Raw genomic sequence first — 144,179 nt, 5'->3', positions numbered from 1 at the left:
GCTCGGCATTATTGGGAACAGTCTGGTGATGGTTGTGCTGGGACGGACCAAATCGAGGAGATCGCGCAGCACAACCAATACCTTCATCCTAAACCTTAGCATCGCCGATCTCTCCTTCCTTCTGTTCTGCGTCCCCTTCCAAGCCACTATTTACTCTCTCCCCGAGTGGATCTTTGGCGCTTTCCTTTGCAAGTCGGTGCACTATCTTGTCATGGTCACCATGCTGGTGAGCATCTTCACCCTGGTGACCATGTCGGTGGACAGGTACATCGCTGTGGTCCACGCCAAGCGCCCTCCGTGCATCCGGAACAAGAAAAACGCCTCGGTGGGAGTGGGTGTGATCTGGGTGCTGTCGTTTTTGACCGCAGTGCCGGTCGCCCAACATCAGAAGCTGCTGACAGGCCACCGCCAAGCTCCAAATAGTTCGTTCTGCTGGGAAGAATGGGAGGACGAAACCCAGAAGCAGGTCTACAAAGTGACCATTCTGGTCGTTGGGTACTTACTGCCCCTGCTGCTGATCTGTTGCTGTTATGCCAAGGTAATTGGAGCTGCTCACTCAATTCAAAATACATTCAAAGAAAACCACTGCATGTCGTGAGTGCGGTTAAAAGTCCAGTTGGATCCATTCCCGCGTTGCCAAAGAGAAGTGAAGTGTAGAAAGTAAATTCGTGAAACACGAAACTAAGCTGAGAAGGGGAGCAGGAAAGGGAATGGGAGGAACTGAGAAACAAGGCAGAAGGTTTAATTTAAGTTCAGTCAAATACAGAGTATATTAATTGTGTCTCTTTATAAAAAATATTTTAGCAATGCAAAGGGTGAATTATTAAATGTTTTGAAAGTCTAGGAACTCTTAACAAGAATCCCAGGCGTGAGATTGTAACACCTGGGCACGACCTCTGTAATGGAGTTTCATGTAAGGTGATAGGGGATCTGACAGTACCGGGAGTGTACATACAGTCTAGTTGCTGGAATCGCCTCTATACTGGGCTGAAGATGTTGAGGATCTCATGACAGATATTCCTGGAAATGCATAATTAATCCTCTTAAAATTTAGCGAAGCGGGGCGTTTACCTCAATCTTAAAGTCTGCCTAAATGTACACACACTTGCCTGCTTCACTCGTTTGTCCCTCTTTCAGGTTTTGTTTCATCTCCACAAGAAGGTGAAGAACATGTCGAAGAAATCAAAGCGATCCAAAAAAAAGGTAGGAATGTAGCACAGACTCCGGACTGCTAAAACCTTTTCATTTCTAGCAGTCACATCACGTCCTTTCATTCGTTTGTTTCTGAAAATTCCGCTGACACTTGCCTCTGGTAGTTTTCCACTTATTCCGTTGTAACCCTGAACAATTTCTATGGTCAACTAGCTTGTCTTCAAACACAGACCAAAATACTGTGTAATAGTCCCGGAAACACAGTTGGCTTCCCCATGTGTCCGTAGATTTTTCATGGTAATGGTCCTATCAGAAGCAGTAAAATATTAAACATATATTTTAATTAAATTGCAAAATTCGTTAGTGAAGTGATCAGATAGCGAGTTCAGGACTGGCCAGAAGATCTTAATTTTAGGATTTCATTTAAATAATTAAACACAAAAAAAGGAGAGCGAAAACGCAGAGAGGAGTTGGATGAAATTGATCAGTTTAGAGTGAAATTCCAATTCTAAATTAACCGAGAATGATACAAATCATCAACTCCCTTGTGCTCGCTGAATTACATTGGCTCCTGGTCCCGCAACGCCTGGATTTTAAATTTCTCATCCTTGTTTCCAAATCCCTCCATGGCCTCGCCCCTTCCTATCTCTGTGTCCTCCTCCAACCCTACAACCCTTGGAGGTCCCTGCACTCCCTTAATTCTGGCCTCTGGCCTATCCGGATTTTAATCACTCCACCATTGGTGGCCATACCTTCAGCTGCCTAGGCCCTAAGCTCAGGAATTAACTCCTTAAACCTCTCCTCTCTTTGACCAAGCTTTTGGTCACCTGCCCTAATATCTTCTTATGTAGCTTGGTGTCAAATTTTGTTTGATAACACTCCTGTGAAGCACCTTGGGACGTTTTACCACGTTAAAGGTGCTATATAAATGCAAGTAGTTGTTGTTGTACATACAAACAATTATAGCATTGAAAATCTCAAATCCATTTTTTTTACAACAATCATCCAAGTGCTGCTTACAAATTAACTTTATTTTTGATGCCCCGTCAAATGCAAAATGATCACAGCTGAAATTGCTTTCACAAGGAAAGAATTTCTATACGGTATTGTTACTGAAATTCTCTTTCCATCTAATGTGGAGTTTCTGTTTATTGTTTGTCAATGTATCATGGCACAGTTTCCTTTCAAGCCATTCCAGCAAAATCTGATTTAATATGAAAAAATGAAATGGATATTTTATATAATGTTTGTGAACTCAATACAATTGGATTTGATAGCTAACTAGATTTGGTCAGCGGCTAGTAATGAGTTGATGCCACATTTAGAGCAGAATTTCAGAATGTTGTTTGTAGAATCATTATAGTGGTGCAGACTGTTATAGCATAATTGTGATACTGAAAAATCCCCTAATGAAATAATCATACAACTGAGATATTTTTGGATAATTAAAATCTCCTACAACTATAACTATTGTTTATTTATACCCCTCTATATTTTCTACACATTTCGTTCTCAATTTCCTATAAACTGGCCTGGGACAGCCTGATTGCGGTGTATGTTGATGTATGTGCTCGGCTGTAGCCAACTGGTAGGCAACAAGTTTTGGTACCTGAATTCCCCTCTCCCTCACTGAATGGATTTCCACTCCTAGTAAGGAGGTAAGGAGCCAAAAGGATGGTGCCTTTCCCAGAAGAGGGAAGGAGAGAAAGTCATAGCTTCATAGAATCTTACAGCACAGAAGGAGGTCATTCGGACCATCGTGCCTGTACTGGCTCTGTGAAAGAGCTATCTAATTTGTCCCACACCCATGCTCTTTCCCCATAGCCCTGCGAAGGTTTAATTCAAACAATGCCATTCTTAGGCACCTTCCAGTTGTAGATTACAGAGTTGCATTGGTCGAGGAAGGAGAGAAAATATATTTTAAAAATAAATTATAGAACTACAAGCAAGAATAACAACGTATAGTACTTAAAATGGTTAGCCAGCAAATGGAAATAATTCTATCAGTTTTGACTATGAAATCCTTCATCAGAACTGGAAGACGTGTTCTGAACACTGTGCTGGCAGGTGGTCTGCACCTTTGGTGTCGATCTGCTTTTTTCTTCTCCTAGGCTCCACTGAAGCATGCTCTGCCTAGCCAGTTTTTCATGCTTGCATTTCTACCTGCCTTACCAAACCCACAACCCACCCCCCACCCCCCACCCCCCCCTCACCCCCCCACCCCCACCCCCCCTCACCCCCCCCACCCCCCCCTCACCCCCCCCTCACCCCAGCTATTCACACTTTCTCAGTGTCTCATAAACATCTTTAAATTCTTTGATTCCTCATCTTATGCCTCCAATAGTCTCTTGCTACTATCTACTATTTAACGAGCTCCTATCTTCCACTTAAACACTTTACAGGCCAGTCAATTTCTTCTCTGTCATGTGTGTGTTTTCCTTCCCCTTTCTTTGTACTGTTCCTTTTTAAATGCATTTCATCTAACATCTTCCAGTTCAGCATCCACACCCAAAACTTCAACTGGTTTGTTCTCTCCACAGAAGCTGCCTGACCTGCTGAGTGTTTCCAACATTTTCTGATTTATCTTTCAGATTTCCAGCATCACTAGTTTTTTAAACTAGGTAAAAGATTCATTTTTTGATGTCAGGCTTTTGGTTTTCTCAAAGCCTGCTGAGCATAAAAAGTGACAAAAAGATACTGCTGTTATCCTTACAATAAAATATTTACTAATGCATTACTGCCAAGTTCTTATGGACAGAATATTCAAAAAGAACTCTTAATAAAGGTGACCATTTGGTCTGCTACAACAAGAATAGCTTTGTAACCAGTAGAATACCTGTTATAACTATGATTCAAATCACAATGAACTGAGAACTGCTAGAGCTAACACATGGAACTTCAGTTGCCTTTATTCCAATCTTTAGAACTCATGCTGTACTGCCATCAATCCACAATAGTTATGTTTGACATTTGGTGGTATAAAGGTATTCCAAGTGGCGTAGACAGTATCCTTTCACTTTTGAGACTTAGATTTAAACTACTATGGTAGGGAGAGGGGAAAAACAAAAGAGTAAATGACTTGGAAGGGAAAGTAATGCTTTAGGTATATGGGCAATGAGGCATAGAAAGGTTGAAAGAGGTTAAACAGAACAAGATAGTAAAAAACAAATCAGATTGTGAAAAGGTGCAAAAAGAAAAAGTAACAAAACCAAGGGTATGTAAACTAAAATGTATAAAATATAAAAAACAAAATTGGGTAACTAGAAACATCAATAGGCTGTACAGCCCCTCAAGCCTGTTTTGCCATTCAATTAGATCATGGGTGATCTGTACCTCAATTCAATTTAAACTCCTGCATGTGTTTAAATCCTGAAGCAGCATGTGACTTCTTGCCTCAAATGGGCAAGTTCCCAATGAGAAGCTTTTGCAAGGTGTGGAGCTCACCCCCAATATTATAATTAAGTTAACCCTGATTCTAAAACTAGAGAAATCTCACTTAGTGCTATTGCAAATTTCATTTATAACACTAATTTTATGAATTGGTCTATGTTTCTGATGCTTTTCCGTTTAAGATAGTGCCCACTATAGAAAAGCAACATTGAGTTTCAGCACAGGGTCCACACAATCTTTCCAGATTCTCCAGAAAAATGAAATGTGTACTAAAATCTGTGCAGGGCAAAATCTGTATTTTTCAAAGAGTAGCAAAATATGCAATATGTACGTATAAGAGTTATATTTATATTATCTAAATTCGACTTCGATCAAATGATGAACCAAAAAGACAATCAAGTTAAATTGATGAAAATATTGGAGATAAGTGATTCAGAAGTCAAGAAATTAGTACATTAGTATACTAGTGGAATTCTGTGCAGTTTAATGCTGCTCCAAGAGATTTATGCAGTCAAGTGTTTATAGTGAAAATGCTGTCAATGTCATTGTTTTAGGTAGTGTTTACTAGAACATTTATCTCCCTCATTTTTATCTCCCTCAGTCAATAACTGAAGGACTTAAAAAATTTAATTGAACCTAAACCATATATACAGCTGTAGGTTCCAACAGCACTCAATTCCCACAGCAGAACTTGGAATGACAAGAGGTCTGATAATGCAAGATTGCGCCCACTGGGAGGTTTGTATTCCATAAAATCTTTCCTCCTGTTCTATTTTTTAAAGTCTCAATACAAGGTATTGTGTAGTTTAGATGCAATAATAACCATCAAACTAACCTGCCAAAACAGCAGAAACCTTACCAATTAGTACTGAATGCAAAGCACTGTAATCACTGTAAAATCAGTGTAATACAAGGTGCCATGCACATAGATTACAAAATGCTCTGTGCACTGCACATATTATTGCTCATAAATGATTTCTGGGGACATAACTCAGCCCATTAGAAGTATAGCAAGGTGAATTGTTGCGCTGAAGCAGATAACAGCTAGCTTATATAATGATGCTAAGGGCTAGAAATTGGGTAACGCCCGAATCAGGGCGCGACTCGGGTGTAGCGCAAATGCCTAATGAGGCCGGCGGCAGATCCACGGCAAATTGATGCACTGGCCTCATTAATATATTACTGATGCGCTGCAGGCGACAGTTGGGGCCCCAGAGGCATCTCGTTGGTTGAGGGAGAGCGCTTAGATTGGCCGGCTGGGATGCCGGCTGAGAACCTATGGTGAGTCTGGGAGGGAGGCAATTGGGAGGGGGGACAAGTGATGGCCGGCACTCCTGCTCCTCCCAGCTCCACATTCAGGTAAGTATTTTTTTTTAAATTTACCTCTTTGTTGGCGGACTCCAGCTGTAGACCTAGTTAAGTCGCATGTAGACCTGGTAATCCTGAATGCAGCAGGCCCAACATTATTAGCATATTCAAGGGGCCTAACTCCTGTTTTAGGTGGCTACCAGGGACATCTATACAGTGCCAGAACCAATATGGGGTTGGGTGTGTTTTCAACGCTATTCAGACCCGGGAAGTTGGCCCCCTTAATTGGACCTCTTTGCACCCATTTTCTGCCCAGTAAATGGGTGCAACAAGGTCTAATTTCGCTCTCTAAGTATTCAGTCATTTACTAATATATGCTGAGGCTGGATCTGTGTAACCCATTGTGGGGGAGTTAGGGAAGGAGTGAGTAAGCACAGAAGAATGTTGTATATAAAGTGTTCTCATGTCTGAAATGCAGTCTGATTTCTCCACCTGAATGATTTAAAGAACTATAGAGGTAAAACAAGAAGTAAGTTAAAATGCCTCTCCATTGACTACTTTCGAGATTCATAAAGGATATATCCTCTAGGTGATATGATGGAACATAATGTTGCTACAGGTTGCAGGGCTCACACCAACAACTCCTACACACCTTCCTAACTCAACCAGACCATTGAGGAGCAAGGTCTAGGGGAAAGGCTAGGCTAGGCTCCTTCTCAGAATTGAAGAAAATAAATCAAAGGCTAGATCCCCACATGGACATTATCACTTCCTGTAATTATATATCAGTTTGAGTATGAGCCTTTAGTGATGGTCCCTTAAGTGTCAGTGTTTTAATTAAGTGACCGTTTAGATCCAGCAGTCAGTCTACAGGTTAGAGTTTGTAAGCTGGCAGAGAGCCGTTAGATACGGCTGAATGTAGTTGTTTTCAGCCATAATAAAGGAATGTTATTCCAGTGTCATTCAATCTTCCATCATTAGGAACCCTAAAAACAATACAAGAACAACACCCTTCATGCCAGCTGATTACAGAATGACATGGACAGAAGCCAGGGGCTGGTCAACAATGCATGGTGTTGAAGGGTGGAATCCAAAAAGAAAATATGTTAGAAAAAAAGGGAAATCATCAATACAAACGAAGAAGATGAGTTCTGACAGTCTGCATCTGGAGTGGACATGGGTCACAAGAGCTGCTCTGTTTTGTCAGGCTTAGTAAATATTTAGTTGATGTACCTGTGAATGTTGGCATTCTCTGATCTGTGAAATTCTACTGTGAGAGAGTGGAGAAGAGACTAAATTGACCTGCTGCACTGAAATCTCTGAAGTCAGGCATATGCAGGACTTGATAGCTATCATTTCAGTAATATCATCTGAGGCATGTGTAAAAGTTGGGACATTATTTACCCCAAAGAATTTAATTCATCAAATCCAATTTCATAAAAGTCTAATTATTGTGGTTTGTCAGTCGATGTAACCTTCTTATACAAATCCAATAAAACCTTGTCGTCTCCCTGTCAACATTGCCTTTCCTCTGCTCTACAGCTGAAGTGTTTTTTATTTAAAAAGTGAGTGTGGCGGTACCCATTTTCCCAGGACAGCCATGCATAAGACACTTTTGGGCAATTTAACCTGTCACCATGCCTGTCCAACATGTCTAATTTGTCCTGACATCCTAAAGGGATTTCTATTAAAATTCTAGCTATGCCCCACAATCAGTAATAGAATCTTTTACCCTGTTTGTACTTTGCCTTTGATGCCAACATGGAAAATCAGCAAAAGCTGAATGACAGTTTCAAAAAAAGCTAACATAGCTCACAAAACTCAGGATTTCGATGATATGTGAAAACCAATAAAAACAAAAGAAACTGTAGATGCTGGAAATCTGAAATGAAAACAGAAAATGTTGAAAACACTCAGCAGATCAGGCAGCGTCTGTGGAGAGAGCAGACAGGTTGATCTTTCAGGTATACAGATAGAACCGAGGAAGTACACTGTAAGCCATGGCTGAATTCAAAGTAATTAAGGCGCATTCAGTGATCCCATACTTTCAATGGAGAGCCGTGCTCAGAGGGATCATGGGTCGGAGGTAGGGCTACAACATTGGATGCATGGATCAGTGAACTTATCCCATTTCTTCAGTCCCAGTGTCTACCTCTGCTGATTTCATCCAAGGACCAAGCCCCTTATGAGACAATTCATTGAAACACCAGGAGATCAACATGGAATACTGTTGCTATTTCAAAGACCAAATTGGCCTTATTACTGAATTCTGTAAAATATATTCAGGCTGCTCCTCAAACCTAGTGCATAAAATCCCTTTAACCAACCTTTACATTTTTATTCTTTCAAGATCTCACGACACTAAACAAACAAATCAGAACCGGTTAGGTTTTAAAATCATACCCCCAAGTAAAGTAGGTCTGTTTAAAATGTCAGTTATAGCACAGAAATTGAGAATTAAAAAAAATATGAATAAAGTGTTGGAAGAGCAAACCACGGTGCTAGCATGGGTAGGGATGCAGGCTGATTCCCCTATTGCACTGAATACCCTTTTTCAGCTGCCTTGCTGCAGGGAGGCAAAAAGTGAAGTCCAGGCACTTTCTCCCTGGGGAGATGGCAAAAAAGTCTGAAAAAGATTCATCCTCAAGCTGCTCTTACACATCTCCAAGAGAACAGTTGAGAGGCATTGGCAGAGGCCCAAGAGCAGGTCACCTGCCTGTCCTCTCAAGGAGCAGTGTTTGCGTTGTGGGAGCCCCGTACAAAAGTTTGGTTTGGGGCCCGTAAATTTTTTTAAAAATTCATTCTCAGGATGTGGATGTCGCTGGCAAGGCCAGCATTTATTACCCATCCCTAATTGACCTTGAGAAGGTGGTGGCGAGGTGCAGTCTGTGTGGTGAAGATACTCCCACAGTGCGGTTCGGTAGGGAGTTCTAGGATTTTGACCCAGCAACAATGAAGGAACGGCCGATATATGTCCAAGTCGGGATGGCGCGTGACTTGGAGGGGTACCTGGAAGTGGTGTTGTTCCCGTGCACCTCCTGCCCTTGTCCTTCTAGGTGTTGGACGTTGCTGGTTTGGGAGGTGCTGTCGAAAAAAGCCTTGGTGAGTTGCTACAGTGCATTCCGTGGATAGTACACACTGCAGCCATAGTGTGCCGGTGGTGAAGGGAGTGGATGTTTAAGTTGGTGGATCGGCTGTTGATCAAGCTTTATACTGGATGGTGTTGAACTTCTTGAGTGTTGTTGCAGCTGCATCCATCCTGGCAAGTGGAGAGTATTCCATCACACTCCTGACTTGTGCCTTGTAGGTGGTGGAGAGTCTTTAGGGAGTCAGGAGGTGAGCCACTCTCCGCAGGATTTGCAGCCTCTGACATGCTCTAATAGCCACGGCATTTATATGGCTGGTCCAGTTGAGTTTCTGGTCAGTGGCGACCCCAGGATGTTGATGGTGGGGGATTCGGCGATGGTAATGCCATTGAATGTCAAGGGTAGGTGGTTAGACTCTCTCTTGTTGGAGATGGTCATTGCCTGGCACTTGTCTGGCGCCAATGTTACTTGCCACTTATCACCCCAAGCCTGGAAGTTGTCCAGATCTTGTTGTTCATTATCTGAGGAGCCGAGAATGGAGCTAGACAATGATACTAAATATTTATCATCGGATCCGTTCGGGACCCCTGACTGGTTCGGGGCCTCTGACTGGCTCGGGGCCCCTGACTGGCTTGGGCCCTGTGCAATTGCACGGTCCTAATGCCGCTACTGGTCCTCTCAGCTGCAGAATGCTCCTGGCCCTATAAAATGAAGGGGGAGTAAATTGGGGGTGGATGTTGTTTAAAAGTAAATAAATGGAGGCAAAATGACACTTGATGGCAACACGAAAATAAGTGTGATCTTAGAAATTCTTTCATCACATCTCCTTGCTTCCTGTCAGTCTGCATGTTGCATTAGTTTTATCATTGTAACATTTGCTACACATGCTGTGCACAGTACATCTCAAACTATCATAGGTAATGTGCATGTGCATTAAAAACTGATAGCAAAAGACAGGCATGGAAGACTCTTGCTGAGAGTGCACAGCCCAAGTAGGCAGCTGCGCTGAATGCAGAGTTCTGAGCATGAGATTAAGCCTTGAGTTGTGCCATAAAGAGCTAGCATAAATGAAGCATAAGCATGGGCGCTGGCAGTAATGTTACCCACTGTGTTGGCCATGATTGATGGGAACTCCCTGCTGTGGAACTGTACAGTGAAGTATTGCTGTACTTCAGGACGTGGACATCACTGGCAAGGACCCCACCCCACCCCCCACCCCACAACAAGAGAAACCTGATTTCTGATGTTCTTTTAGTTTTTTTTGTGTGGTGAAATCTTGGCCCCCATATTAACGTAAAGGCAGGTTCCGAGCCGGGCCGGGCGGGATTGCACGTGCGAAACCCGGAAGAAAATTCAGCGGGTCAGAATGTCCAATTTTAACTTGATTGCCTAATTAAATTTTTCCATCTGGCTTTTGAGTCTCCAAGCTGCGACAGCGGGCACGATGTGCACCTGCATGACGCAATCCCAAATCTACTAGTTAAAGGGCCAATGCAAAAATGGAATTTGGAGGAGCTAGGGGGTTTTGGAAGGAGACGGTGAAAGTTAGTAAACATGGATTCAGGATGAGCAAGGCCAGCACCCAGATTTAATGATGCTTCCCTTGACCTACTGTTGGGTGCTGTCAGGAGCAGCAGGGAGATAATCTTCTCCAGCAATGGGAGGAAAAAACCTGCTGCTCTCATCAAGAAGGCTTGGTCGGAGGTGGCTGAGGAGGTGAGTAGTGTTGTGTCCCAGTCTTGGATGCATTGCAGGAAGCGCTTTAATGACCTAACCAGGTCAGGAAAAGTGAGTACAGTTGCTGATTCACCTACATCCTGTGGTGTACAACACCTCCCTCTCACTTTGTCTCGACAAGTGTACTCTATCACATCACTCCTCACGCCCACTTAAGTTTCAATAGCACCCATCCGTCACTTTCTAAAAGCAAGTGTACAACTAACTTAGCTATTTAAATTGGAGTCCTATGATGTCAAAAGGACCCCAGTGCCATTTTAGAACTCAACTGGTGGAGATTTTCAGGCCGACCCCTGTGGGTTATGACCTACTGCCCCATTCCCGTCAGCAGTGAGGCCAACTCCATCTTCCCAAAGGCCTACCGTTGGGTAGCTGGAGCACTGGCCTGAGTCAGACAGTAGGCCCTTTTAATATGCAAGTTGTGGTCCTATGAACTGTATAGGATCTTGATTGCCATTTTTGGACTCAATTGGGTGGAGTGTGCTCTGTGCACTCTCTGCCCAGTTTCAACTGATGATTCAACTGAAGAGAAGCCCAGAAGGTAAGTATTAATTTATTTTTGTGGGCCAGGTGGAGCAGGAATGCTCCTCCGAGTTCCACAAAATCAACCTGGGCCACTGCCACACCAGGTCCCTTCCTCCTGAGAATGGACTCCACCCCCAGACCTACATTTTCAGGACCTGGAGGCCGGCTGGTCCACCCGATATTACAGTGTGCCAGAGCTGGCTGGCTGTCCTGGGGCACTTGTTTTCTGCCCGCAGCCTGCCAGTCCTATGTTAATAATGTCTGTGTATCACTATCGGGTGGCTGTCCCGCGCCCTCCTCCTGCCGCACATAGGGAAAATCTACCCCAACTTGGTGGAGCGCACACCATGCACACTCCGCCAAGTTTCAGCTGGCGGTCCAGCTAAAGCGGAGCCCAAAAATAAAGACAAAACCTCCTCCAGCTTTACAATCCTCCGAGATCTCTGCGCTCCTCCAATTCTTGCCTCTTGCGCATTCCCAATTTTCTTCGCTCCACCATTGGCTGCCGTGCCTTCAGCTGCCTAGTCCCGAAGCTCTGGTATTCCCTCCCTAAACCTCTCCGCCTCTCTACCTCTCTCTCCTCCTTTAAGACGCACCTTAAAACCTACTTCTTTAACTGGTCATCTTTCCTATTTTCTCCCTACGTGGCTCAATGTCAAATTTTTTTTGATTAAAGCTCCTGTGGTGTTGGGGTGTTTTACTACATTAAAGGCGCTATATGGAGGCTCGTTTGGAGCATAAACACCGGCATAGGCCAGTTGGGCCAAATGGCCAGTTTCTGTGCTGCACATTCAATGTAATATAAATGCAAGTTGTTGTTGTATGCGGCCAGGAGGAGGCAGGGTGTTCTTTCCATCTTCACAAATTCTACCCATTTGTCTCTTTTACCTGAATATGCAGAAAAGGTTTAAAGCAAACTGCAAATATTAATCTACATTTAAGTTTGCATTTGCTCCTAAAATTAGCACACATCGTATTATAAGAGCATTAAGGGATTTTATGCGAACATTTCCAATCAGAATTTCTACTCTTCTGTTTAGCAGGAAAGAGTAGAGGTGTCCAAAGCTGTTGGCATTAGACATCACAGGTGGGTCATACAGATTTTAATTTTTTTTACTCTGGTTAATCCCCTACATCCATGCTGCTCTCTTTACTTAGGATGGTGTGACAGTCAAGCCTGCCTTTGTTTACTAGAAAGAATCTTCCTGCAGTCATATCAGTTGAGACTGGACAGCAAGTACCTCTGTGAAACTAGGATCTTCAGCATGTTCAGAGTCAAGCATTCTGGTTTTGTAGCAAATGGATTCATTAATTTTGTTTTAGATAATTTAATTGTATCCTTCTAGTGCTATTGATAGTAGTTTGGTCGTACATCTTTAAGAAGCAAGACGTTGAAAGAGTTTTATCAGACACCATCATACCTTACTTTTCAATGTTTAAGTACCTTAGTGAGCTATTTACATAGCACTGACTCCATAGGGCTGAGGCTGTGCTCACAGGAAGCTTGGGTTGGAGAATCAGGGCTGCAACCCACGCGACCTGCAAGTGCAGCTCCCTGTTGGGAGCACGGGATTGCGGAATCACCCCCCAGCTCACCAGAAAATCTCTAACTGGAGAGATGAGCTTGAGTACTTTGAGAGTCTGTGTGTAGTGAGCACGCTGGCCATTTTCATGTGAAACGTAGGTTCAGATCCGCTCTGAACAGATGGCTATAAGGATTCTCTGTGAGATAAGTTTGGGCTGTCTCATCTCAATGGGAATACGCCTAAATTGCCCCTAATAAGGTATTTATTGCTATACTCACTCATAGAGGCCATTGAAAAAGTCATACTGGTACTATGAGATTGTTCTTTTGAAGTTGAAAAGGCACATTGTTGGCACTGAGTAGAGAGCTTTACTCTTAACTGCTGTACCTGACCCAGGAGTGCTTGATACTGGTACTAGATGCTTGAAATGGTAAAAATATTTCATTCCCTCCATTAACACTCTCGTTTTGATGAGCACAAAATATTTTTAAAGCACTTTGTTGCCTAAAGTGATAACACTTTGAGAAAGTCAAAACTTCCTGAAAAAGCATTTAAAAATGGGGTCCAAGTAAATATCGGAGATGTCTGACTGTATTATGCACAATTCAAACAATTGAGGTTATATACGTGGAAACGAGATAAAGCCTTATTCATAACTGCAATTGAATAACTTAGTTGTGATTTCAGTATTTTCACTTTATTGATGGTAATTATGAATATAAATTATCCCCCCCCCTTTACTTTTTCCACAGACTGCCCAGACAGTAATGCTGATTGTTGGTGCCTTTCTTCTGTCCTGGCTGCCGCACCATATTATAACCATGTGGGTTGAATTTGGAAATTTTCCCCTAACCGATGCATCATTTGCATTCAGAATCGTCTCTCACTGTATGGCCTATGGAAACTCCTGTATCAATCCCATAATATACGCATTCCTGTCAGAAAATTTTCGGAACGCCTGCCGACAAGTCTTCGCGTGCAAATTTCTTCTCCCGCGTCCCATTGAGGAGAAGGTGGTAAGGATTCGCATGGAGAACTTTTCTACAACCCATTCGACAACAAACGCTTGAAAGCATTGATCTGAGCAGTGTGACTGAGCACATAGGCCGTATGTGTGCATTGCTGAAATTGCATATCCAGTGAGGGTAAACGGTCAAATAAACTGAATCTAGAATGCAGACATTCAAAAGGGATGATGATGATGATGATGCCAGCATACACCAGCGTTATGGTGGCACGGGGGGGTGAGGTCCCAAGCCAGCTTCATAAAATAAAAGTAAATACTAGCATTGACTTTAAACCATCTGATGTGAAAGGCAAATGTTAAAATGGTTCAAGCAGCATCTGAAAATCCATTGGAGGCTACGAAATATTTAATAACAGTACGGACTTGTGTGTTGCTCTACTTTTACATGCTGAGTGGGTGTGAACTGTTAAAGACATCCTGGTTTTGGTACAGAAGTGTGATGAGATTAAGCACCAAAGAAAATTCTAAACTGATGAAGAACCTGATCTTATTGGAATAATTGTGTATTGAAATATCGCCGATGAACTTAGACTTAATGCAACCATTTTTTAAAAAATGACGGTGTTTTATTATATTACCATTTAACATGAAAGGTTTTGTTTGTTGTTTGAAGATATTCAATCAGTAAGAACTCCGCATCACTATTCAATCCACACTGGCTCAATTTGAATCTATTTAGAATTCCAAACTAGTTTCTGAACTCATCCTGCGCAGTTTTATTTAGATTTGGATGAGATATGGTTGAGTTGAGTTAATTTTAGCCTCGAGTCAAACTTGCAAATTGGTAAAGGAAGCTTGAAGTTCTGAGAAATTAAGTTCTTGAATCAGAATTCCTTTAACCAAGTTAATGTTCCGACCATGTCGTAGATTCAACTCAACAAATAATTCTGACGATGATGGCTAAAATATTAATAAAAGAAAGACACTGACCAATAGCTCTAATGTAGGCCATTGGACTGTAGCTGTAGCAAAGGTTTTTCAGTGGTAATAAACTTCTGAATCCAGTGATTTTGTCCACTTCAGAACAATTGAGATATCAGTCGCCACTTTGCCTGTTCCAGATTAGAGCAGTTCCTGGTATTGTAATGTCACTTAATAGGAAAGGCTTTAATCCTGGGTCCCACACACTGACAGACACTCAGACTACAGGAAACTACAGCAAGAGGAATAAGCACAGCTCCCAAAGGTATACCTTTATGATCTTTACTTTTAAATGCAACCAGAAGTGATGTGTCAAAATTACCACCACGTTGTAAAAGCAAGAAGAAAACGACAGGTTGCTTTAAAGAAGCGATTCGCAATTATAAATAATTAATAGTACGGAGAATAGTATGACAGCGGACCTGTTAAAAAAAGATCAATTATTACGAGTGTTTTAATTAATCCCATTGATTTATGATTATCCATGTTGATTTTCCTGACAAAAGACCTTAGAGTTGATTTTCCAACATTTTTTGCCAATGAGAAAATCACGAACGAGGCTAAGAAAATTGGATGAGTGCTCCCTACTGTTTTGCCTGAATCATAATTCCATGATTTTCTGGTCGCACTGCATTCCTGCTGAACAGGTTATCACTGCTTGCTAGAGAGAGACCCATTAAGTCCCCAAATTCTCTTCAAGTGAGGGGAATTACCTGCTGGGCACCATTTCCCAATGCTTTTGTGGGAAATGTACCAAAACTGTTCATGGCCCATATAAAATAGATGAATCTGCTATGTTACCACCTGGCCTCTGACGGCTTGTATCTTAAATAGTTGCTGCATTTTTAGCTTTTATAGATTATCTTTCTTGTATTTTGTTTGGTGCATTTGTTTGCTTATAACTCTAATTTTTTTGTGGCTTGCTACCCTACCATTTCAGGGGGCTCGAAGCTCATTCCTCTGGGGATTCCTCTTGCCCACAAGGACATTTGAGTATGAGGAGGGGTTTCTGTTGACTAATCAGAGGCAGATCTGCTTACATCAGTGGCGGTCTGCTCCCACCCACCCTAACCCGAGTAACAGGTTCTGTCGACCCAGGCAGAGCCAATTGGGCAAGTCAGAAGAGATCAGTCTTCATCATGGCTGGTTCAAGGTATTTGAAGTTGGATTCTGGTTTTGGCAAAGTGGAGCTGTGACCAGGAAAGCTGAGCTGACCTTTCAGCGAATTAATTATTCTGAACTCCTGACCTCGTTTGCTTTTGTAGCCAAGAGCTTCTCAAAGGGAGGGCTGGAAACATCTCCGAGATTTAAATTTAAAAGAATGCAGCCATGTACCAGTAAGTGATTGCAAATGGGGGCGAAAAGTTTTACATAGTTGACCGCCTTTGCACAAGACGGAAGGGGAAGAAGGGAGGGGCACAAATAAAGTGAAGGCAAATCAAGTGTGGAGCACAAAATGGAGTTTGTGGGCAAGTGACGGAATGGGAATGCACCTGACCCCTGTTTAATGGCCGGTGAGATGCTGCTGCTTGAGGCGGATGTGGAGAGTTTATGCTGAGCAGTGATTAGAAATGAGTCGAGTCAAGCAGGTTCTCAGGGGTACATCAGGATTTTTGTCATTGAGCCGTTTAGCAGAAATACTGCATTCCACAGCTAGATTAATTACCTTTTCAACATTTCTACCAGGTAAGTGGCTTATTAGCTAATTTAGAAGCATTAAGAGATCATTGTTATAGTTGCTTCTTGATTGGCTGCTTTTCACATTCATGTTATCAAATTGTACACTCAGGAAGAGCACAGTTCAAACTGTGCATTCCACGATCTCGTTCACGCTCACAAATTAGTGTAAAACATGCATTACTCCCCCTTTTCTTTGAACAGAGGAAAATAATGCTCTGTCTAAATTAAATTGAAAGTCTTTAAAAGCAGTTAATCTCCAGCTATAGTTATACATTACTTCTTAGCAACACTCAACTCACAGTTAAACTAAATGTTAATATTCTCTAATTTACATATAGAATTGAAGTTCACAACACCCTTTATTATTAGAGTACCATATATTACTGATCTACTTAGGAACCTGCACTTAACAGAGATTGAATCCTGACCCACATATTTTGTTAATTTAAATCCTGCCCTCGGCTTTATTCAACTCGGTTTTGCTATTCATGGAACTAGGATCTAGTGCTGCAGAGGTTAGATGGGTTGTGTTGGGAAAATAAAATGCATGAGTCTCCTTCCTTAATTAACCTTAAACAGCTCTGAAATGGATCACTTTTCAAATATGATTTTCAATGGGCGTTTTACTTTAATAATTAACTGTAACACTATTAAATGTTAGTCCAGCACTGCAGCTTTACATTAGTGTGTAAGTCCAATACAAATAATTTTGTTATGCCGATTGTTAAAATTATTATCTTTACAATACCAATTAGTGGAAGAAACTATTATAAGGAAACAGCAGATCTTATAAAAATGAGAGTTTGGATGTTCTACTTTGTGCCAGTTAATGCTGGATATGTGATATTGTACTTTATAAAGGTGCCCTCCAAGCTTTTGACAAGCGCGATCTTCCCATTGACCAACCGGTCATCAATTTACTGGCATTATTGACACGGTGAAGTATTGAGGTCCGGCACTTTATCTTAATGAAATTTAAAATTCAGATCTGAAATCTTGGTCTGAAGACCTAGAAAGCACCGTTCACAAAGATGAAAACGGAGCTGCACGTACCTTGTGAGAATATAAGACCTTGAAACCTTCCTGTCTGAAGTGTCATGGTTATTTAATAGACGCTTGCACGGTGCGAGGGTACTCACGTAAGAAAATTGAGGAGACATCTTTTTACTTGTGTTGGAAAGACGCAGAGAGAAATCTGCAAACTGGGAATGAAAAGGCAAATAGAGAAACAGACCATTGAACACAGGAGTAAAATCTTCTGCTTCTCTCCATTTTTCGATTGAAGTTCACTCTGATAGTTTTGTAAATGCATTATGATTGATAGAAAACATGAGTTCAGGCAGAATCTACTTCCTTCTGCCATTTTCACATAACTCCACATACTATTTTGCCGAATTAGTCTGAACAGGACAGTTTCTGTGAACCGCCTGCCTGTTGAGACATGCAGAATGAAAAAAGAGGTGCATTTATGGACATTGCAACTGTAATTGTAAATAACAAGAGAAAAATGTGAACAGGGATAAGAGACAGAATTTAAAATAGTATTTAAAAACTACCATTTAAATTATGTATACTTTAACTTCCTCTTGAATAATCTCAGTTGTTAATATTGTCTGCTTTTTTGGTTGCTGTGAAGAGATTGTAGCCACTAAAGCTCGGAAACGGAAAATCAACGATCAGTATTGTTAAGCATCTACCAGTATTTCCGTGTTATAAAAACCTGCGAGTCGCGTTACTTGGTAAATGTTATTAATGTTTGTAGAGTGACTTGACCTTCTTTACCTTTTACTGTTTGCATGAAAGACCGAAAAAGTTCCCTTTAAAAGCTTTTTGGGAACGCATATTCAATACAAACCTGTGGTATTTAATGTTTAAGCTTTCATGTATTGATTGTATGATTGTCTGGACTAACTATTCCATGATGATATGTGACTGTCTTTCAATTATGTTGTTCAAGTGCACTACGTCCGACTTGTGAAGTGATAATATCAAGCTGTTTGTGGCTGACCTCATTAAATTGTTACTGGTGGACCCACTGCTGGAAAATGTATTTCATTACGGAAATGATTACATGAAAATACAATATCTGGAATAAAGCAGAACCTCAAAATCGATTAAATGGAGTAAGATTTCTCTCGCAGTCTGAAGACAATTTGCTGACCGTGGTCGGTGAGTTTTTTTTTGTCCCAAGCTTGCTTGTCACTCAGATTCACTTCCCCCAGATGGACTAGTACTGCCGATGTACCAGTGTGTTAGTACAGAATGGTCGTGCTTGTGATATCTTGCGCAGTGAGTTGCCAAGTGGAGGTGAGTTGTTTCCCCATCAGGAGGGAGAAAAACATTAGAGATAAATGAACCCTGGCATTCTTGGGTTCCTCCAAATGGTCACAAAGCAGCATTGCCTGACATTTGGTAGAAGGTTGGTAGCCTGTTGTTCAAAAGATGAAGAAAATTTAAAGGAGGGGAGAAAATAGATAATCCTGAATGGAGTTTGTACTGGTGCTTTCAGGTATTTTAAACCACACATTATCTCAAGCAAACATCCCACAATTATTATAGTTAGAGTCTCCCTTTCTTGAAATTCAGAATCATGTTAACAACTTTGGTCTCAGATATTTTTCCTTGAATTTCTTAATGAGCCATTAAATATTTCTACCAAAGCTAAACTATTTCCTTCCATAATTATTTAAGGGCATTTAAGTCCTATCTTATTTATCCACCACCCTCTCCTATTGTACTTTTTGTCTTGTTTCTATGATTAAGAATGATTCTGTATTTTTGTGAAGACTAATTCTCAATTATCAGCTTTCTCATTTGATAATTATTTTGCCAAAAAACTACCTAGATGCATAAAGTATTGAAAGTTCTTTCAAGTTTCAAAAAAGTGCACATTTTTATTTGTCAAATAAACTCTCATGTTAATTTTCTGTTCAATTTTGATGACTATTACCAAATAGAATTAAACATTTTTAATCAACATAATTTTTGGAATGAAATAAGATTTTTCATTATTACATATTTCCCTTTAGTGCAGAGGGTTAATAAAGCAGGACAATGCAATTAAGTAGAAAAGATAAGGAATCATTAGGAATATAAAAATAGGACATTCAGCCTATTGAGCCTGAACTACTATTTTGTTAGCCATTGAAATTTAGGGAGTCAGAAGAGGGAAAGGGGAAAAAACCCTATTTACAGATGATGCCTGTGACTGACCTTTTTTGATAAAGTTTAGACTTGTAGAACTTGCTGACTCATGCTATTATAACCAGCAGATATTTGTGAAATGTGATAAAACAATAGGCCAGAAATTGCTAGTGTAATACGGTGACAGTGCTCACAGTTATTAATGGGCAAATTGAAGAACAAGTTCCAGCGACCACACACGTGCAGTCAAACGCAGTATAAAGCACTAAAATATATATATTTTTAAAAGGATGAAAATAATTGGGATTATGTAGCAGTTTGCAACTCAAAGGACTGCTAAATCAGTGGAATTTTAAATGCTATCCCTTTTTAATATGGATATAAAATAAGGGCATGCAAATTTTGTTTTGTTTCATTGAAAACTGATATACCTGTTAAAAAGTCTGATGTCGCAGTGTCAGTTACAGGTAAGAGACACCAGCATAGCACTGGGCTTGTGGCATTTCCATGTACATGGAGAAAGGCTGCAGAATGGATTATGTTGGGGCAGCTCTCTCAGTCAGGATGCAAGGGCCAATGACTCCAAATGACAAATATATAGCCACTACTATGCTTTTACAGAATCAGAAATGGGACAGGATGACCACTCCAGTGCCAATGCTGCTGTCCCTTCCCACCTGTGGCTGCTGAGAAATAGAAGAGAGGGGTGAAAACGGAAGAGGAAAAGAAGAGAGAAGTAAGAGGAGCAGTGAAGTCAACAGATAAATTAAAATAGATGTGGAAGGAAAGAGGGCACACATGTGAAGAATGGAGAAATGGGGTACTTCATAAACACAAACTATATTGGGAGTTGGCTGTTGTATTTTAATCCTGATTCTACCCGATTTACTCATATATGGCCCCCTCACTAGTTGTGGCACACTGACCTGAGCGACTACTCCTAAGCGTAGGAGAAAAAAAGACTTGCACTTATACAGCGCCTTTCATGACCTCAGGCTATCCCAAAGCGCTTTACAGCAAACTCCCACAAACAGCGATGTGATAATGGCCAGATAATCTCCTTTTAATGATGTTGCTTGAGGGATAAATGTTGGCCAGGACACCGGGGAGAATTCCCCTGCTCCTCTTCAAAATAGTGCCATGGGATCTTTTACATCCACCTGAGAGGACAGACGGGGCCTCGGTTTAACATCTCATCTGAAGGACTGCACCTCCGACAGTGCCCCATTCCCTCGGTATTGCACTGGAGTGTCAGCCTAGATTTTGTGTTCAACTGTCTGGAGTGAATGCACAACTTTCTGACGCAGAGGCGAGAGTGCTGCCACTGAGCCATGGTTGACACAACAGATAGTAGTATGCATCGGAACATCCCGTTCTAATGCATAGTACTATCCTGTCCCCTCTAGTCCTTGTAAAAATCGTGAAAGTTAATGGGCCAGAATTTGCTGTCAAAGTAACGGTGAGGCTAATGGCACTCACCGTTATTTATGCGTAAGTGGCACAGCAACTTCAGGTGAGGGGCAGATGCACAGTTAAACGCGAATATCCAAAAGTTGCTGTCAGAGTTGTGCTGCTCCACCAGTAGCTTCACAAAAATAACATCTCGATGTCTGCCTCACCACTGACCTGCATTGAATGGCGTGAGGTTGCTGCATTTGCACGGTAGATACAAAATAAACTTGCCACAGAAAGTTAAGTCTTGTTATTTCAAATGTAAGTACCTTTTTAGGTATAGAGTGGATCGTGAACTGAGCGGGAATTTGAGAATTTGGTGAGATTGGGTGAATTGAAATTAAAATTTAGTTTAAAATTTCACTTGGAACTTCAAAATCTTAAAAGAAACTGCAAGTTAATTAATGGTTAACTTAGCTGTAAGTGATTGCCTGACTAGAGGGTAATTACTGTGAGCTGGAAGCTGATTAATTTTAATGCCAACTGCTCAATGAGCTTGAGCACAGAGGTTGGGAAAGACAGAGAGTGAACCTCTAACGGAGTGAGGACGTTCAACTGGGAATTTGGTGAGCGTGGGAATTAGGTATTAAGTGATTTAAACCAAAGAACTATAGACTAAGACTGAGCGAAGCATAAAGAGAGACACACAAGGAATCAAAATAAGGCAGAGGAGTGCTGAGGGTAAGTCAGTATTTAGTTAATTGGTTAATGTTTTTAGTGGTTATTGGGAATAAAAGGAGCAGGAGCAGAGGCCTGAGAGCAGAGTACATCAAGCTGAGGCCAACTCAAACACAGGCAGAAGTTTAAAAGTGACATTGGAGGCCAGCAGGTTGGTGAGTAATACACTTTTTTGCTCTATAAGCTAGGAGTGGCTTAAACTAGGAACCTATAACTTGCTAATACTTCATTAAATTAATAACAAACTAGATAAATTAATATTAAAAAAACTAAACCAAGTGAAATAATTACATAGAAACTTTAAGTAAATAAATAAAACAAGATTAGATTGAGATGGCTGAGCAGGTGGTGTGCCATAACTGCAGCATGTGGGAGTTTGTGGAAAGCAGAGTGATTCCAGGCAATCACATCTGCAGTAAGTGTCTGCAACTCAAAGAACTTCAGCTCAGAGTTGTTGAGCTGGAGCCTGAGGTGCAGACATTGCGATGCATCAGGGAGGGGGAGAGTTAGCTGGATGCTTTGAGCCAAGAGGTGGTTTAGATTTGGTTAGTGGTCAGGGACAGGAGGATGACTGTGAGTCAGGCAGCTAAGGGGACCCCAGATGCAGTGATGGAGGAGCCTCAGCCTTTGCACTTGTCCAACACGTACGAGGTACTTGCTACCTGTATGGATGAGAACAAAGACTGCAGGGAGGATGGGCAATTTGACCACAGCACCGTGGTACAGGAGGCCATTCAAGTGGGAAGAGTAAAAAGGAATGTGGTGGTGTTAGGGGATAGTATAGTCAGGGAAATAGATACTGTACTCTGCAGCCGCGACCGGGAGTCCCAAAACCTGTGTCACCTGCCCGGTGCCAGGGTTAAGGACATCTCCTCATGGCTGGAGAAGAACTTGAAGCAGGAGGGGGAGGATCAGTTGTCGTGGTCGACGTAGGAACCAACGACATAGGTAGAACTAGGAATGAGGTTTTGCTGAGGGAGTTTGAGGAGCTAGGGTCCAAATTAAAAAGGTGGTAATCTCTGGATTACTGCCTGAGCCACATGCAAATTGGCATAGAGACAAACAGATTTTTTTTTCTTTTTTTTCAGACTCTGCCTCAGGCTGATTGGGACATTTTTTTTCTTTTTTGTGAATTTAGGCCCCCCTTTTATAAGAAGGGGGGGGTGTAGGGTGTGCTTAAATACTAAAAAACTAAAAGAACCAAAACGAAGAATCAAATTAAAATATTATTTTCCTCGTTCAGGATGCACTCCAGCCCCTGCGGTGCCCACCGGTCGCGGAAAGCCTCGAGCGTACCGGCAGACACCGCGTGCTCCCTCTCCAGGGCCACCCGGGCGTGGAGCAACCCGCGAAAGAGAGGCAGACAGGCCGAGCGACCGCCCCCACGGGCCGCGAGCAACCTGGACCTGTGGATGGCCGCCTTGGACAGGCCCACGAGGACGTCCACCGACCTGCCCGCCCCCCTCCTCACCGGGCAGCCAAAGATCAGGAGGGTGGGACTGAAGTGCAGCCAGAACTTGAGGAGCAGCCCCTCCAAATAATCAAACAGGGGCTGCAGTCTCCCACACCCCGTGAACAAATGAAACACGGACTCCAACAGATTAGATGGTTAAATGTGTGGCTAAAAGAGTGGTGTGGGAAGCAGGGGTTTCAATTCATGGGGCACTGGCACCAGTACTGGGGAAAGAGGGAGCTGTTCCATTGGGACAGGCTCCACTTAAACCAGTGTCCTGGCGAATCGAATAACTAGGGCAGTAGATAGGGCTTTATCTAATAAGAGGGGAGTAAGGGTTCAGATAAGGGTAAATTTACAAGTCTAAAGAGAAAAGTCAAGGCTGTGGAGCAGAGTAGCAATTTGGGTAAAAACAAGCAGAGTGTGTCAGGAAAGGACAGACTTTAACAAAAGTAATGAGGCATTAGTGAGCAATGTCACATCAGGGAAAAATAGTAAAAAGTTAAAACTAAAAGCATTATATCTGAATGCACAAAGCATTCCTAACAAGATAGATAAATTAATGGCACAAGTAGAGATAAATGGGTTTGATCTAGTAGCCATTACAGAGATGTGGTTCCAAGGTGACCAAAGTTGGGAACTAAATATTCCAGGGTATTTGATTTTTAGAAAAGATGGGGGGGGGGGGGGTAGCCCTGATAATCAAGAATGAGATAAAGGCAGTAGTGAGAAAGGATCTTTGCTTAGAAAATCAGGATGTCGAATCAGTATAGGTGGAGCTAAGAAATAATGAGTAGTTTATAGGCCCCCTAACAGTAGTTAAAGTATTGGACAGAGTAAAAATCAGGAAATTAGAGGAGCATGTAACAAGGGTAATGCAATAATCATAGGGGAACTTTAATCTTTATGTAGATTGAGCAAACCAAATGGGCAAAAATAGTTGAGGACAAGTTCATGGAAAATGCATTTGAGACAGTTTGAGAACAATTTGTCCGGGAACAGGCTATTTTAGATTTAGTATCGTGTAATGAGATAGGTTTAATTAGTAATCTTACAGTTAAGGATCCTCCAGGGCAGAGTAATTTATAATATGATAGAATTTCATATTGCATTTGAGAGTGATTAGTCAAGTCCGAAACTAGGGTCTTAAATTTAATCAAAGCCAAATACCTAGGTATGAGGGGCGAATTGGCTAAGATAGATTGGGAAATTAGATTAAAAGATATAAGGTAGATAAGCAATAGCGAACATTTGAAGAAATAATTAATAATTCTCAATGAATATACATTCCCTTGAGGAATAAAAACTCCACGGGAACAATGATCCAACCGTGGCTAACTAGAGAAGTTAAAGATAGTATTAGATTAAAAGAGGCTTACAATGTTACCAAAAAAAAGTAGTAACCTGAAGATTGGGAGGATTTTTGAAATCAGCAAAGGATGACCATGGAATTGATAGAGATAATTGTATGAGAGTAAACTAGCAAGAAATATAAAAACAAATTGTAAGAGCTTCTACAAGTATATAAAAAGGAAGAGATTAGCAAAAGTAAATGTGGGTCCCTTGGAGGCAGAGACAGGAGAAATTATAATGGGGAATAAAGAAATGGCAGAGACGTTAAACGAATATTTTGTACCTGCCTTCATAGTAGAAGACACAAAAAACATACCACAAACAGTGGGGAACCAAGGGTCTAATAAGAGTGAGGAACTTAATGCAATTAAGATTAGTAAAAAAAAAGTACTGGAGAAATTAATGGGACTAAAAGCTGACAAATCCCCTGGACCTGATGGCCTACATCCTACGGTTTTAAAAGAGGTGGCTGCAGAGATAGTGGATGCATTGGTTTTGATCTTCCAGAATTCCCTAGATTCTAGAATGGTCCCTGTGGATTGGAAGGTAGCGAATGTAACTCCACTATTCAAAAAAGGAGTGAGAAAACAGGGAACTATAGGCCAATTAACCTATTATCAGTAGTAGGGAAAATGCTGAAATCTATTATTAAGGATGTAGTGATAGGGCACTTAAATCCTAATATGATTATGCAGAGTCAACACACAGTTTTATGAAAAGGAAATAGTGTTTGACAAATCTATTAGAATTTTTTGAGGCTGTAACTAGCAGGGTAGATAAGGGGGAAGGCAGTGGTTGTAGTATATTTGGATCTTCAAAAGGCATTCAATAAGGTGCCACATAAGAGATTGTTACACAAGATTGGGGCTCATGGGATTGGGGATAATATATTAGCGTGGATTGAGGATTGGTCAATGGACAGAAAAAAGAATAGGAATAAATGGGTCATTTTCGGGTTGGCAGGTTGTAACTAGTGGGGTGCTGCAAGAATCAGTACTTGGGCTTCAGTTGTTTACAATCTATATCAATGACTTAGATGAGGGGACCAAGTGTAATGTACCCAAGTTCGTTGATACAAAGTTAGGTGGGAAAGTAAGCTACGAGGACGCAAAGAGGCTGCAAAGGGATATAGACAGGTTGAATAAGTGGACGAGAAGGTGGCAGATGGAGTATAATGTGGGGCAATGTGAAATTTGGTAGGAAGAATAGAAAAGCAGAATTTTTTTTAAAAGGTGAGAGACTAAGAAATGTTGGTAGTCAAAGGGATTTGGGTGTCCTTGTACATGAATCAGAAAGTTAACATGCAGGTACAGCAAGCAATTAGGAAGGCAAATGATACGTTAGCCTTTATTGCAAGGGGGTTGGAGTATAAGAGTAAGGAAGTCTTGCTGCAATTATATAGGGCTCTGGTGAGATCACACCTGGAGTACTATGTACAATTTTGGTCTCCTTACCTGAGGAAGGATATACTCGCCTTAGAGGCGGTGCAACAAAAGTTCGCTAGGTTGATTCTTAAGTTCTTATGAACATAAGAAATAGGAGCAGGAATAGGCCCCTTGAGCCTGCTCCGCCATTCAATAAGATCACGGCTGATCTTCGACCATAACTCCATTTTCCTACCCGATCCCCATAGCCCTTGATTCCCCCGGAGACCAAAAATCTATCTCAGCCTTGAACATATTCAAAAACTCAGCATCCACAGCCCTCTGGGGTAGAGAATTCCAGAGATTCACAACCCTGAGTGAAGAAATTCCTCCTCATCTCCGTCTTAAATGGCTGACCGCCTGAGATTATGCCCTCTCATTCTACTCTCCAGCCAGGGGAAACCACCTCAACATCTACCCTGTCCAGTCGCCTCAGAATCTTGTATGTTTCAATGAGATCACCTCTCATTCTCCTAAACTGGAGAGTATAGGCCCATTCTACTCAATCTCTCATCATAGGACAACCCTCTCATCCCAGGAATCAATCTAGTGAACCTTCATTGCACAGCCCCTAAGGCAAGTATATCCTTCATTAGATAAGGAGACCAAAACTGTACACAGTACTCCAGGTGAGATCTCACCAAAGCCCTGTACAATTGTAGCAAGACTTCCTTACTCCTGTACTCCAACCCCCTTGCAATAAAGGCCAAAATTCCATTTGCTTTCCTAATTGCTTGCTGTACCTGCATGGTAACATTTTGTGTTTCTTGTACATGGACATCCAAATCCCTCTAAACACCAACATTCAATAGTTCCTCACCATTTAATTATTTTTTTTTCTATTCTTCCTACCAAAGTGAATAACCTCACATTTCCCCATATTATACTCCATCTGCCATCTTCTTGCCCACTCACCTGTCTATATCCCTTTGCAGACTCTCTGTCCTCCTCACAGCTTACTTACTCACCTAGCTTTGTATATCAACAAACTTGGAGACATTTCACTCGGTCCCTTCATCTAAGTCATTAATATAGATTGTAAATAGCTGAGGCCCAAGCACTGATTCTTGCGGCACTCCATTAGTTACAGACTGCCAGCCTGAAAATGACCCGTTTAGCCCTACTTTGTTTTCTGTCCGTTAACCAATCCTCTATCCATACTAATATTACCCCCAACCTCATGAGCCCTTGTTATGCATAACAACCTTTTATGTGGCACCTTTATCGAATGTCTTTTGAAAATCCAAATATACTACATTCACTGGTTCTCCTTTATCTACCCTGCTAATTACATCCTCAAAAAACTCTCTAATAAATTTGTCCAACATGATTTCCCTTTCATAAAACCATGTTGACTGTCTAATCATAACATTTTCTATGTGCCCTATTACCACTTCCTTCATAATAGATTCCTGGGATGAGAGGGTTGTCCTTTGACGAGAGATTGAGTAGGATGGGCCTATATTCTCTGGAGTTTAGATGAGGTGATCTCATTGAAACATATAAAATTCATGGAGGGCTTGACAGGGTAGGTGCTGAGAGGCTGTTTTCCCCTGGCTGTAGAGTCTAGCACTAGAGGTCATAGTCTCAAGATAAGGGATTGGCCATTTAGGACTGAGAGGAGTAAAAGTTTCTTTACTCAGAGGATTGTGAATCTTTGGACTTGTCTATGCAGAGGGCTGCAGATGCTCAGTGGCTGAATATATTCAAGACTGAGGTCGATAGATTTTTGGACTCAAGGGAATCTTGGGACAAGGTGAGAAAGTTGAGCTGAGGTAGAAGATTAGCCATGATCTGATTGAATGGTGGAGCAGGTTCGAGGGGCTGTATGGTCTTACTCCTGCTCCTATTTATGTTTAGCAACATTATAAGTTTTAATTACTGCAAATCAACCTCTGGCACTGAAAATTAACTATTACAAGTGTGGAATCTTATTCCTTCAGGTATTAATTGTTGTTGGAGATTTAAAAAATGTAACTGTTTACTTTTCCTCTTTATCCAATCTTTCTGTACCTGATTTGAGATTGAATTTCCCACTCTTCCTCCTCAGTCCATGTGCTGTTAATTTCACATTCCTTCAATCTGATTTTGGTTAAGGAGATATACAGTTGCTTGCCCCGTTCCCTCGCTGTAATGTTATCAGCTCGCACTTTCAGCAACTTGCCACGCAAAAAATACTTAAGTGCAAGGACAAGTCTAATTAACAGCAGACACCTTTTAGATGCCCTGCTACAGCAACATCTGGCCAAAAATATAGCCGCAATTTTCAAGCATTTTACTTTAATTCAAAATGACAAGTAATTGGTACAACCACTATTTTCATTCAAGTCACTCTGAAGATAGCTTAATTCTCATCTTTTGATAATTCTGGTAGGTGTTTCTTCACATGTTGGTGGATTTCAGATTCCATGCCAGGGAGTATCATTTTTTGCCGAGCTGCAGTTTCAATTTTCTGCACCAGTTCAACATCCCAGGGGTGTGTAACAAAACTAACAACTGCACCCAAAACCTTGCTCCCAACACGCCCCACCCGTCCAGCACGGTGGATGTAATCGCACAGCGTTGGTGGAAAGTCATAATTAATTACAACTTCCACCCTTTGAGTATCCAACCCACGGGATGCAATGTCTGTGCAAAGAAGTATGTCTATCAAACCCTGCTGAAACGTGCAAAAGATCCCACTTCGCTTTTCAGCGTGCATATTCCCTTGCAGCCGGCAGTGTTTGATCCGATGGTCATCCAGGACATAACCAAGCCAGTTAACTGTTGCTGCACTGTTGCAAAACACAAGGACTCCAACGCCAGCTTTCTCAGCAACCAGCTCCTTTAACATCTGCAGTAAGTCGGTGGCTTTGTCTGCCCGCTTGACTTTCATAAACTTCTGCCTCACGTGTGGCATAAGGCAATGAAGTCTCTTGCTCTTTATGGTCGTGATGCTCCCCAAATCGGTGACTTTGCTAAGAAGTTCTCCCACTCCACCTGGGAATGTTGCGCCTATCACTACCAGCTGGGCTTTCCTTTCCACCCCCTGGGTTTCTGAGACCTTTGAAGCGATGTGGGTGTGGTGTAGAATATCCTCCAGTAAGTCCACAAAGCTCTCATCAAACAGAGTGTCCGCCTCATCCAACACGAGGTAGGTCAGGTTGCGCAGGGCGATGAAGTCTCTTCTCAGCGCCTTCCACAGGACTCCGGGCGTTGCGATCAGCAGGTCAACCGGTCCTCGGGACAAGGTCAGCTTCACGCTGCCCATCCCCCGACCGCCCCCGATCGAGCGCACGTTGAGGTTCCAGTTGGAAGCCAGAGATCGGGCCACTTCTTGCACCTGGTCGGCGAGCTCCCGGGAGGGGACCAGCACCAGGCCGCGGGGCCCGTTACAGTCAACGTCTGTCCCCTCAGCGCTCTCGGATTTCAACGTGTGCAGTAAAGGCAGCAGGTAGCTCAGGGTCTTGCCGCTGCCGGTCTCGGCCGCGCACAGCACGTTCTTCCCTCTCAGCAGGGCCGCGATGGTCTGCGCCTGGACGGTGGTGGGGTGAGGGATGCCCATCAGCTCCAACGAGTCCCGCAACTCGGCGCACAGCCCCAGCGAGCTGAAGCTTCGGGCCTTCGCTCTGGGCTCCTCCTCGTCCTCGGGTAAAACCGGCGGCTGGGTCCGGGTGTTGTTGATGACAAAATAATCCCCGGCCGCTTTCCTGTGCTTCCAGCCCCGGGAGACGAGGGGCACTCGGTCGAACTTGCCGAAAGTGTAGCCGGCGTGCTGGTTCAGCTGAGGCCGCTTCCCCACGATCAGCAGCCGCCCGGGCTTCGCCAGCCCCAGCCCCAGCCCCAGCCCCAGCCTCGCCTTGTTCCCCGCCGCCCGCTTCACACTCTCCTCCGCCCGGAGCCTCGTCCGCTGAGGGACGCGAATCACGGGCAGCTCGCCGCTGTCGGCCGGCCCCCGGGGCTCACCTCCGGCGGAGAAGCGCAGCAGCGCCCGGAGCCGGAGCCGGGGCCGGGCCGCCGTCGACCCGCGCCTCAACATGTTGCCGATATCCGGGGATGGAACGGGGAAGCCCCCCCCCGCGCGCCGGCCCTGGAACACTCGCACTCTCAGCATTCCATCGCCGAACGTGACGGCGCCCTGTAATGACGCGACACCAAGGCGGAAGTGATCTCTCCCAGGCCACATGTGTTTCTGGTGCGCGGCTGCTACACGCTATCCAGGGCCGCAGTTTGGGATCTGCATTCATTGTTATCCAGGTGAGGGCTTCGCTTTTATAAGGTTAAATACTCCGTCTCATGGCTTTGTGTAAAGTCGTCGCAATCAGTGTTTTGTGTCACGATGGTTATGATGCGTGGATCTACACAGTAGCTCCAGCGCCTAATACGCGGTGATCCCAGTCTGAGAGTACTGGGATCTGCGAATGGGATATATTGAAGTTTGTAGAGGCTTCCTATTTTTAAATCAACAAGTCTTTGAGTCATTAATGAAAAACAAAGACTTGCTGATTTAAAAAAAGGAAGCCTCTACAAACTTCTCTTTTTTTAACCGGTGCTTGAAACTGACAGCAGTTCGTCTTGAATGGCTAATGTTAAACTCAAGTGTAACGTGCACTTGAGTTTAACATAAGAATTCAGTTCCTAGATTGAAAAGCTGTCATCATTGAATACGATGTGGAGATGCCGGTGATGGACTGGGGTGGACAAATGTAAGGAGACGCACAACACCCGGTTATAGTCCAACAGCTTTATTTGAAATCACAAGCTTTCGGAGCTTGTGATTTCAAATAAAGCTGTTGGACTATAACCGGGTGTTGTGCGTCTCCTTACATCAATCATTGAACACATATTAGGAGTGTCATTTTCAGTGATCAGAGACAACCATACAGAGTGTCGCAAAGAAGTTGTGATGGTCATCTATCCTCTTCCACTTGGGATGCCTGTTGAGTGTAGTGGGACTTGTGAAAGAGCTATATTAAACTTTGTAAAGGCTTCCTGTTTCCAAATTTGCAGCCTCACTAATGCAATATCGTTCTTCAGTTCAGCAGGCACTCATGCAGGCTTTGCTCATCTCCGTGGTTCTGCTTATCTCTATCCATCATATCTGGCATCACCAAATCAACACTGTGTATTCTAGCTCATTGGTTACACTAACTTGTTCAATACAGGTGCAGCCGGGATGCGGCCTGTGGGGGCGGTCACTCCGACTGCCTGACTCTCTTCTGCGGCATTCTCCGCGCCTGGGGTGGCCCTGGAGACGGAGCACACGGTAACTGCCGGTACGCTTGAGGCTTTCCGCGACCGGTGGGCACCGCAGGGACTGAAGTGCATCCTCAATCCGGACAATAAAATTATCATTTGATTGTGGTTGTTTGATTTCTATTAAAAATAAAAGATGATACCCTAACCCCCCTTCTTATAAAAGGGGTTTAAATAAAAAAAACTTTATAACCCGCTCAAAAAAAAGAAAAAAAAACTAACATGTTCAAACGTAGGAACATGTTTCACTTGTCTTGCATCATAAGTTGCTTGAAACTGGCAGTGCTCCATAATTGGTGCAGAATAAATGTAACTAGTAGGACTAAGAAAGCCTACTTGTAGAAAACACGTCAGATTCCACATGTACTCTGATGACACCCAGCTCTACCTCACCACCGCCTCTCTCGACTCCCCCCGCCACTGCCTCTGATTTGTCATGCTACTTGCCCGACATCCAGTACTGGACGAGCAGCAATTTCCTCCCAACTAAATATTGGGAAGACCAAAGCCATTGTCTTTGGTCCCCGCCACGAACTCCATTCCCTAGCTACTGACTCCATCCCTCTTCCTGGCTACACTCTGAGGCTGAACCAGACTGTTCGCAAGCTTGGCATCCTATTTGATGCTGAGATGAGCTTCCGACCCCATATCCACTCCATCACCAAGATTGCTTACTTCCCCGTAACATCGCCCGTCTCCGCCACTGCCTCAGCTCATCTGTTGCTGAAACCCTCATCCATGCCTTTGTTACCCCTAGAATTGACTATTCTGTTTTTTGGTCGGCCTCCCATCTTCCATCCTCCGTAAATTTGAGCTCATCCAAAACTCTGCTGTCTGTATCCTAACTCACACCAAGTCCCGTTCACTCATCACCCCTGTGCTCGCTGACCTACATTGGGTCCTGGTCCGGCAATGCCTCGATTTTAAAATTCTCATCCTTGTTTTCAAATCCCTCCATGGCCTCGCTCCTCCCTATCTCTGTAACCTCCTCCAGCCCTATAAACCTCCAAGATCTCTGCACTCCTCCAATTCTTGCCTCTTGTGCATCCCTGATTTTAATCATTCCACCATTGGCGGCCGTGCCTTCAGCTGCCTAGACCCTAAGCTCTGGAATTCCCTCCCTAAATCTCTCTACCTCTCTCTCTTTTAACATGCTCCTTAAAACCTACTTCTTTGACCAAGCTTTTGGTCACTTGTCCGAATGTCTCCATATGTGGTTCAGCTCCTGTGAAACGCCTTGGGACAGTTTTACTATGTTAAAGGCACTATATAGCTTTTATCGCTACAGACTGCATCCGCACTTGAATCAAAAGTCATGTTATATGTTAAGACAGTTATGCCAAAGACTTGGGTACTCCACTTATTTGATCATGCTGATCCAAGAATACGCAAAGATTGGTTCAGTCTGATTGAACACATTGTGTATCAGTGTTTCTTTGACATCAGTGGTTAGACTTAGTGAAGTTAACCCCATATTGTTGGGATTGCAGCAGCCTTTCCTACAATATATAACTTGTGAATTATTTATTTATAATGATGACTAACTTTTTTCATTGCCCTGACTCGTGTTGTCCCATTGTGTTTTTTTTATCAGTACTTTATTTTGTAATTATTGTCATTTTGTTTGTTGAATACACCATTGTCCCTCACTTTAGGTGCAGGTCCAGGTACTTTTTAAAAAAAGCTGAGGGTTCTTGCTTCTACCACCAATTCGGGCTGCAAATTCCATACACCCACCACCCTCTGGGTAAAAAAGTTTTTCCTCATGTCCCCTCTAATCCTTCTGCCAATCAGCTTAAATCTTTGTCCTCTAGTTCTTGAACTGTCCACTAGGGGAAACAGGTACTTCCTGTCTACTCTATCTGGGCCCCTCATAATTTTGTACACCTTAATCAAGCCTCCCCTGCTCCTAGGAAAACAATCCCAGCCTATCCAATCTCTCCTCGTAGCTGCAATTTTCAAGCCCTGGCAACATTCTTGTAAATCTTCTCTGCACTCTCTCCAGAGCAATTATGTCCTTCCTGTAATATGATGACCAGAACAGTGCACAATTTTCCAGCTGTGGTCTTACCAGCGTTGTATGCAATTCCATCATTACATCCCTGCTTTTGTATTGTATACCTCGGCTAATAACGGTGAGCATTCTGTATGCCTTCTTCACAACCTGTCTACCTGTACTGTCACCTTCAGGGACCTGTGCACATGCAATCCAAAGTCTCTCACTTCCTCTACCCTTCTCAATATATTCCCGTTTACTGCGTATTCCCTTTTACTGTTTGCCCTCCCTAAGTGCATTATCTCACACTTCTCTGGGTTGAACTCCATTTTCCACTTTCGTGCCCACTCCACCAACCCATTAGTAGCATTGTGTTTGAAAAAATAGGTTTCTCCAGTAATACAGCTCTAGGGGTATTAAGCTATTTCTTTTCACTAAGCACAAAGTCACTATTGTAAGTCTGGTCCATGAGATCTTTATACTTGGGAGATCATTATTTCTTACAGATGTATGCAGTTATTTCTAAATTAGACCCTTTAATATTACAAGCACAACATTTCTGTACGAAATAATGGTCTTGTGTGCAGCTTGTCTCTGCTATTAGCAGCTCCATTAGCTGCAGTGTGTGCATTGAACCAACCTTAATGCTCGTTTCTCTATTGACTATTTCAATTGGCATGCTTGATGATTTGTTGCTTTCCCTATTGGGAATAGCTTTGATAGGGAAGGAGAAAATTGCAGTTCACTGTATCACACAGGTGAGACAGAAAACTCTGGTACTGGGTGCTCAATATGAAGCAACTGGGGATGTTGCGAGAAATCAGGGGCAGTCCAAAGATGGGTGTTAGAGGTAAAAATAATACAAACTGTGAAGTGCTGCAGTTTAAATGTTTTAAAACAGATTGTCCAGCACCATCTTTTGCCTTTGAATGTGTTAGGTATTTACTAGTTAGTTTGATAGGGTGGACATAGAGAAGATGTTTCCACTTGTGGGAAGACCAAAACTAGGGGCCATAAATATAAGATAGTCACCAATAAACCCAATAGGGAATTCAGGAAAAACTTCTTTACCCAAAGAGTGTTAAGAATGTGGAACGTGCAACCACAAGGAGTAATTGAGGCAAATAGCATAGATACAATTAAGGGGAAGCTAGATAAGCACATGAGGGAGAAAGGAATAAAAGGGTATGCTGATAGGGTTAGATGAAGAGGGGAGGGAGGGGGCTTGTGTGGAGCATAAACACTGGCATTGACCTGTTAATTCTATGTAACCTGTTTCAACCCTGATGATTTTATAATGTTCCTTAATGAAAGACTGGTGGAATGTTCTTACACCTCTGACATTTAGGTTTATATCCAGGCTAGGCTAGACTTATCTATACAGGTAAGATATTGGGCTGGATTTTGCTGTAAAAATAACGGTGAGGCAAATAGAGCTCACCATTATTATGTGCAAATAATACGGACAGTAACTTCCGGCAACTGCACATATGCAGTTAAATGCAGAAATCCGGAAGTTGTTGTCCAAGATGCCGTGCTCCACCAAAAGCTGCGTGGAAACGACATCTCGCCAACTGACTCAACATTCAAATGTATTGAACGGCACGAAGTTCCTGTATTTACCTCATAGATATGGACTAAACTCGCCAAAAAAAGTTAGGGCTTGCCTATTCCAGTCTAAGTACCCTTTTAACAGCGTGGTAAGTCTTAATTACTTTTACAAACACTTGTAAAAGTTAATTTTCAGTGCCAGAGAGGTTGTTTGGCATTCCTTCAGCTTTTGATCATTATTGGACGTTTAAAACAAAAATTTAGGTAACATTTTTGTTTTCTTTTTATTTCTGTCTCTTTTATCTCTCTCTAATTCAATCCTTCTTACCGTCTCTCTTTATTTCGCTTTCTGTACCTGATTTGACATTGAATTCACTATTTGAACTTACACTTCCTGGTTCAGACTCTGCACTGCTCATTATCAATTCTTCAATCTGATTGGTTAATCAGACACACAGTTGCTTGCCCTGTAGAGGGCACTGCGCCGTTTGACTGTCCCATTGACAGCAACTTGCCGTGCAAAACCCCATAGAAAGCCTATGGGCAGACTGGCCCATTGAGTTTGGAGATGACTGTTTGTCCATATGCTTTAAGAATCTGTCTATCATATTTAAAGTTTTCTTGGTTGCCCCAGTGTCATTAAACAAAAAACCTAACAAAAGTGCCCCCTTATTAGAGAGGCACAACTAACAGAAAACAAAATCATAAAAAAACAAAGGAAACTTATCAAATTAAATAATATTATCACCCTTGTCGACAATGCACTCCAGTCCTGCAGTGCCCACCGGTCGCGGAAGGCCTCAAGCGTACCGGCGGACATCGCGTGCTCCTTCTCCAGGGCCACCCGGGCATGGACAAAGCCACGGAAGAGAGGCAGGCAGCCAGCACGACCCACCCTCACGGGCCGCGTCTAACCTGGCCAGTTTACTTAAAATATGTGATTGGTTCTTGGGTACAATGTGGCCATTTAAAAATAAGTACTTGATTGTATACAGATACCTTCTTCTGATCATTGAGGTGTTTAGCAGGTACAAATCACTTACAATATTCAGTATTTGTTTGCTGTTACTTTGCCTCATGGTTTGGTGCTCTATTCCATTCTGCCTGCAGGCCTGGCCTAAGAAAACTGCACAGTTCACAAATGAAAACATTACTAAATCGTTAAACAAAGCAGCAAATGTGATGTGAACATCTGCAGCCCAGCTAATTATTGGAATAACTTTTGTATGAATTAGATATATGGCACTTGAAATGATCTCAAAACTAATGTGTCAGAAAAACGTAATCTACCGAACGTGTTGTTTAATGAGATATTACATTGTGAGCATCCACCTAATATTTGATTGCTGTGGCTTTCAAGTAGAATTGGATTTCTAGGGTTGTGTTTAATTAAAATTTAAATAAGCGTCTGAGAATTTATTTTTGAGGACTTCAAATGAAATCAGTCTTGAGTGTCTTTTTAAGTTCTGTGATCCCAGGATGAGACTGCTGTCTTAAAATTGCTTCTTGTGCTTAGTATTTGAGAAATAATCCAAACTGGAGACTTCCATTTAACAATAGCACAAGTTGATGTTTTTGTCTTACAGAGCTGCTGGTGTACATTTTGAGAACTGATCATCTAAGTAGAATAAGTCTCAACACCTGTAATATTAGTTAGAGCCAAATGTCATCCTTGGGGAGGGGGGAGGGAAGAGAGTCTTGAGGTTGGTCGGGGTGGGGGAAAGGATTGCTACTTGCTTTCAGCCAAGCCATCAATAATTCCTTCTTTGAGAGGTAAATTGGACTTTCTCTCAAATTGGGCCTTAAAGTATTGTGATATGTGTTCTACGGCTTCCTTTAGGGATCAAAAATCCCATTGTCCAAGTTTTACAATTCTCCAAACCAACAAAAAACATCTATACAGTGGCTGCCTGATACATGGTGAGTTTATCTATTGAGCAGCCGAGCTATACAGGCCAGGAGGTGCCAGATTCAATATCCATAATCTGCTGATCACAGCAAGGGTAGGGATAGGAGGCCTCACTGCTTGTGGATTAGAGAAAGGGAAATCAGCCCTGGTTCTTGCTTCCGATCTTTATCCAGTGACCCTTGCTGGAATTGTGTGAACTAATTGTGTCAACTAAGGATAGGATTGGGTCCGTGGTCAAAAAGCATGCTAACATTCACTGTGGCGGCTCATGCATGAATGATGGGCATTTGCCTGAAAGACCAGAGGCTAACCAGAGCTACGGACCCCTCCCCCAGCAGCTCAGGAGATTGGTGGGGGGGGGGGGGGAGAACATCAATAAGAAAGAAATAAAATACACCATAGAAGTCTGATGGATTAGTGGATGAACAACAAAGGTTCACACAGGAGTAAACAGCACTGATCTTTGCAAGATGTTTTCATTTAATAACCATCATTTTTATTAATCATTTAGATGTGGCCATAAGTGGAACTGTCTTTAAATCTGCAGCTAATATGAAAACATGCACAGGATTAGACCCAAGCAATAGGTTGCAGGCTGATTTCGATAAGTATGGGGAATGAACTCCAGTGTGGCAGATGTCATTTAATCTGGACTGATGTCTTGCATTCAGGGTTGGGAAATTCCAGGCATGTTTATACCAAACAGGGGTATCCATTAAGGTAACAGATTGTTACAACTTTCAAATCTGCCTTAGATAATCTCTTAGGTACAGTGGCGCTGCTCACTCCCGTAAGCCGTTTGGGTATCTTACTTTTAGGAGATTGCCTGTACTGCTCAATATCTAATTATATAATAGTGTGACCCAGGGATGTACCAATAGGGACCCCCTTGTGGTCTGAACTGAATATTGTCTCTCTCACTTCTCTAATCTTACTGAAGGCAGTCTGAAAACTCATTAGTGAGACAAAGCCAGAAACAAATCATTAAGCTGCTTTATTTACAGATGGCTCATCCAAAACTCTGCTTCTCATTCACCCATCACCACTGTGCTCGCTGACCTATATTGGCTCTTGGTCCCCCTGTGCCTGAGATTTAAAATTAAGAACATAAGAACATAAGAAATAGGAGCAGGAGTAGGCCAATCGGCCCCTCGAGCCTGCTCCGCCATTCAATAAGATCATGGCTGATCTGATCAAATTCTCACCCTTTTGTTTAAATCTCTTCATGGCTTTGCTCCTCCCTATCTCTGTAACCTCCTCCAGTCCGAGATTCTGAGTTTGTCCTGACTCTGGCCTCTTGTGCATTCCCCCTTCACCCCACCATTGGCGTCTATGCTATTAGCTGTCTAAGCTCTGGAATTCCCTCCCTAAAGCTCTGCGCTCACCTCCACCTCCTTCTTTAAGACCCTCCTTAAAACCCACCTCTTTGACCAAGCTTTTAGTCGCCTCCTCCTAATATCACCTTCTTTGGTTCGGCATCCATTTTTGTCTGATTACGCCTCAGTGGCGCATTTTTCCCCATTAAAGGTGTTGCATAAATGCAGTTTTTGTTGCTGCAGATTTGTAGACTCGCAGAGGGACATTCACAAAGCCTTGTTTTATTTCCCCCTCCAGGTTATTAAAGAAGAAATGATCAACCAAACTGTTAGCAGACTTTGTTATGGAAACAAGGTCATATTGGCCCCCATGGTGCGTGTTGGTACTTTACCAATGAGATTGCTGGCATTAGACTATGGAGCGGATATTGTATACTGTGAGGTAAGGAAAGGCTCCAGTATTATTCCTGTAGCATGCTCGGCGGGTGTGGAAATATACTGGGAGATGTAGTTTATCACATAAGCCCTTTAGCATTTGCCTACAGTATAGATGTACAACAAATACCCGTCATGTTTTCTATGTTATAAGCCTGCGATTGTAGTTTTAGTTGTGAGCCACAACCTCAGATGAGATTAAGGCACAGAGCAACTGTTTCCATGTCATGATGTCAAATGATGCCAGACTGATTGAAATGTATGAGAATGTTCTCCATGTGAAGAACCTAATGTCAGTTAGTCATTACTGAAAACATACAGAAAACGCTGGAAATGCAAGAGAAAAGACAGCTTATGACATTCCGGGTGTTTACTCTTCATTAGACAGATATACCCAAAGTGTTTTAACTTGTCTTTTCTCTACAGTTGCATACTAACTTGTTGTACATTTGCATTTGTGTGTGTACTTAGCTGGGCACATTTTGATGCTAAAAAAAATCAATGCTGGACCAGAAAGGATTATTTTAAATTCTACAGCTGATCATTCCAGTTTTGAAGAAAAGTCACACCCGAGTGTGATGACGGGTCACACCCGAGTGTGATGACGGGTCACACCCGAGTGTGATGACGGGTCACACTGGAATCATTGATCTATCTTTTTCTTTCAAATGCCGACTGACCCATTGTACATCTATAGTTTTTATTTTCGCTTTTTAAGTGATGTGCTAAACTTGTTCTTGCTCACTCGCTCTCCTTTTCTCCCTCACACTTTTCCACTTTTTCTCACACTCTTCACTCTTTTGCGCTCTCTCTTGCTCGCAGTCACTCACTTGCTCTCGCTTTCACTGTCCCTCTCATTTCTCTGTCTCTTTTTCCCTCTCTTTTTCTCTCTTTCTCTCTCCCTTGCATACGCTTATTCCCTTTCTTGCTCACCCTCCCTCACTCGATCTCTCTTCCCCCCCTCCCCTTTTTATCCCCCTCTGTCCACTTCTTTTGCCATTCCCTGCTATTTGTGGAAATGGAAACAGGAGGAGTTATAGCTGCTGTTACATGTTTCTCTGGCTTAAACATAAAACATTTGCCATTTCAGTCATCCTGAATCTGATCATCTGTTTCTCCCTTTTCTTAAGTGGCCATTGCCACTTTTGCCAGAATTTACACAATGCTCAGTTGTGGTCTGTAGGAAGGTTTTGCTGCAGTCAATCGTGTAGTTTTTGACACCAGGGCCCAGCAGAAACGTGAGATTTTCTTTATGGAGTTTCAAATTGGAATGAAACTCACAGAACTAAAAATATATCTCCGAGCCACAGTCAAAGCCTGGAATTTAGTCTTGTTGGAGAAATATTTTCTTTCTCGCTAACGGGAGTAGCCGAATTGCAACAACTGATAGGAGAAAAATAACAGAGGATATGTGGTATAAGGGCACTATCTAGGGCGTGAGAAGGGGAGGGCGTATGGCGAAAGGGCAAGAGCCTCCTGGAGGGACTGCTGAATTGTGTGTCCCTCTCCCCACAGAGTTGCCTGAAATACCAGTGATGTGCTAGAATTAGAAAACATAATGGAACTGGCTAAAACTGAAGACTTCAATCCCTGGGTATCAATATCAGTATCACTGCCCAGCTACTTTATATCACTTTATGCACCTACTGGGTTCTTGATTAGTCACTGGTGTAAGGTAGATAATTGCACCAAACGATGGACTTCATTTCAAACAAGAGTTGCAATCCACCATGGTGTGTAGCAGTTTGCAGGTCCTGGTGATAACGGCTCAAACTCCAGGGCTTCGGACTTTTTCCCCGCCATTTGGAAAATTTTTGTCAACCCTTGAGTCAGTATTAGCTGAGTGTTTTACTCCACTCCAAGTAAACCTCTGGGTTAGCATTACCTTGGTAATCCCAGCTAAAGCTGGTCATTGCAAAGACCTGTGAGAAAAATGGGGAATAAAAAGATTAGAAGAAGAATATAAATGCATGCTCTATTTTAAACCTGAAAGTGTCGATATAAATACCGTTAAAGCCTTTTGTTGCGATCTATTTAATAGTAAAAGCAGTCACCATTGTTAGAATGTGACAATAAAAGGGCTTCAATCAACTAAAAAAAATGTAATTTCCTTTAGAAAAATATTTTTAAAAACTTGCACTTGTATTCCTCCTTATCATGTCTCTCAAACATCTTGAAGTACTTCATGTACAGTCAGTTACTTTGAGGTGCAGTGACTGTTCTTATGTAGGCAGATGTGGTGGGCATTTGCTGCCCATCAAGACCACAAACAGCATGGAAATGAATTAGTTTATGGTATTGGCTGAAACAGAAATGTTAGCAGAACACTGAGAGAACTTCCTGCTCTTAAGGGGAAGCTAGATAAGTGCATGAGGGAGAAAGGAATAGAAGGATCTGCCGACAGGGTTAGATGAAATAGGGTGGGAGGAGGCTTGTGTGGAGCATAAACACCAGCATAGACCAGTTGGGCCGAACGGCCTGTTTCTGTTCTGTAAATACTATGTAATTAATTTTTTGATTAGTGCTGTGGGATCTTTAACATCGGAACAGCGTCTGCCCAGATTGTAAACTCAAGTTCTGGAGGGGGAAGGGGGGCTTGAACCTGACCCAGAGGTGTGGGCGCTACCAACTGACACCGGCAGTAACCACGTTTTAGTGAAATCACTGTGAACTTTACTCACTTTGTGCAGTAATCACCTCCGTTTGTGGCTTTGACTGGAAGGAGTTATAAACATTTGTATCAGATTTAAATTGCTAATCCTCAAATTGTTCTGAAGCACATACCGTTGTGCTGCGAAATCCAACTTGTAACAATATTTTCTTTACGCAGTGCATTCTGCTTAATTGTTCAATGTGGTAATGTGACCGGATTTTAGCTCCACAGAGTTTGGCTGCCTTAAAGCATGATTTTAATGGACTTTATATTTTCAGCAGAATTGCTGGTGAATTTTTACTGCTCAAAATTAAACCCATTCAGCAGATTTTATTTTGTTTATGATAAAGAGGGAAACTGTCTGCGATTTGACTGAAGGTGACAAAGTGAGCAGAGCATTAAAGTAGAGTCCAGGATAGAGAGGTCTGGCAGAAAATTCATTTAATTCTCAAGCTGGAGAGATCCTAATAAAACCTCCCTTCCCAAAACATTTTCTATGTCCCTCAACACTGTTGAGCTGCATTAACATTATAAAGGAACATCAGAACAGGAGTAGGCCATTTAGCCCCTTGAGCCGTTCTGCCATTCAATTAGATCATGGCAGATCTGTATCTTAACTCCATAAATTAAGGTTGTGCAATAAAATGGATAAAGCTTATCCATTTGAACTGAAAGTAATTTTGACTTTTGGGAAAACATGACAATAAGCCGATAGTGACAGTAGTGAACTCGAGTGTCTTGTGCATTGATGGGATTTAAAAAGTGAATACGTTGAACATGACTTTTTCTTTTGAAAATGAACCCTTCTTGTGGAAGTCTGGGTGGGCAGAAACATGGCCAATCTGACCTTTGACTCCACAGTTTTCCCAAGATTAAAATCTCTAGCTTTTGCTGCCTCTCATGATTCATGTGTTGCAGGCGTCTGTTACTAAGAAATGTTTCGTCTTGTGTATTTTTATTTATTTGTTCATGGGATGTGGGTGTCGCTGGCAAGGCCAGCATTTTTATTGCCCATCCCTAATTGCCCTTGAGAAGGTGGTGTTGAGCTGCCTTGAACCGCTGCAGTCCGTGTGGTGAAGGTTCTCCCACAGTGCTGTTAGGAAGGGAGTTCCAGGATTTTGACCCAGCGACAATGAAGGAACGGCGATATATTTCCAAGTCTGGATGGTGTGTGACTTGGAGGGGAACGTGCAGGTGGTGTTGTTCCCATGTGTCTGCTGCTCTTGTCCTTCTAGATGGTAGAGGTGGCGGGTTTGGGAGGTGCTGTCGAAGAAGCCTTGGTGAGTTGCTGCAGCGCATCCAGTATATAGTACACACTGCAGCCACAGTGCGCTGGTGGTGAAGGGAGTGAATGTTTAGGGTGGTGAATGGGGTACCAATCAAGCTGGCTGCTTTGTCCTGGATGGCGCGAGATTCTTGAGTGTTGTTGGAGCTGCACTCATCCAGGCAACTGGAGAGTATTCCCTCACACTCCTGACTTGTGCCCTGTAAATGGTGGAAAGGCTTTGGGGAGTCAGGAGGTGAGTCACTCGCCGCAGAATACCCAGCCTTTGACCTGCTCTCACAGCCACATATTTATGTGGCTGGTCCAGTTAAATTTCTGGTCAGTGGTGACCCCAGGATGTTGATGGTGGTGGATTCGGCGATGTCAAGGGGAAGTGGTTAGACTCTCTCTTGTTGGAGATGGTCATTGCCTGGCACGAATGTTACTTGCCACTTATCAGCCCAAGCCTGGATGTTGTCCAGGTCTTGCTGCATGCGGGCTCAGACTGCTTCATTATCTGAGGGGTTGCGAATGGAACTGAACACTGTGCAATCATCACCGAACATCCCCATTTCTGACCTTATGATGGAGGGTAGATCATTGATGAAGCAGCTGAAGATGGTTGGGCCTTGGACACTGCCCTGAGGAACTCCTTCAGCAATGTCCTGGGGCTGAGATGATTGGCCTCCAACAACCACTACCATCTTCCTTTGTGCTAGGTATGACTCCAGCCAATGGAGAGTTTTCCCCCTGATTCCCACTGACTTCAATTTTACTAGGGCTCCTTGGTGCCACACTCGGTCAAATGCTGCCTTGATGTCAAGGGCAGTCACTCTCACCTCACCTCTGGAATTCAGCTCTTTTGTCCATGTTTGGACCAAGGCTGTAATGAGGTCTGGAGCCCAGTGGTCCTGGCGGAAGCCAAACTGAGCATCGATGAGCAGGTTATTGTAGAATAAGTGCCGCTTGATAGCACTGTTGACGACACCTTCCATCACTTTGCTGATGATTGAAAGTAGACTGATGGAGCGGTAATTGGCCGGATTGGATTTGTCCTGCTTTTTGTGGACAGAACATAACTGGGCAATTTTCCACATTGTCGGGTGAATGTCAATGTTGTAGCTGCACTGGAACAGCTTGGCTAGAGGTGCGGCTAGTTCTGGATTACAAGTCTTCAGCACTACAGCCGGGATGTTGTCGGGGCCCATAGCCTCTGTTGTATCCAGTGCACTCAGCTGTTTCTTGATATCACGTGGAGTGAATCGAATTGGCTGAAGACTGGCTTCTGTGATGGTGGGGATATCGGGAGGAGGCCGAGATGGATCATCCGTTCGGCACTTCTGGTTGAAGATGGTTGCAAACACTTCAGCCTTGTCTTTTGCACTCACGTGCTGGACTCTGCCATCATTGAGGATGGGGATACTCACAGAGCCTCCTCCTCCCATTAGTAATTTAATTGCCCACCACCATTCACGACTGCAGAGCTTTGATCTGATCCATTGGCTGTGGAATCGCTTAGCTCTGTCTATAGCATGCTGCTTCCGCTGTTTAGCATGCATGTAGTCCTGTGTTTTAGCTTCACCAGGTTGGCACCTCATTTTTAGGTACGCTTGGTGCTGCTCCTGGCATGCTCTTCTACACTCCTCATTGAACCAGGGTTGATCTCCTGGCTTGTTGGTAATGGTAGAGTGAGGAATATGCCGGGCCATGAGGTTACAGATTGTGGTGGAATACAATTCTGCTGCTGCTGATGGCCCACAGCGCCTCATTGATGCTCAGTTTTGAGCTGCTAGATCTGTTCTGAATCTATCCCATTTAGCACGGTGGTAGTGCCACACAACACATTGGCTGGTGTCCTCAGTGTGAAGACGGGACTTCATCTCCACAAGGATTGTTTGGTGGTCACTCCTACTAATACTGTCATGGACAGATGCATCTGCGACAGGTAGATTGATGAGGACAATTTCTGGTAGGTTTTTCCCTCGTGTTGGTCGCTCACCACCTGCCGCAGGCCCAGTCTGGCAGCTGTGTCCTTCAGGACTCGGCCAGCTTGGTCAGTAGTGGTGCTACCGAGCCACTCTTAGTGATGGACATTGAAGTCCCCCACCCAGAGTACATTCTGTGCCCTTGCTACCCTCAGTGCTTCCTCCAAGTGGTGCTCAACATGGAGGAGCTCTGATTCATCAGATGAGGGAGGGCGGTAGGTGGTTATCAGCAGGAGGTTTCCTTGCCCACGTTTGGCCTGATGCTATGAGATTTCATGGGGTGCGGAGTCAATGTTGAGGACTCCCAGGGCCACTCCCTCCTGACTGTATATCACTGTACTGCCACCTCTGGTGGGGTGTGCTGCCAATGGGACAGGACATACCCAGGGATGGTGATGGAAGAGTCTGGGATGTGGCTGAAAGGAATGATTCTGTGAGTATGGCTATTTCAGGCTGTTGGTTGACTAGTCTGTGGGGCAGCTCTCCCAATTTTGGCACAAGTCCCCAGATGTTAGTGAGGAGGACTTTGCAGGGTCGACTGGGCTTGGTTTGCCTTTGTCATGTCCGGTGCCTAGTGGTCCACCTGGTTTTATTCTTATTATGACTTTCTGTAGCAAGATTGTACAACTGAGTGGCTTGCTAGGCCATTAAGAATCAACCACATTGCTATAGGCCAGACTAGGTAAGGACGGCAGGTTTCCTTCCCTAAAGGACATTAGTGAACCAGATGGGTTTTTACGACAATCCGGTAGTTTCATGGCCACCATTACTGATCCTAATTTTTTTAAAATTCCAGATTTTTATTTAATTAAATTTAAATTCCTCGGTTGTCGTGGCGGGATTTGAACTTGTGACTCTGGATTATTGGTCCAGGCCTCTAGGTTACTAGTTCAGTAACATAACCACTATGCTACTGTACCCAAGTATTTCAGATGGCATGGCTATAAAAAGCAGCTCAGAGAAACCAGAGGCCAAATCCAACTGCATGTTATAAAGTGAGATTTCAGGGAGAGGAAGTGCTAGACTTGCCAAGCTTGTCAGCATTGGGGAACATGCAGGGTAATTTGTAACTGAAGAAATAACCCAGTGATCTGTGGCTCAGAGATATCTTGGAGGAGAATGGAATAGATAAGAAATCTATTATTGGCACTGTGAGAGATACACCAGCCCCTGACAGAGCTGAGCTGATGGGAAAGATGAATGGGTGACTATAGACACAGCTGGTGGGAAAAATGTTTTGTGTTTCTTAAAGCTTGAAGCAAGGTAAGAGGACGAGGAAGCTAGTTTTTCGTTAGTGAGATGCACATAATAGAGTTAAAACTTATTAAACACCATCTGTCATCTAAAGGTTGATGGGGTTCTAATTGTGGCTTTCTAAATTTCAGTTTGTTCCTTTTCTTTCTTTCTCAAGCTGCTGAACACAAGTTTTGCTACTTGCTCCTCAATATCACAAGCAGTGGTGCTGTGACTGAGATACTGGCCTCGATATTATCCCCCCACCCCCCACGATGGGCGGGAGGAGGAAAAACAGCGGCTGGAGGCCGCAGCTGGGGACCCTTGTTGACGGTCCCAGGCAATCGGGAGGGGATCACGGCTACAGCTTAAGAACACGCAACGCTACCGGGCAGTGGGTAGTGAGGCGTCATGGCGAGGCGGGACACTTCATTAACGTATTTAAATCAGCCTCCCACAGTGCAATTGGGAGCCTGATTTAAATTTAACTGCTGCCGGCTGGGTTACCCAGGGCTCGGGAAACCCGGCAGCGAAATGGGAGGCTCCAGAAGGTGAGTGGTTTTTGTAGCATCACTTGTGGGCTAAGCAGGAGTGCTCCCCCTGGGCCCCTCAAGGCAGTCTTCGGCCTCCCTTCTGCCAGTCGTGGCCTCTCTCTAGCCCCTGCTGCAATCGGCGACCTCCACCCCCCCCCCACAACCCCAAAGCCCCTATCTGTAGCTGCAATCCCCTCCTGATTGCGTGGGACCGTCCCCAAGGGTCCCCGGCTACAGCCTCCAGTCGCTGTTTTTGCCAGCCGGCTCAGTCCGTCAATTTGGCCATGTGCCAGGTGGGAAACGGAAGAAATAAATTATAATTAGGTCCTGCCGTTAAATTCGGCTGGACCTCCGTGTCCCCGTCCTTGCCTGGTTTCCCCCGCACCCTCCCCTCCTCCCTGTAAATATCGAGGCCATTGTCTCCACAATGCCAACCCTCTGGATCTTTTTCTGTGCTCTCAGAAACTACAAGGGCCAGTTGCACTCGTTGCAATTGCCTCCTTGTTGTTATTCTACCTAATATGTTGAAAGAAAAGTGGAGCCTTAAAACCATACCTCGTGTACCATACCTCGTGTACCATACCTCGTGTGTATTTTTGTTGGTGGCTCATGTAGAGAAGAATGTTGGCACAGACTTCATGAGCAGAATGGCCTCTTTCTATGCTGTAACATTCTATGATCTTACTGAATAAATCCCAGTACATTTAAGTTGCATTTTGACCAATTGCCCAGTTACGGTAACCAATTCTAAGCAACTTGCAGTGTTTGTATCAATATCAGCTACCTTCTGTAAAACTGGATCTGAGTGATTCCACACAAAATACTGTAATCCATGCTGGCTGGTCCATGAGTACTTGATCTTAATCCATTAATTTGTAATAGTTTTAAACTTGCCACGGGGGCAGTATTGATTACATGTATCTGTTAATCAAATATTAGTGTAACTTTTAGAAATCACTCCACACTCGTATCCCCGTCTGAAACAGCCAACACATATAGTCAGAACTATAGGCCACGTATGTTGATTTGCAGGTTTTCTGTCACCCACAGTTCATTTGTGTATGCATGTTCTTTTTAACCCTGGGTTTATATATACTGTATTCTGCCTGGAAATTTGAGATACTACAAGTGTTTGGTCACAGTAGAAAATAAGCCTCAGTGAATTTGATTTGCAGTTAATAATGTGGCTATTTGTTCAAGAAAAGAATTGCTTCTATTAAGGCCACATGTGATTTAGAGGTCACACCAGCCAATTCAAAATGCAAAATATTCATGCATAATGTAAAAATATGATATCATTGACAATTAATTCTGGAAATCTGTGTTCTGCTGTTTGAACTTTTAAACACAGTTGGAAGTTATACACACTCCTGCAAAGTCCATTAAAGGCTGCATTCAGCAGTAAATGTTTTTCTTGGCTTTCCACCACTGTATTGCTCCCGGTGGAGAAAGGTTTCCTCTGGACACATTCGGGGCAGTGTTCCGACTAAACGCTCCCAGTGCGAGGTCTCCCTGTCAGCAATGCGTATTGGAAATTCGGGCAGGTGCAGTATGTGATTTTACGACTATAGTGATTGGAAAGTCAGACACAGCGTGCCCCTGATTTATTTCTGGCTGTTGCTGGCTCCCCACCCCAACGTTCAAAAACGACCACTTCTGTATTCTTCATTAAGCAGGTTTCTGATTTTGATACTGATAATTCACAGAGAAAATCTTCCCACGTGTAAGGAATTCTACCAAGTTGCAAGAATAGGGAGGAGAGGGGCCCCTAGCACAGTAATCCATGTAAAAAGCAAGAATGCTTTTACTTTTTCTCATTGAAAGGTCAGTGCTGCTGTGCAACCAGCCACTGTGAGCTATTTGAGACTGATTTGGAGTGAGTTGCCCTCTATTCTAGTTTATTGGAGTATACCCTGTCTCTGCAGCCTTCCACTAATGATTCAGCCAGCATCAGAAATCCATCAAAGCGGAATTGTGTGTGTGATCCTATGTGCAGAGTACAGTAGCATAGTGGTTATGCTACTGAACTAGGAATCCAGAGAACCATAGCAATTTGAATTCAGTTTACAAAATCTGGAAATAAAAAAAAGACTGGTATCAATAAAACCCAACTGGGACGAAAACCTGCTGTCTGTACATGGTCTGGCCTATATGTGACTCCAGTCCCACATGGCTGACTCTTCAACTATATTGGTCAGCCTGCCTATCATTTATTTAAAACAAATGATGATCTGTTCCTAAGACTGTGCACAATCACAAGGTAATTACAGATTAGGAAGGTCAATCAACCCATCTTAATTCATCCACCTAGAAAGACCCTACAGTCCCCCCCACCTTTCAGCATCCAATTAGTTCTTAAACGATTCCAGGGTTTATGCCTCCATTATTCTAGCTGAAAGTTTATTCTACATGTTGAACATTTTTTTTGAAGAACTCCCTGATAAAAATCTTAAATTTACCTTTTTACTTGTTTGAACCCTTGTCCTGCTTTTGTAATTTAATTTAAAGTAATATTCTGGATTCACCTTTTCCCTTCCGTTAACTATCTTACATACCTCTATAAGATCACCTTTCAGATGCCTCTTTTCTAGGCTAAAAAGCCCAAGTTTCTTCAGTCTTCCTTCAGCCTTGGCTGTACACTAATGATTTTGTGGTAGTCAGAGGGTTGTGGGTTCAAGACTCACTCCAGAGACTTGAGCTCATAATCCAGGCTGACAGTTTAGTGTCGTACTGAGGGAGTGATGCACTGTTGGAGGTGCCGTCTTTCGGATGAGGTACCGTCTGCCCTCCCAGGTGGACGTAAAAGATCCCATAGCACAAATCAAAGAAGAGCAGGGGTGCCCTGGCCAATATTTATCCCTCAACCAACACTACTAAAGCAGATGATCTGGCCATTTATCTCATTGCTGTTTGTGAGATCTTGCTGTGCACAAATTGGTTGCTGCATTTCTCTACATTACAACAGTGGCTACATTTCAAAAGTACTTCATTGGCTTTGGGGCGTCCTGAGGTCATGAAAGATGCTATAGAAATGCTAGTTCTTTCTTTCTGCTCTCTAAGTAAATTTCAACCAATGTTAGGAAGAAATTATTTACCCAAAGGGAGATTAATGTTTGGAACAGTCTGCTAGGCAGGGTAGTAGAGCCGAAACTCTAGGGTTGCACGAAGTGTAGTTTGACACTAAAATGGCAGAGATGGAGTCCTGGAGTGCTCAACATCAATGGCTCAAAATGAGCTTTTCTGTTCTTTGACTTCATATTTTTTAATGTTCTTTAGGACAAATTGAGTTAAGTGTTCCATGAACTTCGATGATGTTATTTTACAGGTGGATCAATAATTTTGGCAATTGAGTAATATTACAGTCAGGTTGTGAACTTTAACTTTTTTCCCCTTTAAATAGGAATTGATTGACTTGAAGATGCTACAGTGTAAGAGAGTTGTGAATGGTGAGTTGACAAACAAAATTTTTCTTAACATGATTTTCCCTCCCCCCTTTTCTTTTAAGAATGAACATTTAAGTAATTTTTCACATATTTAGCAAAAGAAGTTGAGTGAATTAAATGAAACTGTTGGTATTATAACCATGGAACAGCATTCAAAGCAGAATGTAAATACACTACATGAATTGGGAACCTGACTACTGTTGGGTTTAACATAGTATTTTGTATTCATTGGCAAGTTGCTTGATGAAAATATTTTCAAATGAGATGAGAGGGTTGTCCTATGAGGAGAGGATGAGTAAAATGCGCCTATATTCTCTGGAGTTTAGAAGAATGGGAGGTGATCTCATTGAAATGTATAAAATTCTTATAGGGCTTGATAGGGTAGATGCTGAGAGGCTGTTTCCCCTGGCTGGAGAGTCTAGAAATAGGGATTATAGAGTCATAGAGTCATACAGCACGGATAGAGGCCCTTCGGCCCATCGTGTCCGTGCCGGCCATCAGCCCTGTCTACTCTAATCCCATATTCCAGCATTTGGTCCGTAGCCTTGTATGCTATGGCATTTCAAGTGCTCATCCAAATGCTTCTTGAATGTTGTGAGGGTTCCTGCCTCCACAACCCTTTCAGGCAGTGAGTTCCAGACTCCAACCACCCTCTGGGTGAAAAAGTTCTTTCTCAAATCCCCTCTAAACCTCCCGCCTTTTACCTTGAATCTATGTCCCCTTGTTATAGAACCCTCAACGAAGGGAAAAAGCTCCTTAGTATCCATCCTATCTGTGCCCCTCATAATTTTGTACACCTCAATCATGTCCCCCCTCAGCCTCCTCTGCTCCAAGGAAAACAAACCCAATCTTCCCAGTCTCTCTTCATAGCTGAAGCGCTCCAGCCCTGGTAACATCCTGGTGAATCTCCTCTGCACCCTCTCCAAAGCGATCACATCCTTCCTGTAGTGTGGCGACCAGAACTGCACACAGTACTCCAGCTGTGGCCTAACCAGTGTTTTATACAGCTCCATCATAACCTCCTTGCTCTTATATTCTATGCCTCGGCTAATAAAGGCAAGTATCCCATATGCCTTCTTTACCACCTTATCTACCTGTTCCGCCGCCTTCAGGGATCTGTGAACTTGCACACCAAGATCCCTCTGACCCTTTGTCTTGCCTAGGGTCCTCCCATTCATTGTGTATTCCCTTGCCTTGTTAGTCCCTCCAAAGTGCATCACCTCGCACTTTTCCGGGTTAAATTCCATTTGCCACTGTTCCGTCCATCTGACCAACCCATCTATATCGTCCTGCAGACTGAGGCTATCCTCCTCACTATTTACCACCCTACCAATCTTTGTATCATCAGCGAACTTACTGATCATACCTTTTACATTCATATCCAAGTAATTAATGTAGACCACAAACAGCAAGGGACCCAGCACCGATCCCTGTGGTACCCCACTGGCCACAGGCTTCCAGTCACAAAAACAACCTTCGACCATCACCCTCTGCCTTCTGCCACTAAGCCAGTTTTGTATCCAAAGTGCCAAGGCACCCTGGATTCCATGGGCTCGTACCTTCTTGACCAGTCTCCTGTGGGGGACTTTATCGAAGGCCTTACTGAAATCCATGTATACCACATCCACTGCGTTACCCTCATCCACACGCCTAGTCACCCCCTCAAAAAATTCAATCAAATTAGTCAGACATGATCTTCCCTTGACAAAGCCATGTTGACTATCCCTGATTAATCCTTGCTTCTCCAAGTGGAGACTAATTTTGTCCTTCAGAATTTTTTCCAATAATTTTCCTACCACTGATGTTAGGCTCACTGGCCTGTAGTTCCCCGGTTTTTCCCTACTCCCCTTCTTGAATAATGGTATTACATTAGCGGTTCTCCAGTCCTCTGGCACATCCCCTGTGGCCAGAGAGGTTCTGAATATATGTGTCAGAGCCCCCGCAATCTCCTCCTTTGCCTCACACAGTAGCCTGGGATACATTTCGTCCGGACCTGGGGATTTATCCATTTTTAGGCCTGCTAAAACCGCCAATACCTCCTCCCGCTCGATGTTAATATGTTCGATTATAGTCACAGAATAAGGGGTCGGCCGTTTAGGACCGAGATGAGGAAACATTTCTTCACTCAGAGGGTTGTGAATCTTTGGAATTCTCCACCCCAGAGGGATGCTCAGTCGTTGAGCATATTCAAGATTGAGATTGATAGATTTTTGGACACTAAGGGATTCAAGGAATATGGGGATAGGGCAGGAAAATGATGTTGAGGTTGAAGATCAGCCATGACCTTGAATGGCGGAGCAGACTTGAGGGGCCCTATGGCCTACTCCTACTCCTATTTCTTATGTTCTTAGGTAAAGGGAATATTGGGCAATCTACCTTATATAGCTATAAACTGTCACAGAAATTGATTATCAAAGATACCATTTTATTGTTTTTACCACTTTTCCCCACCACTGATCCCCAATCATTTTTACACATGCACTTATCCATCTGGTGAATCCCATTCTAAGCCTGTCTTTCCATTTGCTTTTCTCAGAGGCGCTGGACACCATAGATTACGTTGCAACTGATGAGCGAGTAATTTTTAGGACCTGTGAAAGAGAAAAGAATCACGTTGTCTTCCAAATGGTAAGAAATAAACATCCGTTACAATGGAAATTTATAAAAACTACTGATGGTTCACAATAGTTGTCTTATTTGGATGGCTGCAAATGCTTGAGCTGAGTTAGCCCTGGATTAGTTGCATAGCTCTGTATGTCACGCAATTATGAGTCCAGAAAATAAACCTTTCGTATATGCATAATGACAAATTTAGGAGGAAGGGGAATGTGAAGATGTACAAAACTCCTAACAGCAATGATTTCAGGACGCTGAAAATTCTTGTATACAACCTGTGTACGGGCCATTGAAATGAAATTTTAAACAGGTTTGTTAGTGTATCATATGTAAAAGATTACAGGTGTCATTTTATATGCAAGACATCAGAATACTTCAGACAAGACTGCTGAAAGCAGTTTCAGTGAAAGGTGTCATGCACACTTGTAACACGAGATGGTAACAAGTTTACATCACTAGCTACAAACCCATTGGCTGAGAAATTTGGCCGTGCAGTGCCCGGAAAACAGGCACTGAACGGTCTCCAGTCTGGTGGGTAGGAAGTGCATGCTCATCACTTACATATTGGTAAAGGCCAAAACATCGGCCTGCAGTGCCCACGCCTCCAGATTGGCTCCAGTCGAAACGTGCTCTCTGTTATCGGGAGTTCTTCTGTAAGAATAGAGTTTCTGGGAGAAATGTTTGCAGAAAAGACGGAGGCTACCCTCCCCTATGGAGCCCACTGTCTATTTATTCAGCCTGACATTTCCCTGTCTTGTGTCTGTTTTTGCAAGTTTTTTTTCCCCCACTTTCATCCTTTAAAACCCTTTCCATTGCTTCTAGGTTATCACCTGTCAGGGATACATTAGTCTACTTTGCAGAATTCTCTCCTTTTTAAAATTCGACCTGATTAGGTCCAAATGTGTTCCCTTCATCTTTGCCACAGATTGATCGATCATTCCCATCAAAGCCTCTTTCAAAGCTGACATCTCCTGAATCTTGTTGGTAGCTGGTTTTCTCACTCCCCAACAACAACCCCAGGGATGGGGATAGGAGTGGGTGGAGAGGCAGATATCTCCGGCGTGATTTTTTCCCCCACTTTTATTATTTTCCCATTTGTGCTTATCCCACCTTAATATGCCTGTTGCTGGATTTACTTTGGTAGTATTATGTTTTCTGAGGATTGAACAACGCAGGATTGGCTTTTGGACTAGTCTACAGGTGCGAGCACTGTTTGAAATGAATGGAGTCACATTGAGCTGCAGGTGAATCCTTCTCTCAGTGACCTCGCTGGATCAGCCTGGAGGGAAGGGAGTTCTGAAATGTCTGGTCTCCATTGGGGTGGGAAATTTAACTTTAGTTTTTTTTTAAAACCCTAAGAGATATCTTTACAATGGGTGTTTTAGAAATGATAGAATAGGTCAGAAGGGAGGTGGTATAGTCTTCCAGGTCAAAGATAACCAATGCTAGAGTTATTAGTCCATCAGCAACAGCTGAATCTGCTTGGATTCAATTAGTTCAATGATCCTTTATGTTTTTACTTGGACATTGCAGAATGTTTTAAAAGAGAAAAAGAAAAGAAAGACCAGTATTTCTATAGTGCCTTTCATGGCCTCAGGACATCCCATGTTGCTTCACAGCCAATGAAGTACTTCTTTGAAGTGTTGTCACTGTTGTGATGTAGAAAACAAGGCAGCCAATTTGCGCACAGCCAGGTCCCACAAACAGCAGTGTGATAATGGCCAGATAATCGGATTTTTAGTTGTTGGTTGAGGGATAAATATTGGGCAGGATACCGGGGAAGAACTCCCCTGCTCTTCTTCGAAATAGTGCCATGGGATCTTTTACATGTTGCAAAAAATGCCTCCTAGAATTTACTGCCCCTTGAAACTAAATCAGGTTTAAGTGTTTAACTAGGAGGTGTCCCAGTGTGAGTCTTAAATAATGACATGTGAGTTGCAACAAAGTTCACTACTTAGAAATAGTGCCGTTAAGAATTTGATGACATTATGCTAATGAGCCATGTCACTTTGATTTCATTGTGTGCTGCTGTCTTTGTATTGTAAAGTAGGGTCGTTTATACTTAAGTGGGAGCTACACATTGCTTCAAAAACTTTTCTTGTATGGTCCTGTCTGGAAATTACTCGTTATTTTTTCAATTTCTTTTTGTTCTTTTATATTGCAGGGTACAGCTGATGCTCAGAGAGCTCTGACAGTTGCACAGCTTGTGTAAGTCTTTCCAAGCCCATTCACAGCTCCAGTAACAGCGCTCAGTGTTAACTTGCTGTAAAGTGCCCTCAAAGAACATTTACACGATAAGTGGATATAAGGGCATTAAACTACGAGGAATGGAGAGTCTAATGTAATAGAGCGAAATGTGATTTATAATTGGTAAAGAGATTGAAGCCATTAATTGGTTATTAAGTACAGCCCTGTTTCCTCATGAACACATTGATGGGAGAACATTGGAGAACTGTCAATTCTGAATCTTTCACAAATCCAGCCATTAAATTAAATGGAGGCTAAGTTACAGAAGGGGAGAGGGAGAAGGAAGCCGCCTAACTACTGCAGAGTCAATGTTGTACTTGGCTGTCAGTAAGTCTTTCATGACAAATTGGGGAAAAACAATATCTTGCAACATGCTTGTGAATATTCCTATTGTTATTTTTCTTTTCTCCTCTGAAAAAATGGAGCCAAAATATAAGTTTTAAACCTCCACTGAAGGGTCTTTATCAGGGCAACCCAATGAACGCTACATTCGGCCTCAGTGCCCCTCGGGTTGAGGAAGAAATGCAGCTCGGGCTCCCCTGCTGATCATTATCTAGCGACATTTGTTGGAAAGTGCATTTCTATGGATTCCAGCTGAGGACAGAATGAGGCTTTATGTAATGCCCCCCCCGCCCCCCTATATATGGTTATATAGCCCATCACCATTCAGTCTAGAATCACACATGAATTGATCCCTTGCACGAGGCCTAGTGGCTTGTAACCCATAACTATACCTCAGGAAAGGGTCAGTGAATTGAAGAGGGGAGAGAAGAAAGCCGATGGAGGAAAAAAAGCACAGTATCACAATTAAAAAGTGTCCTCCAAACCTCTCTTATTTATATATTTCAACACCGTATGTTTACTAATTAATTGACTGTGACTTTTATTTGGAAAAAAAAGACGGCTCCAGAAAAATCCAGCTAAAGACGATAAATAATCAATCAGGAATCCAGCACCCGATCACTATCCAGTGACTCCTGATGGAAAGTGCCCATGTGTGTATGTTGAGAGAGAATGAGATTGGGTGCAGTAACACTTGGTTTCTGTAACACTTTCCCTATCATACTTTCCCCCATACTTTGTTGATAACCACCCCATTGTTATAAAACAGTGTATCCTCCAACTCACCTGAGCAATGTCACAGGAGATTATATCAAAAGTCTTGTGTTTAATGTGATATTTGTCACACTTCCAAATTAAACTTGAAATAAAATAAAAACATCATGAATTACATATTTCACAATATGACGTTGTACCCTATGTGGCACAAACAGTCATATTGTTGTCAAAGAACATATCCTCTCACTCATGGTGAGCAACACATTCATGAACATGCTAGTCATATATTAAGACTCTTGTGTAAAGCGCACACTCCTGTAAGTGTCTCACTAACTCTTGTCACACTTTGCTCTGACTGTGAGCAACATCGCAGAAGATCAACTACTACGCAAAAAAAATTATGAATGTAAGGTTTATAAAGCCATAAAGTTTATTTGCAGAATATTTTGCCAAGCATATATATATATATATGTATATATTTATAAAAATATATTTCTAACTTTCCATACAGGGAAGATGATGTAGCTGGAATTGATGTAAATATGGGCTGCCCTAAAGAATATTCTACCAAGGTAAGCTTGCACTTTGTTTTCACCCGACATGATAGATTTTTTTCTTCAGTATAGAATTGTACTTATGCAGTGTGTGATTTATAAAAATAAAGTGTTTGCACCCATAATGCTGAATCAAAACTTCATTACAAACTGAACAAGTATTGTTCATGGTTAGTTGGAATATTTTACTGCATTAACCATGGTGGGGGTAGGGGGATTATTACAAACTGCACATAGTGCAGGGGCACACTACCTAGATAAATGGCGACTGAATTTTTTTTCTGGGAGCCGCCCTGCCCGTTCTAGATTGGGGCTTGTCAGAATTTAGCTGTTTGTAGTCGGGCTGCGTCATAACTTGCATCCCTCTGCTTGGCAGTCCTGTCAATAAAAGATGTCTGACTAAATTAAGTCGGATTTAAGGCAAAGTAAAAAAAATCCCAAGCTATTTTTACAATAGCAACTAGTGAATAAACAGTCAGCCTGACGAGCTGTTATGCCACATCCACCTTAAAGAGTTGCCTCCAACAGTGCACTTGTTGTCAGAGACACTTTTGGCAGCATAGACAGCACGGGAGCAATGAGTCCTGCACGGAACGGAGAGGGTGGACTTGATCGGTTTCTTCCCCGACCAGACGGTCGATGCCATTTGGCAGAATGTCTCATTGCCGGAACTGACCAACAGGCACCAGGATGTAGCGTGAATGGTGGTGAGAAAGGCCCTCCCAGTGCGGTCCTTCCAACACGCACAGAACCTCAGCACCACCGCGAGCTGCCCTCAAAGCTGTGGCGGGGAGGAGACCATCGTCCACCTCCTGATGGGCCGCCCCTTTGTGCAGAAGGTGTGGAGAGAGATGCGTTGGTATCTGCCCCAGTTCATCCTAAACAGTTCAGTAACACAGGACGCTGTGCTCTACGGGCTGTTCCTCGGGACGCACACCGAGACAGGTATCACCTGCGGCTGTAAGACCATCAGTTTGGTGAAGGAGGCCAGTTGGTCCACCCGAAACCTGCTAGTCTTCCAGCTGAAGGAGCTGTCCACGACCGAGTGTTGCTGACCGGCGGTCAAGGAGAACATGCTGAGGGACGCACTGAGGCGAGGTGCGACCAACGCAAAGGCTCTATGGGGAAGGGCCACCGTATAAAGCCATTCCACCTTGTATTGTATTGCACAGGATGTATTAGAAAATATGTACTGTGTTTTAACATTGTAACGATGAGATCATGGCGTATACGATCTGTACTGCATTGCTTTGTACTGCTGTGCTGCATTTTGTGCCCTTTATTTGAACTGTGTGTAGGCCGTGTGTACCTTTAAATTTTTATGGACTAAATTATATTTTGAAATTTAAAAAAAACAAGACTCTTCTGTGCGTCCGATGGCAGTGGATCCTCCTGCGCGGTTGGAACATATTGCACCTCCTGCAGCACCATCAGTACAACTAGCAGAAGATACCACTTTGCATTGGTCAAAATTTTTAAATGTCTTTTCTTCTGCCGTTGCTATTTCAGTAGTGACTTCTCCTCCACCCAGATCTGTCTCTCAGTGGGGGAAACAGATGTCTAGACTGCAAGCTTCTTGTCACCGACCACTAGCACAGTTTTGTCGTCAGTAGAGAAGACAATAGATGGTGTTTGCGGGGGCAGCAATGGTCCTGCCACTCAATGCTGCATCGCCACTCCCATTTTACAGTGCAATCAGAATTGGAGAAACAGTGCAGCATGAGGAGGGGGTCAAATGATGATTGAAGCTGAGATTCAACTCTTAGCTCTCAAAAGCCCAGTTGTTTCCATCACTGGAACTGCCAGGCGAGCCCAAATAAAAATTCTGTTTTGAAAATTAACTTAAAAATACTGGTTTAAAACAAAAATGAATTTAAAGGGTGAGTTTACAGATATATGATCGTGTACTAATTGCTAGCAACCAGTTAGTCACAAAAATGTTAACTGCATTATATGTTTGTGATAACTATATACTAATAAAATAGAGAAGCAACATACAGTTATTTTAACATACATTTTATGCAGTGTTGATAAAAGCATTTTTCTGGCAATAATCTGATAGGAAAAATTAATTATAAATCACCATTTTTCTCATTACATATTTAGTTCTACTCTATGTAAGTCTGGTTATATGCAACTTCCCGACCTGTTGCATGTAAACAAATGTCACTACAATTGAAAAAGATGGGCTGTGTTCACATATTGTGTCATTATGTTGCTTCTTTGAAATTTACTTCATGGAAAATACAAGACCATTTCACTACAAATCTGTACGGTTGGTCTTTTGTATATACTACAAAAATACACATTACATTAATGTAGCAAAGTCCATTATCCATTAATGCACTTACCCCACAAGCTTCCTGCTTTTTTGCATAAATACCCTAGTCTATGGTCTTGGCACTTATTTGGCAGAGTGTCCTTTTCTTTTATGTGTTCACATTATACTTCAGTTTTGTACTCTCCAGTAGCTTATGAGCAAGATTGGAAATTTGCATGGCTGATTTGTTGTACCACATTGAGTATAATAACTTGCACTGTTGGGTCTGAATGACTGAGTATTGTTCAGATCCTCCCCTCCTGCTGTAATTTAGCCCTTCAAGTTTGTTCTAATCCTGTCTCAGAGGGAAAAAACATTGTTACAAAAGTAGCCATGCTTTTTGAAAATGAACATGTACAGCGCTCTAAGTTGTAGCATTGTATACTCTATGAAGGCCAATGTAAACGGATTATATGCTTATTCAGAAACCTATTTCTGCTTGGATTCATGTCCACTTTATTCATTTTTTATTCGTTCATGGGATTGAGAAGGTGGTGGTGAGCCGCCTTCTCGAACTGCTGCAGTCCGTGTGGTGAAGGTTCTCCCACAGTGCTGTTAGGAAGGGATTTCCAGGATTTTGACCCAGCGACGATGAAGGAATGGCGATATATTTCCAGGTCAGGATGGTGTGTGACTTGGAGGGGAACGTGTAGGTGGTGTTCCCATGTGCCTGCTGCCCTTGTCCTTCTGGGCGGTAGAGGTGGCGGGTTTGGGAGATCCTGTCGAAGAAGCCTTGGCGAGTTGCTACAGTGCATCTTGTAGATGGTACACACTGCAGCCACGGTGCGCCGGTGGTGGAGGGAGTGAATGTTTAAGATGGTGGATGGGGTGCCAATCAAGTGGGCTGCTTTGTCCTGGATGATGTCGAGCTTCTTGTTGGAGCTGCACTCATCCAGGCAAGTTGAGAGTATTCCATCACACTCCTGACTTGTGCCTTGAAGATGGTGGAAAGACTTTGAGTCACTCGCCGCAGAATACCCAGCCTCTGACCTGCTTTTGTAGCCACAGTATTTATGTGGCTGGTCCAGTTAAGTTTCTGGTCAATGGTGACCCCCAGGATGTTGATGGTGGGGGATTCGGCAATGGTAATGCCGTTGAATGTCAAGGGGAGGTGGTTAGACTCTCTCTTGTTGGAGATGGTCATTGCCTGGCACTTGTCTGGCGCGAATGTTACTTGCCACTTATCAGCACAAGCCTGGATGTTGTCCAGATCTTGCTGCATGTGGGCACGGACTGCTTCATTATCTGAGGAGTTGTGAGTGGAACTGTACACTGTGCAATCGTCAGCGAACATCCCCATTTCTGACCTTATGATGGAGGGAAGGTCATTAATGAAGCAGCTGAAGATGGTTGGGCCTAGGACACTGCCCTGAGGAACTTCTGCAGTAATGCTCCGGGGCTGAGATGATTGGCCTCCAACAACGAATACAGTCTTCCTTTGTGCTAGGTATGACTCCAGCCAATGGAGAGTTTTCCCCCTGATTCCCAATGACTTCAATTTTACTAGGGCTCCTTGGTGCCACACTTGGTCAAATGCTGCCTTGATGTCAAGGGCAGTCACTCTCTCCTCACCTCTTTTGTTCATGTTTGGACCAAGGCTGTAATGAGGTCTGGAGCCGAGTGGTCCTGGTGGAACCCAAACTGAGCGTCGATGAGCAGGTTATTGTAGAGTAAGTGCCGCATGATAGCACTGTCGACGACACCTTCCATCACTTTGCTGATAATTGAGAGTAGATTAATGGGTTGGTAGTTGGCCGGATTCGATTTGTCCTGTTTTTGGTGGGCAGGACACACCTGGGCAATTTTCCACTTTGTCGGGTAGATGCCAATGTTGTAGCTGTACTGGAACAGTTTGGCTAGAGGCGTGGCTAGTTCTGGAGCACAAGACTTCAGCACAACTACTACCGGGATGTTGTCGGGGCCCATAAGCTTTGCTGTATTCAGTGCACTCTGCCGTTTCTTGATATGACGTGGAGTGAATCGAATTGGCTGAAGACTGGTGTCAGTGATGGTGGGGATCTCGGGTGGAGGCCGAGATGGATCATCCACTCGGCACTTCAGGCAAGACATGAGGAACCAGACTGTGAGATTTTAATAATCTGACAGAAAATTGCGATAATAGTGAGTTTCAACGCTCAAGATGATGGCAATAATAGCAAATGATGATTGCCAGCTTTTTCACACAACAGTGAAAGATTGAGCAGGCAATGCATTGACTTTAATATAACACTTAGCAGCCCCTGAAATGTGGATTTGGCATCATATGAATACGGCAAAGGTTATGGAGTGGGGAAAATGTGATTTCCTGGAATAGCATTGAGATTTTACCTCATTATCTTAATTAATTCTAATTAACAAGAGGTCTCCTTGATGTCAACGAAGAGCTAAGATGGAAAATTGAATTGTCACTCTTTAATTTTCAAAAGTGGAATGGCAGCTTTGCTTTTGACAGCTGAGAAATGGATTTCTAATCAGTTTAATCTTGTTTTATTAATGAATATCTTAAATTAGACTTTGCAATTGCAGTTGGTAATGATAATTAATTTAGCATTGAACAATGACAGGATTTCCCAAATTATTTTAAATATATTGTTGCATACATATTCTGACAGCTACAAATGCTATAAAGGTGTGTTATGTTTAATGCAGTTTTGAAGTGATTTCTTAAACCATTACCTTATGAATCCAATCAGAATTGGCCAGTCCGTTGCTGTTGACAACAATTGAGATTCCTGAAATTTGTGGGAATAAAAGCATTCACGAAAAGCAATAGCAGTGAATTGGATTTTTACCATTTATTAATGCCCACTCTCAATCAGATTAATTGATTCAATTCCCTGAAAAAATGTGATTCCCTAGAATAGCCTTGGGATTTTTACCTGTTTTTATCTCAAATAATTCTGTATAGAATTGATAGAATTTGAGGAATTGGATCAATTAATCTGATTGAGAGTGGGCATTAATGAATGGTGAAAGTCCACTGAGCAGATCTGTGCATTCTCTGCAATTTTACTGCCTAGAGTTACCGTTGGGTGGAAAATTGCACTCTGGGCAGTTTGCAATACAATAACAGTGTTAAATGCTATGCTGTGTCTTTCAAATATGGGTTTGAAATAGCAGTGAAATGAAAACAATTCACAAGTGAAAAGAAAACACCAATTTTTTTCAATTTATTTAAGTGTGGATCTAAATAATTCTGCATCCTCTGGTATTTGATTGGATTGGGAATTGGAAGTGTTGGGAACAAACTGCGAGTATGAACAGGTCATAAATTGTGACTTTGTAGGCTAAAAGTGATCCTGAGCTATGTGGTCCCATAACCTCTCCAATTAGTACAGTTATGTTCATTTAATTACTAGGAGCATTGTAACTTGATTTCAGGCATAGAATTTTAAATCCCTTAGAATAAGATTTTGCATTTATAGCGTGTACAAATGGGACACAGTCCAACAGCAATGTTTATACAAATTCTGATGCTTGAGATTGTACATGAAGGTACTATCTTTGTTTACTAATTACATTCTAACGTACTATGGTAACCAACTTAGATTTAACTTGCTGCCTTGTTATTGAGACAGAGATGCTGAATTTAACATTACCGAAATATTAGAAATTTTAAAAATCCAGCTCAGGCAGTGCAGGTGAAAATCCAAAATGTTACATTCGACCTTATGGAAAATGCTGGCAGTGGCAGCTATGTACCTTAATAGTGCCACTTTGCCTCCCGTGACAGGCAGTAAAACAACAGCAACAGCTTGCTTTTATAAAACGCCATTGGCCATAGTAAAACATCCCAAGGTGCTTCACGGAAATCTTCTTTAGGAGGGTCTCGGGATCTCCAAGGGCACTCACACTTCTCATTCATATTGCAGTTTGGAATGAGAAGGTTATTAATATGGTTTGTTTATTGCTTACTACATTGAATTTTTTTTAAAGCAGCTTCTACTCCACTCATCTTTTTGTTTTCCTTTGTATATTTGCAGGGTGGCATGGGAGTAGCACTGTTGTCCGACCCTGATAAAATTGAAGCTGTAAGTAGTTGCACGGAATTATCTTTAAATTGTTTGCTGTTGATCTGAAAACAAATAAGGAATTGTTTTTGAAAATGCTAGTGTGGTTTACTGAGGGAATCGAAATTTCTATGTTTCAAAACCCTCGTTGCCCATTTTTCATTGCACATTCTAATAACATACTAATTTTAATAAGACTGGTATGTGACTATTACAGCAAGTGTTTTACGTAAAAATGTTATTTATCATCGCCAGTGTATGGACTTATTCACAGTCCAGTTGGAGTTGCACTGTGCAGTTTGTAATATTGCAAAGCATCAGCTTTCGGCCCACCTCGAGGTAGTGCCATACTGTTTTGACACCACCAGTTTCAGTGTTTGGCTAGTGTCTTTGTATTATTTAATTGCATGGTGACTATTTTCTGCTTAAGTTTGCACGTGCAGATTTCTGCTTTCCCTGATTTGGGTTCTGCCTTGCATTTAAAAAAAAGTCTTTAAAACCCCCAGGCAAATTTTTTTTAAATTCGTTCATGGGATGTGGGCGTCGCTGGCGAGGCCTGCATTTATTGCCCATCCCTAATTGCCCTTGAGAAGGTGGTGGTGAGCCGCCTTCTTGAACCGCTGCAGTCCGTGTGGTGATGGTTCTCCCACAGTGCTGTTAGGAAGGGAGTTCCAGGATTTTGGATATTACTAATTTAATATAGTAAATTGTATTTTAGGTTGTTGATGTCACAGGTTTCCAATTAGATACTAATGCTGAATTGAAAATAAGGTGCAAAGCTTTGGAAGAAAATATATTGTTGACTCTTGAGTTGGACCTAACGCATTATTTAGGCAGCTACTTTCCTATTGTCCAGGGAGATCCAGCTGTGTGTGGCAGACTTTCCTTTTCCAGATATTCATTCCTCTTGTTTATGAGTTTGTACTTAGTTATTGAAACTAATCATATGATGTTCAATCTAAAAGGGTAGCAGCATGAACACATAGGGCAAAGGATGGATCCTTTGGAAAAGTACAATAGATGCAAGTCCATTTCTTCAAACTGATGATTGATTTGCATAAATCAAAAAGATTGAAGTTAAGGGAAGAAAATGAAGAACCATCCAAAAATCATGTTATTCTTACTCTACATACTTTCGGAAAAGTTTATTTTCAAACAGGGAAATCATTGGATCATTGTCCATGTTAAGTGCTTTTTTCTCTGTTGTTTCGTGAGAATCACATAATCTTTTCTCTTGTGCGATACAAGAGCTGTGACTTGAGCCCAATTTCCACTTCTTTTCTCCTATCATTGGCAGCATTGTGTCCCGTGTTCTCCTAGTACAAAGGTTCTCACCACATGGCAAATGAGGGAGTGCTGCACTCTCGGAGGTGCTGTCTTTCGAATGAGACGTTAAACCGAGGCCCCGTCTGCCCGCTCAGGTGGACTTAAAAGATCCCATGGCACTATTTCGAAGAAGAGCAGGGGAGTTCTCCTGGTGTTCTGGCCAATATTTGTCCCTCAACCAACATCACTAAAACAGATTATCCGATCATTTATCTCATTGCTGTTTGTAGGACCCTATTACAACTGTGGTTATACTTCAAAAAAAGCACTCCTTTGGCAGTAAAGTGCTTTGGGACATCCAGAGGTCGTGAAAGGCGCTATATAAATGCAAATCTTTTTTCTTTGCGTAAACTTTGTAAAAGACAGATTGCTGAGAGTGATGAATAGGGCAGAGCTTTCTTGAGTGTTAGCAGCCTGATACCAGCTTCCCCAAGCAACTTTGTCAGTTGTTTTCTTCATCGTATATTGGAAGTGATTATCTAGCCAAAGAACCTTATTACTGCTTAGAACTGAAGAGCTTATGTAACCCTTTTGGAGGGTGGCGATTTATAAGCAACACCACAATCCATCAAGCTCAACAGAGTTATTGACTTGGTCTTCTCAGTGGGAAGTATATCACACTGCTTGCCTATTCATTGTCTAAGTTGATCAATACCAGTCTGCATTGATTGGGTTGCTGTCTGACGGCCGGAGGAGTTAACCACCTCACTGAGGGTGGTGCCGACAGCAGAAAGTATTGCTCTTAATGAAATCCACTTGATTATTGATTGCTATGTGCAATCCTCTCTCAGATCGCCAGTGTTTTTTAAATGGTATGTGGAATATTAAAAACAACACTTTCTTTCTAAGTTAGTGGAGGAGCACAGGCTATGACGTTAGATTTTGTAGGATCCCCGGGTTAGTTGGCTACTGAAATCCGAGAATTGACTACTCCCCATCTAATACTCATGGTAAGTTTTCTCAGATGGGACCGTGTCGGTGGTTCTTCAAAATTATCGTGGCTTTGAATTGTGCAGTATTGATAGTGAACTCTTAAATAAGGGCATTCTCCGGTTTCTCATTAAAAATGGGATTTCACCCATATTGTTTTCTTATCCCAGATTTACAACTCTACTCTCCCTGACTTAGGAATTGATGTTATTCCCTTTAATATGTCTCAACCAAGTCATTACCTATAGCCCCAGGTCGTCAGTACTTAAAGCCCCAGGTAGTCAGTACATAAAGCCCCAGGTCGTCAGTACATAAAGCCCCAGGTCGTCAGTACTTACAGCCCCAGGTCGTCAGTACGTAAAGCCCCAGGTCGTCAGTACATAAAGCCCCAGGTCGTCAGTACATAAAGCCCCAGATCGTCAGTACATAAAGCCCCAGATCGTCAGTACTTACAGCCCCAGGTCGTCAGTATTTACAGCCCCAGGTCGTCAGTATTTACAGCCCCAGGTCGTCAGTACATAAAGCCCCAGGTCGTCAGTACATAAAGCCCCAGGTCGTCAGTACATAAAGCCCCAGGTCGTCAGTACATAAAGCCCCAGGTCGTCAGTACATAAAGCCCCAGGTCGTCAGTATTTACAGCCCCAGGTCGTCAGTACATAAAGCCCCAGGTCGTCAGTACATAAAGCCCCAGGTCGTCAGTACATAAAGCCCCAGGTCGTCAGTATTTACAGCCCCAGGTCGTCAGTACATAAAGCCCCAGGTCGTCGGTACATAAAGCCCCAGGTCGTCAGTACTTACAGCTCCAGGTCGTCAGTACATAAAGCCCCAGGTCGTCAGTACATAAAGCCCCAGGTCGTCAGTACATAAAGCCCCAGGTCGTCAGTACATAAAGCCCCAGGTCGTCAGTACATAAAGCCCCAGGTCGTCAGTACATAAAGCCCCAGGTCGTCAGTACTTAAAGCCCCAGGTCGTCAGTACATAAAGCCCCAGGTAGTTAGTACATAAAACCCCAGGTCGTCAGTACATAAAGCCCCACGTCGTCAGTACATAAAGCCCCAGGTAGTCAGTACATAATGCCCCAGGTAGTCAGTACTTAAAGCCCCAGGTCGTCAGTACATAAAGCCCCAGGTAGTCAGTACTTAAAGCCCCAGGTAGTCAGTACTTAAAGCCCCAGGTAGTTAGTACTTAAAGCCCCAGGTAGTCAGTACATAATGCCCCAGGTAGTCAGTACTTACAGCCCCAGGTAGTCAGTACTTAAAGCCCCAGGTAGTCAGTACTTAAAGCCCCAGGTAGTCAGTACTTAAAGCCCCAGGTAGTTAGTACTTAAAGCCCCAGGTAGTTAGTACTTAAAGCCCCAGGTAGTCAGTACATAATGCCCCAGGTAGTCAGTACTTAAAGCCCCAGGTAGTCAGTACATAAAACCCCAGGTAGTCAGTACTTACAGCCCCAGGTAGTCAGTACATAAAACCCCAGGTAGTCAGTACATAAAGCCCCAGGTCGTCAGTACATAATGCCCCAGGTAGTCAGTACATAATGCCCCAGGTAGTCGGTATTTAAAGCCCCAGGTAGTCAGTACTTAAAGCCCCAGGTAGTCAGTACTTACAGCCCCAGGTAGTTAGTACATAAAACCCCAGGTAGTCAGTACATAAAACCCCAGGTAGTCAGTACATAAAACCCCAGGTAGTCAGTACTTAAAGCCCCAGGTAGTTAGTACTTAAAGCCCCAGGCAGTCAGTACTTAAAGCCCCAGGTAGTTAGTACTTAAAGCCCCAGGTAGTCAGTACTTACAGCCCCAGGTAGTCAGTACATAAAATCCCAGGTAGTCAGTACATAAAACCCCAGGTAGTCAGTACATAAAGCCCCAGGTCGTCAGTACATAAAGCCCCAGGTAGTCAGTACATAAAGCCCCAGGTAGTCAGTACTTACAGCCCCAGGTAGATAGTACTTAAAGCCCCAGGTAGTCAGTACATAATGCCCCAGGTAGTCAGTACATAATGCCCCAGGTAGTCAGTATTTAAAGCCCCAGGTAGTCAGTACTTACAGCCCCAGGTAGTCAGTACATAATGCCCCAGGTAGTCAGTACATAATGCCCCAGGTAGTCAGTACATAATGCCCCGGGTAGTCGGTATTTAAAGCCCCAGGTAGTCAGTACTTAAAGCCCCAGGTAGTCAGTACTTACAGCCCCAGGTAGTTAGTACATAAAACCCCAGGTAGTCAGTACATAAAACCCCAGGTAGTCAGTACATAAAACCCCAGGTAATCAGTACATAAAGCCCCGGGTCGTCAGTACATAAAGCCCCAGGTAAACAGTACTTAAAGCTCCAGGGAGTCAGTACATAAAACCCCAGGTAATCAGTACATAAAGTCCCAGGTAGTCGGTACATAAAGCCCCAGGTAGTCAGTACTTAAAGCCCCAGGTAGTCAGTACATAAAGCTCCAGGTAGTCAGCACATAATGCCCCAGGTAGTCAGTACATAAAGCCCCAGGTAGTCATTACATAATGCCCCAGGTAGTCAGTACTTAAAGCGCCAGGTAGTCAGTACATAAAGCCCCAGGTAGTAAGTACTTAACGCCCCATGTAGTCAGTACATAAAGCCCCAGGTCATCAGTACATAAAACCCCAGGTAATCAGTACTTAAAGCGCCAGGTAGTCAGTACATAAAGCCCCAGGTAGTCAGTACTTAAAGCCCCAGGTAGTCAGTACATAAAGCTCCAGGTAGTCAGCACATAATGCCCCAGGTAGTCGGTACATAAAGCCCCAGGTAGTCAGTACTTAAAGCCCCAGGTAGTCAGTACTTAAAGCCCCAGGTAGTCAGTACTTAAAGCCCCAGGTAGTTAGTACTTAAAGCCCCAGGTAGTCAGTACTTAAAGCCCCAGGTAGTTAGTACTTAAAGCCCCAGGTAGTCAGTACTTAATGCCCCAGGTAGTCAGTACTTAAAGCCCCAGGTAGTCAGTACTTAAAGCCCCAGGTAGTCAGTACTTAAAGCCCCAGGTAGTCAGTACTTAAAGCCCCAGGTAGTTAGTACTTAAAGCCCCAGGTAGTCAGTACTTAAAGCCCCAGGTAGTTAGTACTTAAAGCCCCAGGTAGTCAGTACATAATGCCCCAGGTAGTCAGTACTTAAAGCCCCAGGTAGTCAGTACTTAAAGCCCCAGGTAGTCAGTACTTAAAGCCCCAGGTAGTTAGTACTTAAAGCCCCAGGTAGTCAGTACTTAAAGCCCCAGGTAGTTAGTACATAAAACCCCAGGTAGTCAGTACATAAAACCCCAGGTAGTCAGTACATAAAGCCCCAGGTAGTCAGTACATAAAGCCCCAGGTAGTCAGTACATAAAGCCCCAGGTAGTCAGTACTTACAGCCCCAGGTAGATAGTACTTAAAGCCCCAGGTAGTCAGTACATAATGCCCCAGGTAGTCAGTACATAATGCCCCAGGTAGTCAGTACATAATGCCCCAGGTAGTCAGTACTTACAGCCCCAGGTAGTTAGCACATAAAACCCCAGGTAGTCAGTACATAAAACCCCAGGTAATCAGTACATAATGCCCCAGGTCGTCAGTACTTAAAGCCCCAGGTAAACAGTACTTAAAGCTCCAGGGAGTCAGTACATAATGCCCTAGGTAGTCAGTACTTAAAGCGCCAGGTAGTCAGTACTTAAAGCCCCAGGTCGTCAGTACTTACAGCCCCAGGTAGTCATTACATAATGCCCCAGGTAGTCACTACTTAAAGCGCCAGGTAGTCAGTACATAAAGCCCCAGGTAATCAGTACATAAAACCCCAGGTAATCAGTACATAAAACCCCAGGTAATCAGTACTTAAAGCGCCAGGTAGTCAGTACATAAAGCCCCAGGTAGTAAGTACTTAACGGCCCAGGTAGTCAGTACATAAAGCCCCAGGTAGTCAGTACATAAAGCCCCAGGTAGTCAGTACTTACAGCCCCAGGTAGTCATTACATAATGCCCCAGGTAGTCACTACTTAAAGCGCCAGGTAGTCAGTACATAAAGCCCCAGGTAATCAGTACATAAAACCCCAGGTAATCAGTACATAAAACCCCAGGTAATCAGTACTTAAAGCGCCAGGTAGTCAGTACATAAAGCCCCAGGTAGTAAGTACTTAAAGCCCCAGGTAGTCAGCACATAAAGCCCCAGGTAGTTAGTACTTAAAGCCCCAGTTATCAGTTCCTACATCCCCAGGCACAGAGAGCACAATCTTACATAAAAAGCACAATGCCATTTGTTCACTATGTGGGTTTTGCAGACGCAGGGCTTGTATTCTTTGTGTGTGGAGTCAGAAGTAGCATTGTTCCTCACACAGAATAAGATTTTTCACAGCAAATGTTTGCATTTGATATTTTTTCTCCGTCTTGCCTTTTGAAGTAGATAAGATGAATATAAATGCTTCTTTGATTTGTTGCTGCATTGAGTTTGCAGTATTCCGAAAGCTAGTTTTCTGATAAGTTAACAGTAATTACTATGTTGTGCCTGTCGAAGTAATGGAGGATGGTGCTGCCATATAGAGTAATATTTTTCATGTTGAATATAAATATTAAAATGGACTTGAAACAGACATTTCACAAATGGCTGATCTCTGGCTGATCTGAAGGTTCTGTGATGAATGGCGTTCCCAATTTCTTTTCCTAGCTAACATCACACAGCTATCCGAAGTTCAGCAAGCAGCAGAATTGTAATAAAATTGCTTGGAAAATTAGAATTTCAGCATACAGGGGTGGGGGGAGTGGGTGGTGTAATGAGTGCTAAATATCTCTTGCAACATGTCTTGTAGTGACTCAGAAGATACACTGTTTTATAATGAGGAGTGTTTCACAATGTAATGTTGACCTCTCATGGTACTGCTCACAGACACAATGTGGCATTACTGAGAGACAAAAAAAAATATGTTCTCTCTTCCTTAAGCATAATTTACACTGACGTTCCATTGTGATTCTGTTGAAGGTGTTTTTCTTCTGAGGAAATGTTAAACTGGGACCCCGTCGGTCTTATCACCATGGTTAAGGTGGATGTAACAGATCCCATGACACTATTCTAAGAATTGTAAACAATTTAACAACACCAAGTTATAGTCCAACAAATTTATTTTAAATTTCACAAGCTTTCGGAGGATTCCTCCTTCCTCAGGTGAATGTTGTGGAAATGAAATCTTCGAATCCTACGCATTTATAAATGCCTGGTGATTACTGCCCGTTGCCAAGGCAATCACAGTGAGCAGACAGAGAGGTGTCACCTACAAGGCCAACGAATATACAAACCCCCCCAAAAAAAAGAGAGAGAGAGGCAGAGACATAGAGACATCCGGAAGGAAGACAGCAAATGACCCGTTATATTAAAAAGAGAAACCTTTTTTTCGCTGGTGGGGTTACGTGTAGCGTGACATGAACCCAAGATCCCGGTTGAGGCCGTCCTCATGGGTGCGGAACTTGGCTATCAATTTCTGCTCGACGATTTTGCGTTGTCGTGTGTCTCGAAGGCCGCCTTGGAGTATGCTTACCCGAAGGTCGGTGGCTGAATGTCCTTGACTGCTGAAGTGTTCCCCGACTGGGAGGGAACCCTCCTGTCTGGCGATTGTTGCGCGGTGTCCGTTCATCCGTTGTCGCAGCGTCTGCATGGTCTCGCCAATGTACCATGCTCTGGGGCATCCTTTCCTGCAACGTATGAGGTAGACAACGTTGGCCGAGTCACAGGAGTATGAACCATGCACCTGGTGGGTGGTGTCCTCTCGTGTGATGGTGGTATCTGTGTCGATGATCTGGCATGTCTTGCAGAGGTTACCGTGGCAGGGTTGTGTGGTGTCGTGGACGCTGTTCTCCTGAAGGCTGGGTAATTTGCTGCGAACGATGGTTTGTTTGAGGTTGGGTGGCTGTTTAAAGACGAGTAGTGGAGGTGTGGGGATGGCCATAGCGAGGTGTTTGTCCTCATTGATGACATGTTGAAGGCTGCGGAGAACATGGCGTAGTTTCTCCGCTCCGGGGAAGTACTGGACGACGAAGGGTACTCTGTTGGTTGCGTCCCGTGTTAGTCTTCTGAGGAGGTCTATGCGATTTTTTGCTGTGGCCCGTCGGAACTGTCGATCGATGAGTCGAGCGTCATATCCCGTTCTTACGAGGGCGTCTTTCAGCGTCTGTAGGTGTCCATCGCGTTCCTCCTCGTCTGAGCAGACCCTGTGTATTCGCAGGGCCTGTCCATAGGGGATGGCCTCTTTGACGTGGTTAGGGTGGAAGCTGGAAAAGTGGAGCATCGTGAGGTTGTCCGTGGGCTTGCGGTAGAGTGAGGTGCTGAGGTGCCCGTCTTTGATGGAGATTCGTGTGTCCAAGAAAGAAACTGATTCTGAGGAGTAGTCCATGGTGAGCTTGATGGTGGGATGGAACTTGTTGATGTTATCGTGTAGTCTCTTTAGTGATTCCTCACCGTGGGTCCATAGAAAGAAAATGTCGTCGATGTATCTGGTGTATAGTGTTGGTTGGAGGTCCTGAGAAGTAAAGAAGTCGTGCTCGAACTTGTGCATGAAAATGTTGGCGTATTGGGGTGCGAATTTGGTCCCCATGGCTGTTCCGTGTGTTTGGGTAAAGAACAGGTTGTCGAAGGTGAAGACATTGTGATCCAGGATGAAGCGGATGAGTTGTAGGATGGCGTCTGGAGATTGGCTGTTGTTGGTGTTGAGTATTGATGCTGTTGCAGCGATGCCGTCATCGTGGGGGATACTGGTGTATAGTGCCGAGACGTCCATCGTGGTGAGAAGTGTTCCTGGTTCAACAGGTCCGTGGGTACTGAGTTTTTGTAGAAAGTCTGTCGTGTCGCGACAGAAGCTGGGGGTTCCCTGCACGATTCTAAGAAGAGCAGGGAGTTCTCCCCTTCGTGCTGACCAAGTTTCCTTCCTCTACTGATACCACCAATAAAATCAGGTTAAGCGGCCATTCATGTCACAGTTGTTAGAAGGATGTCGCTGATGAGAATTTAATTGCTCCACCATTGGTGGCCGTGCCTTCAGCTGCTCGGGCCCTAAGTTCTGGAATTCCCTCCCTAAACCTCTCCGCCTGTCCACCTCTCTCTCCTAAGACGCTCCTAAAAACCTACCTCATTGACCAAGCTCACCTATCCTAATATCTCCTTACATGGCTCGGTGTCAAATTTTGTTTGATAATGCTCCTGTGAAGTGCCTTGGGATGTTTTACTACGTTAAAGGCACTATATAAATGCAAGTTGTTGTTGAACGGCTGCTACATTTGCCAACACAACAACACTTACTGAACTTCAAAGTAATTCATTGTATATGAAGCTGAGACATTTCAGTGATAAGGCACTGTGTTGCGTGTGCTTAATCTTTAAAATTCAAGAGCAAGAAACATGAATTATTTGCTGACATGGAGCCAGAGATTTTAAAGATAACAGAGAGTATACTTATATGCTCCATGTATTTTGTGCGCAGCATTCTCTCATCTTTGAGTATTGTAGATTTAGTAGAATATTGCAGTGTGGCAGAAATAGTCGCAGAAGGCACAAGTCAGGTGAGACTGACCTCTCAGAATCCACAATCCCTGACCGTACTCATATACAATTACTTATGGGAGAGGAAACCAAACCAGTTCCCAGCACTCGTAGATAAGAGACTAATGGAAGAAATGTGTAGTTAATCACTCAGACAAGCAAACTCCTATATTGTTGCATTTAGCAAATCTTGATTACATAGAATATACGGCACAGAAACAGGCCATTCGACCCAACTGGTCTATGCCGATGTTTATGCTCCACACAAGCCTCCTCCGACCCCTCTTCATCTAACCCTATCAGCATAACCTTCTATTCCTTTCTCCCTCATGTGTTTATCTAGCTTCCCCTTAAATGCATCAATGCTATTTGTCTCAACTACTCCTGTGGTAGTGAGTTCCACATTCTAACCACTCTCTGGGTAAAGAAGTCGGTATTGCATATTATAGAAATTGTAGGTAACCCTTGGCATAGAACTGATAGCCTCCGAATTGTTACAGGCTGCAAACGTGTAGCATGCTGTAGCCTGGAAATATCGGCAGAAAAGCCCAATAAGATGCGGCAAGTACAACAGAACCCCAGTCCCAGGTCCCAGAGGAAAGGGCAAGCCTGTGTGCAGGAAAGTTGGTCTAAGTATTTGTAAGATAAGATAGATCAGCCAAGTTTAGTGATTTCTTTGAGAATTATTTGTAAAATTAAGTTTAAATTTGAGATGTACATAATGATCAAAGAGCAGAATGATCATCAAAAAAGGGTGAAGTAAAATTGAGTGTTGTGATTGGTTTTTTAGTTCTTGTTGGTTATTGACTGGAAGCTTTCCCTGCCTGTCTACTAAATGGAAGTGGTTTTTCATTGGTTTGGATTTAGTCAATCGGATTCTTGAGCCATTCAGCATGGTAAATTGAAGAAATGGTGATTATTTAACCTACTCATGATTTCTTTGCCCTACAGATGTGTGATGCAATAGCTGCATAAGATTTTTAATTTGCCAGATTCCTTAGGGTTTCCAGCAGGTGATCTGAAAAACCCCTTGGAAAATGGTGGACATTTGGTTGGCAAGTTGTCCTTGAAGCTAAACCTACTAAATTGAAACTTTGACAACAGAAACTTTGTACAATGAACTCTTCAATGGAATCAAGGTTGAAGGAAATCTGTGTGTGTTTGTGTGTGTGTGTGTGTGTATACTTACAGTACTGCAAGATCAAGTAAAAGCATAAATGGCTCCAAGTTCTGACCAAGTTGGTTACAATCTTGATTACAAGCAGTCTGTAGGAGTAGGTGACCAGCTTAACTGATTGGTGGGGGCATGGGTGGAGGAGTCAAAATTCATCAGGGACTTTACAGCCCTGAATATCAGCAATAGAGAAATCCATCTGATGGATGTCAAGCAACAAGGATGAGTATTCAGATTTTCACTTAGATGCCTGTTATCTTTGTTATCTACCATTTTCTAACGAAAGGAGCATGTCGAATTTCAAAGTCACATATAATGAAAATTTTTAAGTATCCCTTTAGCTGTTCAGGAGACACACCACCAGGAACGTAGAGAATGTGGTTGGTGAAGATTGTGCAAGTATGATTGGGTGTGTTTTTCTTCAAAGATGTGCTCCTCAAACAGCAAGCTCACATATTCCAGTGGGCACAGCTCATTGTTGTAAACAGTCTTTACTGGCTACTGCTGACAGTGTACACAAGGCTGCGACATGGACCCATGTTCATATGTTTATTAATCATTACCCTGTCAACTTGACCAAAGCTCCCTCAGCTGTTTACTCCTAGAGGTCGCAGCTTTTAATTTTTCGTTTGGGTCTCTTTGTCTCCTAATCTGAGTACTAATCTAACGGTAATTGGATGACGCTGAATGAAGGTGGGACAACCTACCTCATAGGGTCTTTCACATCCTTCCAATAGTTACATCCTTCACATATCATGATCTCTCCTATCCATCCCCTGAACCCTGTGGTCTGTTTATTTATACAGTCTCTTTACATTTCTTTTTGTATGTATTTTGTTTTTCCACATCAAGCTTTAATTTTTCCTTAACTCAATTAGCTAAGAGCTATCTGCCACTCCACGAGCTACCCAGGTATTTACAGTATGAGTATTGGGAATGAAAGGCCATGACCTGATTTTGCCTGTTATAGTGCCACTGTAACATTATGACTGTCTCTGGATACATGGTCCATCCTGTAGTTTCCCCAGAACATGATCTAGGCCGGCTTAACTCCAGTGGAAAATGAGGAAGATCCCACATTTCATTGTAGGTAATTTCACTTTCTGTCACAATAACCAAGGATATCTGACATCGTCTCTAGGGAATCCAGTTCAAACTGTTGAGAATGATTTTCTGAGAGAAGAGGAAAATTGCCAGAGAGGGGTTTCATTTTTGTTCTTCCCTGTTTTTTGAGACAGAAATGTGACAAAAGTCTGTCTCCCTCCCAGGAAAAGATTGTTCGCCGAATCCTGCAGGTATTATGGTTGCAATGGCAACTATTAAAGGAAAGGACATGTATTTATATAGTGCCTTTCACATCCTCAGGATGCCTCAAAATGCTTCAGTCAATTTATTATTTTTGAAATGTAGTCACTGTTGTAATGTTAGGAAGTGCGTCAGCCAAACTGTACATGACAAGATCCCACAAACAACAATGAGATAAATGACCAGATAACATGTATTTTTTTGGTGGTGTTGGTTGAGAGATTGAGGGATATATCTTGCCCAGAACACTGGGAGCACTCCTCTGCTGGTATTTCAGCTGTGCGAAATATGCAACCAGTTTTCTATTGTTCAAATAGCACCATGGGATTTTTTGCATCCACCTGAGAGGCCAAACGGGGTCACTTTTTTAAAATTCATTCATGGGATGAGGCCATCACTGTCAAGGCCAGCATTTATTGCCCATTCCTAATTGCCCTTGAGAAGGTGGTGGTGAGCCGCTGCCTTCTTGAACTGCTGCAGTCCCTGTGGTGAAGGTTCTCCCACAGTGCTGTTAGGTGGGGAGTTCCAGGATTTTGACCCAGAGACGATGAAGGAACGGCGATATATTTCCAAGTCAGGATGGTGTGTGACCTGGAGGGGAACGTGCAGGTGGTTTTGTTCTCATGCGCCTGCTGCCCTTGTCCTTCTAGATGGTGGCGTTTGTGGGTTTAGGAGGTGCTGTCGAAGAAGCTTTGGCGAGTTGCTGCAGTGCATCCTGTAGATGGTACACACTGCAGCCACGGTGTGCCGGTGGTGGAGGGAGTGAATGTTTAAGGTGGTGGATAGGGTGCCAATCAAGCAGGCTGCTTTGTCCTGGATGGCATCGAGCTTCTTGAGTGTTTTGGGAGCTGCACTCATCCAGGCAAGTGGAGAGTATTCCATCACACTCTTGACTTGTGCCTTGTAGATGGTGGAAAGGCTTTGGGGAGTCAGGAGGTGGGTCACTCGCCGCACAATACCCAACCCCCAGGTTTAATGCCTCATCTGAAAGATGGCACCTCTGACAATGCAGCTGTTCCTCAGTAATGCATTGAAATGCCAGCATTGATTGTGCGCCCAGGCCTGTGAAGTAGGAATCGAGCCCGTGTCCTTCTGACTCAGAGGTGAGAGTGCTATACTGAGTGAATGCTGATACCTAAGATTACTTAAATTTATTTTTTCCAATGCTTAAAGGACTATGAGTTAATTAAATATTATGTAATTGTGCTGTTTTGTATTAGTCTTGTTTTACTATAAACTGGAAAAGATAAAATTACCAATAAGCTTGTTGATTTTGACTTGAAAGTAGCTTGGGTTCTGTGTATAGATAATTTGTACCGTTTCAAAATATCTTGTAAGCTGCTACATTTCTGTAAATTGGATTAAATGAATTTTTTGGATCCAGTGCCCATGTTGGCAGATTCGATTTGAACTGCACTTCCATATCGTTAGGAACAAGAGGTCTGCTAATGGGAAGTGCAGTGAGACTATTGAATATGAGAATGGCTTGCCGATGGTCCCAAACTGTGTATAATTGCCCTATAGCTTTATTTGCTGTACCAAAAATCAATCTCAGTAACTGTAGGCTGGCATGTGAATCCCCTCAGGCCTCAAACACTCCCTTTTCATACTAGATTGACAAAGAAACTGGTTGCATATTTAGCACAGCTGAAATACCAGGGATTAGGCACAGGCTTACCTTTCCTACAGACCCAGAGATTTGTCTTTTAGGATATGGATGCCCCCCCACAGCAGACCACCAAGTGTAAAAATGTTTCCTTTTTAAAAAATAAGTTGGGGGGAGGGAATGCTAAACAAAAACCTTTGTTGCTATGGCTTCAGCCTTAGTTGGCAGCCAATCAACTGCACATGACCATGGGAAACTATTTGTAGGTTATGGAAAAATTACATGAACTGCATACAGCATGTTTTCCTATTTGTTTGCTCACTGTCGACTGGCAGTTAACCAGCTTTCTTACCCAATTAATGATGCTCAATGGAGACAGGATTCAAAACGTGAAATAAAAAGCAGTAACTTGAAATGTTGAACACTAAACCTTGTGTTGCTTTATGACAAATTTTGTAATATGTAAGTTTAAGAATGCAATATTCAGATAAAACCACCTTTGGGGAAAATAAACAAACAGACAGATGTTTCGCATCGACTTGCTGGCAACTGTCCCAATTATGATGCAGGCAGAGCCTTTATACTGTGAGACAGCACAACCTCTCGCCCCATTCTTTCCTGAGCACTGCTGTAATCGCGTATATGTCAAGGCTACAGACAGAACTCCCAGTCAGCCAGGCTGACTATTTCTATTTGAAGCATCCTTCTTAATTAATAACTGGAGAGCGCAGAAGGAGGTCATGCAGATTCAGTTTAACTCTGCTACTTGGAATACAGTCTGAACTGACTTGGGGTGTAACCTTATGACTCCCCCTAGCCTACCAAGCCAAATTCCTCTAAGGTTCCTCCTCTGCCCTAGCCCTGAACTCACATGTTTCTCTAGTTTCTCTCCTATCTCCCCTCATGCCCTCTCCGAGCTCACCTTGGCTACCTCCTGCTCCCTCGACCCTATTCCTACCAAACTGCTGACCACCCAACTTCCCTTCCTGACCCCCATGTTAGCAGATAGTGTTAACAGTGCCCTCTCCTTGAGTACTGTCCCCCTCCCCTTCAAATCTGCCATCATCACTCCCCTCCTCAAAAAACCCACCCTTGACCCCTCTGTCCTTACAAACTACCCATCCCATCTCCAACCTCTCTTTCCTCTCCCAAGTCCTTGAATGTGTGGTTGCCTCCCAAATCCATGCCCATCTTTCCCGTAACTCCATGTTTGAATCCCTCCAATCAGATTTCCGCCTCTGCCACAGTACTGAAATGGCCCTTATCAAAATCACAAATGACACCCTATGTGACTGTGACCGTGGTAAACTATCCCTCCTCATCCTACTCGACCTGTACCTTTGACACGGTTGACCAACCATCCTCCTCCAATGTTTCTCCTCTGTCATCCAGTTGGGTGGGACTGAGCTCGTTTGATTCCATTCTTATCTATCCATTCGTAACCAGAGGATCACCTGCAATGGCATCTCTTCCCACTCCCACACTGTTACCTCTGGAGTCCCCTAAGGATTTATCCTTGGCCCCCTCCTATTTCTCAACTACATGCTGCCCCTTGGCAACATCATCCGAAAACACAATGTCAGATTCCATTTGTACACGGAGGACACCCAGCTTTACCTTACCACCACATCTCTTGACCTTTCCACTGTCTCTCATTTGTCACACTGCTTGTCTGACATCCAGTAATGGATGAGCAAAAATTTCTTCCAACTAAATATTGGGAAGACCGGAGCCATTGTCTTTGGTCCCCACCACAAACTCCGTTCCCTAGCCACCGACTCCATCCCTCTCCCTGTCCACTGCCTGAGGTTGAACGAGATCGATTGCAACCTTGGCGTTCTATTTGACCCTGAGCTGAGCTTCCGACTACATATACGCTCCATCACCAAGACCGCCTCCGTAACGTCACCCATTTCTGCCCCTGCCTCAGCTCATCTGCTGAAACCCTCATCCATGCCTTTGTTACCTCTAGACTCGGCTATTTATGCTCTCTTGGTTGGCCTCCCATCTTCCACCCTCCATAAACTTGAGCTCATCCAAAACTCTACTGCCTGAATCCTAACTCGCACCAGTCCCGATCACCCATCACCCCTGTGCTCGCTGACCTACATTGGCTCCTGGTCCAGGAGCGCCTCAATTTTAAAATTCCCTTCCTTGTTTTCAAATCCCTCCATGGCCTCGCCTCTCCCTATCTCTGTAATCTTCACCAGCCCTACAACCCTCCAAGATTTCTGATCTCCTCCAATTCCTGTCTCTTGCGCATCTCCAATTTTAATCACTGCACCATAGGTGGCCGTGCCTTCAGCTGCCTAGGCCCTACGCTCTGGAATTCCCACCCTAAACCTCTACACCTCTCTACCTCTCTCTCCTCCTTTTAAGACGCTCCTTAAAACCTACCTCTTTGACCAAGATTTTGGACACCTTTCCTAATATCTCCTTATGTGGCTCGGTGTCAAATTTTGTTTGATAGCGCTCCTGTGAAGCGCTTTGGGATATTTTACTACTTTAAAGGTGTAATATAAATGCAAGTTATTGCTGCTGTTTTCTTTGCTTCTGATTATTGTACCTAACCCAATGAAACTACATAACATGATTGCTCTTGTTCTGATCATTGTTGGAGGTATCCAGAAGACTGTGGTACCTTTCTGAACACCACGTGAAGCACCTACATTATTATAGAGCTATAGGAAGCAGTGGCTTGGCCCATGTGATGAATGCACAGCTAACCATGTCTGTGTGTACGAGGAGATGAGTCAAGGCTGACATTACCAAAGGGTCACAAGGAATTTATTTTAACTGCCTTATTGTTATTCTGAATGGGACAGTCAAATTTTTCATGTGCATAAAGTTTCATTTTATTGCATTAACTCAGGTTGGCATTTCGCATTTGAATCTATGATGTACGGCAATCTGTGGAAATATGGTTGTGTCTCCTGGATTGGTTGTACAGTAAGCCCATCTTAATCTTTGCTCAAATACTAGTTGATCTCCTGTGGCATTCTTCACAGACAAAATACACTTCCCATATTGTATGTATTGTACTACATGCATTTATATATTTCCTGTTATTCTATTGCTCATCTGCTCATAATACATTATATTAATTTTATAATAAATCAAAAGAAAATGTTGAATCCCTCTCAATATACATTTATTTATGACTTGTCAATACATTTTATAAGGGAATTTTATCCCAGAAGAAATTAGTTGGAGTTGTTCAGTGATGTCCAGTACTTATTTCAGAATGCTGTAAGTCTACAGCACAGTTTTTATTTTTATTTTGAAGGGTCAGCGCCGAGCCTACCTGTTTAAAACACGCTTCCCACTGGCACATTTAAATAATCAGGCTCTGTGTTAATTTTGAAGTGCACAGTTGTATTGAGACTAGCAGGCCAGATTACTGGAGGTGAGTGCATGCGTGCTTGTTCCCTTCGTCTCCGCCTCTGTAGCTCGAGAACCCACGGTGGGCTTGCGGAAGCGTTTTTGGCGGTCTCTTCTGACTCGATGTGAAAGAAACAGCTGAGCCGGTAGGTCAGCTGTGCAGTGCCTGCTTATGAAGTGGGGGGAACCAGTGCAGGCAAGTGAAGCTGGAGGGAACGGAGTGGACCAGTGGAGAAAAGCAAGAGTATTCAAAGTTCAGAGCAGCAATGAGCAGTGACACTTGAGGGCTGATGATTATCCACTGAGGGGTCCATCTAAAATATGGCAGAATATTTTTAATGATATTTTAGTCATTTAATAAAAAGTATATTACACTGGACTGCTCCACACTGTGCAGACCTTTCACCTCTGAGGGAAAACTCCCTAAAGGTGCTGCTCTTGGTAATCATTGTTGACAGTTGTTTTCACCATCCATAAATTGTTAGGCCACTGTTTACTCCTAATGCAATTAACTTAATGGAGAATCCTTCTAAAATGACAGCCAGAAGCAGTAAATTGTATTTGTCCATGTAAAATCATTGCTCTGTGTTGCACTATGCTATAAATAGTTAACGGGCGTCGATGCCTGTTTTTCATTTAGAATTACAGCAAATAAGGTTGTTCTGTTTTATTAAATAAGGAGTTTATTGTTTGTTTTAAGATAATTTTTTTAAAAACCTCTTTCATCTTAATAAAAAGCATGCTGCTTTTTTTGGCTGCCAGGAACAGTTTGGTAACTCCTGCAGTAATAGTCAGTCTACCATCAGTAACACAGCAGCCCTTGCTTTCTAAATATCATTTTCACAGAGGGCAACTTTTCCCCCCAGTAATTTTTCTCCTTCTTTTGACAGCGTAGATGCTTTGTTTGGGCATGATTTCAAAGGCACTGGGTACTCTCCTCTACCTCACCCAGATATCCATTATTTATGTGTCAACCTCGACGGTATCAGCGGGCTATTGAACTATGGGAGGGTTTACATAACCTCGGACCTGCCTGATCTGTGCAGCTCAACTACTCACTGGATAAACTTATAGAGCCTTCCTATGGCGGGTGCTTTGGATTCAAATCACATTTGCTTTGTTAATCTGATTTTCTGCTTATCTAGCAAGGTAAAGGTTAAAATGGGAGAATATTGTGATAACCAGAGTTATTACCTTTCATTTCTTGAAGGGCTAAATTAAGCGTAAATAAATTATAATAGAGATTTCTGTGTGGAACTACTACATTATCCAAAAATCATAGCCGTATTTTTGTTACAAAAGAGCAAAATTGGGATTTTCTTTTGTTAGTAATTAGTATGTGGATATGCAGGTCACATACTTGTGTATTCAATCATATTTAGTAGCCATCAGCAGTAGTGTAAATGGGAGGAACTGATGTATGGAGGTATTCTCTATTAAGCTGCTATTTCTCTTGTGTTTTGTTTTGCAAGTTATTTTTACAAGCCAGGAGCAGACTTTTTCAGCACATCAGACCTTGCTCCCATGTGGGACTTTTACATAAAATGACGTGCTCTTTGCACATTTTGAACATGCATGAGTAATCTGATGGAAGGGTGGTGGGAGAAACAGGACACGTAGGCATGGTTGCATTTGCAGTGCTGAGAATACATGTCTAGACATTGTGTATGTAGCCAGTCTCGTGGCAAAAAATGGGTTCCCTTGAGCCTCGTCCACAAATTGGGAGTGTAACAGAAAATGATTTTATGTTCATAGTGTGTTTTATACATAAGCACATTACAACAGTGAAGACACTTCAAAAGTACTTCACTGACTATAAAGGGCTTTAGGACATCCTGAGGTCGAGAAAGTGTTATATAAATATAAGTTCATTCTTTATACAAGTTTAATACATATATTCTTTACAGTGCAAAGCTTTGTCAGATTTCGCATTTATATGCACGTGTATGTGTGTGTGGTTTTTTATTCGTTCATGGGATGTGGGCGTCGCAGGCAAGGCCAGTATTTATTGCCCATCCCTAAAGTGTGTGTGTGTGTGTGTGTGTGTGTGTGTGGAGATCAGAAAAGCACAGTAGGCCCACAGTCGCAGTTATGTAAACCTGCAAGTTTCAACAGAGCATTGAAAGAAAAGGAAAAACGAAAGGAATTTTTTTTCTCCAAACCTATTTTTGTAAATCTGCATTTGACACCAGAGGTTGTCGATAAATTAACAGTGCCTTTTCATCCGAGAATGCTCTGCTTGAAAATAGCTTTCTCTGGCAAATCTTATAAAGGGATACTTGGAAATCTCCTGTGTGGCATTGCTCGTGTTCTGAGAAGTAAGAGACCTAGGAGCGTATGAGTCAGTGGATTTGAGAGAGGGCAGAGAGGTGAGCAAGAACCAGGACCTTTAAAAGGCTCTGGGAATCAGTACTGGAGTTTGGGAGGCAGGGACTACAGGTGGACTGGAGACTGCAGAGCACGGGAGAGCAAAGACCAATATGGCTGGCTGTGTTTTTTCTAGAATTGTTTCTCCAGATGTGACTGGTGCCAGCTAACCACCTAGTATTTTCTACATTACAACAGTGATTACATTTCAAATGTACTTCTTTGGCTGTAAAGCATTTTGGGGCGTCCTGAGGTTGTGAAAGGCGCTATATAAATGCACGTCTTTTTTTTATCAGTCATGTGGTCAGCAGGGACTAGTCAGTAACGTGGAAGTGCTCTATGATCATCCTGTTCTATCACCATACCTTCTTACCAATGCAAACCTTTTGTAGCATAGTCTTGATTTAATTAATTTTTAAGTTAGCAATGTACAGGTAAATTCAGTGTTTGGAAAGAAGGGGACAAAAGGATGTTGTGACAGTGGGATTTCTCCCTGTAATGGAGTTTGGGTTGGAAGAATAAACTTCGACATAAACACACTTAAATACACCTGAAGCACGTTTAATACAACTTATAATTCCGGGATAAAGGAAGAGTTTATTGCTTAATGGACAACATAGGAACCAAAATTCTTTTGTTTAGTTGGTTCACCACATTTTTTTGTTTCTATTGACTGTTAGGTTTTTTTTTCTCGCTTTTCGTTGGGAAGTTGTTTTTTCTTTTGTTTGTTTCTGCCACTTTTAACGAAATTATTTCCCTCTTGGTTTCATTGTGGTTGAGGAGCTGAAAGTTTTTCTTTCCCATTTGTCTCTACAGATGTTTTGCAATCTCTAGGTGGTACCTGTCAGGTAGGCAAAAATAGAACAATGGACAGATGATGAATGGTGAGGTTTCCAAAACGATCTTGCTATCTTTGCAGGGTATTTCTGTCCAAAGATACTTCTTTCCAAATCTTGTTTGTCCAAGGTTACTAATCCGTGCTTGAAACATAGTAAAACGACACCTCCATCTGTGCTGTGGGTTCTCTGAAAGAGCTTATAATTAGAGAGGCATACAGTCCTGTTCCCTGTCTGCTCCATTAAGAATGATTTACTGATGATGAGTGTGTCAGGACTGTTGGAGGTTGCCATGCCAACAAGAGATGACTGGAGGGTCTGAAGGCAACACGTGTTTGTGTAAGGTGCTGTAAGGGTACCTACCAAATCAGGCAAGTAAATGTATTAGTGTATTCATAATATTTGCTTGTTTCAAGGGTAGAAAGTGTAGGAAGGCAGGGTTGATGTACTTAGTTTCATACAAATTGATTTTGCAACAGTGGTAAAATCAGTCAGAGATCTTGAGCATTATTAATATATTGATGACACTTTTTTTTAAATGCTGATCCAGAGGATGTGAAGTCACACATATAATGATGTCTCCAAGGTTGACTTCACTTGAGTATCAGTGGTACTAGGCCAGGGTTGGGGGGAGAAATGGATTGGCTGAAGTGTGTCCAAACTTTAAATCACCAGCTATATCACTGGGAACAAGAAAAAGCCACTTGTTCCTTCAACCTTGTTATTCTTGCAGACTATGTACAATTTGTTTTCATTCTCATGCTTAAGTCGGGTGTCTATCCAGCTCTTCTTTTAAATAAGTTCATCAACAGGATTGTCCTTGGGTCTTCTAGTTCTGTAATTCAGTGGAGATGAAATATGCTAATTTACATCTATATCATCCCTGCCGCTCATCGTTTTAAAAACCGAGATCACAGTGCCTCTTGATCTTCTTTTGACAAATGAAAGATCTTCTTCAGTACCTCTTCACAACATTGTGCCCTGTGTCCTTGTCTCTTTGTTCTGAACTCTATGGCAACAACATCCTTAATGTATGGTGCCCAAAGTTAAGGCACCGCAAAGCACATTAAAGGGCAGAGGAAAAACAGTAAACACCACAAAGTAGGATGAAAAAAGGAAAACTGAAAAGTTGGAAATGAGGAGGCAAAGGCCTGGTTGAAGAGAAAGGTTTTGAGGAAGCCTTTGAAAGCAGGAAGGGAGGGTGCAAGATGGAAGAATCTAGGGAGGGAATTCCAGAGGGCAGGAAAGTAATGGCAGAAGCAGCAGGGACGAGCGTGAGGATATTTTGCTGGAGGAGATTGCTACGAGACACAGAATAAGGGGTCGCCCGTTTAAGATGGAAATGAGGAGGAATTTCTTCTCCCAGAGGGTCGTGAATCTTTGGAATTCTTTACCCCAAAAAGCTGTGGAGGCTGAGTCATTGAATACATTCAAGGCTGAGTTCGACAAATTTTTGATCAGCAAGGGAGTCAAAGGATATGGGGAAAAGGCAGGAAAGTGGAGTTGAGATAAAAATCAGATCAGCCATGATCTCATTGAATGGCGAAGCAGGCTTGAGGGGCCGAATGGCCTACTCCTGCTCCTATCTCTTATGGTCTTATGGACACTGAGTGTGTGAGAAGAGGTAATGGGTGATTGGTAAGTGGAATGGGGGAAAACTGACAAAGTGAAGCAGGCTCCAGTGGCCCAGGAGTCTGGTGGAAGAAAAAGGTAGATCGACACCATGGATGCAGATCGCCCTGCCAGCACGGTGTTCCGACCGGGGGTCTGGGTTCCCACCTGAGCACCAACCCAATCGTTTCCTCCATCCCCAGAAATGCTGGTACACACCCATCGCACATTCCCGGCACTCACTGCCAGAGAGAAAACTGGAACTATAATTAAGGTCTGAAGTTGTTAAAATCAAGACTAAGACCAAAGGACTGCAAAGTGCCTAACAGAAAGATGCGGTGTTGTTCCTTGAGCTTCTGTTCCAATGACAGAAGCCTCGATTTTAACCCCCCGCAACTGATGAGAACTGAACGTGCGGTGGGTTAAAACAGGGGCCGAGTACTTACCTCCCTGTTCGCACCGCACTCCCGCCTGCTGGCAATTTAACTCAAAGGTTTCGGGAGATGAAAGGCAGGCGAGGGCTTCATGAGTATTTAAAGGACAGGGTCCGATGATGTCATTTGAACCCCGAAGCAATTTTAACCCTGGGCTGCGCAAGGCGAGCATAGTGCTGGTCACGCCAGGGAAAGTTGCCAGCCGATGAATCTAGGGGCCGCAAGGTCTCCCCTGCCCCGACTACAAGTGTCTCCCCACCCGCCCCTCCCATCCCCCCGACAACTTACCTTAGGACGTGGGTCGGTTCCCTTGGGTCCCCGGCAGCGGCCTCCTGGCGCCCGAAATCTTGCTCACGCTCGCCGGCCTCCTCGTCATTCCCACCGGGTTTGGTAGGAGTCGGTCCTTGAAGAAGCTAATGAGGACTGGGAGTTAAAATTTGAAGCAAAATTAATAAAGTTCTCTAGACCAGGACGAGAGCAGGAAGCAAGCCCAACGCAGTCATCAGTGTAACGGAAAAAGAGATCGGAGGGGGAACCCAAGTTGGACAACACACCCTATAAAAAGGCAGGCATAGCTCGGACCGAGGCAGGTTCCCACAGAAGCACTTCTTATCTGGAGGAAGTGAGTGGAGTTAAAGGAAAAGCTTTCCAAGGTGGGAACAAGTTCAACCAGGCGGAAGAGGGTTGTGGTCGATGGGAACTGGTTGGGCCACTGTTCAAGGAATAAGCAGAGGGTCTGCAGGTTAATGGCTTTTGTTTATTTTCAATTTCAATTTGAATGGGCCAACCCCTCCTTATATTATTAGTGGTCTCCTCTCTGTAAAAGAGAAGGCACCTGATGATGTATCCCATGGAATGCTGCACTGAGGGAGTGCTGTACTGTCAGAGGTGCCATCTTTTGGATGAGACGTTAATCTGAGGCCCCCGTCTGCCCTCACAGGTGGGCATAAAAGATCCCATGACTATCTCTTAGGCGCCCTGGCCAATATTTATCCCTCAACCAACACCACTAAAGCAGATTATCTGGTCATTATCAAATTGCTGTTCGTGGAACCTTGCTGTGCGCAAATTGGCTGCCGCATTTCCTACATTACAAGAATGGCTACACTTCAAAAGTAAAACACTTTGGGACATCCTGAGGTCGTGAAAGGTGCTATGTAAATGCAAATCTTCCTTTTCTTTTTCTTTATAGGAGTGAACTTCACCCACAATTCACCAACCTGTGCAAAATAGGGTTCATTAATTGTTCGTGTGGGTTGCATTTGTCCTTGACCAGTATGCATAGTCTTACATTGAAAATCTATCTGGCACTAATGACTATCTACTAATGATTTCTGTAGTTACATTAGCTTCATCCAGCTGCAGGTTCTGGCAGGAATTCAGTTTTAATGAACAGACATATTGATTTTTTTTTTCATGACATGTGAGGATAATACCAGGTGCTTAATGCACACAAAAGATCACAGAGTGGCTTAGGCAGATGAGATTATGCTTCCTACAAACTCTATTAAAGTCAATTCAGTTTACTATTTTGGCCTTGGCAGTACCAAATGGAAGGCAGGCTGCGACAGAAAATGTCAACGGAGACATACTGGTGAGGTGGTGTGGTGCCTGTGATTGTGAGACTAAGGAACTGGTCTTGACAACAGGACTACGCAGCTTTCAGCTAATTTTCAAAGTCCTGCTTTTTGTTTGTTTTTTAAATTGAAAATGTTACTAGATTAAACATTAAGGCTGTAATACATTCTGCTCTACACCTGACACCATGGGCATGATTTTTACCTGGAGCCGGGAACTCAGCGGGTGGGTAGATAATCGCGTAGGAAACCCGAAAGTAAAGTGAGCGCGTCGGAATCTACGATCGCAACTAAATTAGAGGCACTTAATTTTACTTCTGGGTTTCGGGTCTCCAGGCTGCACAGTGGGTGTACTGTGCATGGCGTGATCTGAAGTCCACTATTTAAAGGGCCAATGCAAAACTGGATTTTGGAGGAGAAAAGAGGAAGTGAAGCAATGGATGCACATAGAGGAAAGGCAGCACCCAGGTACTCGGATGCTTTCACTCGAAGTACTGCTGGGTGCTGTGAGAAGCAGGAGGGAGGTCATCTACCCAATAGTTCGGAAGAAGAAATCTAGTTCTGCCACCAAGGAGGCGTGGCTGGAGATGGCAGAAGAGGTCAGCAGCAGGAGCACGGGTCTTGGCTGCTGTGCAGGAAGTGTTTTAATGACCTAACCAGGTCAGGAAAAGTGAGCCCATTTGCTGATTCACCTACATCCTGTGTTCTGCAAGACCCCCACCTACCACCCATTCTATGTTGGCACACCTACTCCATCGCATCACTCCTCACACCCACTTAAGTTTCAGCATCAACCATGCTTCACTTTTTATGCATTTCCTCACCTCCCCATTTATGCACTCACCACTGCCACTCACCCCAATCCCGATGCAATGTGATGCATCTGACTGATTGTCACCCTCTGATGCATCTGTTTCATTGTCAGCCTCATGCAAATCAATGCATCCATCGGGTGAATACGGCACCTTCAGCCACTCACAGATCTGCTCTTTCGTCCCCTTCATAGTATCATAGTAGGTGCAGCACAGGAGGAGGCCATTCGGCCCATCGTGCCTGTGCCGGCTATTTGAAAGAGCTATCAAATTAGTCCCATTCTCCTGCTCTTTCCCCATAGCCCTGTAAATTTTTTCCCTTCAAGTATTTATCTAATTCCCTTTTGAAAGTTACATTTGAATTTGCTTCCACCACCCTTTCAGGCAGTGCATTCCAGATCATTGCAATTCGCTGCGTAAAAAAATGTTTCCTCATGTTGCCTCTGGCCCTTTGCCGATCATCTTAAATCTGTGTTCTCTGATTACTGACCCCTTTGTCACTGGACACAGTTTCTCCTTATTTACCCTATCAAAACCATTCATGATTTTGAACACCTCTATCAAATCTCCCCTTAACCCTCTCTGTTCTAAGGAGAACAACCCCTGCTTCTCCAGTCTCTCCACATAACTGAAGTCCCTCAACCCTGGTACCATTCTAGTAAATCTCTTCTGCACACTCTCTAAGGCCGTGACATCCTTCCTAAAGTGTGGTGCCCAGAATTGAAAACAATACTCCAGCTCAGGCCTAACCAGTGTTTTATAAAGGCTTAGCATAATTTCCTTGCATTTGTACTCTGTGCTCCTATTTAAAAAGCCAAGGATCCTGTATGCCTTTTTAACAGCCTTCTCCACTCGTCCTGCCACCTTCAAAGACCTGTGTACGTACACCCACAGGTCTCTCTGTTCCTGCATCCCCTTTAAAATTGTACCATTTAGTTTATATTGCCTCTCCTCATTCTTCCAACCGAAATGCATCACTTCACACTTTTCTGCGTTACATTTCACCAGTCTGTCTACGTCCTCCTGAAGTCTGTTACTATCCTCCACATTGTTTACTACATTTCCGAGTTTCGTGTCATCTGCAAACTTTGAAATTATACCCTCTATACCTAAGTCCAGGTCATTAATATGTATCAAAAAGAGCAGTGGTCCTAATACTGACCCCTGGGGAACACCACTGTATACTTCCCTCCAGTCTGAAAAACAACCGTTCACCACTACTCTCTACTTTCTGTCCCCTTGCCAATTTTGTATCCAAGCTGCCACTGTCCCTTTAATTCTATGGGCTTTAATTTTGCTAACAAGACTATTATGTGTTAATTTATCAAATGTCTTTTGAAAGTCCATATGCATAACATCAACCGCACTACCCTCATCAACCCTCTCCGTTACTTCATCAAAGAACTCAACCAAGTTAGTCAAACACAATTTTCCTTTAACCAATCCGTGCTGACTTTCATTTATTAGCCCATACATTTCCAAGTGCCAATTAATTTTGTCCCGGATCATTGTCTCTAAAAGTTTCCCCACCACACCGACATTAGGCTGACTGGCCTGTAATTGCTGGATTTATCCCTCTTTCCTTTTTTGAACAGGGTCGTAACATTTGCAATCCTCCAGTCCTCCGGCATCGTCCCCATATCTAAGCAGGATTGGAAGATTGTGGCCAGAGACTCTGCAATTTCCACCCTGACTTCCCTCTGTAACCCGGGATGTATCCCATCTGGACCGGGTAACTTTTCTACTTTGAGTACTGCCAATCTTTAAGTACCTCCTCTTTATCTATTTTTATTCTATCCAATATCGCTACTCCCTCCTCCTTTACTGCTACAATGGCAGCATCCTCTTCTCTAGTGAAGATGGATGGGAAGTATTCATTTAGTACCTCAGCCATGTCCTCTGCCTCGACAAGAAGATCTCCTTTTTTGTCCCTAACCAGTCCCACTCTTCCTTTGACTACCCGTTTACTATTTATATGTTTTATGTTTATAAAGGACTTTTGGGTTCCCTTTTTAGCCATTAATCTATTCTCGTACTTTCTCTTTGCCCCTCTTATTCCTTTTTTTTTAGATCTCCTCTGTACTTTCTGCATTCAGCCTGGTTCTCTACTGTATTGTGAACCTTACATTCGTCATAAACCTCCTTTTTCTGCTTCATTTTAAGCTCTATATACAATCAAAGCACTCCCACGTTTCACCCGTTGCCCGCTGCTCAACCAGTACCCACAATGTTGTCTCCTCTCCCGATGGCTGAGTCTGCCCATACACAGGTGCAGTTGAAACAGTCTTTGGCAGGGCCCTCAAGGGCTCCAAAACCCAGAGGTCATAGGCTGATAGCATCTCAGCAGTCAGGGCATGGATCTGAGCAACCTGCCTCTACCTCTGCTGAAGCCACAGGTGATGCACCACATAGAAGCAGTAGGAAGTGTAAGTTAAAGCAATTGTAGTTCACCATGGGTATGCGCAAGGGTGTTCGAAGAAATGTTACCTTGTTCATTCTTTTTTTTAAGTTGGCACGTTACATTTATTGATTATCACCACTACCATGTCTTGGCCACTATTGTGTCCCAAGTGTCAAGTTCCCCTTTCATTTGCTTCATCATGAATGCCAGTACATGACGATACCCATTGGGCGAATGTGCAATGGGTGTATTCGTGGTTGAAGAACTGTTTTGTGCAAAGGGGTGGTGGGCTGTTGGTGGTTGTGACAGGCAGCCTGAGTATCTCAATTTCTTTATTTTGCAACTGTCCTTATGAGAACCTGGGAGATATGAGGGCATTAAGGGCAGCAATGTGCGTGGATGGTCTGGCGATGGGTGCCCCATCTTCATTTTCCTCATCCGCCTCCTCATCCTCATCCTCTTCCTCCTCAATGTTGCTGCCAGCAGATGATGCTTGATGGGTGCTTTCGACCTCCTCCACCTGTAACTCTCTCTGCTGTGCTATGTTGTGCAGGACACAGCGAACCACTATTATTCTAGAGACCCTCGCTGGCGAATGCTGAAGGGCTTCTCTATACCTATCCATGCACCTGAAGCGCATCTTCAACATGCCGATGGTTTGCTTGATGACGCACCTGGTGATCATGTAACTCCGGTTGTATCATTGTTGTGCCTCGTTGATGGGGTTCCTCACAGGTGTCATGAACCACGTCGACAGGGGATATCCCTTGTCTCCGATGAGCTAGCCATTAAGTCTGTATGGAATGTTGGACTTGCACAAGATGAAGGAATCATGACAGCTGCCAGGGATTCTGGCACACACCTGCAGAAATGTATTCCTGTGGTTGATGGAGTGATAGCCCTTTCAATGTATGAAGACTCCTGACTCATGTGGTGGTCCTTAGGTTGCCATGTGTGTGCAATCGATTGTGCCCTGCACCCGTGGGAATCCATCCAGAGAGTTGAAAACCACTGCCCGCTCATTCTGGCTGATGTCGTGGCGGGGGAAGTTCACGTAATCAGACGCCCTGGCAAACAAGCCATCCGTCACCTGTCGTATACACTTATGTGCAGACAACTGAGAGATCCCGGAGCACCCTGGAATGACCCTGAGGCGAAGAAATTGAGGACAGTCATTACTTTTACTGTGCCGGGCAATGAGCGGCCACCAGGTCCAGCGGGGAGCAGCTCTCTTCCTCAAGGAGGCTGCAGATGTCTGCGACCACCTGCCAACTCAATCTGAGCCAGTGTAGGCACTGCTCCTCAGAGAGGTCCAGGGAAACTCAGCCTCTGCCTGTACACCCTCTTACGTCGGTAGTGCCTCCTGCGACCTTGGCCCCTCTGTTGGTCCTGCTGTTCTCTAGGTCCTTTTGTGAACCTCTGTTTTGTGCACCAGCAGATCCCAACACAGTTGGCTGATGTGCATGTTCATTTTCCTCCTCCTCAGATGTCCTTTCAAATACGTCCATTGCGCCCCCCCCCCCATCCTGGTCTTGTCAGTTTGAGAACCAAACGTTTGCTTGAGAGAACTGAGAGACCAGCTGCAATGTTTGAGCTTTTATTCAGATGTGTCAATCACAAGTTTAAAGGGCCATATCAACTTCTGCATGAATCTCACCTCCTTATCACTGGCGAGATTGCGAAGTCATGGGAAACTCGTGCAGGTGAGGTTAAATTCATTTCAGACTTAGAATCCACAAAAAATTAAGTACGTCAACTATTTCAATGAGGTTAATTGCCTGCTGGCATTAAGTGGGAACGGGACTTCTGGGTTTCAGTTACTCGCGTACATCCAAACGTGCCTGGGTTAAACCCGGAAGTGGGCACGTTGGAGCCGGGTTCTGGTCACGGTTCAAAATTCTGCAACTTTAACCTCCCACCCATTGTTTGGGATTAAAGTTACCCCCCATGAGTCATGTTGTGTTGACTGCAATGGATTCATACAGGTCTTTTTAAAACTTTTTTGACTTTCATGATTGATTCCTAAAGTGAAAAGTTACTAAGTTATTTCATGTAATTGACTTGCCATCGAGATCATACAATTAAATACTTTAATTGAATAACCATGTCAAGCATCCTGCATAACAGTGTGATATTGAAATCTATTGCCTTTAAACTTCATAGTGCAAATTTTGCATTAAATGTACACCAGCATGATCAGAAGATGGTTTCAAGACAATATTTGTGTGCACCAAGAGTTGTATCATTTCCTCAAAGGTGTAGAAGTCTACATGCTGTAAAGTGGTGATGGAGGAGGGGGTGTATGACTATAAATTAACCAGCCTGGGTTCAGTATACTTTGTTGTAAACATTGCTATTCACTCATTATATCTTGAATGAAGGACAGGCAGCGGTGGATTTTTGTCCTGCACTCATCAAACTGAATGTTAACGTTGGAGAATGTAACATTTTGCATTGAAGAACCGAATTGATTGCTCTTTGATCAGGCGTGACTCTCGGTGCTTGTGTTACACCATTCACTATCTTCAGAGTTAACTGAGGGTTGATGGGAAAATCCACTGCTACTTTATCAGAGCTGAGACTTGTGGGCAATTTGTGCGGGTTGAGCTTGTCATTCAGAACAGGATAGATACATTTGGCAAAACTGGTTGGCCAGTTTAACGCTCTTCCTCTTTGTGTTGGGTTTGAATTCAAAGTTAAACAGCATCGCTTCTGAATGCCTCAATTTTAAAATTCTCATCTTTGTTTTCAAATCCGTCCATGGCCTCACCCCTACCTACATTTGTAACCTCCTCAGCCCCACAACCCTCCGCGATCTCTGCGCTCCTCCAATTCTTGCCCCTCGCGCCACCCCGATTTTAATCGCTCCACCGTTGGTAGCCGTGCCTTCACCTGCCAAGGCCCAAAGCCCTGAATTTCCCTCACTAAACCTCTCCGCCTCTCTACCTCTCTCTCCTCCTTTAAGACGCTCCTTAAAACCTATCTCTTTGACCAAACTTTTGGTTTCCCGTCTGATAGGCCAGTCGGACGGGAGCAGAGCAAGGAAGAGGACATGAAAAGGTAAGTCTTCAAGTAAGTCTTAGCTTGTACGGATGGGGGGGCATCGGGTGATCGTTGGCGGGGCGGTGGGGGGGAGCGCTGCAGATAGGCTTGTTGGGCCTGGGGGAAGCACTCCTGCTCCTCCTGGCCCACAGGCTGAGCCAGAAAGATACTTACCTGCAGTTTTGGGTCTTCTCTCCTCATCTCACGTGACGTGAAGGAGAAGGCCCGGGGAATCCCGACCCCAGGGGTTGAAATCGCAAAACCTTTCAAAATGGAGGCCCGCAGCCTCCTTGAAAGGTTTTAGTGACCAACCCGCCTCCTGAGAGCGGGTTGGTTGGTTGCCCCTCATGCCGCCCTGGTGAAAACCGGAAATGGGCAAGTTGGAGGCGCATTGGGAGCGGGAATAAAATTGTTGCAATTTTCAATGCCTCCGCCCCGAACCCACCCATTTTTCACAGTTAAAATCCTGCCCCTAGACTCTAGAAGCTTCGGTCGGTAACCTCACTGAAAATATTGAACAAAAGATGAATAATGCACCAGATGTTAAGACATTGCAAAATGGGCTTTTATTTTTAATACAATTTTTGATCACCCTTTTAGATATGAATAATTTTGCTCCAGGTGCAACTACAGTAAACTTTGTGAGATGGAATTTACTGTTTGGGGAACGGTGGGGGTGGTAATTGGGAAATTACACCTGAAACTACGCCCATTCTTTCCCCCATTTTGCTGATATTAATTTGCACCTAAATTTCCTGCCAATCGCATTAGCATACACCAGAATGTAAAATTCAGCATATACAAGCAGAAATCAGCGTAAACAATCGTGGCCCGGGGAAAGTGTGGAACTCGCACCATATATTCCTTCTTTAAATATAAAAATTAAAGTTTCAAGCCGTCTAACCTCATTCAAGCACATCAGGCACAGCATGTTTAAGAACCTGCAATCGCGGGAGCTTTTCAATTTTTAATGTGACTCATGCTGAAGCTGTAAAAATGCTTCCAAAGAAACAGAAAATACAGAGCAGGTCTCAGTGAGGATGCATATTTAAAAATCGCTTTTAAAAAAATAAATCACAATTAAACACCAGAAGAATAACTTTGTTTCCTGCTACACCTAAACTACTGGGCTTCATTTTACACCCGTTTTGAACCAGCTTAATTGCAGGAAATTAGGGTTTACGGCTCTTTAGCCTGGGATGGTGACATTATAATGAGCCATGATGCGTTCGGGTGCAAGGGTCAATAGGCGGGCGTAAAACAGTGAGGAAATTGGGCCGTAACCTAATTAGGTGTGTAACACACTTGTGCCTGACTTTCCTCACCAGGTATTTGCTTTACACCCCGACTAAGCGTGTCTCTGGGTGCAAATACACAGGAAATTCCACTCCTATAACTGTACACACTTGCTGAACTTAACCTTCTATCAAAGGTTACTTTACACCATGGTGAATCACTGTGCAAGATGCAAGGAAAGATCTGAGAATCATCAAAGGAATAATCAAGTGATAAAAATGACCCCAAATGTAAATTGACTGTTCAGTTGAATGCATACTGAACGGGCTGTGGCAGTGTTGCAATGATCTTTATATCAAAAAGGTTAGGGCCTTGGAATGAATTATCTTTAATGACAAATTCCCTTTGAAGTTTTCTTTTGAATTGAATTTCAAGCTAATGCCTAAAATCATTGTGACCATATTTGCATTTAGTGATTCCATTAAGCCTGTTGTCTCAGGTTTTCGGTTGGTTTGATTTTTAAACAGTGTTGGGCAATCAGCTCCTCAGTTGGGTGCAGCACTATACCTTCTTCAAAACATCCAGTGAATTTAATGTCCATAGTTGTAATCCTCAGAGTAAGATCTCATGTCCTTGATTTTAGCCCATTTTCATTGTGGTGACAGAAGTGAAACCGATGGCAGTCTTATCCCACACATATTAGGTAAAGCCAGCTCCTAGGCCACTGCACTGCCCTGGCCACTGGAATGGGACTGTAGCTGTGTAGTAGAATGTACAGCACAGTAACAGGCCATTCGGCCCAACTGGTCCATACCGGTGTTTATGCCCCACACGAGCCTCCTCCCTCCCCTCTTCATCTAACCCTATCAGCATAACCTTCTATTCCTTTCTCCCTCATGTGTTTATCTTCCTTCCCCTTAAATGCATCTGTGCTATCCACCTCAACTACTCCTTATGGTAGCGAGTTCCACATTCTTACCATTCTCTGGGTAAAAGAAGTTTCTTCTAAATATATTTATGGCCCCTAGTTTTGGACTCCTCCACAAGTGGAAACATTTTCTCTACGTCTACCCTATTTAAATATATTGCGTTCCTTCATCGTCGCTGGGTCAAAATCCTGGAACTCCCTTCCTAACAGCACTGTGGGAGAACCGTCACCACACGGACTGCAGCGGTTCAAGAAGGCGGCTCACCACCACCTTCTCAAGGGCAATTAGGGATGGGCAATAAATGTCGGCCTCGCCTGCGATGACCACTTCCCATGAACGAATAAAAAAAAAATCCTTCATAATCTTAAAGACTTCTGTTAGGTCAAATTATTTTGTAAACATTTAAAACCAAGTTGAAAAGTTACATTTTGTCATAGTTCCTGTGCATAAAACCTGCCAGACGGACATTTGACTATAACTTTTAACTTTTCTGCCAGCTGGGCAAAAATATGGTTCATGAATAGAAGTGGTATATTTTAAAGCTGACATGACTCTGTACTGATCACTTCTCAGGGAAAGGGAGCTTTTGCAGATTACAGTCCCGTCAGCTGGTTTGGGGAGAGCTGTTGCTTTAAAAATTGTAAACAATTTTACAACACCAAGTTATAGTCCAGCAATTTTATTTTAAATTCACAAGCTTTCGGAGGCTTCCTCCTTCGTCAGGTGAACGATGTGAAACGATGCAAATTTAAAAATTGAGGGTTTACTCAACTTCTGCTCTGTGTTGCAAGTACTAACAGCATTATTTCTATTGAAATGACCGCCGTGCTTCTCTGACATGGTGTTGCCTGACAGTCAAAGCTTCACTAACTTATGTAGAATCGTGGAAATTTCAGCACAGGAGGCCACTCCGCCCATTGTGCCTGTCCTTTTGCTGTTGGAGCTATTTGCTCTAATCTCATTTTCCTGCTCTTTCCCCATATCTTTTTATTATTCTCTTTCTTCAAATAGTGCCGTGGAATCTTTTGTGTCCACCTGAGAGCGCAGATGGGGCTGCGGTTTAATGTCTCATCTGAAATACAGTACCTCTGGTAGTGAAAGAAAGAATGAAAGAACTTGCATTTATATAGTGCCTTTCACGACCTCAGGACATCCCAAAATGCTTTACAGCCAATTAAGTACTTTTCAAGTATAGTCACTGTTGTAATGCAAGAAATGCCACAGCCAATTTGCGCACATCAAGATCCCACAAAAAGCAATGAGATAATGACTAGATAATGAGTTTTTTTTAGTGATGTTGGTTGAGAGATAATTATTGGACGTGCGGCAGTCCCTCAGTCAGCCTGGATTGTGTGCTTAAGTACCTGAAGTGCAGCTTAAGCCCACAACTTTCTAACTCAAGCAAGAACGCTCCCACTGAGCCAAGACTGACACCTTCAAGGTACACACGAGACACACGACAACGCAAAATCGTCGAGCAGAAATTGATAGCCAAGTTCCGCACCCATGAGGACGGCCTCAACCGGGATCTTGGGTTCATGTCACGCTACACGTTACCCCACCAGCGAACAAATGTTATCTGTTTTTAATATAACGGGTCAGTTGCTGTCTTTTCTATGTTTCTACCTCTCTATCTCTGTTTTTTTTTGTTTGTTGTTTTTTTTTTGGTGATTTATATATTCTGTGAGACCTGGCAGGTAACACCTGTCTGTCTGCACACTGATTGCCTTGGCAACGGGCAGTTGAAAAAACTGTCTGTACTCACCAAGCATTGTTCTGTGAATTATAAATGCGATTTCATTTCGAGGATTTCATTTTCACATCGTTCACCTGACGAAGGAGGAAGCCTCCGAAAGCTTGTGAATTTAAAATAAAATTGCTGGACTATAACTTGGTGTTGTAAAATTGTTTACAATTGTCAACCCCAGTCCATCACCGGCATCTCCACATCATGACCTTCAAGGTAGTAAATGTTTTCTTTGAATGTTTTTTTAATTGGCCTTTTTTAAAGATGGGACAGAAAGAAACATTAAAATATAACCAACCATGCAAGGCCTCTACACATTTAAAACTCCTGCATTTTTAAAGATGAAATGAGTGTCTTCTGTATTTGTATAATTGATACAAATATTTCAGTAGTGGTAGAAGAATCAAGTCAGTTGGTTGCATCCCAAAAACATCCTGTTGAAATTTTAGACACGTTTTCACTCAGATCGATTTTAAGATTTCCTCATTTTCTGCTTTGTAGTTATTAGCTTTGATTTCTTGTTTCTATGGTAACACCTACTCTTCAATTTCCTTTGTGAAAATGTAGGTTTCCTATTTGCCATGGTGATGTACTGGAGTTTTCTTTTGTGCCAGCCAGACACAAGAGTTCTGAATATCTCTCCACTGTGAATCCATGAACAGCAGCACCCAGAGTACTCGGCATGTTCCATGTGGATTGGCTGTAAATACAGCCTTTAGAACCCATTGAAGCTATGTCTTCAACATGCTACCTGCAATGGAAATCTGCCAGCAGGTTCAAATAATAATGTAGCACCACTACTAATCAAGCAGTATATATAGGCTACCTCCCACTACAAGCACTGTCATTGATAGTCTCATAAAATCACCTTTCCTCTTGTGTAATGCCTGTTAATTTTGATTGACAAACTGTTCAGTTGTTTTATAAATCAGTACAAGATTACATATTTTAAAATTGACATTTGAGGCTATTCCCATTGTAAAGCTTCTTTCTCCCCCTCTTCCCTTTTAAACAAACTAGTAAACCAGGATGTTATTTGTTCAGACTGCAAGAAGGTTATGATTTAAACTCTTTATAACTGGTAGTTGCATGGCTGATTCTTTTAGTTAACTTCTGAGTTTTCAAGGCACCCTTATCATGGCTGCACTGTTTGAACAGGCATATTTCTTACTTCACATGTTGGACACATGTGTCCAGCAACTGTGTTTTAGGTAGTTTAAAATTTGCCCTGTTAAGAAAGAAAGAACTTGCATTTCTATAGCGCCTTCCCCAATCTCAGGACATCCCAAAGCACTTTCCAACCAATGAAGTACTTTTGAAGTGTAGTCACTGTTGTAATATAGGAAACACAGCAGCTAATTTGCACACTGCAAGGTCCCACAAACAAGAATATGATAATTACCAAATAAACTATTTTAGTAGTGTTGGTTGAGGGATAAATATTGGCCAGGACACCGGGGAGAACTCCACTGCTCTTCTTCGAAATAATGCCATGGGATCTTTTATATCCACCTGAGAGGGCAGACAGGGCCTCGGATTAACATATCCAAAAGACAGCACCTCTGACAATGCAGCTCTGGAGTGTCAGCCTAGATTTTGTGCTCCAGTCTCTGGAGTGGGACTTGAACCCACAACCTTCTGACTCAGAGACAAGAGTGCTACCGCTGAGCCACGGCTAATACTGTATTGATGGATTTGGCAGATGCTTCCCTAAGAGGTTGGAGAGCATGTTCTGCTCACCAGGGACCTAAAAGGCATTGATTACAACAGGAGGAGAACAGCACGAATTACTGCATGTTTTCTTATATATTCATTAAGTGCTCATGACAAAGTTGTACCTGGAGAAAAACATGACATCTGTGTTCCACATTCAAACATCTTACCTCCAATCCACCAATTTGGGTCGTCTTCCCTCCTCAGCTACTCCAGTGACATAAAAAACACAAAGTGTGGAATTGTCCATGGAAAGTTTGCATTGTCGTGGTCTCTTGCACAAATTACTTAAATGTCCTGAGGGACACAATTAAACACGGGTGAAATTTCAAAAACAAACCCTACACCATGAACTTTCTGCAGATAATATGGTCATGTTCTGATTAACGTGAGTTACTGGGAGGGACTGTCTGCATACTGGCGTGGACGCATTCATTTCAGTTGAGCTGGAACGTTGGACTGCCATGGGAGGCAACCTGGAGCTGCCCAATCTCAGAAAATACTGCTTAATACATGACAATCTTGATTTATGTTAGTTTAACTTTATGCACAGCTAATGTGAAATCCCATTCATCGATCACTCCTGTGCTCATTGACCTACTTTGGCTCTCAGTCCACCACCGCCGTGATTTTAATATTCTCATCCTCGAGTTCAAATCCTTCCATGGCCTCACCCCTCCCTATCTCTGTAACCTCCTCCAGCCCTACAACCCTCCGAGAACTCTGGCATTTGATGCATCCTCCACTTCCTTCGCCCCGCCATTGGTGACTGTGTCTTCTGCCATCTAGGCTCTAAGCTCTGGAATTCCCTCCCTAAACCTCTCTGCCTCTCCAGCTCCCTCCCCTCCTTTAAGACCCCCCTTAAAACCTATCTTTTTGACCAAGCTTTTAGTCACCCCTACAAATATCTCCTTTGGCTCAGTTGTTGTCTGATTATGTCTCTGTGAAATGCCGTGGGACATTTTTCAATGCAAAAGGCGATACAAGTTGTTTTGTTGCTCTTCTCTCCAAACACTTTTTCCTAAAAACAATGTCCTTTCTAAGAAAGTACAAATTGAGGTCTTTACCTATCTCTCATGCTAGTTAGTCAGCCTGTATAATTTCATTGTGATAGATAACAATTCATGTTAGAATGGAAATCTGTAACCTCCATTGGCCATCATCTGCATACCACCTGTTGATTAAAATGATACATTTTCTTAAGAGGTAATTTTATTGGGGATGTTTTAAGCTGTAAACAGAGATAATTTTATTATTAATGAATAATGTCTGCAAAATTGTCTAATTCACTAAACACAAAGCATGAGACAAATGCGTCATTCAGTTGACAGTACTTGTTTTCTGCAGGTTCAAGTCTCCACTTATTACCCGTGAAATTGTGCAATAGAAGTGTGACTGAGAATTACTAAGAGCGATAAATATGAGCACCTTTTATTGTCATGTTTAAATATTATCAAAACTGGCAAATGACTGAAATTCAGCCACAATGTAATAATAATCAAAACTTAGCTCTGTATAAATACAATGTGTTAATTGAAACCAAAATTGTCTTTAGCCCAAATCTAGTCCCTGTACATGTGCTTTGTGAGTTCTCGGGTTTCTTCACATTTGAAATGTACTTTGTAGCAGATCTTATGAGACTTACAAGTTAATGGATGTGAGGGTGTTGTGGATTTGCAGAGAAAGCTCTGGTTTTGCTGTTCTTTGGTTTGATTTTGGGCTTGGAGCTGTGAACATTTTGATCTTGTGCTGTGAAGGATTAGGAGGATCACTGAGATACACTTTGCTAAAGAACCTGCCTCTGGAGACGGGTGATTCAGATAGTCACACTGTGTGGGAGGTTACTTTTCATTTACTCAGGTTTATACGGTCCTGAAACAACATTTTCAGCTGTATGCTTTAGTGTGAATTTACACAGACAGATATAATGCTTCTGGCTGTGCTAATCTGTAAAAATGTTAGTTTGGAAAGATCCAGGATTAAAATTATTTTATTTTTTGCAAAAGCATATAATTGTAGTTAAAGGAATAGATTGTAGAGCTGATCAAGATTTTGATAGCATTTCTATTAATAATGGTATTAAACTAATTTTGTATTTTTTTCCTACCAATTTAGATCCTTTCCACCCTTGTCAAAGGAATTTCAAAGCCAGTGACCTGCAAAATTCGAATTTTGCCATCTGTAAGTGTCTAGGTGTTTGTTCACTTTCTGAATGTCATGCAGTAACTTTCATATTCATAATCTACTAATAGAAAATGTACAATAGTGTAGAGGTTATATTACTGGATTAGTCATCCAGAGATCTGGATGAATAATACAGAGAAAGTGAGTTCAAATCCCATCATTCAGTTTTTAAAAACATCTGAAAATAAAAAAGCTGGTATCAGTAAAAGTGACCATGAAGCTGTCGGATTGTCGTAAAAACCCAACTGGTTCATTGATGCCCTTTAGGGAACGAAACCGCTGCACTTACCCGGTCTGGCCTTGAGACTCCAGTCCCACACCAATGTGGTTGACTCTTAACTGCCTTCTGAAGTGGCCTAGCAAGCCACTCGGTCGTATCAAACTGCTACACAAGCAACGGTTCAAGAAGAAGGCCCACCACCGCCTTCTCAAGCGCAATGAGGGATGGGCAACAAATGACGACCTTGCCAGTGACGTCCACATTCCGAGAATTCAAAAATAAAGACGTGTATTTATGTCAAGCCTTGTATCTCTCAGAAACACCTCGAGTGCTTTGAAGGGCAGTGACCTCTTATGCCGGGAAAGCACAAATAAAGTTTAGATTTGTATTTATAATCAGGAATAAGAACCACAGCTGATTTTCATCATTATATTCAAATATTAATAACTCAAACTTTCAAACAGTATGATATGAAAGTGAGATCACTGATAAATTATATATTTGAGGACTGTACAGTGTGGTAAGTGGAAGACATGGAATATGAGATCATGGGCATGATTTTGACCCCGAGCTGGGAAGGGGTCCGGACGGGTCAAATTGTGGATGGGAAACCCGGAAGTACGGGTTTCCCGAACGTCCTTACGATTTTGACGTAAGGACGTCTTTTGTTTTTTTTGTCAGTTTGCCGTCCGACTGACCGGCCTGATTGACAGATTGGTCTCAGTTGGACGGGAGAGCAGCCAGGGAGAGGACGTGTTCAGGTAAGTCTTTGATTGTATGGATGGCGGGGGGGGGGGCATGGGGGCACATGATCATTGGTGGGCATGGGTTGGCACTGGGGCATCGGTTGGCATGGGGGCCATCAGCCATAGGGGGAGGGATCAGGAGTCAGTCACGGAGGGGTGGTGTTGGGATCGGGGGTCATCACGGGGTTCCGCAGTCATTGTGGGGGGGATCGGGGTTTGGGGGGGTCCGCGATTGGGGATCGAGGGGGTTCGTGATTTGGGGGGGTCCGCGATCGGGGGAGGGGTCGCTGCAGGTAGGCATGTTGGGCCTGGGGGATGTACTCCTGCTCCTCCCGACCCACAAGCTGTGCCAAAAAGGCACCTACCTGTTAGTCTTGGGCCTTCTCGCCTCCTTTCACGAGGCGTAAAAGAGAAGGCCCGGGATTCCCGGCCCCCATGGTTGAAATTGGAAACTGTTGGAAAATGGAGGCCTCCTTGAAAGTTTTAAGGCCCAATCCACCGCCTGGGAGCAGGTTAGTTGTCCTCCCCTCGTCCTGCCCCGGTGAAAACCAGAAATGGGCGGGTTGGGGTGGGTCTTAAATGGTTGCAATTTTGAATGCCCCCCGCCCCCAATCCCACTGTTGATGCTTCTGTTTCTTTTTACCTAATGAACTGCTGTGTAAATCTAAATCTTCCTTTGTGGGCCTCTTGATTTGATTTTTCTCTGATGCCTTCCATGTCGGCCTCCTTTACTGCACCCTCAATAAACTCCCATCTTGTCCAAAATTAGCCCTCTATATCTTGTACCACGCTAAGTCCTGTTTACCCATCCTCGCGAACCTACGTAAACTCCCCAGTGCAGCGAATTTAAAAGTTTTCATCTCCTCCTTGCCTTCAAATGCCTCCTGGTCCTCACCCTGTCTCTGCAATCTCCTCCCATCCTGTATCCCATCCCGCAACCTTTGGTCCTCTCACTCAAGCCTTCTGTGCCTTCCCTTCGTCCCACCATCGGTAGCAGAGCCCTTCAGCCTCCTTAGGCCTACTCTCTGGAAAAACCTTTGCTAAACCCCTCCACTTCACTACTTCTTGAAATTTGCTGGCGCCACAAAAGTAGGAAGTTTGGCAGACAACGAGGAGGACTATTTAAAAAACTACAGGAAGACATAGGTAAGTGGGATGGGCAGACAGGTGATGAGTGCAATTTAATGTGGATAAGTGTGAGGCAATACATTTTGGGAGAAAAACCAAGGCATGGGAGTATATACTTAATGGAAAGACACAAAAGGGTGTGGATGAACCAAGAGACCTAATTAACCTGAAAATGCAAGTGCACGTAAATAAAAATAGACTAACAGCAGTTTGGGTTTTATAAATAAGGGTGTAAAGTAGAAGAGTAAAGAAGTAATAAATTTGAACAAAGCAGTGATTCGGCCACAGTTGTAGTACTGAATGCAGTTTTGGGTTCCCCGTTATTGAAAGGACATTAATGTCATAGAGAGGATGCAGCATAGGTTCGCCAGCATGATGCCGCAAATAGGAAAATATAATTATGAGAAGAGACTTGAGATGCTGGAACTATTTCCGCTGGAGCAGTTAAGATCAAGAGGAGATTTAATAGAGGCTTTTAAAAGTTTAAAAGATTTTGGTAAGAGTGAATAGGGAAAGTCTATTTGCTTTGGTTGGAGAGTCAGTGACAGTCAGTCGATTTAAAATTGTCATCAAGTGACTGAAGAGAGAGGCTAAAAGAAATTCCGTTTCACAGAGGGTTGTTAGAGCATGGAATATTTTGCCACAGAGAGTGGTTGCGACAGATTAAATTTGGATAGATATTAGAAGCAGAGGAAGACACAGGGCTGTGAGAGGAGTGTGGAGAGTGGGATTAATTTTGGATTGCTCTAGCAAAGAACCGGCACAGACATGGTCTCCTTCTGTGCTGAGAGCTGCTATGGTTTTCCTTTAAAAATCTTCTTTGAACTCATCTTTTCAACCAAGTTTTCAGCCACTCCTCTTTAATCTCTTTTTCTGTGCTTCAACATCAATTTTCCATTTGTAAAGCACCATGGGACTTTTTTTTTAAACTTTGAAGGTGCTATACAAGTGCAAATTAGTAATTGGTTATTTTTGGGCACTCCCAAACTCTGTCCTGAATATTATTTTCGTTCAAAATCCGAAAACTGCTTTTGGTTAACTGCTCCCCCAGTGTAGCTAACACTGAGCGGTCTACAGCTTCATAACTATCTTCGAATGATGCTTTGTTTTAAAACCACTGTTGTACTATAATCATGAAGGAATACTGTTTCCAAGATACCAGTATAATCTAAAATGGTCAACTTTATCAAACTGTAATTATCTCTCCAAGTTTACTACTTACATCTTCATTAGACATGCCAGAAAATTAATTGGCAATCACATCATCATCATGTAGCCTTAGAGATCTTTGATCAGAAATTGCTCCCAAGCTTTTCCCACTGCCATTTTGTAACTAACCTTTATAAGAATTTCTTTTAAATCTGTAAATTTTGTTCTCATCAGGGGTGGTCCGAGGAAGCTGAATCTGCAAGTAAAGTCCAAGGAAGCTCTCTTTAACCATCTCTCCCATTGTCAGTTCAGTCGCCTCAGTAACCCCACTAAGCCAGTGTTCCCAACAATGTCATCAGCATTTATTTTCTAAACAAAAATATTCAGTCAGAGAAAGCAAAAAATTGTTGTTTAAAATTCTTTTGCCATTGGGTTGGTGTTCAAAAGGGATGTTAATGGTGACACTCACTGTTTAAAGTATTATTCATTGAATTAACAATCATAAAATGAAACTGATACTCATTTCTTGATGTCATGATTTGTTTAAATAATTGCTTTTAATTGCAGCTAGAAGACACCATTCGCCTTGTAAAACGAATCGAAAGAACAGGAGTTGCAGCTGTGGCAGTACACGGAAGGTAAAATTAAAGTCTAGGCATTTTCATTTGGTTGCCAGTGTCAATAATATACTGTTAGTTACAGGAGTATTTGCAGAGTGACACAGGTAGACAGTGTCACCTGAACCCTCTGAGAAAGCTAAGGAGGCGGGTTGGATTACTGCCCTTTCACTTTTGGAACTTGCATTCAGTCCATCCCAGACTAAAATTCTGGAAGTCTGAGCCTGATTACTAATGGGCATGTGTTAACAATGCCCACACTTCAGTGCCATTTAGTCTTGCTCCGATGCCATAAGGAAACCTTGATGTGGAGATGCCGGTGATGGACTGGGGTTGACAATTGTAAACAATTTTACAACACCAAGTTATAGTCCAATGATTTTATTTGAAATTTACAAGCTTTCGGAGGCTTCCTCCTTCCTCAGGTAAATGTCCTGACATTTACCCGAGGAAGGAGGAAGCCTCCGAAAGCTTGTAAATTTCAAATAAAATAGTTGGACTATAACTTGGTGTTGTAAAATTGTTTACAATAAGGAAACCTGATTTGGGAAATAGAAAAAATGATGCTGGTGCAGTAGGGGGTCCTCTTCTGAGGGTATAGAAGGGGCTTTACTCAATATCCAAGTTTCAGCTTGGCTTACTCTCACCTCTGAGTCAGCAGATTGGGAGTTCAAGCTCCGCTCCAGGACTTGAGCACATCATCTAGACCGACCGTTTAGTTCTGAGGGAATGCTGCATTGTTGAAGGTGTTGCCTTTTGGATGAGACTTCAAACCAAGTGTCTGACTGTTCAGGTGGACATAAAAGAGGAGCAGGGAACTCTCCAGTGTCCTGGCTAAAGTTCCTCCATCAATCATCGCCATCAAATATTTCATTTTGTTATTTCTGCGATCGTTCTTGTGGAACAAAAAAGTATTTTTATGCTATGCACATTGAATGCTGACTTGCGCAGTAATCAGCTCAGTACTGGGGACCTTGGTCTTTTAGCTCAGTGCGGAGTATTTGCTGCTTCAGCTCAGTACTGGGGACCTTGGTCTTTTAGCTCAGTGCGGAGTATTTGCTGCTTCAGCTCAGTACTGGGGACCTTGGTCTTTTAGCTCAGTGCGGAGTATTTGCTGCTACAGCTCAGTACTGGGGACCTTGGTCTTTTAGCTCAGTGCGGAGTATTTGCTGCTACAGCTCAGTACTGGGGATCTTGGTCTTTTAGCTCAGTGCGGAGTATTTGCTGCTTCAGCTCAGTACTGGGGACCTTGGTCTTTTAGCCCATTGCGGGGTATTTGCTGCAAACGGCTTCGGCCTAGCCCCTCCTTTGGCTTCATGCACTTGGGACCTTTATTTTAATACATCTGCCCTTTCCCTGTGGCTTTTTAAATTTTTCTTCTGTTCTCTTCTGATGGAAGAATTCTGCTTCCATCGCTCTTTCTGGTAAGGCATTGCAAATCCTAACAAAAAATGCATTAAAAAAATCTCCAAAACTCTCCCTTCATGTTTGATGATGATCTTAATTTTATGCCCCCTAGTTACCAATTCACAGACCAATGGAAATAGTTTTTTTCCTATTTACCTGAACAGAACCCTTCATAATTATGAACACCTCCATCCAGGAGTTGGCATGTACAAGACTCCCCTGAAGAGCAGGGCCTGGAGTTACCGATTTGGGGGCACGCCCAAAATTTGTGCTGGCGCATTTTACGCTGCGTTTCCACTAAAATGCAATAACATAATCACAAACGTAAAATCTGCCATGAATCAGCGCAAATCGGCAGCTTAACATAGTGTAATCATTTCAAAAATATTCATATTTAGGAGATGTATTTAAGAATGGTAACCTGGTGCAGTTTTATTAATAGAGCTGAAAATGGGTTTATCACTAAAAATAAAGAATAGTATGAGCAGAATCACTGGAGATGGATCATCCAACCATTCGAATCATGGGAGGGAGGAAAATCTCTTAACTAAAAAGGAATCATTTGCAGATTGTTTAAACGATGGCCTTCAAAGAAAGGGATAAAATGTCACAGCACATTTTTCTCTAGCAAAGAGAAGGCTTTAAAATTATGAAGGGGTTTGATAAGGTGACATAGAGAAGATGTTTCCACTTGTGGGGAGTCCAAAACTAGGGGCCATAAATATAAGATAGTCACCAATAAATCCTGCAGGGAATTCAGGAGAAACTTTCTTTACCCAAAGAGTGGTAAGAATGTGGAACTCGCTACAACAAGGAGTAGTTGAGGCAAATAGCATAGATTCATTTAAGGGGAAGCTAGATAAGCACATGAGGGAGAAAGGACTAGAAGGATATGCTGATAGGGTTAGATGAAGAGGAGTGGGAAGAGCATGTGTTCATGTGGAGCATAAACGCCGGCATGGACCAGTTGGGCTGAATGGCCTGTTTCATAGAATCATAGGAAGGTTACAGCACGGAAGGAGGCCATTCGGCCCATCGAGTCCATGCTGGTTCTATGCAAGAGCAATCCAGCTAGTCCCACTCCCCCGTCCTATCCCCGTAGCCCTGCAAATTTTTTCCTTTCAAGTACTTATCCAGTCCCCTTTTGAAAGCCACGATTGAATCTGTCTCTACCACCCCCTCGGGCAGTGCATTCCAGATCATAACCACTCGCTGCGTAAAAAAATTTTCCTCATGTCACCTTTGGTTCTTCTGCCAATCACCTTAAATCTATGTCCTCTGGTTCTTGACCCTTCTGCCAATGGGAACAGGTTCTCTCTCTCTCTATTCTGTCTAGACCCTTCATGATTTTGAATACCTCCATCAAATCTCCTCTCAATCTTCTCTGTTCCAGGGAGAACAACCCCAGCTTCTCCAGTCCATCCACGAAACTTAAGTCCCTCATCCCTGGAATCATTCTAGTAAATCTTTTCTGCACCCTCTCTAAAGCCTTCACATCTTTCCTAAAGTGGGGTGCCCAGAACTGGACAAAATACTCCAGTTGTGGCCGAACTAGTGTTTTATAAAGGTTCATCATAACTTCCATGCTTTTGTACTCTATGCACTTATTAATAAAGCCCAGGATCTCCTATGCTTTTTTAACCACTTTGTCAACCTGCCCTGCCCCTTCAACGATTTGTACACATATACCCCCAGATCTCTCTGTTCCTGTACTCTTTTTAGAGTTGTGCCCTTTTCTTTATATTGCCTCTCTTCGTTCTTCCTACCGAAATGTATCACTTCGCATTTTTCTGCGTTAAATTTCATCTGCCACGTGTCTGCCCATTTCACCAGGCAGTAATCTTTGTTGTGTCAGATATACTCTCTGCTCATCTGGAGCTTTTGAAGAAGTTTCCCCATGATCATTGCCAGGCAAGTATGCCAAGGCTTGTAGATATGGTTTGTGGGAATTGCAGGCCAATCCGGTTATGTTTTTGGTCACCTTGGCATACCTTCCTTCGTGGAGGTTCATGGAAAACATAATATACTGTGACTGTGGCACTTCCAAAAAGCCATCTGATATTATCATTAGTCCAGGATGTCTTATCGTATTTCTGCCATCAGGTCTGCTGTGATGGCTTCCCTTTGGAATTAGAGCTTCCACATAAATTACTCCTGTACCTTTGTGTGAGGCTACTGGTGGGTGGGCACAGATCACCTCTGTTGCAGTCTGATATGCCTCAGTCAGCCCCCCTTCCTCTAAAAAGCTTGATTATATGAAGATTCCCAACTGGAATCCCCATTGGTAGCACTTGTATAGTGATACGAAAAGAAATATGAAGCAACACAGTTGCCAACAGGCTCCTAAATACCTAAGTGACAGCAGCAAAAAAAAAATCCCAAAAGGTGAAGAAACGCAGTGGCCTGAAAATTGTTCACTAGACCTTCTTCTCATTAGGCCATTTAAAAATTACTTTTATACGCAACACTGGTCACCTGTTATATGTGGGCGTAATGAGCACTGCTTAATGCGTTCTGGAATGTCAAGAAATTGGATGCAAATCAAAGTGATGTCACCCAACCTTAAGTTTAATATTACAATGAAGCTTCCACTTGTTTGAGGGGGGAGTTTCCTGCCCCGATGGTTTTTTTGTTTGGCCTGGAAGTGTACATGTACCGCTAACTTAGCAGAGATCCAGTGGCACGAATCTCCGTTAAATTTCCCACTGTTATGAACTATAAACTGGTAAAAATGGGGTGTAATGGAGATTAAAATTGGCCCCACTTTAATACCAACCCTTGATTTTAAATACTTGGGTATTCATTTTCTATTCAATGTGCCTTATGTGTTTACCACTGGTTTGCTAGAAAATAACTGTGCCCATCATAGTAGCCAGGGACATCATTCTTTCACCAGTACTTTTCAGACTTGCTAAATTGGGGAACTGTTATTACTTGGATCACCTTTTTTTGTGCTCTTATAAGAACTGAGTTCAATTAGACCCACAGATGTTTACAGCACAGAAGGAAGATGTTCGGCCCATTGTGACTGTTTGCTAAAGCAATCCAAAACTAATCCGTCTCCCCCACTCTCTCTTCCCATACCGTTGTCCTCTACTTTGAAGATTTATCCATTTCTCCCTTAAAAGATGCAATTGTCTCTGCCTTAACTATTCCATGTTGCAAAACATTCCATCCTCCATCAACACTATGTGAAGAAATTTCTCCTAACTGCTCTCCTTACTCTCTGAGTAACAATGTTAATGACCTCCTGACCAGGGAAAATAGTCTTTCCGTATTCAGCCCATCATAAGCCCTTCAGAATTTGAAAAACTTTTATTAAATCTCCTCTTGGCCTTATGTGCTCCAGTGGAATATTCCTTTTTAATTTGTTCTCGAGATGTAGGTGATGCTGACAAGGCCACTTTTATTGCCCATTGCTGGTTGTGCTGAGAAGGTAGCGGGTCTTCATCTTGAGCCCATGCGGCCTTTATGGTGATGGTGTTTGGTGGCCTAGTGGTGATGAAGGAACGGTGATATATGACCAAGTCAAGATGGTGTGTGACTCGGAAGGGAACTTGGGGGTGCTGAGATTCGAATGATGCACCTTGCAGTGTCTCAAGTTTCTTCTTACTTTCCCATCACTGCTAGATTCTACACAAAAGTACCAACTTGATCAGTTTTAAATGAAAGCCAGAATTTGTAGGCTGCACACCAGCAGCTTTCAATTTATTTTTTTGGTCCCCTGAAGGCTGCACCATGCTGCATCACTGAACCGAACAAACTAGGAAATCTTAAACCAGAACGACTCAGCTCCTTCAGGAGAGAAGTGACAACTGGAAGTTACTGAGGGGGAATTTAGGATAGTGCTTCAGGTTTCTATAAAAGTGAATATGTATAAAACTCCTCGGTCTTTGCTTCTGTAATCACAATGGAATATTTTAATGTGTCTTTTCCACAGGAGAAAGGAGGAAAGGCCACAACATCCTGTGCACTGTGACATAATAAAAGCGGTCTCTGAAGCTGTATCTATCCCAGTAATAGCAAAGTAAGTAAAATAAAACAGTCCCGTTTTGCACAAAATTAGACCTATAGACACCACAGGACTGATTTTAACCTTGTGGCAGTGGCAGAACACAGACAGCAGTAGATCGGCCAGCCGTTATACACTCTGCCCCAATGGAAAGGAAAATCGGATGGATCCATCTCCGTGCATTCCCACCACCGCCAAAAGTTGAGATTAGCAGTTACATTTCAATTAAATATTTTGGAATTGAGTAGTCACCCTGGCCTTGATTAATGTTATACGTAACTATCTTTTGTACGAGGTGATCTCCGCCCCAGCCAGAAACAGGTCCAGCTCTCGCTTGAAGGAATTCAGCGAATCGGCATTCACCGCAGCCTGTTCCACAGACTCACTGTTCTCTGAGGAAAGAACCACTGCCTAACATCGAACCTGGTTATGCCTTTACATAAATTGAGATTCTGACCCCTGGTCCTCCCTAACATATTTAGTTGAAACAAGCTGTCTATACAAACACAATCTAATCCCTTCATCATCTTACAAACCTCGATCAAATCACCCCTAAGTGTAGAATCTAAAGAGACCGAGGTCTTTGAGCCTAATGATGCACACAACTGGGATGCTCATGCTACCATATTTGGCAGGAAACCTCATCTATATCCTATTTTAATAACCTGTTAAAGACCGCTTTGAATACATTTTAACATGACTAGATACTAAAATTTTCAGAAAAGCAAGAGACCCGACCAGGTCGTAACGCTGTCATTTCATACCACTCAACTTATTCAGTGACTAGCTGTAAAATAACATCACACCTGGATCTATTTTTTAGCTCCTTTCTCCCTGCACCACTGAAATGCAGAGCTGATTTTTAATTAATCTCAGAGGAATCATCCCCATTGATCATGTGTTGCCATATGTAAACATTTTTTTCAACTAAAATCTTTCAGAAGGTCCATTGTCACCTGAACAAGAATGACCTGTTTGGGCCTCTAACTCAAAACGTTTCCATCTAAATTACCTCATTCAGGATTTTTATCTGGCAGCCAGAAAGCCTTGTAGGCTGTTTCACATCACTGTGACAAGTATTACTCTCTTTCTTCCTTATATGTTTGCTATGGTTTTGCAGATTTCTTTGATAGTATTTTTCCTGTCACTTTTTCTCTCTACTCCTCTCCTGAAGGTGGCAACTTGCGCTGATGGTATGGCCACACAAGTAGCAGTTTCCTTCCTCTATCCTGTCCTAATAATTATTCTTCTGAGTCAGGAGAATGAACAGGATCATGTGGCATTCATGTGTGCACTGCCAACAGATAATATTCAGACACACACATGCTGACCTTCTCCTTGTCACCCCCATGTCCAGGCTGCAAAGACCAATTCTGGTGCCATAACGATACTCTGGGTGAGGCTGGATAATTTGACACAGACCAAGGATTAAATTCATTAGACAGTTTATAGTCACATCATTTTCAAAAGCTTTATACATCTATATAGTTAGAAAACATAGTTTGATCTATTCAAAGAATTGCACATGATTTAAAGTAGCACTCTAAATATCTGTGAATCATGGATCTGGATGTATTCCAGTAGGATATTAGTGGTTTGTCCAGGGATCAATGATATGTTGTCTCAGTTCCAGAATGTTACTTTGGTCAGTAACCTGTTTGTTTTGTTTTGCTGCGTTATATGTTCTGTGAGCTATGTCACTTCAGTTCTGATTAAAAATCTGTTCACTGTCCCTCTTAGTGGAGGATCTCAGGAGATTATCAAAGAATTCACAGGCATTGAAGAATTCCGCCGGGCAACAAATGCTTCTTCAGTAATGGTGGCCCGCGCAGCTATGTGGAATCCTTCCATTTTCAGAAAAGAAGGACTGTTATCAACAGAGAACGTTTTAAAGGAATATCTCACATATGTAAGTATTTTAAGTTGCTACTGCCTTGCAAGCAATTTAACACACCTGATGCTGACTGTAGAAGGAAGTAATTAAAAAGAAAAAGTCGGGGAGTCTACACCAATAGGACTCACAATTTATCAGCTTCCCATTTAGAGCAATTCCCAGTGTTAATAATTGAATATTCAGCAGATTCCACAGGAGCCATGTGATTCCACAACTAGTGTTCAGGTGGGGCAGAGACTTGCTAAGAATTTACAAGAACTATAGGGTTAAAGGTCAGCTTGTCAAACTTATTGTCTGTTAGCGTGGATTTTGGACTGTTGAATTAAAGGCAACGATGAAGTGACTAATGGGTACACGACAGTAGTATTTACCCTAAAACCACACTGAAATGCGCTTTGTGTAGATTAGACTAACCTTAATTAAAGGCTTAAATATAACGCTTGACTACTAATAAAATGGACACTATTAAACAAAATGGATTCTATTAAACAAAGGGACACTATTAAATAAAATGGATTCTGTGACTGTGGGAAAGACAGTTAAAAGTGTTGAGTTTGTACATTCCAGAACTGGCTTACAGTCTGGGAATACAAAGGACATTTCATAACGAACTGATAAAACTATAGAATCAGACTGCATGAAACAAAGGCATGCTGTCTTAAGGTGATAATAGTTGTTCGGACTTAATTGGTAAGCAGTCCGTTGTTGCTATGCGGACTTAATTGGTTAATGTGTAAACTGTCCGTTGTTGCTGTGCGGACTTAATTGGTTAATGTGTGTAATCAAGATTTATGATGTAAAAGCTACTGAAATCTGTATTTCAAAGGTATAAAAAAGCATGACAACCATTTTAAAGTTGAGAAGCTGTCTGCGCGCATTGTGGAATGCCCAGTCTTCTCCCAAAGCTTTGTCCAATAAACTGCATGTTGAATCTTTAAGTCTGACTCCGAGTGGTGATTTTTTCCCACAACATTGTCCATCCCTTTTTGTCTTGATGTCTGTTTAGCTCTGTTGACATTGTAAATCAAAACAAAATTGGCCATGAAACCAACCACAAATTCAGATGGAAAGGGTATGGTGTATGAAACCACCCGTTACTCCACAATTGTCAGTCAAAGGTGTCTGTACTCTGCGGAATAATTGAACAGAGATATGCATGCAAACGGCTCAGTATTTTCATTGTCAAAAATACTGTATCCCTTGTCAAAAATATCTCAAAACTTTGGAAGTATTTTTCCTGAATAAGAGTATATATAAAGCAGAAAATATTTATTGTTTGTCATATTTTTATAAGCCCGTCCTTATTTGAGATATTTACAACTGAATGGTCCATCCCTGTCCACAGAGCTTTCTCTCGCCAATATTCATACCCTTTTCAGTATTTTGTTAACATGAACATTACTTATAGAAGCTCAACAGGAAGATGGTGAATAGAATGGAACTTAATTTCAGCCTAAAGTAGTCAGTGCTTCCACTGGCGATGGTTTTTAGCTTTTTGGGCTGGGAATCCAAGTTTAAATCTGAGCTTTGCCCATTATACAAATTTGCCTGACTCATGGAGAACAGCAGTGACACTTAAATAAAGGGGAACCTTAATTGAGGGGAAAAGTTGGTACAATTATTTTAGATAAACTGCTTTGAACTCAAATGTTCTATATTAATATAACTGAAATCTATATAAACATTTTTATATATAACTTGAACCACCTATAAAACAATGGGTGGGGATTTGTAAAGCGGTATGCACTTTGATGGGAAGTCTGAACCTTAGAAAAAGGATTGACGTGATTAAATTCTTTTATTATTTTTTGTTCTACAGGCAATTAGATACGACAGTCATTACTCGAATACTAAATATTGTCTATGTCAAATGTTGAGAGAGAAATTAGAATCAGTTCAAGGGAAAAAGTTGCACGCTGCACAATCGAATGAGGAAATCTGGTAAGTATTACATTTAGTTTATGGATCAAGGAAAAAACACTATCAGTAATGATTAAGAATGTTTTGCTCATATAGGGGAAGTGTCATGTGCTATAGAAACCTAAAGTAATCTTCATTTGATTCCATTTTTATTTACACTTAAAGTCCTAGTTACAGTATCTGGAACGTTAGGAGCAGGAGTAGGCCATGCAGCCCCTTGAGCCTGCTCCACCATTCATTTAGATCATGGCCGATCTGCACCTCACCTCCATTTACCCGCCTTTGCTCCACATCCCTTGATGCCTTTACCTAACAAAAATCTATCTATCTCAGTCTTGAAAGCTCCAATTGACGCAGCACCCACAGCCTTTTGGGAGAGGTCCAGATTTCTACTACCCTTTGTGTGAGAAAGTGCCTCCTAATTTCGCTCTTTAATGGCCGAGCTCTAATTTAAAAATGATGTCCCCTTGTGCTTAATTCCCCCACTGCTGTGCAACTATATGAATTTCTTGCTTCATTAAACAGAGCGAGTGTGCAAAAAGCCTCTGTGCGGACTTTTAAGTGCTTTTTTCAAACCTCTGATGAACTTCGACTCAGTTATGTACCTTTGTTTGAGAAGGAGCTCGTCCCATTAGGGGATTTGCTGTTTCATTAAAATGCAATTGATTTTTTTACATTTTATTTTTAAAAATTCAATGAACAGAAAATCAAACCCTCAATTGAAAGTCTTGTTATGAAAGCAGCCAATCTGATATTGGAAGACAACTCAATACACATACCATTTAAATCCTGCACAACCAAACAGTACTGACAACCGTGTGACAAAACAGACATTGAGATGTATAGATTATTCAGTCTTCCATCCATTAACTGGTGAATTGACTGGGAAACGTAATCCAAATTAGTCAAGGACTTATTTGTACCATTTGTTAATGGTGTATTGAATTCCTGTGACAGTTGCATGCCAATATCTCACCAAATCAACCTACGCTGCAAGGACTTCATTTCAATAAACCATAGATGATTCAATTGCATAAAGCAGATAACACTGCTTTGGTTGAACACTTTCGTGTTCCAGTAGTAATTAACAGCGGAGCAATAGAGAATAATGAATTCACTGTGGGTGTGATGAGACGATTGCAAACAAGTAATCAGATTCACCCGACTTACAGAATTGCTGAATTAGATGAGAGAAATTAACTTGCGGTAATTAACTTATACAGTTGTAATATTATTGCCTACGCCATTAGAACATTTACTTCATTATTTTGTCAGTGCTCTTAGATTTTAAAGCCTAAAGTTCTTTCCAGATTTAAATTCCGATTAACAATTTTAATATACTTACCAATTAATTATCCAAAGATACCCAAAGTGGAGTTGAGGTTGAAGATCAGCCATGATCTGATTGAATGGTGGAGCAGGCTCGAGGGGCCATATGGACTACTCCTGCTTCTATTTCTTATGTTTTTATACTGTTAGTGTTCTAGTAGTAATACTGAACTTGGGGCAGTATTTCTGGGTTTTGCCGTGTCAGTATTTGTTTCACTCAACCTTGCCACACGTCAGTTGGTTAGTAACCATCCCAATGTCTGCACACCATCTGTTCATTACTACCTAAAGACTGTAGGGTGCTGACCTTATTGTGACCTTTGGTCGAAGTGCAACAGCAAATTGCAGTGTCACACATGCCTTTTTCAATTAGGCTGTCATGCTGTCAGTCATTTGGCACACAATCAAGGTGTCTGGCTGGTAATATTGTACGAGACAGGACTAAAATTGCAAAAGAAAAGAAAAAAAAGACTGCAAATTTTGGAAACCTGAAATATAAACAGAAAAGGCTGGAAATAAATACAAGGCCAGTAAACTTTTGTAAAAGGAAAGGACAGGTTGATGTTTCAGATACAAGATCCTTCCTCAGAGCTGACTAAAATTACATTTACTGCATTCAACATTAAGAGACAGCTAGACCTAAACTAAGCACAGATTGCCTGTAGTCTATTGTCATTGAGAATCTTAGGTGTCCCTTCATTGTAATTGTCAAATCGAAGCTTTTCTTGTGAAATAAGATTTTCTTTTTAAATTTTTGCCTCTACAATATTTTAAAACTGAATTGTGTGAACTCACATATAATTATCTAACAGACTGAACCGTTCTAATTTTATATCGGTATTTGGCCGTGATTTAACAAGTTAAACCATCCAGAGTTTCATACAGGCCCTTGTTTGTAGTGTTCCCTATGTTTCTTTGCATTCACAAATATCTGATAATTTTATATTCAGCTCTCAAAGGCACGCAAATAAAAATAATAATTTAGAAAATCACTGCTTTCAAACAGCTCCAGGAAATCATAGTTACAAACTGCAGTAGCTCAGAATCAAAAAACACAAAAGATTTGGCCTTACAAGGCATTGAAATGATAGAGAATTGCTGAAAAGTATTGGGGGCGGTGGGTGGGGGGTGGGAAATAAATTTGTGCTACAATTAATGGCAGCTACTGTTTTCTACATGAACTAGGGTCACCACCTAATGGCACAGATATAGAATTGCAAGCTAGGTTGATTTTAGGTGGGGTAGCAAAGCAATCCTGCTGTTTGCCTGATATATATTTCACATTGTCCTGTTTTTTATTTCATGACCTTAATCTTATTTCAGTATATTATAATAAGTATTAGCTTTTTAAAAATCCTATTTAGATTTAATTACAAGCGATTTTTTTTTTCTCTCAGATGTTCAAATTATCAAAGTATTTTTTTACTCAGCCAGTATGGTTTGAAGAGTTAAGACTTTCTGATGCAATTGCTAAGATCCTTTAAAAGAGCACTGCCTTTATGTTTTGTGAAGATGTTGCGATGCACAAATGATGCAGCGTGTTTCATTGCGATTGACATTCTGGTATCGTGAGTTTGTAGACAAGCAAGACACGGTGGACACCACAGGGAATACAGTGTCTAATGGGTGCACTCAGTAACATTATATTTTAGTTTTAGAAGTTTCCGTATGGTTCTGTTGAAATCAGACTTTATGTTTCAATTCTTTTATTAGTTGAGCCTCCTTAAAACAAAGGACCACATGCAAATTTGTTTCTCTGACGATGGCATTGGGGCAACCCAGAGTCATCTTTATGGATCAATTCAAAAGAGACAACTGAAGCTGCTCCTTCTCTGCAAATTCCACAATTAAGTAACAACAAGGTGAATTACATCATACGATAAGGTCAAACCCCAGAAGGATAAGGTTTGGCAAACATTTTTCCACAAAGACAGTGGCCCTTTAAAAGAGATAGATACAGATATATCTATCTCTGTTTCGAGAAAAACACAGAAGATGGCAATACAGCTGGGAGAGAACTGCAAATGAACTGGCCAGAGCTTGCAGCTACACTGTAACAGGCAGCAGTTTACATGCAGGCTTTCCATTTGAAATGTTTAGGTAGATAGTTTCAATGTTAAATGTTGATATAAAAATATGACCAAAAATCACGACAAAAGGAAGTGAATGCATCCACAAGATTTTTCATTATATACTCCAAAAGCCTTTCTCACATAACAGCAACAAAATTAAAAACTCTGGAAGAAAAATTCTGCTAATGGAAAACCACTTACTATGCCATAAATTTACTGTGAATTTTATTTAACGTACAAAAGTATTCTGTCTGTGCCCTCCTCTTGCGCACACTATCCGTCAGATACTATCCAAAATGAAGGAAAATGCATTTTTCGATCTCCAATCCTTGGAGTGTTTCTGGAAAACGTGTCTAAAACACTTCCTCCAAGTTGTTGTGTTTCGGTTTTGCTTAATTCCAGGTTGTAATTCTGCCACGTAAAGTGAAATGAATCAATAAATCCCCAAAAAAAAACAAATTGTACTTGCTCATTTTTTTTATTTCTGTTTAGTTTATTGCACACTAAAAAGACTTTCCAATTGTGCTGCCAGTGACCAGAAACTTGAATAAATAAGTAACTTGCACAGGAATATGTCACATTTTTTTTTGGACTATATGGGGATGATTTTTCGGAGCTTATGCTGCTGGTAGGACCTTATCCCTAACCCTAACCGTACCTGCCAGTAGGATATATCACAAGTTCAGGCATGCGCTGACCAAAATTTTCCGTCAGTTTATTTTAACGGACAGAAAATTGCGGGAAGTGCATGTCCGAAATTCCAATACAGGCAGGTGAGTCTCCCCACCGGGAATGCAAATGCAGAAGAATTCCCCCTCTATATCTATTTGAACTGGGTTAAAACACTCGGCAGAACAATAATGGATATTTGTCCTTCCAAACTTGGGTTGTGTCTAGAGAGAGTATTTTCAGCTATCTAAAAGAAAGAATGTACATTTATATAGCGCTTTACACATCCCCAAAGTACCTCACAGCCAATGAATTGATTTTAAAGTGTTGTCACTGTTGTTACATAGGCAAATGCAACAGCCAATTTGTGCACAGCAAAGTCCCATAATCAACAATGGAATGCTGGCCTTTATATCTAGAGGACTAGAATACAAGGGGTAGAAGGGGATACAGCTATACAAAGCCCTGGTAAGAGCACACCTGGAGTACTGTGTCAGTTCTGGGCAGCAAACCTTAGGAAGGATATATTGGCCTGGAGGGAGTGCAGCGTAGAATGATACCTGGACTCCAAGGGTTAAATTAGGAGGAGCAATTACACAAACTAGGGTTGTATTCCCTGAAATTTAGAAGATTAAGGGGTGATTTGATCAAAGTTTTCAAGATATTAAGGGGAACTGATACGGTAGATAGAGAGAAACTATTTCCGCTAGTTGGGGAGTCTAGGACTCGGGGACATAGCCTAAAAATTAAAGCCAGGACTTTTAGGAGTGAAGTTAGGAAACACTTCTACACGCAAAGGGCGGTAGAAGTTTGGAATTCTCTTCCGCAAACAGCAGTTGATGCTAGCTCAATTGTTAATTTTAAATCTGAGATTGATAGATTTTTGTTAGCCCCATATCCATTAATACTTTTGGTTAAGGTGGGTATATGGGGCTCGATTTTGCGATCGCGTTTCCGGCGGGTTCCCAGCGGGGCGGCCCCGAAAATCCCGATATCCGGTCACGTGACCGGATCGCGACGAAATCCCGGCCACTTCCGGGTACCGCGCTGACGTGCGGGGCTGTGCGCGCAAGCCCCACTGGTGGGAATCCCGCAGGCAATTAAAGCCAGCGGGGTTCCACTTGAGAGTACTTACCTTGCTCGTTGTGGTCAGTTAATGAGCTGAAGCAGCTGTCAAAAGAGGAAGTGTGGGATTTTAGGTTCAAGGCAGTGAGTTTCACACACTGGGGGAAACAGTCCCTTTCCAACCAGGCGTGTTGCAGCCAGCAGCCTGTGGCAGGTGCCAAGGTGCGCTCCACGGGGGAGAGCCCTCACCCACGCAGGAGGCCACCGCGTCACATAGGGCAACCCCTGCCCTCCACCACCCCCCGCCAAGCCAGAGGACAGACCGACACGAAACCGCAGCCCCAGTCCGAGGACCCACCCACCTACCCTGCACAATCCCTCAGACCAACACCTGCCAGATGGGTGGTGCGTTGACATCGTCGGAGGACGAACAGGATGACCAGCCCCAGCAGCCTCGCAGTCCACGCCGTCCGCCTCGGAGACGTGGGGCCCCCCAACACGGTGCTGCGGCACACCCACCTGCACAGCAGGAGGGAGGGCAACCGCAGAGAGAGATGCGTCGCAGGAGGCACTACCCTCCGCACAGGGTGTACAGAGCGAGGCTCAGCTTCATGGACCTCTCCGAGGAGCAGTGCATACGGAGGCTCAGAGTCAATCGCCAGGTAGTCGCCGACATCTGCAGCCTCCTTAACGACGAGCTGCTCCCTGATGGACCAAGCGGCATCTTCCTACCTGTCGCCGTCAAAGTCACCACTGCCCTCAACTTCTTCGCATCTGGTTCCTTCCAGGGTGCCACCGGGGACATCACCGGGGTCTGTCAGTCCTCTGCGCACAAGTGCATAAGGCAGGTCACCGATGGGTTGTTCCGCAGGGCCTCGCACTACATCAACTTCGCCATGGACGAGCGCAGCCAGATGGAGAGGGCGGTTGGATTCCATGCCATGGCCGGCTTCCCACGGGTGCAGGGTGTAATCGACTGCACCCACATCGCAATAAGGGCACCTCCGCATGAGCCAGGGCTGTTCATCAACAGGAAGGGGTATCACTCCATGAACGCCCAGCTCATCTGTGACCACCGCCAGAGATTCCTACACGTGTGCGCCAGATACCCCGGCAGCTGCCACGATGCCTTCGTCCTCAGGGAGTCCGCCGTCCCTCCCATCCTGCAGGCACCCAACGCCGGCAACGGCTGGCTCCTCGGCGACAAGGGGTATCCCCTACACACGTGGCTCATGACACCTCTGAGGAACCCCATCACCGAGCCGGAGTGTCGGTACAATGACAGCCACACTGCTACCAGGTCTACAATTGAGCAGACCATAGGGCTTCTCAAGATGCGCTTCAGGTGCCTTGATCGTTCTGGGGGAGCGCTGCAATACACACCATTCAGAGTGGGACGAATCATAGTTGTCTGCTGTGCCCTGCACAACATGGCCCAACAGAGGGGGGGTGCCGCTGGAGGAGGCCCCATCCACACCCGCCACCCACATTGAGGAAGGCGAGGGCGAGGAGGAGGAGGAGGGGGAGGCGGAGGAGGAGGAGGCGGAGGAGGAGGACGCGCCAGAGGATGTTGGACGACCCATGCGCCGAGCCGCGACTCACCGGGATGGTCGCCGGGCCAGGGAGGCACTCATACGTCAACGGTTCTCCTAGAGTCAGACACTGCGAGGCGCTCGCATCTCCTCACCTGCACATGCGAGCGGCCATACCAGCCCCCTCCACTGAAGAGTGCTGCCAGTAATCCTGCACCCACAGCAGTGTGCCCAATGGGTGGCAGCAGGTGTTCGCCGTCATGATGGCCTCCACGGAACGCACCTATTGCACAAGCCGCGGAAGAATGGACGAGAGGTGGCAGGAGTGGTGAGAATAGAGTATTTAATATCTCGAATGTGACATTATATAAAAAAAAAATGTACAAATTAATAAACACCCTGGTGTATTCCCTTTGTGATTATAAGGCCTTTGCAATTCTTTTCCGGGAACCCCTACGTGGTGCTACCCCTGTGGCTCCAGCAGAGGTAGTGGCAGGTTGCTCGTCTTCTTGGTAGATGCTTTTGGCGGACGGCCCCTGGGTTTCGGTGCCTGTGACGGCACCTCCACAGACTGCTCCTCCTGCACCGGGGCAGGGGCAGACTCGGCCACCTGGAGAGGAGGCACCATTGCGGGTGCTGGTTGAGAGGTGGGCGACGGGTGGGACGTGGGGGCGCCTTGAGAAGCGTCCCCGCTTCCATGTCCCCGGTCACCATCATCCCTCTCTTGGCCTCGGCCCACATCACCCCTTCCACCCTGCTGGACGGCAGTTTAGATGGCATGTGTGAGGCCTTGCAAGGCCACCCCTAGTGTATCCCTCAGCCTGTTGATGGTGTCGGAATGTTGCTCACCCTGAATCCGCACAGCCATTGTCAGGGCCTGCAAGGACTCGAAGTGGAGCTGTGCGTGACGCTCGAGGGAGGCCAGCCTGTCCTCCACCGCAGACAGTCCCGCACCTACCCGCGACACTGTGTCGCCGGTACCCTCCTGTGCCTGCGCCACCAATGCCCACATGCAGGAGTTGGACTCCTCCATCACCTGCGCGATCGTGGACAATGCGCGCGGCACCTCTCCCAGTACCTCAGCAATTAGCTGGTGCCCCTCGACGACTCTCCTTTTCACTGGTGGCCCCCTGGGTTCAGCATCTGGGTCCGGCTGAGCAGAGCCTGGAGATGAGTGCTCCCTCCGTCGCGGACCCTCCGCGGCTGCCCCTGCCACCAGGGTCTGCTCATGCTCACTCGTGCGCGGTGACTCACCAAGTGCTACCCCAACTAGTTGGCGAGGGGGACCCACCGAGGTGCGTGTCTCTGCGCTGGTGGATGGTTGGCTCTGATGTGACGATGCACCCTCAGAGACCGCCATGTCCTCTGAGGAATCGCCCTCCACGATCGCTTCACACAAAGACGGACCTGCAAGAGAACAGAGGGCACTTTGAGGCATGTGGACCAACTTGACAGTGCGCCTGATGGCAGGTGATGATACGGTAACTCGCGATCATGGGTGTTGAGTGTCAGCTTTCCCTTACCGGCCGTTTCGGCAGCGACACACTCGCCATCGGCCACCGACAGGCAATGTCGCGTGCGGGCGAGGTCGAGCGCCTCCACCTCGGCGTCGGTGAGCTCCACCACTTGCGGCGGCCCACCTCCGGTGCGTGCCCTTTCCCTATTGTTCTTGCTTCTCTTCTCCTGTGAAGGCAAAACACAGATGCGTGAGTGGGTGCGTCTTGCATCGTGAGACGCATCGAGCATCGGTGTGGTTGGATTGAGCGTGGCGCAGATGGATGGGAGGATGCGTGGGCCACGTGCCCATCCCATTGCATGGGGATTGGGGTGTGTGGTAGTGTTCGGGTGGGGTCAGGGACGGTGGGTACTTGCGTGCACAGCGAGGATGGTGAATGAGTGGCTGTGAGGATCGCTGATGGAGCGCAGTGGTGGCTGTGCAGGAGGGGTTGTGATCTGTTTGGCGTGATGGTGGGGACGGGATGTGGGAGGGTGCGTTGGTGTACTCACCTTGCCAGACCTAGTCAGGTCATTGAAGCGCTTGCGGCACTGCTCCCAAGTCCTTGGGGTGTTGCCCCTGCTGCTCACCTCCGCCGCCACCTCTGCCCATGCCTTCCTGGTGGCGGCGGCAGGGAACTTGCGTCCATCTTCTGGGAAGAGCGTTTCCCTCCTCCTCCTCACGCCCTCCAGCATCAGCTGCAGTGCCAGGTCTGAAAAACGGGGCGCAGCCTTTCCCCTTTGCTGAGCCATCGTCTCAAACCGCTTGCTTGCAGCAGGAGGGGCTTTGGGAGACTGCCCCTTTAAGTGGAGCTCCTACATCGCGTCGACGGTACTGCGCATGCGCAGCCGGCCGGCACGCAGCTGGGGAGCGGAGAACCCGGAAGCAGGGCTTAATCAGGTCAATTATCCCGCGATCGCGTGGGGGACGCACACGATTAGCCGTCTGCGTTTTCCACGCTCCCGGAGGACCACCCGCTGGGAACCCGCAGGCCTGCTAAATTCGAGCCCATGGAGTTAGGTCACAGATCAGCCGTGAATGGCAGAACAGGCTCGAGGGGCTAAATGGCCTACTTCTGTTCCCATGTTCCTAATAATGAGATAAATGACCAGATAATCTGTTTTGGTGACGATGGTTGAGGGATAAATGTTGGCCAGGACACCAGGAGAACACCCCTGCTCTTCTTCAAATCGTGCCCATGGGAGCTTTTATGCCCACCTAAGAAGGCAGATGGGGCTTTGGTTTTACATCTCATCTGAAAAATGGCATCTCTGACATTGTAGCACTCCCTCACTACTGTAGTCAAGTGTCAGTCTAGATCATGTGCTCAAGTGCTGGTGTAGGACTTGAACCCACAACCTTCTGACTCACAGGCCAGAGTGCTACCACTGAGACAAAGTTTGTGTGACTTTGAAACACGGTTGGAAAAAAGTCTGTCACTATAAGAATAATTAGAGGTTATCATACAAGAAATGCATCAAACAATAAATCATATTGGCTTAAATGTGATTTCTCCCTGCCTCATAGCATATTGGTACTGAAATTCTAAATTTGCTAAGTGATGAACATTGGGTCTGCAATCTTTTAAAACGTAATCGGTTTTCATAACTAACATTAAAGACCATTTGGTAACCATGGCTACGTTCTTCCTCTACACAGTGAGGCTTTTGAAATGATTGAGTATTATAAAGAAGTTATGGCTTGCTTGGAAACAAAGAGGGACATGCTGAATGCAAGAGCTCAAGAGAAAAAAGAACAACCACCTGGAGATAACGGGTCTACTGATGCAATCCAAATGGCAATCAGGTTCAACAAGTAAGGCGGAAAAGCATTTACAATTACTAGAATGCGATATTAATTTTTTGGGTGTCCTGCACAAACACATTGGGCACAATTTTAACATTGAAAAATGGGTGGGTTGGGGGCAGGGGGGCATTCAAAATCGCAACCATTTCAGACCTGCCCCCAACCCACCCATTTCTGGTTTTCATCAGGGCGAGACGAGGGGCGGGTGACCAACCCGCTCCCAGGAGGCGGGTTGGTGACTAAAACCTTTCAATGAGGCTGTGGGCCTGCATTTTTGCAGATTTTGCAATTTCAGCTCCCGGAGGGCCGGGATTCCTGGGCCTTCTCCTTCACGCCAGATGAAAAGAGGCGAGAAGGCCCAAAACTGCAGGTAAGTGCCTTTCTGGCATAGCTTGTGGGCCCAGAGGAGCAGGAGTGATGCCCCCAGGCCCAACAAGCCTACCTGCAGTGACCCTCCCCCCCCCCCCCCCCCCCCCCAATAGATCGCGGACCCTCGTATGACCCCCGACCTGTCCCTCCAATGATCATGGACCCCCGCGATGACCCCTGATCCCGATTCTCCCCCCTCCATGACTGACCCCCCATGCTCACAGGTGCCCCCATGCCCTCATGCCTGCCCATGCCCATTAGTGCCCCATGCCCTGTGCCCATCCATATCCATCTGTGCCCCATGCCCCCCCCCCCCATCCATACAATCAAAGACCTACCTGAACACATCCTCTCCCTGGCTGTTCTCCCGTCCGACTGAGACCAGCCCATCAGGCCGGCTAGTCGGACTCCAACTGACAAAAAAAAACAAAAGACATTCTTGAGTCAAAATCATACGGATGTCCGGGAAACCCGTACTTCCAGGTTTCCCATCCACAATTTGACCCCGCCCCCTTCCCAGCTCGGGGTCAAAATCATTCCCATTTACTTTCAGAGCAGGCCTTTGGTATCAAATTTCAAAACGTTTGTAATTTTAGTAATAGCTTGAAGAGTATAGTTTTACCCTCCTCCTCATGGGATTTAAATCAAACTTTGTATTATGAAATCTGGTGTTAGAGAAGTGAAACTATTTTATCGGTTACCGAATGCCTTCGGGGCCTTCCGATTTTTAATTGTACATCAAATATATAGAGTCAATTGAATGGAGGGGGATTTCTGTCGAACTGGTGCTTTTTTAATGGCATCTTGAACACCCCTCTGCCCAGTCACTGTAATGTCCCTGAACAAGCACACCTGTGATGAGCAGTTTGAAACTGGGAGTTGATCATTTTTCAAAGACCAGTAGGAAAATGTTGATATCAGATTTGAAGCTTTCAGCACAATTAGATTCTCCCGGTTTCTTAATATAAATTTATCAGGTTTATTTAGATTTCTAGTATGCACATTAACTTTGTCTTTAGATTTACTTTTCTCAATTTTATAAACTTAACCTAAGGATAGATTTACTCCAGGCACAGTTGGTTCAATAGGCCAGCAAGAAGTTTAGTTGTTGATTAGCAACCTTTCCTGCCTTGACATGACCTTGCTTTTGACCTTAATCTTCTGGCTTTTAAAAGATAGACCTTTTGAGGTCCGTTTTTGCAATATTCTTTCAAAATGGACAGAGGGAGCTAGGAGGAAGAAGGATCAGGGTAAGAAAAAGGGTTTTAACGCTAGATTTCTCAGAAGAAAAAAAGGGTAATGATGGTTATATTAGGTTAGAGTTAGGGAGGGGGTAAAATTCAAGTTAAAGGGGCTCTCCCAGTGGCTCGGTGAGGTTGTCCAGTGAGTTGCTGAGCAATACAGAACAGGAAGATCCCAGGTTCGACCCCCCCCCCCCCCCCCCCCGAGTTTGCTGACTTACTGGATCTCAGTTACGGCAGCAGTTGGGATTTTATACTTTGCTTCAGTGCTTATGGGTTGGAGGAGGGGAAAATAGTCTAGGGTTCCTGTTCTTGATCACTACCCAGCAACTACTGCTGGAAAGAGGTCGAGTCTGGGTGTTTGGTTGAGGTCAAGATTGGGCTTGGCTGTGATGCCCCACATCCAGTGTCACAGCTACCACATGAATAATGACCACTTGGATGACGTACCCCAAGTCAACCAGTGCCAGTTAAACTGTAGCTCAGCGGGGAGTCAACAGTTCCAGAAGAATAGGGAGGGAAAAAATTAAATATTGATATAAAAATATGAAAGGAGAGAATGAGGGAAAGGGCATTTACTTTCATTGTCTGACCTCACTCCACAGATACTTTAAGAGCCCAGCTTGATAATACTTGCTATGCATATTGCAAAATAGTGGGGGTAATTTTAACTTTGGGCAATGGTGTAAAACTGGCAATATCAAATGAGTTGCCACTGTGATGTTGATGGAAGGGAAAATGGGCGGCCAGTTCGGTATCGCCAGCTTTACACCATCGCCCAAAGTTAAAATTACCCCTAGTGTGTCCAAATGGTATAATTTTTAGTTTTAGCATCCTCTGTTTAATTTAGCATGTCAAAAAGCAGGACTTTTACGATATTCCCTTTACTACCTAATTACACTCCCCAAAATTTCTATCTTCTTTGATTGGGATCTCAAGCTTAGCTCCAAAAGATCCATGTTACTAGCAGTAAGCTGTATTGCAGATTCTTACAGGGGCCAGACACATGAAAGGTTCTGCCATCAGAAAGTTATTGCTCCCACTAGTGAGTTGAACTTACGAGACCTGAACCCTTTATATATGTGACGTGACATCAAGCTCTTGACCTGGAAGACCACCTGGAAGGAAAGTAGCTTTTGTCTCATCCAGAAGGGTCAGTGAATTGCACCAACCACCTTTCCTAATGTGGCATCAATACAAAGTAATACCTAAGTATCAGACTTTGGCTCCTCTGACCAAAGGTTAATTCCATCAGTTAAATTAAAGATATTCTTTTCATGAATCTGGACACAGAACTGTGTTTCCCTACTGAGTCACCAGTGAATATTCAGTGTAGCTTATGGCCGAGTCAAAGGTTCAAATTTAACGAGCTGAAGATGGGAATTTTACGGGAATAACACACACATGGGGGAGTGCTTGTCCCCGTCCAGGCAATAGAGAATCTTTTCCACTGCCTGCTATACACAGAATGGGTAGTAATGGCATTCTGTCCTATTGCACATAAATCATAGCAGGGATACAGATTGTACTGCGTTCTCCCTGAACTAAGAGTTTCATAAATTAATTAAAATATTTGTGTTCTGTGAAGGAAAAACTTGAGTGAACCTGGTACAAAACAAATAAAGGAAAATGGCTGGTGGAACATAGAAGTAACTGCTGCCTGTGGCAATCGTCCACTAACCATTTCTCCATCATTCTCCATGTTTTCCAACTGGCAGGAGGAGTCCGTTGGCAGATTTAAAGACCATTTAATGAGAACTGTAACCACAATAGTTTGCCAAAGAATGTAAGCGCGTTGTCTTAGAAGATAACTGCAAACCAGCCAAAAACCGGTGTAGTGAGTCCAGAATCACATACCCTTTGTTTAAGCTGTGTGCCGAATCTAATAAAATGTCCAAAGAATTACCTGTCCAACAAACATTCTAATAAAAATATTTGGTGTTTTTGTCAGCCCAATGTTACATGTCTTAATATTATGAAAATAAAATAATTGGGCGCCATTCACATTTCAAGTGACTATGCGGTTTGTGTCGTTTCCTCCAGGCGTGACTACCCACCTCAAATCACACCCAAAATGATCTTACTTGAGTGGTGTCGAAAACAGAAGCTTCCACAACCAGTTTATGCGACAGTAAGTTTGTACTGTAATTTACTTTCTCATGCAGGCAAAAATGCTTTTAACTGGGCTCTCCATTGCTACAATAAAAGAACACTGCATAGAAAGGCTGTATAGGATCTTGGTTCTAGAGTTGTTAGAATGTTATACCATCCCATGTTTAAATCCAGTTGATCAGAACTGGTAAGAAAAGATGATTTTTTAGCAGACAGAAGTGAACAACTTTCTTTCTTATAAAAATTGAATCCTTAACATGGGAATTCCTTTAAAAGGAACTGGTCACATATTCTCCGAAGCTGAAAGATGCTACGTAGAGATCACAGACTTTTCTACAGTAAGGAACGTGAGGAACTGGTACAGCAACACACAATGAGAATACTAACATTTTTTTTAATAAGAAACACCAAATAACAAATAAATCACAGATTTTGTAGTGGGGCAGCAGTTAGGTTGTAGGAACCCAAACTTTGCACTGAAGTAGAAACATAGAAAATAGGAGCAGGAGTAGGCCATTCGGCCCTTCGAGCCTGCTCCGCCATTCAATATGATCATGGCTGATCCTCTATCTCAATACCATATTCCCGCTCTCTCCCCATACCCCTTGATGCCATTTGTGTCTAGAAATCTATCTAGCTCCTTCTTAAATATATTCAGTGACTTGGCCTTCACAGCCTTCTGTGGTAGAGAATTCCACAGGTTCAACACCCTCTGAGTGAAGAAGTTTCTCCTCATCTCAGTCCTAAATGTCCTACCCTGTATCCTGAGACTGTGGCCCCTCATTCTGGACCCTCCAGCCAGGGGAAACATCCTCCCTGCATCCAGTCTGTCTAGACCTGTCAGAATTTTATATGTTTCAATGAGATCCCCTCTCATTCTTCTAATCTGTCCTCATATGACAGTCCTGCCATCCCAGGGATCAGTCTGGTGAACCTTCATTGCACTCCCTCTATGGCAAGTATATCCTTTCTTAGGTAAGGTGTTCCTTTAATTTGCACCAGGATAACGGGACAGACTTTGTCATTTTAAAAAAGAAATTGTGATATAACTGAGGTGATTATTAAGATGTTTAACTGGATGTTTTGTCCTGTGCTAGGTATAAAGACCTTTAGACGGATTATTTAACCGGATCAAAAGCAAAATACTGCGGCTGCTGGAAATCTGAAATAAAAACAGAAAATACTGGAAACGCTCAGGAAGTCAGGCAGCATCTGTGGAGCGAGAAACAGAGTTAACATTTCAGATCGATGACCTTTTGTCAAAACTGGAAGAAGTTAGAGTTCTTTCCTCCCTTCTCCCGCTTTTCCCTGGTTCTGTACTTGCTTAAAAACAGTTAAATCGCTAACTTCTTCCAGTTTTGATGAAAGTTCATCGACCTGAAACTTTAACTCTGTTTCTCTCTCCACAGATGATGCCTGACTGCTGAGTGTTTCCAACATTTTCTGTCTCTTTTAACTGGATGTTTTGGTTTGTGCTAGGTACAGAGACCTTCAGACGGGTTATCTAACTGGATGTTTTATTTTGTGCTAGGTACAAAGACCTTTAGACGGATTATTTAACTGAATGTTTTGGTTTGTGCTAGGTACAGAGACCTTCAGACAGGTTATTTAACTGGATGTTTTGGTTTGTGCTAGGTACAGAGACCTTCAACAGGTTATTTAACTGGATGTTTTGGTTTGTGCTAGGTACAGAGACCTTCAGACAGGTTATTTAACTGGATGTTTTGGTTTGTGCTAGGTACAGAGACCTTCAGACAGGTTATTTAACTGGATGTTTTGGTTTGTGCTAGGTACAGAGACCTTCAGACAGGTTATTTAACTGGATGTTTTGGTTTGTGCTAGGTACAGAGACCTTTAGACAGGTTATTTAACTGCATGTTTTATTTTGTGCTAGGTACAGAGACCTTTAGACGGATTATTTAACTGCATGTTTTATTTTGTGCTAGGTACAAAGACCTTCAGACAGGTTATTTAATTCAGTCGTGACAGTAGCAGACAAAAACTACAGCTCCTCCTATTGGTAAGTGATGTGGAGGTTGATTCTCTGCCTCTCAGTAAATCCTACATTTAGTTCTAACCAGGTGAAAAATCAGGTTTACCTCAAATGTCCACCAGTTGGTATTGTCCGCTCCATGTTAAACTTTTCTCCCCAATTATTTGCACAGATCCAGTCTACATCAAACTCACCCTAATTGGCTGTTTCAACTTTGCTGTTTATTCATGTATCAAATTTAAACCAAATGTAACCTCATCTAAACACTACCTGTGGAGATATACGGTCAAGTTTTTGGTTAATTCAAGACGGACTATACATTAACCAAAGGACTTTAAGGAAAACAAAATTTTGCAGAAGCATGAGCCAGTAAAGAAAACCATGCTAAAGATTAGCTGGTAAAAAGCTACAGATTAAGTGAGAACATTTACATTTGTGCTTTAAAGAGCTTGCATTACACAGTATCATGATCTACTGAGAATGTAGCATGTGAAATAGCAGAAGGTGCAGTTAAAAAAACCTTGTGAAACCTACCAGAATCATTAAAGGTAGAAAATGGGTCAGATCTTTGCTCAATGAGGTAGAATAACTGGGATATGCTCAGTTCTACCCAGATCGATTGGTTCTCCAAGACCATCTCTTGGTCTTCCGAAATTAATTTTTTGATCTTGAAATTTTCCTGGCCATTTGCTGCCGGTAGTTGGTGAGGTTCCTGCAGCCTGCTGGTGTTCCACTAGCCTTAGATACTTTTTTAATATCTTTGCAACAATGCCCCTTGATGGTTTATGGTTGTTACTGGGCAGGATTTTGTGCCCAGAAAAAACTCTTGATATTAAGCTGTTTGACAGGTATGTTTGATGAGATTTTAGTGTCTGTTTGATACTTGCAATAAATGCATTTTCTGCTGTTTGTTGCTTGTGATTTATAGAAAAACAAAATCTCATATAATAGAAGAAATGGATCACTTCTCATTGTTAAGTTTGTTCGGCCCATCTCATTCAGGTGATTTTTAAAAATTTTTGTGCTCATCAAGGTAAGTGAATGGAACTGTTCCCATTTCAGCAACCCAGCGTCAGCATCAAGCAAACCCAGGTCAGATATAGTGCAGCCAGAAGCAAAGTAAAGCTCCATGTACCTCAGCCCCTACTGTACCAATGTGACAGTCTTTCCATTTCCCACCCTCAGCCAGCCATTTAATGGCATCTCTGAGTAAGACTGCCTATTAGTGCTGAAATGGGACAATTCTGTAATGTAGGCCCATGTCCACTAGGAATTGGATCAAGATTGCACTAACTCACTTCACATAGGACCCTTACAGCCAGCAGACAGAGCCTTTCATCTGCATTTAAATTGAGGTCCCAGAGGGGACAGGCCAGTATCGAACAATCTGCACCACCTAGTTCCCTCATGCAGGTGAGTTCTGACCGGATGTCTTATTTTTCACCTGGTGAAACAATGGGGGAGCTATTACCACAGGTCTGTTTGGCAGTACAGCAGAGAACGGCAGATGAACTTTTATTTTTTCTCTAAAAAACGATGGAAAACCTATCCACATGGCCTCTCTGCAACTTGGGCGATTTCCCCTCCACAAGTATTTAGAGTGGTCTCTGCACTCGGAACTTGTTTAGTTGTAAGCTTTTCTGTGATCTCAGATGATTGGAGTTGTTGGAATTTTGAACTCAGATGTGTTTGTACAGACTAGAATTGGTTTGGGCGGTGTTGCTTGGGTGATGGTTTGGGGCACATGCACAACACTAGAGTGATTGAATGTGGGTTTCTACTGAGTTCCCTGTATTAGCTGCATCGCTGTCCGGAAGGGCAGCCCCACCCCCACAATGGTTCAGTTGATTAAAGCTGTGTAGCCTAACCACAGACCAGAGGTTCCCATGTTGGAGACCCAGAATGTGCTATGTGATAAGTGCGAATGCTACAATTGGCTTTGTTGCCCTTGAGTTAAGGAGAAAATTGGCCACGGGTTCTATTCCTGGTTGCTATCCAAGACTCCCTGCTGGTGTATGTGTGTTCGTTGGGCGAGGACACAATCGGCTCAGAAGGAGGCCCCTTCCGCTCCCCCAATTGAGGTCAGATAGCATGCTGACACTCAACATCTAGGCCCATACAGAGTAATGTTGGGTAAGGTACCAAATGGCATCTGGCACTCATGCAACTTTACCCCAATGTTGATGCCTTTGGGATAGGAGAAAATGGTGGGAAGAGAAGGACCAGAGGCCAGGGGCTTTCCCACAGAAGGGAGGAGTATCGGAGACCAAATCATCTCTGGCCTGGTCTCGCACATGCCCTAGCAATCAGTTTAGAGCATCACCGACGGAGCAGATTGCCCATTGCCTTGGCCGTGGATTTTGCATAGTACCAATGGGGCAAGGGAAGAAAATAGCTTTAAAAAGAACATTATTCTCACAGAGCCAAACAAAAAAGTACGTAATAGGTCACTGGTTATGTCAGTATTCCGTGTGGAAATGTTAAATTATCCACTTAAAATGAAATGTTTAGGCTTCCAAAATCTCTAAATCCATTTTCTATATCAGTTTTGAAGCAATTCTAGAAACCATCGCATGACAGGGCATAGACTTCATTCCAGCTGCACACTTTGAAAGATTAAGAAGTCTTTCGCCAGACATTTTGAAAAAGCACCTCCTGATGTTGAACAGTAGGGGGCTGTCATTCCTTCCGTGTAGGATAATAAATCCTGCAGCTCCTCACTCAGACATCAGACAGAGCACATGGATTTTGACTCAAAAAGAACGGAATCAAATGTTGAGCAGGTTAAAGATACAACAGCCAGAGAACAAACTGTCCTGACATGTGTAGTTAAAGATGTCACTGCTTACTCTCGGGGATATATTTATTAACTGCTTTCACTGAAAGATTGAGTGTTGTGAAGTAGATATCATCAATACAAATGAATAAAAAATTTATGTTTAACTAAGAATAGGCCAACCGCATTTTCAGTATTATAAATGGGGTCTGAAGTACAAGAGTAAAGAAGTAATGATAAATTTGTACAAAACATTGGCTAGACCACCGTTAGTGTACTGCTTGCTGTTGTGGGAGCGTCATTATAGAAAGGACAACAACAACTTACATTTGTGTAGTGCCTTTAACATAGAGAAACATTCCAATGTGCTTCACAGAGACGTAAGGGGAAAAAAGAACACCGATCCCAAGAAGGAGGAATGATCAAAAGTTTGGATAAAAAGTTGGGTTTTAAGGAAGGTCTTAAAGGAGGAGAGGCAGCGGGGTTTAGGGAGGGAATTCCAGAGTGTAGAGTCTAGACAGTTGAAGGCACAGCCAGCAGTAGTGGAGCAAAGGGAGGGGGGAAGCACAAGAGGTCAGAGTTAGAGATAGAAAGAGGCTGGGATTGTACCGCTGGAGAAGGTTATAGAGATGGGGGGCAAAGCCATGAAACGATTTAAACAAGGATAAGAATTTGAAATTTGAGACATAGGGGGACTGGAAGGTAATGTAGGTCAGTGAGTACAGGGGTGATCGGCGAGCAAGACTTGCTGTGTGATGTTATGGAGGTGGGAAGTAGGTGGTCTTTGGATGGAGAGGCTATGGAGTCATAAGCGTAGTTTGGGGGTCAAATGAGATGCCATGGTCTGGTTCAGCCTGAGACAGTTTCTGGGCAGAGGGATGGAGTTGGTGGCAAGGGTTCAGAATTTGTGGCAGCGGCCAAAGACAATGGATAAGGTCTTCCCAATGTTTAGCTGGAGAAAATTGTGGCTCATCAGTCAAGACAAGCAGCCTTGCAGCACAGAGGCAGTGGGGGGGTCATGAGTGTGGTGGAGAGGTAAAGCTGGGTGTCATCAGTGTAAATGTAGCAGCTGACCCAGTGTCTACACATTATGTTCAAGGGGCAACATGGAAATGAGGAAATGAAGAGGTCCAAGGATAGATCCTTGGGTGACTCCCAAGGTGACATTAGAAAGGTGGAAAGAGAAGCAATCAGGTATATAAGAGTGGAACCAACAAAGGCAGTCCCGCCAAGCTGGACAAAGCGTTGGAGGCGTTGGAGAAGGATAATGCAGTCAATGTGTCAAAGCTGCGGATGGGTCGAGCAGGATGAGGGGGGATAATGCACTATGGCTACAGTCATGAAGAATGTCTTTTGTAACTTTGATTTCAGTTCTGTAGGAGGGGTGGATACCTGATTGGAGAGATTCAAACAGGGAGTTGCTTGAGCGAAGGACAAGGATTTGGGAAGTGACAAAACGTTCAAGGACTTAAGGAGAAGAAAGACAGGTTGGAGATGACACAGTAGTTTGCCAGGACAGACGGGTCGAGAGTGGATTTTGTTTTTCAGGAGGGGGATGATGATGGTGGTTTTGGCAGGTGGGGGGAGACAGTGCCTGAGGAGAGGGAAACATTATATTTGAAGCAGAGGAAGATACAGGCAGTAGGGAGAACTTGGGGCACTGGGAATAGTTTTGGATTGCTCTAGTTGTTGTTTTCATATCTTCCCTTGGAGAATAGTGTGAAGTAGTGGAAGGATTCACAAACTGATTAACAGTCTGGCAGACTGCAGTGTAAATGCTCCTTCCATGACCTGTAACCATCTTTATACCAGCTGATAGGATGGTTAGTCTTATATGGCGGGAGGGTTTTACGGGCTCCCACAACCCTTACGATGAGGTGGGGGGGTCACCCACACCCACCAGGCACGAATATCCCCCTGGATGTCAACCCAGTGTTCAGAGCCAGAGCTCCGGTCTCCAATCGCCAGGACTGCCTGGAGCGAGGCTCATACCCTGCACCTTCTGATTCAGAGGCGGGAATACTACCACTGACCCAAAGGCCTGCTTCCATTGCTCTAGTGAAGAGCCAGCACAGACATGATGGAACAAATGACCTTTTCCTGTGCTGTAAGCTCCTGTGGCTCTATAGGTATTGGATTTAATACCATCGTTTGCTTTCCAGAAAAGGGCAAACTGAAGCCCAGAGTAATATATATGAAGCCATTTATAAATGTACCAGGACTTTTTTTGGAAAGGGAAGAGGGTGACTCTAATTTGAAAATTAATTGCAGATTTAATCATAATACTTGGCCCTTGAAGGCTCAATCCTATGTATTCTACTGGTATAACAGCTCTGTCTGAAAATTTGTCATTAAGTAGTTGATGTGTCACCATGGGGTGCCAGAGAGCAACACATCACAGGTTCACACCACGTTTTCGCACAACTGATTCCTGAGGCTACCTGGTCTTTTTAAAGAGAAATGCTTCCCCACAGGTCGGGATGGTGCCTTCACACCTCTCAGCAGTCAGGTACAGCACAGCTGTGACTGAACAACCTAGTTGCTCACCCACCTCTCCAGCTGAGCAGTGTTGTGTAATGTTTCAAGGGACTGAACCGAAGTAGGGGGTGGGGGGAAGGAAACAATACAAATTAAAAAGATTAAACTTTTTTTTTCCCAGCTGGGCGAACTGGTGAGATTTTATCCGCTCCTGACTCTGTCCAGCCAGTTAGTCCTAGGGTTAACATTGGCATGCCTCCACTGCCTTTCTTGCCTGGTACAATGTACAAGGGTAAAGTGTGACTATTTATAGTCCAATAGCAGAAAATAACTGAACACCAAGCAAATGATTAACATAAATAAAGAACTCAAACAAAAATCCCATTGTCCCCTCTCGTTCACCTAGTTCCCGATCTGGAATGGTCAGAAGTTTACCAGATATTGAAAGCTTAGCAAGATCGCTCTTCATTTGCATGTATTTATTAATTATTGAAGGCCTATTTTTCTTTGAGAAAATACAACCTTATTAAATTAATTTGCCCTTCACGGTTTGAACCAGAAAATGCTGTAATCTATTTGAGTGAGGGTTGGTTTTTATTGGGTCCATAAGCTCAAATGATAACATGTCATATGCAGCACATCTGTGGAAAGCATTCCTTACTTGTTTGATTGGTGAGACCCACTAGTACGCTGCAGCATTTGTGTGACTGGCTCGAAGGAACATTTAGTTAAGATCACCTTTTCATTTAAATTCAAGTTTCTTATTACATTATACAAGAGATATCTGAATCAAAAATACATTTTGTATAAATGCTGGCTTTGACTGGTAATATGGATTTTTTTAATTTTTTTATTCGTTCACGGGATGTGGGCGTCGCTGGCAAGGCCGGCATTTATTGCCCATCCCTAATTGCCCTCGAGAAGGTGGTGGTGAGCCGCCTTCTTGAACCGCTGCAGTCCGTGTGGTGACGGTTCTCCCACAGTGCTGTTAGGAAGGGAGTTCCAGGATTTTGACCCAGCGACAATGAAGGAACGGCGATATATTTCCAAGTCGGGATGGTGTGTGACTTGGAGGGGAACGTGCAGGTGGTGTTGTTCCCATGCGCCTGCTGCCCTTGTCCTTCTAGGTGGTAGAGGTCGCGGGTTTGGGAGGTGCTGTCGAAGCAGCCTTGGCGAGTTGCTGCAGTGCATCCTGTGGATGGTGCACACTGCAGCCACAGTGCACCGGTGGTGAAGGGAGTGAATGTTTAGGGTGGTGGATGGGTTGCCAATCAAACGGACTGCTTTATCTTGGATGGTGTCGAGCTTCTTGAGTGTTGTTGGAGCTGCACTCATCCAGGCAAGTGGAGAGTATTCCATCACACTCCTGACTTGTGCCTTGTAGATGGTGGAAAGGCTTTGGGGAGTCAGGAGGTGAGTCACTCGCCGCAGAATACCCAGCCTCTGACCTGCTCTTGTAGCCACAGTATTTATATGGCTGGTCCAGTTAAATTTCTGGTCAATGGTGACCCCCAGGATGTTGATGGTGGGGGATTCGGCGATGGTAATGCCATTGAATGTCAAGGGGAGGTGGTTAGACTCTCTCTTGTTGGAGATGGTCATTGCCTGGCACTTATCTGGCGCGAATGTTACTTGCCACTTATGAGCCCAAGCCTGGATGTTGTCCAGGTCTTGCTGCATGCAGGCTCGGACTGCTTCATTATCTGAGGGGTTGCGAATGGAACTGAACACTGTGCAGTCATCAGCGAACATCCCCATTTCTGACCTTATGATGGAGGGAAGGTCATTGATGAAGCAGCTGAAGATGGTTGGGCCTAGGACACTGCCCTGAGGAACTCCTGCAGCAATGCCCTGGGGCTGAGATGATTGGCCTCCAACAACCACTACCATCTTCCTTTGTGCTAGGTATGACTCCAGCCAATGGAGAGTTTTCCCCCTGATTCCCATTGACTTCTATTTTACTAGGGCTCCTTGGTGCCACACTCGGTCAAATGCTGCCTTGATGTCAAGGGCAGTCACTCTCACCTCACCTCTGGAATTCAGCTCTTTTGTCAATGTTTGGACCAAGGCTGTAATGAGGTCTGGAGCCGAGTGGTCCTGGCGGAACCCAAACTGAGCATCGGTGAGCAGGTTATTGGTGAGTAAGTGCCGCTTGATAGCACTGTCGACGACACCTTCCATCACTTTGCTGATGATTGAGAGTAGACTGATGGGGCGGTAATTGGCCGGATTGGATTTGTCCTGCTTTTTGTGGACAGGACATACCTGGGCAATTTTCCACATTGTCGGGTGGATGCCAGTGTTGTAGCTGTACTGGAACAGCTTGGCTAGAGGCGCAGCTAGTTTTGGAGCACAAGTCTTCAGCACTACAGCTGGGATGTTGTCAGGGCCCATAGCCTTTGCTGTATCCAGTGCACTCAGCCGTTTCTTGATATCACGTGGAGTGAATCGAATTGGCTGAAGACTGGCTTCCGTGATGGTGGGGATATCGGGAGGAGGCTGAGATGGATTATCCACTCGGCACTTCTGGCTGAAGATGGTTGCAAACGCTTCAGCCTTGTCTTTTGCACTCATGTGCTGGACTCCGCCATCATTGAGAATGGGGATGTTTGCAGAGCCTCCTCCTCCCGTTAGTTGTTTAATTGTCCACCACCATTCACGACTGGATGTGGCAGGACTGCAGAGCTTTGATCTGATCCGTTGGTTGTGGAATCGCTTAGCTCTGTCTATAGCATGTTGCTTCCGCTGTTTAGCATGCATGTAGTCCTGAGTTGTAGCTTCACCAGGTTGGCACCTCATTTTTAGGTACGCCTGGTGCTGCTCCTGGCATGCTCTTCTACACTCCTCATTGAACCTCATTTATATGGTAAAATGAATTTCAGACCAAGGATATAATTTTAAAGAGACAAAGTGGGTAATGTTAACCCCCAAGAACGGGTGGGCGGGCAGGAAAAATACGGATTTTTGGAGTGGGACCGCATCCTGGCTCCAATGTGCCCACTTCCGGGTTTGACCCAGGCGCGTTTGGATGCACGCACGCAGCAGACACCCGGAACAGACAGTCCTGTCCGAACTTAAAGCCAGCGGGCCGATACTTAAAGGGGCAACGTACCTCATTGAAATAGTTGAGGTACTTAATTTTTTGTGTATTATAAAAGTTATACAACTTTAACGTTCCCTGTTTGAGATTCCCATCGCTTCCGATACACGTCAGGTGAAAGCAGACGGGAAGGGCTGGATCCATGAGGTGAGTGCCTTTATTGCACTGCTTATGGGCCTGGGAGAGCATGAGTGCTTCTTCCGGGGCCATCACCGGGTGCGACGTGACCCCGTGATCGGCCGATTTTCCGCCACCCTCCCCCCAATGCTTGGCCCACACCGCCCAAAGCTAACCGCCATCCTTCCCCCCTTAGCCGATGCTGGTGCCCTCCCAACCTCCGACTCTTCACCCGACCTCCGATCTCTTCACCCAATCTTCGACCGACCTCCAATCTCGTCAACCTCTTCGAGCGACTTCCAATCTCCTCGCAGCATCAGCCCACCCCCATGTCCTCCACTGCTCACGATCCCATCCTGCCTCTTCTCCAATCCCCGGCCTTTCCGCCCTTACTGACAATCAGGCTAGCTGCCGGGCACGAAGCCTGGAAGTAAAATTGACCTCATTAAGGTTGCAATCACAGATTGCAACGTGCCAAATTACCTTCCAGGTTTCGGGCCTGATTATCCTCCACCCCCCGGTCCCTTTCCACCTCCATGTTAAAATCATGCCCAGTGTCTTTTTGTTTCTCTTTCCCCTATTTTCATCGCTTTTCTCCTGTGACTCGTGCTGGTTTGTACTTCCTGTACCTCAACCACATGATCCTTCTTCGTGCATGAGTCTAGACTAAACATCAGCGGGCTATTCCGCTATATGGGCCATCTCAATCAAGCTTGACTGTGTCCTTGCCTGACTTCCACACACATGCACATCTAGCGAGCATGGACCACTAGATAGCTATGTGGTAATAATCAGGCTGATTTTCCCACTTTTAAGTACGTGTTTATCAGACCAATGGTGTAGCTCCTGTCAAAATGTAATGGAAGGTAGAGAAAAAAAATCTTAATGTCACTTGCGTATAAAATGAACATGACAGAGAGCTGTTCCTGCTACTCTCCCTCCCCAGCGTACAATGATACATGTTTAAACAGACTCATTTTTCATTATAACCTTAAAATTAGTCTCATTATTTCTCTTTTCCCCTTCTCAGGGATAAAACAAAGAAGGTAGTGGAACAGTCCACAGCTATTGTGTGCCTACGATCTCTCGGACTCCCTGAGGGAAAATTGTGTCAGGGAGAAAACCCACTGAAGCACAAGCGAAAGAGAGACGAGGAGGAGGTCTCCAACGGCACAGAAACTACCGATACCACCTCTCTGGACACTAATAAAAGAAACAGTCCCTCGCTGGTGAAAATATAACTGCTAATGTCCCGGCTGTAATGTAATAAGTTGGAATGGATTTTGTGAAATGGCATGCAAAACTCAGTCATTTTATTTATATGTATATATATATATACATACACACACATACATGTTTAACCAGCCAATATACCTCCCTCCTTGTTCTTTCTTGTGGCCAATCTTCGTGAACTCCATAGATTTTGCAGAAATGTTGTTTTAATATGGCGACCACATGCCTCAGGAGCCAGGGGGACCCTGGTCAGCCAGAGAAACTGCAGTGAGCTGCAAAGTGTTTGTTTTCTTTTCCTATTGGTTTATGCCTTACACAAATACCTGTATAGTGTTTTCAACCCATTAACCATGCCAGGATATCTGATTTATTACCATTTTAGATGTGGCATCATTTCTGCACAGACCATTCTACGGCTTCACTAACCATTTGGAAATATTTATTTCACGTATAATCTTACCATTAGCCACCATATCCATCACAGACTTTTCCTGTATATCGTACCTTCCCCTTCCCCCCCAATGTATTTTCTTTATACATTTGGGATGACTTTCTCCTATATCTTCCTGCATAAACAATGTGTGAACACACCAAAAAGTATAGAAATAAGCACTTTCCATGGTGTGCTTTTATGCATTCTTATACTGGCGAAATACTCGTTCAAGGTGATGCTAGTGCATCATTTATATTTATATTCTTTTGTTTCATTTCCCTTCGCCATCTCTTTGCTTCTCTTCTATTTCTCATTCTACCTTTTCTTTACTTCCCTTCTATCTCCTTTCTCCCCCGAGTTTCCATTTCTCTCTCTCTCTGTCTCTGTGTGCAGTTTGACTGAGCTTCCACACCCCTCACTCCAAAAGCCTGGGTTTGCCATTTTTAATTCAGTCTCCCATCTATATTAAGAATTCCCTTATGCCAATTTTTAAATGTATTATTTGATAGGTTGAGCAAAGCATGCCTTTCTACAAATACACTGCCATGTTGGAATTTCAGCAGGTGGCACCATTTTGTAGGAGACCATGAGCAGTTTGGGAATTCTTTTTTCGTGGGAATCCAACACTACCTATGAATGCGTGTACAGAATAGAGCTCTGCAGTGTTGCATATTGGCACCTGTGCCTTAAGCTTATAATCTAACGTGGCATTGGGCATAAAATGACAACAAAGCTGCTACATTCTGTTCTACACCGAGGAAGAATGCTCAGTGTAACGGTGGTAAGTTGAAGGACTTTCTTACATCATCACGCTGCCCTCCACATCTCACGATTGTCTTTTCATCAAAATTTCTTTTTGAAGATGCTATAGGGTTAATTCTGCAATCCTGCGCTCTTTAATGGGAAACTGTACTCGAAGGAAGTGTGGCTCAGAGATGTAGCTAAAACACTAGCCCTGATTCAACGACCTGTGAACTTGGCTCCCCACTGTGATCGTGGGAGCATGGAATTCACTCTTACATCTATGGACCCTTCTGTAACTGGAAAACTGGAGTGCTTTGAATAGATTGATGGTTCTTTTAGTGTTGAAAATGTGCTGAGAGCTTCTTGTTCCTAACATGGTTGGTACATGAATGATCTGATTTTATGCTAATATGGAAGATATTGATGGGTCAATTCTAACCACCTGAAATCGGTGTTAATGGGGCGATAACAACCTCAAAATAGGATCAGTAATCTTACCGCCTGGTTAACTTTGACAGTCGGCACACAGCCGCTTTCACTGGGGCCTAGCGCTGGGCGACTGAAGAACCCGCCTGTTTCAGGTGGTTAGCTCCTTTTAATATGCAAATTGAGGTTCTATGACTTACATAGGACCCCGATTGCCATTTTAGGAGTGTTGCTCCAGACTCCACAAAAAAGTACTGCGGGCTGCTGCCAGCTTGGGCTCGCCCCCCTCAGCTTCACCTGCGTTCCTGTGGCCCAAAACCGGTGAGCTGCCTCGGGACGACCTGTGTAATTTTTGAATGGACTGCCTTGCAGCTTATAAGTAAGACTGGTAACACTCGTTTAGAATCACAGTCTTTTGATGAATTTCTTATTGCATTGATTTTTAATACCTAATAATGCTCTTCAGTCTTTTTGCTTTCACTTTTTTCATCCAAATAACTATTGAAATATTTTGATGAGAACAGATTCTGCCCTGATATACCAGCAATGCTTACTATTAATGACTTGTTGAAGAATTTACTGGCATGGCTCCAATGTTATTAGTTATTCTGATGCATTCTAAATTGAAATATCTCATCTAAAATGCATGCTGGAAGAGCAAATGCATTTTTATTTACAAACCATTAGCAACCAAGTAAACTGTTAAATAGAAATCAACTGCTAATTCTGTATTGGTTCATTGAAAGAAAAATATTAATTACTTACTGTAGATATGATGGTCTTTATTCTTTGAGGGGAACTCGACCTCCATGTAAAGTAGGATATTGGCATTGTCCCATGAAGGGGGCAGAGGGGAGAGCTTGTGAGAACATGCCCCTTTAAGAAACTTGTCCCCCTATACGATCGGGATTGCCCTCTGGTTCTTTGACCAGATGATGTACCGTTGAGCCCCCAATCAACAGCCAAGAGGACTGAAATGTGGCAGAGTAGCTCCAAGCTACACCACAATCAGTAAGAGAAATATTAAAAATAAAAAGTTATCTTTGGCAAAATTCCACCAAACACTGACTACCCCAGTAAACTGTGGACAGAGCTGCAAGGGTCCCCCACAGGGTCTGTGTCTAAGAAAAATGGCAAATTAATCACAGTGGAACTTGAGGCTGTCCCAACCATACGACCAGTAATGGTCATCATAAAACCCCATGGAGCTTGGCCTGGCAATTTCCTATGTTGCAATGGAGGTGGGTCGCAGTAGATTAAGAGAAACAGCCATGCCCGAACAGCTGCAATAATGATACAAATGCACAATGTCACTCTGCAGCTGGTTGAATACAGTCTGTGTAGCACTCAAAAATACTCCAGCACTCTAAACTTTTGGACACTTCCTGTCTGAGGAGGTGGGGTGGGATGGGGGGAGGAAGGAGGAGGAGGAAACTGCCCTGTGTATCCATTTTTCCCCAGGTTATATTATGCTCCTCACATATTAGATGACATTTGTAATACAGTTAATTAGTTTGCATACCTGTGTCAAACGACTGATCATTAGTTTATAAGCATCTGCTCCAAATAGTTGGCTCAAGAAATATTGTAAATGTGTACTATACTGCAAAATCACAATAAAATCTTACAAACTAAACAAGGTCCTTGGTTCAGCTGCAATATACCATGATGTCTGTGGTGTGCACCTACAAATTCATCCTCAAATCCATTGATGGAGTTGTCTTCTAATGAATCATATGGTTTGGACTGGATGAATCGCCTGTGTAGAGATGAAAGTAGCATTTATGAATATGCAGCTCTGAACTCTACATGTCTTGAGGTTTTCATAAGAAAATTATTGCAAAAAATATTGAAATATGTTTACAAAAACTTTGAGATGTGGTTAAAAGCAGACAATGAATGTTGTGTGTTTTTTTTAATTTGTTCTATAAATTGTTCTTGACATCCATATCATGTTGGCCGGCATTATTCTTTTTTGCAAATTAAATTACAGAATACACTCCTATTTTAGAGGACGATGTTTACCAAAAGCTGAGGAAGAATGTGTTGTCCTCGTGAATCGGTGAAAGTAGGTCGACTCCTTTTATTTTTGGTGCACCTTCACCTTTGCCCTTGCTTAATAGACCCTTGAGGTCACATGGCTAATTTTTACAGTTCTGTGTATCTTCTCAGATTTTGTTTTTGTTGGGATTTTAATGCCCTCTTGTGGGCAATTATGGGCTTAGAAAATATTTTTATAATTTACATTACAAAATTGCTGAATTTGGCCTCCAAAATTGGGGTAAAATTGCAAAATTTGTATTGCAAAAGGAATTGGACATATTCAATCACAATGAATCAGTGGCCCTGATTATATGAGAATTTTAAATGTTGAGAAAACAGGGCAGTTAACATAAATTGTCTGTTTCTTAACAGTTACAATGCTCTATGACCTTTCAAAGAGGGATATCTTTGTTCTAAAAATTCAACTGTCCACTCAAAGTCTTACTTTTTTTTCCAAGAGGCAAATTAAGTCATTTTGCGCTTTTGGGATGCTTTGTTAGTCTCTCATAGAGTTGCCACTAAGATCACCAAAGTTCAGTTCCCAAACAGCTAGAACTCACTTTAGAAGGTTGCACCATTAGCAGCAGCAGCTCTTCATATGGACTCCCCCATCCCTTGAAAATCCCCTCTCCTCTATGGCATTTGTCTCCCACCTGTCAATTATATTAAAAACACTTCCTCCAGATGCCACTATACCCATGTGCCTTGGAATTATGCTGTGTGAATGTCAGCGTACAAACTCTTACTGCAGGGGTTTCCAACCTTTTGGAACTGAGGGCTGAATATAAGCTTGTCAAAATCAGTGAGTGGGCTGCGTATGATTACACAGAATAGCGAGGGCCCATACACAAAAAAAACCTATATATAAAATGAGAGCCAATACACACAGATGTGAGCTCTCCAACACAAGAACAGCACAACCCCATCCACAAAAAAGTAAGACCATTTTCCTTTCCCACACATACACCCCCTACCCCTCCCTTTCCCCCAATTGTAGTGCTCCTATATTGGGTCTTTTGCATTCTTTGCTGTTTTAAACACGTGTTTAAATTCACTTTAGAAAGGACTGGTGCAAAGGCAAGGGCAAAAAGTAAGAAAAAATGAAACTTGAAATTCTTGGCTGCTTCGAGTATAGCTCATGCCACAAGGTCTGATTTGTTGTCATGAACAAGTTTCTTTCTCCCCCATTCCCATCACTTTGCGATGGCTTCACTTAATTTGGTTGAAAACAGAGCTTTTCGAGCAGAATTTGCCATCACCAACACTACTATTGCAGCAGAGATTAAGGACCTTCAGAAAATTGCACAGGTGATTGATAATCATTGTGATACAATGATATCCTTCACTCTATTATGATGCACTTAAGACAAATATCAGTGCAGCACAAGGTGTGGGAGAGAATACTTCAGCTCTTGAAAATTGCCGGGCATGGAGGATAGGTAATGGCTGCACCCTGATTGATCATAACACGCCAATCAGGGAGCAGTCTTTTCCAGTTCTTCAGGCCCAGGAGCCTTAAAGAGCTTGAAGGTGCTGAAGTGGACCTTTGTATACAAGTGCTAAGAAGAATGGAGCCAGCAAGAGCTTAGTGGGCTGTATCTTGGACACCACTGGCTTAATGCATTTATATGAAATTCTTTTGTCCACTATTTTAAACAGATTAATCCTTGCATTAAAATAGCAGAAAAAGGATTTTGATATGAACACATCAAGCATTTTTATACCAATAGCCAAG

General features: G+C 43.3%; 3 protein-coding genes and 1 long non-coding RNA gene across 5 annotated transcripts in view; 2 read left to right on the top strand and 2 right to left on the bottom strand.

The window, feature by feature from the left end:
* Positions 1–13,794, top strand: part of galr1b (galanin receptor 1b) — a 13,916-nt gene extending 122 nt beyond the window's left edge. The window contains exons 1-3 of the mRNA XM_067997463.1: positions 1–538; positions 1,138–1,203; positions 13,477–13,794. The exon at positions 1–538 is cut by the window's left edge and continues 122 nt beyond it. Of these exons, the coding sequence (XP_067853564.1) occupies positions 1–538; positions 1,138–1,203; positions 13,477–13,794 (922 nt within the window). The remainder of the gene's footprint in view (positions 539–1,137; positions 1,204–13,476) is intronic.
* Positions 13,795–28,119: 14,325 nt separating this feature from the next.
* ddx28 (DEAD (Asp-Glu-Ala-Asp) box polypeptide 28) lies at positions 28,120–29,996 on the bottom strand. Its single transcript, XM_067997865.1, has one exon. The coding sequence runs from the start codon at positions 29,947–29,949 to the stop codon at positions 28,201–28,203; it is 1,749 nt and encodes a 582-aa protein (XP_067853966.1). The 5' UTR covers positions 29,950–29,996; the 3' UTR covers positions 28,120–28,200.
* dus2 (dihydrouridine synthase 2) lies at positions 29,707–142,328 on the top strand. Its single transcript, XM_067997866.1, has 16 exons — positions 29,707–30,092; positions 38,162–38,305; positions 49,367–49,412; positions 51,946–52,037; positions 54,190–54,233; positions 55,843–55,903; positions 62,189–62,236; positions 100,250–100,315; positions 104,129–104,199; positions 109,526–109,612; positions 111,338–111,506; positions 113,311–113,432; positions 123,233–123,388; positions 127,033–127,120; positions 129,048–129,121; positions 138,596–142,328. Exons 1-16 carry the CDS (start codon positions 29,979–29,981, stop codon positions 138,804–138,806), a joined length of 1,593 nt encoding a protein of 530 aa, XP_067853967.1. The 5' UTR covers positions 29,707–29,978; the 3' UTR covers positions 138,807–142,328.
* Positions 82,430–98,404, bottom strand: LOC137333302 (uncharacterized). Of its 2 annotated transcripts, none has more exons than XR_010965843.1 (3): positions 98,305–98,404; positions 84,966–85,100; positions 82,430–82,637 (listed from the first exon to the last, which is right to left on the bottom strand). It is a non-coding gene; the product is annotated as an uncharacterized lncRNA (long non-coding RNA). The 2 variants fall into 2 exon arrangements; XR_010965842.1 differs by lacking the exon at positions 82,430–82,637 and adding an exon at positions 83,349–83,467.
* Positions 142,329–144,179: the final 1,851 nt, after the last annotated feature.

The sequence above is a fragment of the Heptranchias perlo genome, chromosome 16 (genome assembly GCF_035084215.1).
Source record: "Heptranchias perlo isolate sHepPer1 chromosome 16, sHepPer1.hap1, whole genome shotgun sequence".
NCBI lineage: Eukaryota > Metazoa > Chordata > Chondrichthyes > Hexanchiformes > Hexanchidae > Heptranchias > Heptranchias perlo.
Note: the sequence above shows the minus strand (reverse complement) of the source record. Positions and strands in the feature narration are given on the sequence as shown.

Coding starts and splice junctions, on each gene's coding strand:
- ddx28 (XM_067997865.1), bottom strand. CDS start 29,949: ATGCTGAGAGTGCGAGTGTTCCAGGGCCGGCGCGCGGGGGGGGGCTTC.
- dus2 (XM_067997866.1), top strand. CDS start 29,979: ATGACGCGACACCAAGGCGGAAGTGATCTCTCCCAGGCCACATGTGTT. Junction 55,904..62,188: donor CTAAAGAATATTCTACCAAG/GTAAGCTTGCAC, acceptor GTATATTTGCAG/GGTGGCATGGGAGTAGCACT. Junction 111,507..113,310: donor TAAAGGAATATCTCACATAT/GTAAGTATTTTA, acceptor TTTGTTCTACAG/GCAATTAGATACGACAGTCA.